A 144,179-nucleotide genomic window follows, 5' to 3' on the forward strand; every position below is an offset into this window, starting at 1 on the left:
AGGGCATGCAGCGGGTAGTGGAGTCCTTCGTTTCAATCCAAAGACAAATTAACTCTTTAGCTTCTGTGGCCCTACAAAAGAGGCGAGCCCTGGACCTTCTCACCGCAGAAAAGGGAGGGACCTGCCTTTTCCTAGGAGAGGACGGCTGCTACTTTGTTAATGAGACGGGCATAGTCCAGGGCAGAGTCAAAGAACTTAGAGACAGAATTGAATGCCGCAGGAAAGAGTTACAAAACCTTTACCCTCCCCAAAACCTGTTCCAACAGATCCTCCCTTGGTTGCTCCCTTTCCTGGGACCATTGGTACTTATCATTCTATTCCTCTTATTTGGACCCTGACTCTTCAATCTCTTTCAAAGGTTTCTCCAAGAATGGATTCGGGCCATCTCTCGAGATCAGGTCAAGACCATTCTTCTTCTTGAGAGCCTCACCTCAAGCTCAGAAAAAAGAGACCGTGAGCCCTAAGACAATCCTCCATTCCAGACCTAAAACCGTCACCCCTATCCAGCAGGAAGTAGCCAGAGAGATATGGCGCCCTTTTCCCCATTTTTTTATGATTTCAGGGTCTGGAATGAAGGAGTCTTTTGGGCCTAGAAAAGAGAACAACAGTCTCAAAGGCCCCTTGCTGAATCATCTGACTTCGGGGAAAACAAAGCATAACTTTAGTTCCATCCTGATGCTCCAGGCCGGTTGCATCTATCTGGGACTTATCACCCCCTGTCCGGAAACCTACCACCCCCTACACCCGCCCAGAAGACTTATCACCCCCTGCCCAACTACAAATGTCATCTCAACAAAAGAATACTCAAAATATCCTGCCTGATTGACGTTTCTCTTATCGCTTCCACAAACCTCCCTATAAGTATGAAGCCTCCCTGATCCCTCTCGGCGCTCAGCCTGGTCATTAGGCCGCCTGTCACCCCTCCTTGCCTGAATAAAGGTAGCCTACTTCTGCTGAGGTCGTCTTTCCTTTTCTGCCTCGCTGGAACTGTACCTTACAAAATCAACCCTGATTATTCACTGGAAGGACTGATGCTGAAGCTGAAGCTCCAGTACTTTGGCTACCTGACTCCTTGGAAAAGACCCTGATGCTGGGGAAGATTGAAGGCAGGAAGAGAAGGGGGTGACAGAGGATGAGATGGTTGGATGGCATCACCGACTCAATGGGCATGAGTTTGAGAAAACTCTGGGAGATAGTGAAGGACAGGGAAGCCTGGCGTGCTGTAGTCCACGGGGTTGCAAAGAGTCAGACACAACTGAGTGACTGGACAACAACAACAATGCACCAGTCACTGGTCAGTCAGTGAACAGGAGGCAAAGTCCCCACTCTAGACGGGAGACAGATGGCAGCACGTGAGGTGGTGATCAGTGTTCTTTTTTTTTAGTGTGGACCATTTTTTTTTTTAAAGTCTTTATTGAATTTGTTGTGATATTGCTTCTGTTCATGTTTTGTATTTTTGGCTATGAGGCATGTGGGCATTGAACCCACACCCCCTGCGTTGGAAAGCAAAGTCTCAACCACTGGACTGCCAGTGAAGTCCCTGTGACTTGTGTCCTGAGAGAAAGTGATAAGGGATAGAAGGAAGGAAGATGCTCTTTACCAAATAGATATATTTTTATTTATATATTTTTATTTACTTTCTCTGACTGTGCCAGGTCTTAGTTGTGGCAAGTGGGATCTAGTTCTCTGACCAGGAATTGAAGCCCGGTCCCCCTGCAGTGGGAGCGGGGAGTCTTTGCCACTGGACCACCAAGGAAGTCCGAGGATGTTGTTTTGAGATGCTAGCATTTGAATGGAGGCTTGTGTGGAGTGCAGGAGGAAGCCACAGAGACCTGGGGGCATGGAACATTCCAGGAGAGGGAACTGCAAATGCAAGGGGCCCTGAGGCAGAAATGTGTCCATAAACTTGAGAAACAAGGAGGCCGCTATGTCCAGAATGGAAAGAACCAGGGCCTGGCTTCCTGGCTCCCTGGTCCCTTCACCCCACCTTACCAGTGCCCTTGGGCAAGAGCCTGCCTTATGCTGAGATTTAGGGTCTCCATCAGGGGGCAGCAGGAGTGAAACATTCTTGGCCACTGCTGGGCAGGTCTGTTGAGATCAAATTGGGGCCCCTTATCATTTTCTCCCCTGGCCCCTTGTAGCATTCTCTCCTAGCTCTTAACCCAATTTCTAACTATATTTTTATGTGTGATTTCTCGCTCTCTAGCAGGGCTTTAGGTTCAGGGACAGTGCCTGCCTCATTCATCAGGAGACACCCAGAGTCCAGCACTGTGCTGGTTTATACAGAAGGCACCCAGTAAATGTTGAATGAATGAATTAACCCACTTCATAAATTATAAAGCAAGAATGATGAGAAAGGCTGGAATTATGGTCATAAAATAACTGCTGTCTACACAGGCAGAGGGAGCAGGAATGTAGCCAGTGTGTGACTGGGTGGGCGGAATCTGAGCAGCCTCCCCCTGACCCCAGCTCTAACCCCAGGACTTGGTAAGATTGAAAACAACAATAATAACAATAGTCATTTCATCCATGCTCAGTTCAATTCAGTTGCTCAGTCATGTCTGACTCTTTGCGACCCCATGAACTGCAGCACACCAGGCCTCCCTGTCCATCACCAACTCTCAGAGATTACCCAAACTCATGTCCATTAGGTCAGTGATGCCACCCAACTATCTCATTCTCTGGCGTCCCCTTCTCCTCCTGCCTTCAATCTTTCCCAGCATCAAGGTCTTTTCAAATGAGTCAGTGCTTCACATCAGGTGGCCAAAGTATTGGAGTTTCAGCTTCAGCATCAGTCCCTCCAATGAATATTCAGGACTTATTTCCTTTAGGATGGACTGGTTGGATCTCCTTGCAATCTAAGGGACTCTCAAGAATCTTCTCCAACACCACAGTTTAGAAGCATCAATTCTTTGGCACTCAGTTTTCTTTATAGTCCAACTCTAACATCTATACATGACTACTGGAAATACTATAGCCTTGACTAGATGGACCTTTGTTGGCAAAATAATGTCTCTGTTTTTTAATATGCTGTCTAGGTTGGTCATAACTTTCCTTCCAAGGAATAAAGCGTCTTTTAATTTCATGACTGCAGTTACCATCTGCAGTGATTTTGGAGCTCCCAAAAATAAAGTCAGCCACTGTTTCCCCATCTATTTGCCATGAAGTGATAGGACCGGATGCCATGACCTTAGTTTTCTGAATATTGAGTTTTAAGCCAACTTATTCACTCTCCTCTTTCACTTTCTTCAAGAGGCTCTTTAGTTTTTCTTCATTTTCTGCCATAAGAGTGGTGTCATCTGCATATCTGAGGTTATTGATATTTCTCCCGGCAATCTTGATTCCAGCTTGTGCTTCATCCAGCCCAGGGTTTCTCATGATGTACTCTGCATGTAAGTTAAATAAGCAGGGTGACAAAATACAGCCTTGATGTACTCCTTTTCCTATTTGGAACCAGTCTGTTGTTCCATGTCCAGTTCTAACTGTTGCTTCCTGACCTGCATACAGATTTCTCAAGAGGCCAGTCAGATGGTCTAGTAGTCCCATCTCTTTCAGAATTTTCCACAGTTTGTTGTGATCCACACAGTCAAAGACTTTGGCATAGTCAATAAAGCAGAAATAGATGTTTTTCTGGAACTCTCTTGCTTTCTTGATGATCCAGTGGATGTTGGCAATTTGATCTCTGGTTCCTCTGCCTTTTTTAAAGCCAGCTTGAACATCTGGAAGTTCACGTTTCACGTATTGTTGAAGCCTGGCTTGTAGAATTTTGAGCATTACTTTACTAGCGTGTGAGATGAGGGCAATTGTGAGGTAGTTTGAGCATCCTTTGGCATTGCCTTTCTTTGGGATAGGAATTTTTAATCTGCATAACAAAGTCATGAGGTGAGTACTACCATTATACCCATTATAAAGATTTGGAAGCCGAGGCTCAGGGATTTTAAGGAATTTACCCAAGATAAACAAATGGTGGAACTGGGATTCAAACCCAAGTCTGTCTGAGGTCACGGCCCACCAGAGGGTTAGCAATGACACTCTCCCGCCCCCGCTCCTCACTGTACATTTCCCCGGCTTTTTAAAAACACTTTTTTTAAAAAAAAATTATTTTTGATTGGAGGATAATTGCTTTACAGTGTTATGTTGCTTCTGCTGTACAACATGAATCCGCCTTAAGTATACATATACCCCCTCCCCCTGAAGCCTCCCTCCTGTCCCACCCCCATCCTGACCCTCTCTCGTCATAGAGCGCCAAGCTGAGCTCCCTGTGCTATGCAGCTGCTTCCTGCTAGCCATCTGTGTGACTCATGGCAGGGTGTATATGTCAGTGCTCTTCTCTGGAGTCATCCCTCCCCTTCCCTTGCTGGGTCCATGAGTTTGTTATTTACGCCTGTGTTTCTATTCCTTTCCTGCAAATAGGCTCGTCAGGACCATTTTTCTAGATTCCATATGTATGAGTAAATGTCCAGTGTTGGTTTTCCTCTTTCTGGCTTACTTCACTCTGTACAACAGGCTCTAGGGTCATCTACCTCACTTCCACTGACTCAAGTTCATTTGTTTTTATGGCCGAATAACATTCCATTGCACATATGTACCACAACTTCTTTATCCATTCACCTGTCAGTGGACATCTAGGTTGCTTCCATGTCTTGGCTATTTTAAATAGTGCTGCTATGAATATTAGGGTACATAACCTTCAGTTCAGTTCAGTCGCTCAGTCGTGTCTGACTCTTTGCCACCCCATGAACCGTAGCACGCCAGGCCTCCCTGTCCGTCACCAACGCCCAGAGTTTACCCAAACTCATGTCCATTGAGTCAGTGATGCCATCCAACCATCTCATTCTCTGTCGTCCCCTTCTCCTCCTGCCTTCAATCTTTCCCAGCGTCAGGGTCTTTGCAAATGAGTCAGCTCTTCACATCAGGTGGCCAAAGTATTGGAGCTTCAGCTTCAACATCAGTCCTTCCAATGAACACCCAGAACTGATCTCTTTTAGGATGGACTGCTTGGATCTCATTGCCTTACACGTTTAAATCTTCGCCAGTCCCATCTTGCCTTATCCTTCTTCAGACTCTCTGCTCCAGGCTCCTTTCAGAGCTTCAGCTTATCTCTCTGTAAAGCGGACATATTAATCCCTGCCCATTTCATAGTTGAAGGCCCATGAATGAGGACATGCTCTGTACATAGTCAAGGACCAGACAAGGTGGTGCTGAAGTAGTTGAATACACAACAGTGACCTGCCCAAGGCTACCTCGAGGTGACAGGTGAGCATCCCTGGGTGCTAGCTGGGCACTGTGGGTGAGTGAGTGTGAGTATGTGAGGGTGTAAGTGAGTGTGAGTGTAGATCTGCTTCCTTGGGACTCTTGGAGGGCAAAAAAAGTCCCCTCTGCTTCTAACTGTAAGATTTCCAGTTTATTAAATAAAAAAGTAAAAAGGGCTCCATAATACATGGTCTATTTTAAATGTTTACATTTAACAAATGAATGCTTTCAACATAGAGGATACAATGCAATATAATTGTGCTATTCACAAGATAATTACAGGATTTATAGAAAATATTAATTCATAGTGCACTGTAGGAGGTGCGGTTGGGTAACGCGAGACACAAGTTTAGATTTGCCTAATGAGCGGTCTGTGCTTCTTTCTCATCGTGCACCTTTGTCACTGCATATTATATCCTCATTTGGGCATCTCAGCGGCCTCTAAGGCCCAGCTCCATCTGGGCCCCTCCTCCTTGCACTCCGCCCCCTTTCTGGCTTCTCCGGAGCTCCTTGAATCAAGGCAGGTGCAGTCTTGCCCCCAGGACATTTGTCCTTGCTGTTCCCCTCATTCCTCAGAAATTCCCATGGATTTTCCATCATATCTTCTGGTCTCTATGCAAAGGCCCCTTCTCAGGAGGCCTTCCTGCACCATCCTATTTAAAACTGCAAACCATCCCCACATTCCCTGTTTCGTCTTTATTCTTCTCCCTAAAAGAGCTGTTCAACCTCTCATCACCTCCTGCCCCCCACCCCCACTCTATATTGGTTTATTGTCTACAGCGTCCCTAGGGCTGGACCATAGCAGGGACTTAATAAACAAGAATGAATTACTGGTTACATCAAAGGACTCTAACTGATGTCCTCTCCGTGAGGCAAAGAGTCGGACACGACTGAGCAACTGAACTGAACTGAACTGAACTGTGAGGCCCACCCCAGTTCCTTGACCTAGTGCCCATGAATTAGAGGACGAATCTCTTCTATCTCATGAGAGTTGGATGTTTGGACCCCAAGGGATCTCTTAGTGCTGTCATCTGAGAGACACTGATTTAAACCAGGTGGGGAATGTTATCCCCTGCAGCTCCAGTCTTAGGTCATTCCCCAGAGGCCTCTGGGAACCTACTTACTGCCCCCTGGTGGCCAACCCCCCCAAAGTGCATCTGGTATGGGTAACCAATCAGAGAGTCCTAAAGGTCCTAAAGGTTCCTATGAACAAAGCTGCGGGAGGTGATGGAGTTCCAGCTGAGCTATTTCAAATCCTAAAAGATGGTGCTGTTAAAGTGCTGCACTCATTATGTCAGCAAATATGGAAAATTCATCAGTGGCCACAGGACTGGAATTCCAATCCCTAAGAAGGGCAATGCCAAAGGATGTTCAAACTACCACACAATTGCACTCACTTCACAGGCTAGCAAAACAGTGCTCAAAATTCTCCAAGCTAGGCTTCAATAGTACCTGAACCGAGAACTTCCAGATGTTCAAGCTGGATTTCGAAAAAGCAGAGGAACTAGAGATCAAATTGCCAACATCCGTTGGATCATCGAAAAAGCAAGAGTGTTCCAGTAAAACATCTACTTCTGCTTTATTGACTACACTAAGGTCTTTGACTGTGTGGATCACAACAAACTGGAAAATTCTGAAAGAGATGGGAATACCAGACCACTTTACCTGTCTTTTGAGAAATCTGTATGCAGATCAGGAAGCAACAGTTAGAACTAGACATGGAACAACAGACTGGTGCCAAATTGGGAAAGGAGTATGTCAAGGCTGTATATTGTCATCCTGCTTACTTAACTTAGATACAGGGTACATCATGCGAAATGCTGGGCTGGATGAAGCACAAACTGGAATCAAGATTGCCAGGAGAAATATCAATAACCTCAGATATGCAGATGACACCACCCTTTTGGAAGAAGGGCTTCCCTGGTGGCTCAGATGGTAAAGAATCTGCCTGCAATGCAAGAGACCTGGGTTCAATCCCTGCTTTGGGGATATCCAACTGGATATCCCCTGGAGAAGGAAACAGCTACCCACTCCAGTATTCTGGCCTGGAGAATTCCATGGACTGTATAGTCCATTGGGTTGCATTGAGTCAGACACCAAGCAGAAAGTGAAGAGGAACTAAAGAGCCTCTTGATAAAGGTGAAAAGAGAATTAAAAAGCTGGCTTAAAACCCAACATTGACAAAACTAAGATCATGGCATCTGGTTCCATCACTTCATGGCATATAGATGGGGAAACAATGGAAACAGTGACAGACTTTATTTCTTTGGGCTCCAAAATCACTGCAGAGGGTGACTGCAGCCACGAAATTAAAAGACACTTGCTCCTTGGAAGAAAACCTATTACTAACTTAGACAGTGTATTAAAAAACAGAGACATTACTTTGCAGACAAAGATCTGTCTAGTCAAGCTCAGTTCAGTTGCTCAGTTGTGTCCGATTGTTTGTGACCCCACGGATTGCAGAACGCCAGGCCTCCCTGTCCATCACCAACTCCCATAGTTTACTCAAACTCATGTCCATTGAGTTGGTGATGCCATCCAACCATCTCATCCTCTAGTGTCCCCTTCTTCTCCTTCCTTCAACCTTTCCCAGAATCAGGGTCTTTCCCAATGAGCCAGTTCTTCACATCAGGTGGCCAGTGTATTGGAGTTTCAGCTTCAGCATCAGTCTTTCCAATGAATATTCAGGACTGATTTCTTTTAGGATGGACTGGTTGGATCTCCTTGCAGTCCAAGGGACTCTCAAGAGTCTTCTCCAACACCACAGTTAAAAGCATCAATTCTCTGGTGCTCAGCTTTCTTTATAGTCCAACTCTCACATCCACACATGACTACTGGAAAAACCATAGTTTTGACTAGACAGACCTTTGTTGGCAAAATAATGTCTCTAGCAGAGACATTTTAATAAGCTGTCTAGGTTGGTCATAGCTTTTCTTCCAAGGAATAAGTGTCTTTTAATTTAATGACTGCAGTCACCCTCTGCAGTGATTTTGGAGCCCCCCAAAATAAAGTCTGTCACTGTTTCCCCATCTATTTACCATGAAGTGATGGGACCAGATGCCATGATCTTAGTTTTCTGAATGTTGAGCTTTAAGCCAACTTTTTCACTCTCCTCTTTCACTTTCATCAAGAGGCTCTTTAGTTCTTCTTCATTTTCTGCCATAAGAGTGGTGTCATCTGCATATCTGAGGTTATTGATATTTCTCCCGGCAATCTTGATTCCAGCTTGTGCTTCCTCCAGCCCAGCGTTTCTCATGATGTGCTCTGCATTTAGGTTAAATAAGCAGGGTGACAATATACAGCCTTGACATACTCCTTTTCCTATTTGGCACCAGTCTGTTGTTCCATGTCTAGTTCTAACTGTTGCTTCCTGATCTGCATACAGATTTCTCAAAAGACAGGTAACGTGGTCTGGTATTCCCATCTCTTTCAGAATTTTCCACAGTTTGTTGTGATCCACACAATCAAAGGCTTTGGAATAGTCAATAAAGCAGAAGTAGATGTTTTTCTGGAACTCTCTTGCTGTTTTGATGATCCAATGGATGTTGGCAATTTGATCTCTGGTTCTTCAGCTTTTTCTAAATCCAACTTGAACATCTGGAAGTTCTCAGTTCATGTACTGTTGAAGCCTGGCTTGTAGAATTTTGAGCATTACTTTACTAGCGTGTGAGATGAGTGCAATTGTGTGGTAGTTTGAGCATTCTTTGGCATTGCCTTTCTTTGGGATTGGAATGAAAACTGAGCTTTTCCAGTCCTGTGACCACTGCTGAGTTTTCCAAATTTGCTGGCATATTGAGTGTAGCACTTTCACAGCACCATCTTTTAGGATTTGAAATAGCTCAACTGGAATTCCATCACTTCCACTAGCTTTGTTTATAATGTTCCTTCCTAAGGCCCACTTGACTTCAAACTCCAGGATGTCTGGCTCTAGGTGAGTGATCACACCATCGTGATTATCTGGGTCATGAAGATCTTTTTTGTACTGTTCTTCTGTGTATTCTTGCCACCTCTTCTTAATATCTTCTGCTTCTGTTAGGTCCATACCATTTCTGTCCTTTATTGTGCCCATCTTTGCATGAAATGTTCCCTTGGTATCTAATTTTCTTGAAGAGATCTCTAGTCTTTCCCATTATATTGTTTGCCTCTGTTTCTTTGCATTGATCACTGAGGAAGGCTTTCTTATCTCTCCTTGCTATTTTTGGAACTCTGCATTCAAATGGGTATATCTTTCCTTTTCTCCTTTGCTTTTCATTTCTCTTCTTTTCACAGCTATTTGTAAGGCCTCCTCAGACAGCCATTTTGCCTTTTTGCATTTCTTTTTCTTGGGGATGGTCTTGATCCCTGCCTCCTGTACAATGTCATGAACCTCCATCCCTAGTTCTTCAGGCTCTCTGTCTATCAGATCTAATCCCTTGAATCTATTTGTCACTTCCACTGTATAAACATAAGGGATTTGATTTAGGTCATTCCTGTATGGTCTAGTGGTTTTCCCTACTTTCTTCAGTTTAAGTCTGAATTTTGCAGTAAGGAGTTCATGATCTGAGCCACAGTCAGCTCCCGGTCTTGTTTTTGCTAACTGTATAGAGCTTCTCCATCTTTGGCTGCAAAGAATATAATCAGTCTGATTTTGGTATTGACCATCTGGTGATGTCCATGTGTAGAGTCTTCTCTTGTGTTGTTGGAAGAAGGTGTTTGGTATGACCAGCGCATTCTTTTAGCAAAACTCTATTAGCCTTTGCCCTGCTTCATTCTGTACTCCAAGGCCAAATTTGCCTGTTACTCTAGGTATCTCTTGACTTCCTACTTTTGCATTCCAGTCCCCTATAATGAAAAGGACATCTTTTTTGGGTGTTAGCTCTAGAAGGTCTTATAGGTCTTCATAGACCCATTCAACTTCAGCTTCTTCAGCATTACTGTTCGGGGCAGACTTGGATTACTGTGATATTGAATGGTTTGCCTTGGAAACAGAGATCATTCTGTCGTTTTTGAGACTGTATCCAAGTACTGCATTTTGGACTCTTTTGTTGACTATGATGGCTACTCCATTTCTTCTAAGGGATTCTTGCCCACAATAGTAGATATAATGGTCTTCTGAGTTAAATTCACCCATTCCAGTCCATTTTAGTTTGCTGATTCCTAAAATGTCAACGTTCACTCTTGCCATCTCCTGTTTGACCACTTCCAATTTGCCTTGATCCAAGACCTAATACTTCAGGTTCCTATGCAATATTGCTCCTTACAGCATCACACTTTACTTCCATCACCAGTCACATCCACAACTGGGTGTTGTTTTTGCTTTGACTCCATCTCTTCATTATTTCTGGAGTTATTTCTCCACTGATCTCCAGTAGCATATTGGGCACCTACTGACCTGGGGAGTTCATCTTTCAGTGTCCTACCTTTTTGGCTTTTCATACTGTTCATGGGGTTCTCAAGGCAAGAATACTGAAGTGGTTTGCCATTCCCTTCTCCAGGGGACCACATTTTGTCAGAACTCTCCACCATGACCCGTCCATCTTGGGTGGCCCTACACAGCATGACTCATAGTTTCATTGAGTTAGACAAGGCTGTGGTCCATGTGATCAGATTGGTTAGTTTTCTGTGATTGTGGTTTTCAGTCTGTCTGCCGTCTGATGGAGAAGGCTAAGAGGTTTATGGAAGCTTCCTGACGGGAGAGACTGACTGAGGGGAAAACTGGTCTTGTTCTGATGGGCGGGGCCATGCTCAGTAAATCTTGACTCCAATTTTCTGTTGATGGGCGGGGCCGTGTTCCCTCTCTGTTATTTACCTGGAACCAGACTATGGTGGAGGGAATGAAGAAAATGGCGACCTCCTTCAAAAGGTCCCACACACTGCTACACTCAGTGCCCCCAAACCTGCAGCAGGCCACCACCGACCCACGCCTCTGCCAGAGACTCCTGGACACTCATGGTCAAGTCTGGGTCAGTCTCTTGTGGGGTCACTGCTCCTGTCTCCTGGGTCCTGGTGCACACAAGGTTCTATTTGTGCTCCAAGAGTCTATCAAAGCTATGGTTTTTCCAGAAGTCATGTATGGACGTGAGAGTTGGACCATAAAGAAAGCCGAGTGCTGAAGAATTGATACTTTTGAACTGTGGTGTTGGAGAAGACTCTTGAGAGTCCCTTCGACTGCAAGGAGATCCAACCAGTCCATCCTAAAGGAAATCAGTCCTGAATATTCATTGGAAGGACTGATGCTGAAACTCCAGTACTTTGGCCACCTGATGCAAAGAGCGGACTCATTTGAAAAGACCCTGATGCTGGGAAAGATTGAAGGCAGGAGAAGTGGGTGACAGAGGATGAGATGGTTGGATGGCATCACTGACTCAATGGACATGAGTTTGAGCAAGCTTCGGGAGATCTTGAAGGACAGGGAAGCCTGGTGTGCTGCTGTTCATGGGGTCGCAAAGAGTCAGACACGACTGAATAACAGCAAAGTTTACAGTATGCCAGTCTCCGCTTCTCATTCTCTCCTCATCTTATTCCCATTTTGTGGATGAGAAATCTGAGGCATAGTTAAGGGGAGGATTTGTTTTAACAGCAAATCTTGATGAATTCCCGCAGACCTCTCTTTCTCCCTTTATGTTCCTCCCTAAGCCTCCTTAAGGCTTAGAATTCGCACTGCACACCGTGCAGGCGCTTGTGTGAGCTGTGGTCTCTACCTGGAGTGCCTCTCCCCTCCCCTCCTTTATGGGTCTCAGCTATGCTGGCCATCCTTCTCAGGGCTTCAGGGTGGGATGAGTTAGGTGCCTCCTCTGGGTCCCGAAGCTACTGTGTGTCCTTCTGGCAAGGCTCTGAGGGGTGAGGGGAGGTGGGGGTATTTGGGGAGAGGTGGAAAGAACCACTTCTGCCCTTTACTGATCTGTTTTCCGCACCAGGCTACAAATGCCTTGAGAGCAGGGACAAATTTTCGGGTTTTAAAAAATCTTGTATTCATTCACTGATTTATGACTTCATTAATAAATGTTTATTGAGCACCTAGTCCGTGTTCTGAAATCAGTTTTGAGCTTTGGAGACTCAGTATCAGTGCTGTGTGTGTGTGCTAAGTCACTTCAGTTGTGACCCTATTGACTGTAGCCCTCCAAGCTCCTCTGTCCATGGGATTCTCCAGGCACGAATACTGGAGTGGGGTGCCATGCCCTCCTCCAGGGGATCTTCCCGACCCAGGGACTGAACCAGAATGAATCTCTTACATCTCCTGCATTGGCAGGCGGCTTCTTTACCACTAGCTCCACCCGGAAAGGGTATTAACAGGGACTGAGACAGAGGATTATAGAAACTCCTAGTGCCCAGCATAGGGTCTGGCGGAGTCAGCACCAAAGACCTATCTGAAGTAAATCTGAAAGGCTCCAAGGCCAACCAGTCACTAAGGGGCAGGACCGACTACTTTACTGTCCCTCTCCTGTACAGAGAGAAGTGCTTCTGGTCCACTTCTTAACCATTTGGCCTTGGGAAAGCTCCTCCACTTCTCTGTGCCTCGGTTTCTTCTTTTGTAAAATGGTGTTCAATATCTGCCTCGTAAAACTGTTCCAAGAGTAAATGTGGTAAAGACATAAAAGGGCTGGGCATAGAGTCTGGAATACAGTTGGCTGCAGGCTAAGTTGCTTATGTGCGATGCTATGCGCTGTAGCCCACCAGGCTCCGTTGTCCATGGGACTCTCCAGGCAAGAATACTGGAGTGGGTTGCCATGCCTTCCTCTAGGGGATCTTCCGGGGGATCTGGAATGCAGTTAGTGCTCAATAAATAGGAGGGAGAAGACGAGGAAGAGGGTGGAGGGCAGGAAAGTTAGAGGCATGCTGGTCGGCCTCCCTCTGCCTTTAGATCACCTGGGCGGGCAGTTTCACAAATGACCACGAGGTGGCGCCCGAATCCAAGTTATTGGGTTGTCAGTAAAAAAGTGTTTTTTTTTTTTTCTTCCCCTCCTTTAGCAGGTGTAGCTGTTTAGGGGAGTAGCCGGCCAGAGAGGCAGGTGGGCTCCTGTGGCTTAGGATGAGTTGAGGCTGGGTTCTGGACATGGAGCCTCTTCCAGCTTCTCTCTCCCTTTGGATTTTCTCTTGGGGTTTCCCTGTTCAGGTAAGCAGTCCACCACCCCATCCCTCACTACCTTCCCTCCTCTCCCCTCCCAGCATTGGAGCCCAAGGCTGCTTCAAAGTAGGCCCTGATCCTTGACTGCCAGATCGTGGGCACCCTGGCCCCTCAAGCCATTTCCCCTTCCCTTTCTCATTCATTAACCGGGCTGGGCTGTCAGGGGTGGGGAATATTTAACTGAACACTTCCCGTAGGCCTTGCAGGGTGGGGAGCCAGAGGAAATGACCCTGTTCCTTTTCTTGGTATTCTGGTGGTGGGGTGGGAGGTCCAAATAGAAACCAAGAGAGGCAAAAGGAAAACATGCAGGAGTTGCTTAAGACTTCCTTCCCATCTGTATTTTCAGCACGCGGGAAATTTTATCCTCATTGCACTGATGTGGAAACTGAGGCTGAGAAGAGTTCGGCTAAGTGCGTAAATTGCCCATCTGGCTTGCAGTATCCCAGGTTCCCTCATCAACAGGGGGTGTGGCCCACACTAAGTATATTCATAAATTCATTCAATAACCTCTACCGAGCTCTGCAGATCCAGTGAGAATCTGGATCACCCAGCCCCTGCCCCTGGGCACCGGCAGTCTTGTGGGAGAGGCTGGCAGGGAAGCACAGGGCAGCTTGTCCTTGAAGTCAGTGCTGGGTGCAGTGGGGACCCAGAGGATGCTGTTGCTGGCGCCACCTGAACAGGCTGGGGGCATGATGGGAAGGAAGGTCTGAGAGGCTTTGTAAATTCCTCGAGAACCAAAGATCTAATAAAGTGTAATTTCCAAAAAGGTAAAATCACGACTTCATACAAAAAAAATTAATATGTGTCAAACATTTTCTTTAACTCTGTAACTGACAAGGAACCAGCAAGGTGTTAAAAGTAGTTTAAGTGAGAATGTTCTCTACCGGACTGAATTCCTTTGCGTGATTATAAATAGGAATCATTTGCTTGCCATGGGCAGGAATCATTTGCATTATTATCTGTTTTCTACAAATTACTTCTGTCCCTACAGAGTTATAAAGTCAGTCAAAGGCAATGAAGAGCATACACCCCTAAGGATGAGCTTATCATTAGAGGACACTCAGTCTTCCTCTGAAAGGACGTCCAAGAATCTCTTTTGCCTTTTCCAAACTTCTTATGTTTTCTTGACTAACCCTTGGAAGGATCAGGCATTATCAGGTTCCTGAGGGAGCAGGTCATCTGGAGAGAGCCTGGCCCCCATCCTTGCACCATCGCCCTGGGGATCCAGGTGACCGATTTCTAGCTCTAGCAGGAGTTGGCCAGTCAGTGCCCGCCAGCAGGTGGCGCTGAGGCAAATTCTCAGCAACACCATAGTGAATTCTCAGACTGGGAGCTGGGCGCAGGCCTCCCAGTTTTCAACCTCTGCTGGCTTCCGGCAGTCAGGTTTCATGTCTCAAGAATTCCACAGGACCGTTTCTGAGTTAGCTTCCTGTGTAGTCATTCATTCACTGATTCAGTCATCTTTTCATTCAACAAACCTGAGATTAGTCCCACAAATTATGTTCCTGAGATTCTCCAGAGAATCAGTCCTTGTCTTTGCTTGCCTGGCTTTGCTGCCAGGATTCAGAGTCATTTGATATTCTGAAAAAATCAGAATCTCTCTACTGTACCCCAGCCCTACCTACCCCTGCACCCACTTCCCTTGGAAAACTCACCTCATCAGAGGTTGAATAAAAGCTTTACTTCTGTAATCTCCTTTTAAGGCCTTACCACTCCCATCTTTCAAGTGAGAAGTGAAGTGAAGTTGCTCAGTTGTGTCCGACTCTTTGTGACCCCATGGACTGTATCCTACCAGGCTCCTCTGTCCATGGAATTTTCCTGGCAATAGTACTGGAGTGGATTGCCATTTCCTTCTCCAGGGGATATTCCCAACCTTCTATTCTGGGGTCATCCTGACTGTGCGGAAAGGCTGTGCCCCCAACCACTGAGGCCCAAGGATGGCTGAGATGCCACCCCAGACCTCATCATTTCCCTGGAAGCTCACACTCATAGAGGCCTGCAGCATAAATGTCACCGCCTCAGCCCTTCCCAAGGGTCATGAAAGTTCTTCAAAATGTAATGGGGATGACTACAAACTCAACGCCATCCCAACTCAGCAGAAAGGAGCTCTGGAGTGACCTTACTTCTCTCCTCAGCTGAGACCCCTCCGCTCTGGGGTAGAGGCAGCCAGCTCAGGGATGGAAGTGGGCAGGTGGGGTCCTGAAGGTCTTTGTGGGATTCAAGTCGGCTCTGGGCCATGAGTGGTGGTGGGAGCTATGGTGTGGGGCCACCAGAGAGCGCGTCTGTCCCACTGGGAACTGGGAAGTGGTTTCCAGGAGGGTCCGGCCCTGTACGCAGGGCCCAACGCTGTGGAAGAAAGTCTTCCTCCCATCATGGCAGGTAGGGAGTGAGTTAGGGTGAGGGTCCCTACTCCCACGGTGTGACTGTAACATCCGCCTGACAGAGGTCACCACATGCTATTGTCAAGTCCCTCAGGAATTTCCTGAAAGAGGAATCTTTGAAGAAAAGAGTGGGACTACTTGGGAAGTGGATCCTGTGGGAAAAGGCCTGGTCTCTGAGCCCCTTGGGCCTGCAGGCTGCCAGATATGGTGGGAACGAGGCAGAGGCGGTCGGTGTGAAGCCTGTAGAGAAGGAGAACGCGGGAAAGAGAAGAAGAATCATGAAGCCCTCAGAGACTTACCTTTCCCTGGAAATGGTGAGCCCCGACAGGCCAGGAACAGTCTCCTCACTATCAGTACAACCTTGAGTCTCCCTTCTTTCCCAAGAAGCATGCAGCCTGACTCAGCTTTCTGGTGCAGGACAACTTGGACAAGGTTCTAGTCTTCTTCACTCTAACAAGTTGAGACATTCCTGAGTTGTTCCTCCAGGAAGGGTCCCTGGCGTTTGGAAAAGTAATATTTCATTTTCTCAGATATGGTCTGAGAAACTACTAGAACTTCTGGTTGGGTGAAGGCTGTGCAGCTGAGAAATGGGTCCCCTCAGTGGTCTTGACCAGATTTTCTGGTTTCTTCTTCTACCAGGAGAAACCGACTGGGGTGGCCTCCTTTGGACTGGTAGAGTCTCTGGGATCCTTGGACTTACCTCAGGAGAAGAAAAGGTATGTCTCTCACTGTTGCTAGGATCAGTTCAGTTCAGTCACTCAATAGTGTCCGACTCTTTGCAACCCCATGGACTTCTGCATGCCAGGCCTCCCTGTCCATCACCAACTCCCAGAGTTTACTCAAACTCATGTCCATTGAGTCGGTGATGCCATCCAACCATCTTATCCTCTGTCGTCCCTTTCTCATCCCACCTTCAATCTTTCCCAGCATCAGGGTCTTTTCAAATGAGTCAGTTCTTTGCATCAGGTGGCCAAAGGATTGGAGTTTCAGCTTCAGCATCAGTCCTTCCAATGAATATTCAGTACTGATTTCCTTTAGGATGGACTGGTTGAATCTCCTTGCAGTCCAAGGGACTCTCAAGAGTCTTCTCCAACACCACAGATCAAAAGCATCAATTCTTCGGTGCTCAGCTTTCTTTATAGTCCAACTCTCACATCCACACATGACTACTGGAAAAACCAAAGCTTGGACTAGATGGACCTTTGTTGGCAAAGTAATGTCTCTGCTTTTTAATATCGCTAGGATGGGTACCCAGAAATCCTGGTATTTTGAATATCAGAGGAATTGTGAACTTACTGTGTCTCTGGTGATAATGAAGCAGGATATACTTTAAAGATGAGGAAGTTGGCAGCTGCTTTCAGTGGTTTGGGTCCCTTCCCTCAATTGCCAAAGGAGCTTCCCTTCCAATTCTGCCTGACATAGGGGAAGCTGTGGGGGTGGCGGGGGGTGGGGGCGGGGCTCTGCCATCTGCACGGCTGCCTCTGGTGCCTGAGGCCCCAGTGATGCAAGTCTGGGCCACACAATCTTTTCCTGTCATCCCCTTTGTGATTGCTTTCCAAGTCTAGCACATGCTCATCCTTAGTTGTATTAGTTATCTATTTCCACAGCCTCATGAGAGACCCTCTAAGCTTAGCTACGATAAACATTTATTTTCTCATGTAGCTTTTGTGGTGCAGGAATTCAGGAGCAACATAGAGGTGGCCCTGACTCAGGGTCTCTCATGAGATGGTTGGATGGCATCACCGACTCAATGGACCTGAGTTTGGGTAAACAGCACTGCGGCCACTTGAAGGCTTGACTGGGGCTGGGGGACCCACTCCGTGGTAGCTCACCCATGCGGTTGGCAAGTTGGTGTTGATGGTTGGCAGGCAGCCTCAGTTCTTCCCCTCATGGGCCCCCCATCGGGTTGCCTGTGTGTCCTCACAGTATGGCGTCTGGCTTCTTCCAGAGTAGGTGATCCACGCAGGAGAGTGAGGCTGAAGCCATGATGTCTTTCATGAAGTAGCCTAAATCACATGCCATCTTTCCTGCTGTATCCTATTGGTCGGCCTATTTAACATGGGAGGAGACTACACAAGGACCTGATCACCAGGAGGTGGGGTTTGCTGGGGGTCATCTTGGAGGCTGGCTGCCACAGCCTTCAGGTGAATCTTCAGAAATATAAACCCAAAACACTAATGCTTTCTTGCATCAAAGAACTATTTAAATGATCCTAAGAGTATCTGTTCTGTGTGTAAAGAATCCACCTGCAATGCAGGAGACACGGATTCCATCCCTGGGTTGGGAAAATCTCCTGGAGAAGGAAATGGCAACCCACTCTGGTATTCTTGCCTGGGAAATCCCATGGACAGAGGAGCCTGGCAGGCTACCATCCATGGGGTCACAAAGAGTCAGAAATGACTTAGCGACTAAACAACAACAACAGACAAGGCATCTCTTCCATCCCCTGGTAGGCTCTGTCTGAAGATGGTGGCCAGGGCAGGCCCCGTTAATCTCCCGTGAGCTCGCTTTCTCCTTTGCCCCTCATTGATCTCCTACTTTCTGCATCTTGGCAATGAGTTCCAGCTGCAGCACAAAGCGTCTTTCCTGGACTGCCCCAGTTCTTCCCCAAACAGTGTTGGTTGGCCCTTGGCATCTCATAGTTTCACCAGGAAGAAGACTAGATGGGCCCACTTCTTAGGGACAGCCCAGTTTGTGATCACAGGGAAAACCTCAGACCCACTAAATCTGATCCCATGTCACTCTGCCAGCATGCAGCAGTTAAAGTGCTTTTGGAGGCCAGGGACAAGAGCTGACTCAGCCAAAGTAGAATTTAGTGGGAGGATGCCGGAAGGTGTCACAGGCTGGAGGGACGCTGAAGAGCCAGGATCCAGGAAGGGCAGGAACCAGGCAATCCTGCAGATCTGAACATCAGGGGTTCATGGGCTGTCCCTGTGGAGCACAGCCATCAATGGACACAGTACCAAAGACCCCTGTTTCTGTTTCACCTTCCTGGCAGAGAGAACCTATATGGTGCAGCTTAAGTCAGGTGCCCGACCTTGGTCCAAGCAGCAGCAGCTGGGGCAGGGGCAGAATCCAGCGATGGTGCTGTAGGATGGGGGCCCGCCCTAGAGTGGGTAATATTACTGAGGGCTGAGAATTTCATTGGGTGATATTTACTCAGGAAAGAGGTTTGTTCTGGGCAGAAATAAAGTATCTGAAATATTAGGGAGCTCCAAGGCCACACTGCATCCCCTTCCCCTTTCTAGAATATTCCTGGGATTCTGGAACCATTCACTTATTTAACAAGCTTTCTTTCTTTCTTTCTTCAAATTTGGGTGTGCCGGGACTTAGTTTTGGCATGCGAACTCTTAGTTGTGGCATGTGGGATGTAGTTCCCTGACCAGGGATCAAACTGTGTTGGGAGCATGGAGTCTTAGTCATGGACCACCAGGGAGGTCCCAAGAAACTTTCCTCTTGGTTATTCCTCCACTCTGAATATCCTACCTGGAACCTAGCATCCACTTATGAAACGGGCTCCAAAGTCACTTCAAAATGTGGTTCGAAGACCATCTATGAGTCCAGGCTCTTAGGGATTGGGCCTATGAATCTGTGTTAAACCTACTCCCCAAGTGATCCTAAAACACAGTGAGGTTGAGAAGCACCATCTTGGAGTACTTTAGATGTTGCCTCATCCCAGCTTCCCTGAGTCCCACAAAGTGGCACAGCTTTTTGAGAAGCCACGTCCTCACCCCCATCCCCTCCTCTACCCGTGACCACCTCCTGGGTCTTGTCCCAGCACTCTCCAGACACCCTCATGTCCTTCTCCTAGTAGGAGCATGAACCTCTGAGACACACATCTTTTGTTCTGACCCTGCTTCTGCTATCATCTTTTGTTTTTTTTCTACCTGCATTTTCCTTCTGTTCTGATTCTTTCCAATAATAATTTTTAATTTTATCATTTAAAAATTTTATATAAACAACCTGAAACACTTTTTTTTTTTTTTTTTTTACCTTTGGGCTTCCCAGATGGCTCAGTGGTAAAGAATCCACCTGCAATGCAGGAGACATGGGTTTGATCCTTGGATTAGGAAGATTCCCTGGAGGAGAAAATGGCAACCCACTCCAGTATTCTTGCCTGGAGAATCCCATGGACAGAAGAGCCTGGTGGGCTACCGCCCAAATGGCCACAAAGAGTTGGATATGACTGAGTGACTGAACATGATGAATAGCCAAATGAGGGAATGAATTTTAATTGTCCTTAATCCTCGGGGGTTATTAGTCCCTGTGCAGGTGAGTCTAATGTGCACGGCACACTAGGATTTCTAATTATCCTTAATGAGCTTCCAAAATTCATGGGGCGTAATAGGGTAAGGTGAGTTGTTACCTAAATAACCCAGTGAATCAAGCCTCTGGTATCTATACCTTCCTGCATTAACTCTGGAGTTGGCCATGTGACTTGCTTTGCCCAGTGGAGTAACCAGCAACGTGACACAAACATGAAAAATGCTGGTGCTTTGGGGCTTTCTCTTGGAACTCTCATAGAGTCACCGTGTGAGGAAACCGAACTTGGGCTGTCTCCCTTAGGGATGAAAGACCACGTGGAAAGGGAGGCTCAGCCACCCTCTCTGTCCCAGCAGAACCCAGCCCTCAGCCATTCCTCCAACTGAATGTAGTTGCACAAGCAAGCCCTGGATAAGCCAGCAGAAGAATGTAGCCAACCCACAGAATCATGAGAAATAGTAAAGCATTATTGTATTAAGTCCTAAAGTTTGGGTGTTTTGTTATGAAGCAGCAGCTGACTGATCCACAGGGTCATAGTAATAATCATAGAACAGTACTTCTGTACCACTGTTTCTACCTGATATTCTGTAATCTCACATAGATCTGTTGTAGTAAAGTGATTAAAAAAAAATATATGGTGGCTTGCACAAGATAATTTCTTCTTCTTGTTTGTAAGAAGTCAGAAGTAGGTGGTTCAGGGCTGGTGGGGCAATTCTGTCTACCCTAAAAATGGCTCTTCAATCTCTGGATCCAAGGTAACTGTTCCAGCTCTTATTATCTTCCCACCAGCAAGAAGAGAGAAGAGTGAGGGGAGGGCAGGCCCAATCCTTTCAAGGGCAAACTCCAAGAGTGGCACTGGATTCACATTCCTTTGGCGAGAACCTGGGCATATGGCTTCTAGTTGCAGAGGAGACTGGGAAATGTAGTTTCTAGCTAGGCACATGTGTCCAGCTAATGAACGGCAGTTATTTTTATTAAAGAAAGGAGAAACTATCCAACACTGTAAATCAACTATACTTCAATAAGATAAATTTGAAAAAAGGAGAAACGAAGCATTTGAGAATAACTGGCAATCACTGCCATAGTCTGCCTCCAGGGTGAGTATTTTCATCAATAAATATGAGTGTCCTGTAGACTAAGTGGTTCTATTCTTATTGTAAATCAACAAGGGAATCAAGTTTTATGTACAAATGGTTAGAATGCTTTAGGCTACAAATAACAAATATTCAACTAAATGTTGCCTAAAGAGTTAAGAGCCTTATTATCTTAAGAGGTCTTGTTTTGGAATCAATACTTTCCTCTTTCTACCTTCCCATCTTCTATGTTAGGGTTTCCTCCTTTTTGGCTAAAAGAAGTTTCCAGTGGTTCCAAGCATCATATCCACAGATAAAAAGAATAATAACAGGGACTTCCCTGGTGGTCCAGTGGTTAAGAATCTGCCCTGCAGTGCAGGGGAATGCAGGTTTGATCCCTAGTTGGGGAACTACTTTGGGGAAACTACTGAGCCTGCATGTCACAAAGTGGCAGAGTCCCACAACCAAGACCTGGCACAGCCAAAAATAAATAAATATTTTAAAAATAAAAATAAAAAAAATAGTAACAACTGTCATGTATTGAGTGTTCATCATGTGCAGGAGCTGTTTAACCATTTCAGACACTCATGTATTCATTTATTCATTTGATCTTGACGACAATCCTATGAGGAAGGTGGCATTATTATTTTCATGTTGCAGATGGGGCAGAAATGTCTAGTAACTCTCTCAAGACCGCCCAGCTAATCAGAGCTGAGCCATGCTTTTAACCCTGACACTGGAACCCCTGTTTTTAATGGCTCAGCGGCTTAGCCGGAGATAACATCTCCAGAAAGAAAGCAGGCGCAGGGCTTCCCCTAAAATGGCTCTCTCTCCTTTCATTAGGCAAAGAAATCCTTCTTGAAGCCCCCAGCCCCACTTCCCCTTCTGACTCACTGGCTAGAACAGGGTCACATGGCTATTGCACCCCAATCACAGCAGAGGGGAGTGGGAACATGTAGAATTATCTCTGACCGGTCGTCATCCTCCCCACCCCTGCCCCACCCCAGGTGGGTACACTGCCCTCTCCCTTGAACACAACAGGCTTTTTCAGTAAGGAAACAGGGGGCGGAGTCTTCCCGGATGGCAGAACCCAGGCTTGGCTGGGGGTTCCCAGCTCATCAGGATTAAAATAGGTTTGGCTCAGACCCTGTCCCTCACCCTCCCCAAGACTTCTGTACTTTCTCAGGCTTACAATTGTGTGGCTCTGGTTTCCTGCTTCTGCTGAATTCTAGCAGCTGTTCCCTTTATTTCTGCCCTGGAATTGACTCAAACGTAGGATGCAGCCCATTTCTTCTCCTAAGAAACCATGAATACCAGGGTGCTTTGTGAGCAGAAGGTATTTAGGTCTCTGGAAGTCACAGCACTGCTCAGCACCCAGCTGAAAGTGACACTGGGACGTTCCTGTTCTTAAAAGCCGTGGCCCCGGCATTCCCCGGCCCCCTACCTCCCGAGCTGGGCGGCCTGCTCCCATCTCCACCTGCCCTCCTTCCTTCACAGCCCTCCCACCTCGCCACCCCTGGGGGCTTCCCTGGCTCAGCTCACTCGAGATACCAAGCAGCTTCTCCTCCCAGACTCGGCTACCTGGCCACCTTTGCTAAACCCAATAAGGGGCCTCAGAACAAACAAAAGAGCCTTTTATTTAAAGAAGAAGGATCTACCCTCCTGAGAAGGAAGCTGTGGTTATAAATAACAACGGTCCCCAATCTGGATCCATCTGAGTGAAATCAAAATTTTGCAATAAGCTGACAGCCAAGGGGGTCCTCCCCCGGTCTGGTCCTAAGCATCCTCAAAGTTCACTGTAAAGAACCCAGTTGTTCTTTCAGAACCCGAGAAGATAAAATCAGATTGCATTAGAAGGACTTCCCTGGGGGTTAAGAATCTGCCTGCCAATGCAGGGGACACAGGTTCGATCCCTGGTCTGGGAAGATTCCACATGCCTTGGGGCGACTGCTCTAGGCACCGCAAGAAAGAGTAGCCCCCTGCTCACTCCAACTAGAGAAAGCTTTCAGTCAGCACTGAGGAGACACCACGGCCCCTAAAAGGCCCTATCTTCAAATTAAAATGAAAGAAAGATACTGTCCTCCTGGAGTTTTCTAAGCTTCTGTCCCCAAAATGGCCCCTCTAGATGCCTTGAGGGGCGACCTGCTCTGGTCAGTAGGTTCTCTCTTCAGAGACTAAAAGCCTGAGGGATTCTGTTATTTGTGTGTGGGGTCGGGCTGCTCGCCACTCAAAAGCCAACAAACAGGCCAGGTTGACGGAAAGTTTGCTTTATTTCAGATGCTGGAAACTTCAGGGGGCTGGGGGGAGGACAGGGAGGACATCTGTCTGAAGGCTGACTCCCCCCACCCCCCGCTGAAGGAGGAAACAGAACAGACTCCATTTTGAAAGCAGGACTCCATCTTGGGCCGGACTGTGGACTTTGAGCTATATGCCCAGTATCTATGGAAACAACATACCAAATGGGAAACCAGACCCCTAATTATCTGTGTAACCGAACAGAATCATAAATTCTCTTATGCTTATTGGGGTATGACCACAGGCCTATTGATAATTGTCCACTGTTAACTACCTACGCTTAAGGCAAACAAACCATAGGTTAACTTTGATTGTATCTTTCTTTTCCTTTGTTCAGACTAGTTTCAGAGAATCTGGGGAGGTGGGTTTGAGCACGTACATTTAGGGTATATAAGGTTTTCACAAAAACTGATCGGGGTCCTTGGCTAAGAGGAGACTCTGCCTTGGGCCTGCGGGTGTAATAAACTGCACTCCACTATTTGCATTGTTCTTTTGAGTGAGTTTGTTTCCCTGTTTCCCCGAACGTGTGGCTAAACACTGCCACTGGCAACAAGTGGGGTCAAGAGCTTTTCTAGACAGAAGTGGGGGGTGACTACAGGCAGAAACAGCACACTCAGCTCCAACCATCATCTTTAAATTGGTCATGAGTGGTCTGACTAGTGTCATCTTGATTTTTTTAGGTACAGTTAGTCTTCAGTTCCAAGGTCCGTTTGTTCCCATTTCTTTGTGGCCAATTTTTGAAATTGTAGCAGTTCATGTTGTGGGTTAAGTCTGGTCATCATGGAGTTAACTTCTCCACCTGGGTTTCAGCATCTATAAGACAGCTCACCGGATGTAGCTCAGAATATTATCTACAGCCCTTGAGAAAGAACTAAAGGTCCTTGACTCTGCTTAATGACAACATTATTATTATTATTTAGTCTCCCTTGACTGTTTTCCTTTGTTTCCGCATTTCTCACTTCTCCTATTAAACTTATTCTTTGACTAACGTTGTCCACAGACAGAAGCCAGGCAGAGGATATGTTGGGGGTGGATGGTGGGGGGGAAGGACCCTAGGGTGTTGCTCTGTTTCAATTCCAGGTATGAGCCTGTCGTGAGTGATTCTGAGAGCTGCAGGAGCAAGAGGGATTGACTGCCCAGCATCTCTCACAGTATTCCCAGGATCCTCTCAGGGCCAGGATAGCTTAGAGCCAAACCCCAGTCCTTGCTCAGCCCACAGGAGGCAGAGTCCCGCCGTCCCCAGGCCCGAACTGTCTCCTGTCTGCCTTCAGGGTTTGCTCAGATCAGAAGCACCCCCTTCCCCCAGCTGGGGTCTCAGACTCAGTGCCTTTAACCCAGGCTCTACACAGGTGTGCTTTCTGACTCTCCGGCCCTGGGCCCTCAGTTCAAGGGTGTGGCCACTGGCAGGACTGCGCTGAGCTGGGGAGGAGAGAGTGGAGGGAACTGCATTGTTCTATGGGTCCCGGGGGCAGCGAGGAGGGAGGTGTGCGTAGGAGTGAAGTCGAGGAGGAAGGGAGAGGACTGGCTGGGTCCTGCAGCGACTGGTGAAGAGTTCTGAGAACCTCAGTGTCAGGGAGGCCCCAGGGCTTTTCAGAACAAGATCCCTTCCTGTGCTATTTTCCTCCGTGGGCCGTGTCTTTAGTACAAGTCCTGCTCACACAATAGCTGGTACCCAGAGTTGCTCTGTGAGCTGGGGAAACTGTCCTCCACCCCCTCGCTTGGGTCCATTCCAGGGCAGAAATAAAGGCCACGGACCAGAAATAAGCAGTAGCAAGACAGAGGCCATGAGATCTGAGGGAGGTCCTTGCACAGCCTGAGTTGAGACTGGGCTGCCCACAGCCATCTCCAGACCCAGAGGCCCCAGTCAGAGGCCAGATTAATCTCAGGAACAAGCATTTGTTCCCCCTCCTCCTCCCCTCCTGGGATTCTCAAGATGTGGTTTCGGGATCATCAACAGCAGCTGCAGAAGCATCTGGGAAAATGCAAATTCTTTTTTAAAATTAATTAATTTTTGGCTGCACTGCATCTTCATTGCTGCATGTGAATTTTCCCTAGTTGTGGCTTGTGGGCTTAGTTGTCCCACGGCATGTGGAATCTTCCTGGACCAGAGACTGACCCTGTGTCCCTTGAATTGGCAGGTGGATTCTTAACCACTGGACCACCAGGGGAAGTCCTGTTGGAAAGTCCTGGAAGGAAGTTCTCCAGGAAAATGCAAATTCTTGACCTCACCTGAGAGGTAAGCAAGCCTGGAGGGTGGGACCCAGAAATCTGTGTTGTAAGAAACCCTCTAGCGGATTCCGTCACACCTGGAGTTTGAGAAGCACCAGCCGAGCTAACAGAAGCCTGATTTTGTCCAGGTCTTGTACAATTAGGATGTTGGCATTCTTCTCTGCCAGTTATTCATTTAAGGGCAGGTGTGGGGCCCAGTTCTGGTCAATGAGACAGAGGCGGTTCTGGAAAGATCCCCCATCTTCACCCCCTCTGAAAACAGGAAAGTCATCCGAGGAGAAGGCCTGCCCTGTCTTGTCACCATTGGACGGACACGGTCAGAGGCTGTGTACAGAGGGGTTAAATGTGAGGGCTCTGCAGTCACGTTGCTGGGGTGTGCGTCCCAGGGTAGAGGGCAAAGGGAAGAACTGGAGCAAAACAGTAACAGTCACACTGCTGACATTTATCAAGGGCTTTCCATATGCCAGGTGCTAAGTGCTTCACCTCACCGTATTTCACCCTCACTGCAGTTCTAGGAGGTAGGTTCTGTTATGCCCATTTTGTAGATGGGGAAACTGAGGCATGGAGAGGTTTAAATAACTTGCCCAAAGTCACACAACTGATAGATGGAGTCCACGATTCAGACTCAGGCTAGGGAGCATGGACATCCAAGGCCACGTGGAAGACCTTGGCTTTCTCCAAAGAGCCATGGGAAGCTGTTGAAAGGTTGCGAGCTCAGGTGGCAGCTCTGATTCACCCTTTAGAAGTCTCTGAAGCTCTTCACTCATAAAATTCTCCAGGTGGCTGGGGCCAAGCCAAATACACTTGCAGGGCTTGTTCTTCAGCCTCTTTTGCTCGCCTCTGAGCCATCATCCCCCTTAGCAGACTCAGAACCTTGGGTGACTCTGTGGGACGAGGGTGACTCATGCTGGTGGGGTTGGGAGAACCGCAAATCCCAGTCACTTTCTGGGGAAAAAATAAATCGCACCAAATCACTATGGTATTAGTTCCGTACGAGAAGAGAAAGATGATCTTTGGAGAGTGGGATTATAGGTGATTTTTTTTTAATCCAAAATTTTACAGTTTCTATCAGTTGACCATGTATCACTTGTTATTTGAAAGCCAATTTATTATGTTGAAAAAGAAAGAAGTGAGGCCAGAACTCAGCCCTCTCTGGGTGGTTGGCTTCTGCTGGTACCAGCTTTCGCTGAAACAGGCATAATGATGACTAATTCTCGAAGACTGTCGACAGAACGCAGCCCTTTCTCAGGGCTTTCTGTGCTGTGTGTTAGCTCATTTTAATCCTCACCAGGTCACAGAGCTGAGGAGTGGCAGGCTAGAGTTCCGCCTCTCAACCATCTACTCTGCTGCTTTTCTGGAAATTGTTCCCAAGTCCCTTGTGAGTGAAAGGCCTGTCCTGCCTTCCCCCTTCTGCAGTGACAACGGCCTCCGTTCTGGGTGGCAGTCTCACTCAGGGTGGGCGCTGGGCCCAGGGGAAATCGAGGAGACAGGACAGGAGGGCCCCGCAGTTGTTTGAATCCTTGGAATCCCAGACAAAACACATTCTCCTCCTGTCAGCGCACAGACCCAGCAGCCTAGACCCCAGGCTCTTGGAACTTTCATGGTACATGTGGGTAGAGAGGGGTAGCTATTGAAGGACTGTAGACAATCCAAGCTTTGTGGTTAAAAATGTGTGGCGTCAAATCCCAGCTCTACTATTTACCAGGCGTGAGACCTTTGGCAAACACCTTGTCTTTCTGAGTCTCAGTTTCTTCATCAGCAAAATGAAGATCTTGCTGGGACTTCTCTGATGGTTCAGTGTTTAATAAGACCATGCTTCCATCGTAGGGGGCACAGGTTCGATCCCCTAGTCAGGGAACTAAGATCCTAAATGCCACTTGGCATGGCCAAGAAAAAATAAATAAAATACATACCTTCTTCTGCAAAACATTTTTTTTATAAAATAAATAAATCTTGATAATGTGAAGATCTTAGCAGCTGTCAGGGTCTAATGGCATAACATATGCAAAGCTCTGAGCATAGTGCCTGACATGTGATGAGCACTCACTGAGTGATGGTTATTGTCATTGTTATTCAACAAGCATTTAGGGAGCAACTACTTTGTGCCTAGCACTGTGCCAACAGCAGACCCTTATGGAGGTCCCAGAGCCCAGGAATTGCACCTGCAGGCTCCAAACATCCACAGATGTAAGAATCTAGCAGAAGCAAGAAACCAGAGGTAGCAACCCTCTGGATGGAGTGCAACCTACCTCAGTCTCATGGGGTACGCCAGCTGACACCTGATTTATAAACATTAGGGAAGCAAATGCCCTTTCTTCCTGGCTGGCAGAAGTTTGACTTGGTCAAAGTTTGGGGGGTGCAATGTATCCAGGTCTCAGGGGGAAATTGTGTCTGGTCTGAGCTGAGTATGGCTTGCCTATTCTGTTTTGCCAGCAAAGAATTTGTTCAGAGTTACTCAGGGAGTAGCTGGCAAGACTAGTCTTTCAGCTGGTGCGGTTTGGAGTGAGTGTATGACTCCATTTTGACAAACAAGGAATAGCAGGACCTATGTCAAAACATTTTGAATTGAATTCATGGTTACGCATGAAGTGCTTGGAACAATCACTGGCATTCAGTTGTATTCACCATATATGATTGGTATTAGCTGACTGATTTTACCTTTCCCATCACCCTTTCCTTCTTTGTTTCAGCTACTTTACACATTCTTTCTGTGTCTTAAACCACTATTTACAAACTCTTAAATAGATATCTATATTTTCCAATCTCTCTTGCAGCAGATCTAGTCATATGACTGAGTTCTGGCCAATGGAATATAAGTAGAGTGGTTGTTTAGCTTCCAGGATTTGCCCTTAAACAAGATTGTGCCTTTCTTCTCCCCTTTTATTTTTCCTGCTAGATGAAATTAAGGCATGATAACTGGAGCTGGAGCAGCCATTCTGGACCATGAGACAAAGCTGCCTATGGAGGGTTTGGGGCTAACAATATAGAAAAAGTCTAGTTTCCTAATGATTGTGGTACCAATATACCAGCCTGAATCTGGGACATTCCTGAACATTCATATGAGAGACAGAAACTTCTAACTTCCCTCTTGTTTAGGCTTCTGTTATTTTGGGTATCTGTCCCTTATAGATGCAATGAATCTAAATCAGTTCAGGTACAGAACTTGGATTTCGACCCAGGCTTGACGGCCCCTGAGGCACTCCACCGTGTAGATCTGCAGACTGCCTGAATCAGAATCATTGGTATCAGAATCATAGATGGGGTTTGGTTAAAATGTGTATTCCTGAGTCCCACATCGGTTCTATTTTAAGCAAGGTGCCCACCCAGAGGAGTTCTGATGTATACTCTCAAGTCTGAGAACATGAAGTGTCATTCTGTTTCCTCCAGTAAATTCTAAGAAAATTAGGAGTCCATTCTGTTCCCTCGGTGGGACTAAAGGGAGGTGAGACTCAGGGACCTAAAGTAACAGGGCCGTCTGGGGTGGAGGGGAGCTCATGGACAGAGGTCAAGAGTTTGGAGCCTCAGGTAATTTGCATCCATCCCCGAGGCTGGACCCATGCCGCCCTCTCCTTGGACACAACTCTGTCTGGGCCATGGTGGGGAGGGGGGTGGATGGTGTGGAGGATCAGCCACCTCCACACCCCTGCTCTCTCACGTGGCAGTTGCTCCAAAGCTGGGTTCATCTGAGGCCCTGAGTGTCTGGCATATTGAGATGCCCTTCTGGAGGCCAGGACAAACCCCAGGCAGCAAATCTCAGCTCCAGAGCCAGGGTTTGAGTGCAAAGCTGTTTCCCCTTCTGCCAGCCACTCTTCTCCTTTTGAGAAACAGCTCATGCCTTTCATAAGCTGGTGGGCCCCAGGGGAGACTCAAAGCCCGACACGAGGCACCTGGGGACCATGTGACGAGAGCCGCGTGCTGTCTGACCTTGCCACAAGGTCAGGTGTGCCCAGCAGCATCTGTTGTCAAGGGGAGAGAGCACGCGGGGAGGCGGACTGGGCCCAGGCACGTCCTGAAGCCCAGGAGAGCTATTGAGCAGGCGGCTGACTCCCCGGAGGCCCTTCTCCAGCTTCCTGCTGCCCTTCCCTCCACCCACACCTCAGACGCAGGTCCCTCCAGCCCAGCTGCCCAAGGATCGAAAATCGAGCCCGCACCATGTGTAGAGCTTGGGGGGCACTTGGCACAGACCTAGGTGAAGGTGGAACTCACGGGCAGGGCACCCTCAGGCGCCAGGTCCCTGATGAGGCCGGAGGTCCCATGGGGCACAGGGACCCTTGTTCTCCCCTTCATAGGGGAGTGTGAGAATGACCTTGGGGTGATGGGGTGATGAGTGACTGCCAAGCAGTCTGACCTTAAACATCAGCTCTCCGGGGAAGTGCTGGCTTGGAGGCCTGTGCCCCACCTCGCCCTCATCCCACGACAGGCTGGTTCAGGCGCAGCCCCTCCTTCGGGGACCCGGAGCCACGGATCCCAGCTTGCTAGTTGCCAGGCAACCCAGGATGAGACTTCGAGGTCATTTTGCAGACAATCCTGAGCTCTCTCCACAGCCTGCTAACAGATGGTTCTGCAAGCAGCCAGCCCCAGCCAGGAATCGATCGCTGTGGCGCTGCAGCCTGATTTCCGGCGGCGACAGTGACGAGAAATCTTTCCAGGGCTTCTAGCAGTACCTTTTGTGTCTGTTTGGCATGGAAGGAGAGGCAGCCTGGGGTCAGGCTGTATGTCAGCTCTGAGCAGTGGCTGGCGGTCTTGCTAGGTGGGCAGGGACTTGGAAGGAGGGAGATGGGAGGATGGATGACAAGGAGGTGCTGTGTGGCTGGACCCTCAGGACAGGCCCAGACTGCAAGAATGATTGTCCCAGGTGGCTGTCCAGAAAGGAGGCTCAGTATTCAGGGGACAGATGTGGGTGTCTCTCTCTGCTTTTGGTGGTGGTGCTTTAGTCGCAAAGTTGTGTCCAACTCTTGCGACCCCATGGACTATAGCCTGTCAGGCTGCTCTGTCCATAGAATTCCTTTTTCTTTTTTTTTTGCAATACAAAAAGACATTTAATGCTACACGCAGCTTGTGGCCCGGCCAGGCTCCTCCCCACGCTCTGAGAATCCTACTTGGAGAATCCCTTCTCCATAGCTTCAGTTGCTTCGGGGTGCAGGAAGCGGCCAGCCAAGCGTTCATTGTCATCCAGCGTCAGGCAGCTCAGGGACCGCTCATAATCCCTCTGGAGTTGATCCAGGACTCTGCTGGCATCGGAATTCTCCATAGCCATTTCCTTCTCCAGGGGAATCTTCCTGACCCAGGAATCGAACCCGGGTCTCTTGCACTGCAGAAAGATTCTTTATCAACTGATCTACAGGGAGCTACAGGTCTCTGTTTTTAGGACCTAACCAAAATTTGAGAAAATATTGCAATATCCACCAGGGCTTACCTTTGATATTTCTAATTGCAGCGAGACTTAAATTTCAGGACAAGAGATACAGACCATTCATATGCTTTTCCCTGTCTTATTATCCTGACCTATGATAACGCTAGCAACATTCAGCAACTATTCCCTGGGGACAGAACTGGTCAAAACTAGACTGTGACTCTGAACTCTGAATCACTTGAGGCAGCTTCAGAGGTGACATCTCAGCATGACTTTCTTGCCTTCTTTGAGGCACAAAGAGCTTCAACTTTCTGATAGAAATGTTAAACTGCAAGCCAGCATTTTTTTTCTCCCCAGGACAAGGACAAATTCCCTTAAGAATTTTGCAAACATTACATGTTCTCTTTCCCCTTGTTGCAATATGTATAATTTATCTTCTGGTGTAACTTGCTTAATAGTCATAGTTTGTTAATTCCATCTGCTTCCCAAGAGGAGGACAAATTGTTACATGGTGATGTCCCAGGTTCTGAGAATCTCCCATAAGCTACAGCTGGTCAAGAATCTCATCCATGGAGGGGCAGCAATTTGTCCTCCTGCAATAGAACCTTATTGTAGAGTTGGATTGACTTTCCCATCCCCCCCTGCACCTCCATTCTTTTTTTTTTCTTATTTTTATTTAAAACAACTGACAGCTTTTTTAAAAAAAATTAATTTTTTTTTTTTGGTTGCGCTGAGTTTTCATTACTACACTTGGGCTTTCTCTAGTTGCATTGAGTGGGGGCTATTCTTTGTTGTGGGCTTTCCTGGTAGCTCAGATGGTAAAGAATCTGTCTGCAATGCAGGAGACCTGGGTTTGATCCCTGGGTCAGGAAGATCCCCTGGGATGCAGGGATGGCAACCCACTCCAGTATTCTTGCCTGGAGAACCCCATGGACAGAGGAGACTGATGGGCTATACTCCATGGAGTCGCAAAGAGTCGGACACAACTGAGTGACTAACACACACAGTTGTGCTGCTTGGGCTTCTCTTGCTGCGGAGCTCTAACCCTAGGGCGCGTGGGCTCAGCAGTTGCAGTTCGTGGGCTTAGCTGCTCCTTGGCATGTGGAATCTTCTGGACCAGGGATGGAACCCATGTCCCCCTTGTAATAGCAGGCAGATTCTTTACCACAGAGCCACCAGGGAAGTCCTGCACCTCCATTCTTAAACTTACTGAATGGCAGTGTTGGGCCTTGTCTTCCACAGCCTGCCCCCCTCACCCAGAAGCTCATGTTTCTGTGAAGACCAAAGATGCACACAAACAGGCCAGTGCCCACGGGATTCACTGGTCTTTCCTTGTGCCCCTCGCCCAGGCCTTAGACAATAGCTTGGTCGGATCTCCTCCCTCCCCAATAGCACCTTTCAAAAGTGGTTCATGGTGGTGTGTGAGATTGGGTCTGGCGTCTGACCTCTTGGATTCCAGTTCCAACACAATGATTACTTACTAAAGGTATGTATATGTGTGTGTCTCTGTGTGAGTTACTTAGTCTTTCTGTGGCCACAGTTTCCTCCTCTATAAAAGGGCAAAAAGTACCTAAATCTTATGAATTGTTGTTGAAATTAAATGTAGAACTGAAACCATAAAATTTCTAGAGAAAACGTAGGAGAAAATTTTGCAATCTGAAGGTCAGTCAAGGTTTCTTAGACTGGACACAGCAAGCAATAACTATCAAAAAACAGTAAATTAAGCTTCACCACAATGTAAAACTTTTGTTCATCAAAAGTCATCTTTAAGAAAATGAACAGACACGACACAGAGTGGAAGAAAATATTCCCAAATCCCAAATCATGACAAATGACTTATTTCCAGAAAATATGGAATTTCTAAAACTCAATAATTAAAAGTCAAATACCCAATTTAAAATGGGCAAGCAATTTGAACATATACTCACAAAGAAAGTTAGGCACTGGCCAGTAAGCATAAGACAAGATGTTCAATATCATTAGTCATCCAGGGAATGTAAATTAAAGACACAATGAGATACCACAGCACAATGGATTTGACTGTGTACTTACAGGAGAATACTAATCAATAAAGTAGAAGGGACTATTGATAGATGGCAGAAACATGGACAAATCTTAGAAACAGGCTGAGGGGAAAGAAGACAGACACAGAAGACCACAGAAGTGTATGATTCCATTTATGTGAAGTTCTAGAACAGGTACAACCAGTCTATGGTTAAAAAAAATTATTGCAGTGTTTGCCTTGGGATTGGGGACAAGAGTGGTTGAGAATTGACTAGGAAGGAGCATTATGGGGTTTCCCAGGTGGCGCTAGGGGTAAGAAACCCACCTGCCAACACAGGAAGGAGCATGAGGGAATTTTCTAGGGTGATGGAGATGTTCTATATATTGATGAGGATGATCTGGGTAATATGGATATACACGTTTGCCTAAATTCATTTAATAGCACACTTGTAATTTGTGCATTTCAGTTCAGTTCAGTCGCTCAGTCATGTCCAACTCTTTGCGACCCCATGGACTGCAGCACACCAGGCTTCCCTGTCCATCACCAATTCCCAGAGCTTGCTCAAACCCATGTCCATTGAGTCAGTGATGCCATCCAGCCATCTCATCCTCTGTTGTCCACTTCTTCTGCCCTCAGTCTTTCCCAGCATCAGGGTCTTTTCCAGTGAGTCTGTTCTTCGCATCATGTGGCCAAAGTGTTGTGAGTGCATTTCGGTGAGTCTAAATTTTATCTCCAAAGTAGAAGAGACGCAGAAGGCCTGAATAGGTGATTTTCCAAAAAGGACGTGCAGATGGCCAACAGGCACGTGAAAAGATGCTCAGCATCACTACTCATCAGGCAAACGCCAACCAAAACCACAGTGAGATATCACCTCACACCTGTCAGAACAGCAATCATCAAAAAGAGCACGAACAACAAAGGTTAGAAAGGTGTGAAGAAAAGGGAACCCCACACACTGTTAGTGGGAATGTAACTTGGTGTAGCCACTATGGAAGACAGTGTGGAAGTTTCTCAAAAAACTAAAAACAGAACTACTATATGAACCAGCAACTCTGCTCCTGGGTATTTACCTGAAAGGAACAAAAACACTAACTTGAAAAGATCCATGCATCTCAATGTTCTTCATAGCAGCATTATTTACAACTGCTAGGATATAGAAACAAACTAAATGTCCATCAACAGATGAGTGGATAAAGAACATGTGATATGTATATATATATATATAAATACAATACTACTTAGCCATAAAAAGAATGAAGATTTTGTCATTTGCAACATCATGGATAGACTTGGAGGGTATTATACTATGTGAAATAAGTCAGAGAAAAACAAATACTGTGGGATATCACTTACATGTGTAATCTAAAAAATACAACCAACAATGAACATAACAAAAAAGAAATAGTCTCACAGATATACAAAACAAATTAGTGGTTACCAGTGGGGAGAGAGATCAGGGTAGGGGCAATATAAGGATAGGGGCTTAAGAGGTACAAACTATTGTGTATAAAATAAGGTGCAAGGATATATTACCTAGTATTTTATAATAGCTATAAATGGAGTTTAACTCCTAAAAATTGTGAATAACTATATTGCATACCTGTAACATATAATATTGTACCTCAATTATACTTCAATAAGAAAAAGGCAAAAAAAGAACTGCAAACAAATATTAAACTCTAGTCAATGCTATTCACGCTGAAGTGTTTAAGAATGAAGTGTACTGATACCTGCAAATTACTCAAATGCATTAAACATAAGATGTATTGTTATTCACAATAGTCAAAAGGTGGAAGCAATCCAAGTGTCCATTAACAGATAAATGGATAAACTGTGGTATAGACACACAATGGACTATTATTCAATCTTGAAAGGGAAGGAAATTATCACATGTGCTACAACATGAATGAACCTTGACGAAATTTTGCTAAATGAAATAAACCAGTCACAAAAGGACAAAAGCTTCTATGATTCCATGCATATGAGGCTCTTAGAGCAGTCAAAATCACAGGGACAGAAATAACGGTAGTTTCCAGGGGCTGGGAGTAGAGAAGAATGGGAGTTATTACTTAATGGGTATAGAGTTTCAGTTTTGCAAGAGGAAAAAAGTGTGGAGACAGTTACAATGTTAATGTACTTAATGCCACAAAACTGTACACTTAAAAGTGGTTAAAATGGCAAACTTTATGTTATACATATTTTACCACAGTTTAAATAGAGTAAGATGCACTGATGAATATATAATAGGATAGATACAAAAATATAGCAAAATGTCAACAATCGTAGAATCCAGGTGGTGAGTATATATGCGTTCATTGCACAGTTTCTTCAACTTTTCTGTGTGTTTGAAATTTTTCATAATAAATATTGGGGGAAGTTGTATGTAGAAAAATAGTAAGAATATAAATTAGTACAACATTCCTGGAAAAAAAAATCAGCATTTATCAAAAGACTTTCCCCATTAATTTGCCTATTCTAAGGGAATAATTGGAAGTGAGAATAAAGATGTATGTAAAATTGGAATTGTTGCTTTAATTCTTGGCAGAATTTAGCAGGGAGGCCTGGAATTTTCTTTCCTCTTTTTTAAAAAAAAAAAATCTATTTATTTGTCTTTGTCAGGTCTTCATTGTGACATGAGGGATCTTTATAGTTGTGGCATGTGGGAACTAGTTCCCTGACCAGGGATCAAACCTGGGCCTGCTGCACTGGGAGTATAGCATCTTAGCCACTGGATCACTGGGGAAGCTCCTGGAATTTTCTTTGTAGGAAGGTATTTAACTGTTGATTCAATTCCTTTACTCATGTGGTGAGCAGACTCTAAGATGACCCCTAATATTCTCTGCCTCTTGGTATCAAGCCTGTGTGTAATCTGCTGCCCTTGAGTGTGGGATTTGCTCTTAATTGACAGAATACGACAAAGGGGACGAATGTCACTTCCATGATTTGGTTATATAAGATTGTAACTTCTTTTTTCTAAAAAAAAAATATTTATTTGTTTATTACTTATTTTTGGCTGCACTGGGTCTTTGTTGCTACGTGTGGGCTTTCTCTAGTTGCGGCGTGCAGGCTTCTCGCTGTGGTGGCTTCCCCGTTGCAGAGCACAGGCTCTAGAGCTCAGACTCAGTAGCTGTGGACGTGGGCTTAGTTGCCCCCAAGGCGTGTGACATCTTCCTGGACCCCAGATGGAACCCCCGTCCCCCGCAGTGGGAGGTGGATTCTTTTTTTTTTTAATTAATTAATTTAATTGGAGGATAATTACTTTACAATATTGTGGAGGTTTTCACCATACCTTGACATGAATCATCCATGAGTGCACATGTGCTCCCGCTTCCTGAACCCCTGCAGGAGGCAGACCCTTAACCACTGACCATCAGGGAAGTCCAAGATTCTGGCTGTCTGCCACACTCTCCCTATTGCCTTCTTGGCTTGCATCCTCTGCTGAGGCAAGTGGCTGTATCGGAGAGGTTCACGTGACAAGAAACAAACAGTGGCCTCAGGTTCACAGCCAGCTGGGAACTGAAGCTCAGAGTCCAACAACACTTGAGACACTGGATTGTGCTAACAACCATGTCAATCTACAAGTGGACTTTCCCCAGCCGAGCCTTCAGATGAGACCTAGCCCTGGCCAACAACAGTAGCCTTGTGAGAGATTCTGAGACAGAGCACTCTGCTAACATGTGCCCAGACTCCTAACCCACAGAAATCACGAGATAATAAGTGTGTGTTTTTAAGTTTCCAAGCTTATTGTAATTTGTCACATAGCAATAGGTTACTAGTTATGGAACTGTTCAGATATCTTATTTCTTTTTGATTTGGCTTTGGAAAGTAATAGTTTTCTAGACATTTGTTCACTTTGCCTCAATTTTCAAATACATTGGCATAAAGTTGTTCTGTTTAAAAACTTGATTGTAAAAGAAAACTCACATACAGAAAGGTGCATAAAACATAAACACATAGTATAATGTACAATTAGAAAGTAAACATCTGTATAATCACCAGTCAAGTCAAGAAATAGAATATTGCCAGGGCCACAGGAATCCCCACGTGCCCCTCCTCAGTCACATCCCCCACTTTTCCTCTTAGGGATAATCATTCTTGTATTTAAGGTTATCTCTGCCTTGTGTTATGGCTTCCCAAGTGGTGCTAGCGGTAGAACCTGCCTGCCAGTGCAGGAGACATAAGAGACACTGGTTCATCCCCTGGGTCAGGAAGATCCCCTGGAGGAGGGAATGGCAAGCCACCCCAGTGTTCTTGAGTGGAGAGTGGGCTACGGCCCATGGGGTCACAAAGAATCGGACACGACTGAAGGGACTTAGTATGCACTCACTGCCTAGTGTCATGGTTTTATCGTTCTATATAGCTTATCCATCCTCATATAATATAGTTTAGACTTTTATGTTATGGAATTTTAAACAAATGGAACAATTCCTCGTATATCTTTTGTGTTTTGTTTGCTTCTTTCACTCAGCATGGGATTTATATCATTAATCCACGTTGTTGTGAGGTTCTAGTTTTTTTATTGTCATTGCCGTTTAATACTCCATGGTTGATTATAAACAAAATTTACTTAGCTACTTTATTATTGATAGGCATTTTGATTGTTTCCAGTTTGAGGCTCCGTAAATAATTCTCCTCAGAGTGTTCTGGTGCATGTCTCCTGATGAAGAATCTGTGTACTTCTTAGAGCATTTTTCCAGTGGGGATGTTGCAGGGTCACAGGATATGAATATTTATACCACTGTACTTCCCCCCAGGCTTTCCCCCAGAGTAGCTGGGCTAATAGTCACCAGCAGTGTATGAGAGTTCCAGTTGCACCATACTCTTTTTACTGCTTGGTCTTGTCACACTTTTGAATTTTGCCCAACTGGTGTGTGTGTATAGTAATATTTCTTATAGTTTTTGTTTTGTCTGGATTATTTATGGAGTTAAGCACTTTTCCATGTATTTATTGGCTATTTGGATTTCCTTCTCTTGTAAAGTATGTATTGAACTTATTTACCCATTTTCTATTTGGTGGGTTTGTCTTTTCTTGAGTTCTCTATATATTCAAGATAGGACTCCTTCATCAGTTAAATGTGTTCAAGTATTATCCCATTGTATGGCTTGTCTTTTCATTCTCTTGATGGAGTTTCTGGATTGTGATAAAATCAATTGTATCTATTTTTGCCACTGTGGTCATTCATGATAATTTGTTCCCTTGTCTGCATGGTTAACAGTTCACTTTTAAAAACACGATTTGTTGAAATTTTGAAGCTCAGGATGATGGTGCATTCCTTTGGAGGGCATTTGCTTCTATCAGAAGCTAGGGGTATTACCAGCCCAGGATCATTTTAAAATAAATTTACAATCTGAATATTTGAGACCATGATAGATGATGTGAAATTCTGCACAAGGGACAGTTCAGATAGAAATTTCTCAGGAATATAGTTTATTTCCCCCTGGTCTTTTTGGAACCAAGACGTATTTCCTTTTAGTCCCAGGGTAAGGAGCATTGGGATTGGTTTCTGTTGGTTTACTCTTACACTGACAGTATGGTCCCTTGGGGTCTCTTATCAGCTTCTCCTTTTTGGTTGGGTTCTAAGTTTTTTAGACCATCAAACCCAAAGTTCATTAGATATCAAACCCATAGATGGCTAAAGACCTCAGAGGAAAACAGTTCCAGACCTTGACTAACCTCACTCGTTTCACTTAGATTTTGCCTAGTTTTTCATCATAAGTTTGTCAGAATTCAAGGATGCTTAGTCATTATAAGCATCTTCCTAAAATATCTTCTTTTCAGGAAGATGCTTTTAGGAAGATGCTTACCAGAAACTTTACTCCCAAAGACTGATGTACTAAGATGTTAATTGGCAAACTAGTTAAAAGACAAAAATTATGTATGCTAGGTAGTGTTCAAAAAATTTTCTCAAGTATCCCCCATGGCAAAGACTGTCAGATGTCCATCAAAATCTGTTGTCTCCTTCTTTTTGTATTAGTGGTAGAGTGCTGCCCAGCTAGAAACTACATTTCCTAGCTTCTCTCATGGCTAGGGGCACCTATACAATATGCAATTATCAGTGGATGTGAGCAGAAGTGATGGGTGTCACTTTCAAGTTTAGATGCATTCCCCTTCATGCCCTTTTCTCTTCCATTGGGCTAAACATGGGCCATAATTTGACCATGAAGATGAGGACAACAGCTTAGGAGATGTCTGAGCCACAGGATGGGAGGGACCTGGTCCTTGAATGACTGCAGGGAGCGCAGTGGCCCCAACAACCTGGACCACGTATCTCAAGATTGTTGTGTCCAAGCTAGGGTACTTCAGTTGTGTTGCTTAAATTGCTCTTTGCGACCCTGGACTGTAGCCCACCAGGCTTCTCTGTCCATGGGATTCTCCGGGCAAGAATACTGGAGCAAGATTGTTATATGAGGGGAAAAAAAACTTCTGTTGAGTTGCTGTGTTATGGGATATCTTTGTTATATAGCTCCTTTGCCTTTCCCCCAAACTAATACACACCTGCTTAATAATGCTTCCCTCTCATGAAGATATCCAGTCCACTGACCTCAGTTCTTCTTCCATCGTTAGTTCTCTTGGAATCTCTACTCGATTCTATGGTTTCTTATGCTAATCACATCTTTCATTTCATTTCCTTTTATTTCATCTTACTTAGCAAAATTCATCCTTCTGGTACCTGTGCTCAAGTATCTGAAGATCACCGATAACATCATACAATTAGGCTGACTGGTTTCCTGTTCTCAAACATCAAACGGACTCAACATGGAAAATTCTACTTTGTTTTCTGAATAAACACAATTTCCTTCTTCTCTACACTCTCAAGATTACTGTTTCATTCTTTTGCCTCGTTCCTCAAATTTTCTACCTCCTTTTCAAAGTTTATTCTTGTTTGGTGAACTTCCCTCATTCTTTCCTAAGAGAACTAAAGCCTTCAATCACACTGCCATACTTCATCTTCCTGCCACTAAATCTGCAAACCCACCTGCTCCTGGCCCTGGGGAAAGCCCTGGAGAATCTGTCCCCGCTGCTCTCAAAGGTGTCTGACTCTGAATCTCTACCCCTTTACTTTCTCAAAATGTTTCCTCTCACCTGGATCATTTCCCAATAGCTCACGAATGTCTCTTAATATCACTCATCTTGCTCAAAGAAACAAGACAAGCATCTGTATTCATTTTTTATTTCGTATAAGACACCACACATGGATGATCTTATTTGCAAAACAGAAAATAGAGACACAGTTATAGAGAACAAGCAAATGGACACCAAGGTGGGGAAGGAGGGATGGGAAGAATTGGGAGATTGGGATCAACTTATATACACTACTGATGTGTGTGTGTGTTAGTTGCTCAGTCGTGTCCGACTCTTTGCACCCACGGACTGTAGCCTGCCAGGCTCCAGGCTCCAGGCTCCTCTGTTCATAGAATTCTCCAGGCCAGAATACTGGAGTGGTTTGCCATTCCCTTCTGCAGGGGAATCTTCCCAACCCAAGGATCGAACCCCGATCTCTCGCACTGCAGGCAGTTTCTTTACCATCTGAGCCAACGGGGAACTATCCATACACTACTGATGCTGTGTATAAAATAGATAACTAATGAAAACCCTCTGTATCACTCAGGAAACTCAACTCAGTGCTCTGTGGTGACCTAAATGGAAAGGAAATTTAAAAAAAAGAGGGGAGATATATATATGTATATAATGTATAGCTGATTCACTTTGTATACAGTAGAAACTATTATAACACAACATTGTAAAGCAACTATGTGTTCTGCTTAGTCGCTCAGTTGTGTCCGACTGTTTGTGACCCCATGGACTGTAGCCCACCAGGCTCCTCTGTCCATGGGATTCTCCAGGCAAGAATGCTGGAGTGGGTTGCCATGCCCTTCTCCAGGGGATCTTCCCAACCCAGGGACTGAACCTGGGTCTCCTGCATTGCAGGCAGATTCTCTACCATCTGAGTCACCAAGGATTCTGACAACCGTGAGGAGAATGGGACCCTAGTCTAGCTGTGGGACCAGGCTGATGTCTAACCAGCCAGGTTCCCAGAAGCCTCCCAGGTAGCAGCAGAATGATGAGTGCTGCAGGAGTCTGTTATCCAGGATGTGAGCTGAGGGCTGAGCATCAGATTTCTTAATATAATTTTTAAAGTGGATATTAAATTTATGCATAGTAACATGCACGCATCCTAAGTGTACTATTCAATGAGTTTTGATAACATCCTGATCAAGATGTAAAACACTTCTATCATCCCCCCCCCAAATTCCTGCTTTCCCCTTTCCAATCAATCTCAAAACTCCACAGGCAATCACTATAGGAAGCTGGGTTTTCATTCCCTGTTCAGGAAAGAGCAGTGGTCTGTTTCTATAATACTCCAGCCAATCCATGTATCTTGACATCACTATTTTTTTTTTTTTTTTTTACCAATGAGACCCATTTCTAAAGTTTTGAGGTTTTTTTTTTTCATTTTTAGCAAGAAAGATATGTACATTGTTTTTGTAGACATAATGCTATTGCACACAACAGACTACAGTATAGTGTAAATATGACTGTTTTATTTTATATTGGACTATGATTGATTTACAGTGTTGTGTTAGTTCCAGCAATTCTCTTTGTCTTCTTTCCTCAATCCTTCTCTGGGACACCCTGGGCACTAGGAAGGTGGGCTTCAATTCTCTACAAGTGTCCCCTTCCAATCCCTCGTCCTTTCCCTGAGTGCAGAAAATAGCACAAAATGGGCCTTCCAAAAATACTTTCTTGGGACTTCCCTGGTGATCCCATGGTTAAGACTCTGCATTTCCAAAGCAGGGGGTGCAGGTTTGATCCCTGGTTGGGGAACTAAGATCCTGCATGCCATGTGGTGCAGCCAAAAAATTAAATTAAAAAAATTTTCTTGATGGAAAATTGCTTTCCTGGCTCTCAGTGGCATGATCCTTTTACTGAATTTATGATGTGGGCAGTAATTAGGAATTCTTTATTACAGATGGGAAAATGAGGCTGAGTGTGTCTGCCCCCGAGACTATCAGTCTTTCCAGGACAGGGCTCAGTGCTTCCCTCTCTCCACACCAAAACCCCTCCCCACCACACACACATACACACCACACACACCACACCACACACACACCCCACCACACACACACACACCACCCACACACCCACACACCACACATACCCCACCACACACACCCCATCACACACACACACACACATACACCACACATACCCCATCACACACACACACACACATACACCACACACACACACACACCCCATCACACACACACCCACACACACACCCCATCACACACACACACACACACCACACACACACCCCATTACACATACCCACACACCACACACACACCCCACCACACACACCCCATCACACACACACACACACACCACACACACACCCCATTACACATACCCACACACCACACACACACACCCCACCACACACACCCCATCACACACACACACCACACACCACACACACACCCCATCACACACACACACACACACACCCCATCACACACACACACACCCCATCACACACTCACACACACACACACAAACCACACACATACCCCACCACACACACCCCATCACACACACACACACACACATACACCACACACACACACACACCCCATCATACACACACACACACACACACAAACCACACACATACCCCACCACACACACCCCATCTCACACACACACACACATACACCACACACACACACCCCCCATCACACACACACACCACACACACACCCCACCACACACACACACCCCATCACACACACACACACACAAACCACACACACACCCCACCACACACACACACCCCACCACACACACACACCCCCATCACACACACACACCCCCCATCACACACACACCACACACACACCACACACACACACCCCACCACACACACACACCCCATCACACCCACACACCCCACCACACACACCCACACACCCACCACACACACACCCCATCACACACACACCCCCCATCACACCCATACACCCACACACCACACACACACCCCATTACACATACCCCCACACACACACCCCCCGCCACACACACACACCTCATCACACACCCCCACCCCCACACACGCTCACACCCCACCACACACACACAGGCACTCAGGGCCTATTTGCTGAATTCCTCAGGGGCAGCTAAGCCTTAGTCTTGATCTGTAAAATGAGGCCTCATGTCTGACGTTTTCCAGGTACCAGCACCAGCTCACCCTTCACTTTCCTCCATTCTGCTCTGGTCCGTGGAGGCTGACCTGTCCCAGGGCTGCAGCTCTCATCAGGTTCAGGGACCGTGCCTTGCTCCCTGGGGGGGTAAAGCTTCCAGCCGCTGCAGGCCCCTGAGTGCCGCAGCAGCCTTTCTTAGCTCCTCCAACTGTGCCCACCACTCTGATCTCGTCCCTTCATCAAGCCCTTTTCAGTTACCCCTTTAAATGTGCCAACTGTTTCCATCCAGTGTCCTGACTGCTACAATAATTGGTACCAGCATAGCCCTGGGAAATAGATTCTTGGCTGGGATTCTGGGGTTCTGGGATGGGTGGCTCACACATCCTGGTTAGTGTGCGAACATCCTCCTTGGTGGGGGTGAGGGACGATGGTTGTCTGCGACATCGCAGTGACTGCCTTTATGACCAGTGGTGGTGTGAGATGCACTGGTATGATGTCGGGAGACCAAGCAGCTAGGACATTTAGTCACTATGGTGACAGTAGTGATTACAAAGACTGGCTCGGCCTTCTGACTCTACATCTGATTGCCCTTGGGAACACACACAAAGGAAACAAAACAGATTGAAAGCCTTGAACTGGGCTAGGTGGGATATAATTCTCATCATGGCCTAGAGGCAGTGAGAGGTGATGGAGGTGTCCTGAGGAAAACCAGCATGAGGAAAAGGCCCCAAGTGACGTCACTGCAGGGTGTTCATGCCAGGAAGGTTTGAAGGTTTCAGACTGAAGCCAAGGTGCTGCCTTTAGCAACAAGGAAGATTCTGGAGGTGTTGGGGTTCCAAGTTCTATCCAAATGTCCCCATCCCATGCCTGGATGTCCTATCCTTTCTTAAGGTGCCCCTCCATTAGCATAAGAGATGTAGTTGCGGGGCAGCACATTAAATTGGCTCTGCAACCCTGGTATCCTGACCTTTAAGGCCTGGGCTTGGTCCTCAGCTACATCTTCCCTGTGGCCCCCAGAGATCAAGATTCTTTCAGAGTCATTCTAGAGGCTTTCTGAATGTCCACCCTTCCACTGAGTCATGAGTTCAAGGCTTTCAGTTTGTTCTTAGCCTGAGGGAGCTCAATGGGACCACAGACCCATTCTGACAATTAACTGACAGACACACCACTGGGGACTTCCCTGGTGGTCCAGTGGTTAACACTCAGGGCTTCCAATACAGGGGACGCATGTTCAATATCTGGTTGGGGGACTAAGATCCCACTTGCCCTGTGGTGAGGCCAAAAAAGCAGGGGGGCAAACCAAAGGCAATACTCACATCCCTAAGGGAATTCCAGAAATTAGTGCCACCATCAATGATCTGAAATACACAGAAGTGGTCATTCCTTCTAAGACCCAACTTAACTTACCTATTTGGTTGGTGCAAAAACCAGTTGGGTCTTGAGGAATGACTACATTACTGTAACTACTAGGTGGGGTGGAGCTGTAACTGTGGATCCAGACATGAAAATTTCACTGGAACAAATCAACACAACTTCTGCCCTGGGGCCCATCCTTGACCCCCAATTCTTTTCTACCCCACTAAGTAAAGATCATCAAAATGAGTTTGTCTTTGTGTATTAGAGATAGCAGTATATCTTCAGTCTACATCCTCAAGGCTTTGTTTACTCTCCTGATCTCTGCCATAATCTAGTCCAAAGGGATGCTGATCATCTTGATATAGTTCCAGACATTATGCTGGTCCATTATATTGATGACATTATTGTAATTGGGCCTAGTGAGCAGGAAATTGCAAGCACTTTAGATTCTTAGCAGAACATATGTATGCCAAAGGAAGGGTGATAAATCCCACAAAATATTCAGAGGAATGCCTTGTCAGGGAAGTTTCTAGGGTATCTGGAGGTCTGGGGCATGTCAGTATATCTACAAAATGAGAGTTGCTGAACCTGATACTGCCCACAACAAAGAAAGAGGCAAAATGTTTGATGGGACTCTGGATTTTTGAGGTAATATAGATAACATTTGGTCATGCTGTTCTACCGATTTACTGGAAAAACTCATAATATTCCAAGTTTTGAGAGAGGCCTGCGGCAAGATAAGACGCTGTAGCAGGTCCAGACTGCAGAGCAAGCTGCCCTGTCCCTCGAGCTTTGCAATTTAGAAGTTTATGGCAGGAAAAAAATGTTGTATGGACAAGCTCCAGCAGGAGAGATGCAGTACAGTTATAGACCCTTAGGGTTCTGGATTAATTCATGCCCTCTTCTGCCAGTAACTGTTCTCCACTGAAAAACAGCTCCCGGCTCATACCTGAGCATGGTGGAGACTGAATGCCTGATTTTAGGACACCAAGTGACCCATGCAACCAGAACTGGACATCATCAGATCCGTCTCTTTGTCAAATTGGACATGCATGGCAACATTCTATTATTCAGTATTATATCTTAGATCAGGTCTGAGTAAGTCCAGGAGGCACAAGGAAATTGCAGGAACAGGTGGCTCAGATTCCCATGGTAGGTGCTCTCATGCTTCACTGCTTCTCTCTCAGCCCCCAGTCGGGGAAGTTGCTGTGACTGGTTACCATGGAGGAAAAAGCACAGACATGATTTCCAAATGAGTCTGCATAGTATGTTAGCACCAGCCACAAATGGATTAACTGCCACATTAAAGCCACACTCAGAGTGTCTCTAAAAGATGAAGAGATATCCTCCTATGGTTATATTGATTGTCCATTTTGCATGGAAGGAGAGATGACTAGAGGTACAGATCTCTGATTCATGAGCAGTGGGTTAACAAGTTGAGTGGCTGCTCAGGGACTTGAAAATAAGAGTGGAAGATTGGTGATGAAGAGGTAAGAGGTCTAAGGGAAAGATTTATGGATGAACTGCTTGAAATGGGCAGAGGTGGTGAAACTATTTTAACTCACACAAGTGTCCTCAGAGGGAATCCATTGTGAGGGAGTGTCTCAGTGGTCAGGTGGACAAGATTACCTAATCTGTTGATGTCATTCCTTTACAAGCTACTCTGGCTCTGGCTCAATGGGCCCACACACAGAGTGGCATGTGGCAGGGAGAGAGGCCATTCATAGTGTGGTAGACAAATAATGACCTGCCAAAGATGTCCATGTCCTAGACTTCCCTGGTGGTCCAGTGGTTAAGAATCTGCCTGCCAGTGTAGGGGACATGGGTTTGATCCTTGGTTCTGGAAGGCTCCACACACTACAGGGTAACTAAGCCCATGTACCACAACTGCTGAGCGCATGTTCTAGAGCTTGTGCTCCACAACAAGAGAGGCCACGGCAATGAGAAGCTCAAGCACCTCAACAAAGAGTAGCCCCCGCTTGGTGCAACTAGAGGAAGTCCATGTGCAGCAATGCAGACCCAGCACAGTCAAAAAATAAAGAGATGTCCACATCCTAATCCGAGGATTAGGATCCTAATTAGGATTAGGATCTGTGAATATATTTTATAGGGCAAAGGGTAAATAAAGGTTCAGTTTGGTCGCTCAGTCATATCCGACTATTTGTGACCCCGTGGACTGTAGCACGCCAGGCCTCCCACTCCATCACCAACTCCTGGAGTTTACTCAAACTCACGTCCATTGAGTTGGTGATGCCATCCAACCATCTCATCCTCTGTTGTCCCCTTCTCCTCCCGCCTTCAATCAATCCCAGCATCAGGGTCTTTTCAAATGAGTCAGTTCTTCACATCAGGTGGCCAAAGTATTAGAGTTTAAGTATTGGAGTTTAAAAACTGGGCAAAAAAATTAAAGTCACTAATCAGCCGACCTTAAAAATAGGGAGATTCTCGCTTTTCCAGCTCCAGCCCTGGACGCAGCAACCATTGCGATGTTGATGCCCAAGAAGAACCGGATTGCCATTTATGAACTCCTTTTTAAGGAGGGGGTGATGGTGGCCAAGAAGGATGTCCACATGCCCAAGCACCCGGAGCTGGCAGACAGGAACGTGCCTGATCGTCACGTCATGAAAGCTATACTGTCTCTCAAATCGCGAGGCTACGTGAAGGAACAGTTTGCCTGGAGACACTTCTACTGGTACCTCACCGATGAGGGCATCCAGTACCTCCACAGTTACCTCCACTGGCCCCCTGAGATCGTGCCTGCCAACTCTGCGCCACAGCCGTCCTGAGACTGGCCGGCCATGGTCCAAAGGTCTGGAGGGAGAGTGACCTGCAAGACTCACATGAGGGGAAGCTGACAGAGACATCTACAGATGAAGTGCCGTGCCCCCTGGTGCCAAGAATGCCGAGGCTGAGGCTGGGTCAGCAACTGAATTCCACTTTGGAAGTGGATTTGGTCGTGGATGCGGTCAGCCACCTCAATAATCTGAAAGAGATTGTTTTGGGTTGAATAGCCTGTAATCAGAAAAATTTTTTTAAAAAATAGGGAGATTCTCCTGAATTATCTAGATGGACCCAGTGTCATCACAAGAGTCCTTAAATGTGGAAGCAGGAGGCAGAGTCAGAGGCAGGGTGGGGAGAAGTGAGAGTCTCCTGGCCATGGCTGGTTTTGAAGATGGAAGGAGGGAACAAGTCAGGGAACGCAGGCAGCCTCTAGACACTGGAAAAGGCAAGAAAACAGATTCTCCTCTAGAGACTCCAGAAAGGACTGCAGCCTTGCCGACACCTTGATTTTAGCCCGTGCTCAAGTCATTTCAGTCGTGTCCAACTCTATGAGACTCTATGGACCGTAGCCCACCGGGCTCCTCTGACCATGGGATTCTCCAGGCAAGAGTACTGGAGTGGGCTGCCATGCCCTCCTCCAGGGGATCTTTCCTACCCAGAGATCGGACTCACATCTCTTCTGTCTCCTGCATTGGCAGGCAGGTTCTTTACCACTAGAGCCACTTGGGAAGCCCTTGATTTTAGCCCAGTTAGACTCATTTTAGGCTTATGACCTCCCAAACTCTAAGATAATGAACTTGTGTTGTTTTAAGCCACCAAGTTTTCGGTAATTTATTTCAGCAGCCAAATAAATCAGCACACATAGACACAACAGATTTCCCTCACCAAATCTGATCAGGCAGTGGGCACTGCTGAGTGCTCAAGCTGCCATCCGCGAAGACCCAGCTGAGCTTCTTGTTTGGAACTATTCCCTGGGGCAGTGGTTCTCAAAGTGTGGACCAGGAAGACTCTTCCATGGGTTCTATGAGGTCAGATCTACTTTATTAATATTAAGACAGTGTTTGCCTTTTTCTTTCAGTGGTGAATAGTGGAATATTCCAGAGGCTACACAGCATGTATACAACAGACTGAATGCTGAATGCTGAAGCAGATCTGAGAATCTAGCTGTCTCTTATTAAGCCAGATTCTAAAGAGATCTGCAGGGACTTCCCTGGACATCAGGTGGTTAGGACTCCGCACTTCCATTGCAGGGGGCACGGGTTCAATCCCTGGTCAGGGAACTAAGATCCCACGTGCCTCACAGCATGGTCAAAAAAGAGAGAGATTTGCAAACACGTCAAATCACGGCACTCTTCTCACAATTTCTGTTTTCAAAAAGTTATTTTCATTAAAATGTTATGTTACTATGTAATGGGTTTATTAGTTTTAAATAGTGTAGCACTTTAACTTCTAATCCAGTAAAATAGATATAACCCACATAAACAAAAACCCTTTACAATTTTTAAGAGTATAACCTTTCAATAATTTTGAAGAGTGTAAAAGGATCCCAACACCAAAAAAAAAAAATCTGAGAACCACCGCCCTTCAGGGACCAGCCAGCTATCTATTGGCAGGTTGAGTGCGTTGTCCCCTTGCTTCATAAAGGATCAGTTATCTATTCCCTCAAGGTTATAAATATGCATTCCTGCTATGGACTTGCCTTCCCCGCCTGGAGTGCTTCTGCCAGCCTCGTCATTTCTGTACTTGCTTGTTCATCACCCTGCTGTCCCCCACACAGCCTATTTTCCTTTTATGGTGAAGGGCATGGAGCAATGGCCTCGCCCATGGAAGCACTGGACATACAATGTGTCCCATCGCTCAGAGGCAGCTGATCCAATCCAGAAACCTCCAGTGCCAGCTGGGAGACAGCAACTTGGGTTACTGACATGCGGGATGCTGTGTAAGTTTAAAATCAGTGGCTCCGCCTCTCTCACAGCCTGAATGCAGAGGCCCAGGGACCAAGCAGTGGAGATGAGGGTGGCTCTTCTATGATTCCAAATAACCTGGAGGAATTTTTGCTTTCCCTCTCTCGACTTTGTGTTCAGTGGGCCTGGAGGGAACACAGATGTGGTTCCCTGAAGTCAGAGGTAGGGTCTTCCTTCTGGTCATTTTGAGCTCTGAATATTGCTTAACTCAAATGTAGAGAGGGGATCAAGTGTACCAGGTAGGGTGATGAATCTAGAAAAGGGAGGGAGGGCAGGAAAGCCACGTCTAGAGTCCGGACTGACAGCGCTTCTCAGCTCTCCCATGTCTAATAGCGACAGTGGGAAATGGCAACCCAACAAACTGAAGACCAATACAAACCTGAATTCCATAGGAGTAAAGACTGAGGACACACACACACACATTATAAAGACCCAGACACACACACACACACACACACATTGTAAAGACCCAGATACACACACACACACACACACACACACACACACACACACACAAAGACCCAGACACACACACACACATTGTAAAGACCCAGATACACACACACATTGTAAAGACCCAGATACACACACACACACATTGTAAAGACCCAGATACACACACACACTGTAAAGACCCAGATACACACACACACACATTGTAAAGACCCAGATACACACACACACACACACACACACACACACACTGTAAAGACCCAGATACACACACACACACACATTGTAAAGACCCAGATACACACACACACACACATTGTAAAGACCCAGATACACACACACACACACACACACACTGTAAAGACCCAGATACACACACACACACACACTGTAAAGACCCTGATACACACACACATTGTAAAGACCCAGATACACACACACACACACACACTGTAAAGACCCAGATACACACACACACACACACACTGTAAAGACCCAGATACACACACACATTGTAAAGACCCAGATACACACACACACACATTGTAAAGACCCAGATACACACACACACACACACTGTAAAGACCCAGATACACACACACACACACACTGTAAAGACCCAGATACACACACACACACATTGTAAAGACCCAGATACACACACACACACTGTAAAGACCCAGATACACACACACACACACATTGTAAAGACCCAGATACACACACACACACACATTGCAAAGACCCAGATACACACACACACACACACACTGTAAAGACCCAGATACACACACACACACACACACACTGTAAAGACCCAGATACACACACACACACATACATTGTAAAGACCCAGATATACACACACACACACACACACACACACACTGTAAAGACCCAGATACACACACACACACACACATTGCAAAGACCCAGATACACACACACACACACACTGTAAAGACCCAGATACACACACACACACACACACATTGCAAAGACCCAGATACACACACACACACACACTGTAAAGACCCAGATACACACACACACACACACACATTGCAAAGACCCAGATACACACACACACACACACTGTAAAGACCCAGATACACACACACACACACACACATTGCAAAGACCCAGATACACACACACACACACACACACACACACACTGTAAAGACCCAGATATACACACACACACACACACACATTGTAAAGACCCAGATACACACACACACACACATTGCAAAGACCCAGATACACACACACACACACACACATACACACACACACACACACTGTAAAGACCCAGATACACACACACACACACACATACTGTAAAGACCCAGATACACACACACACACACACACACTGTAAAGACCCAGATACACACACACACACACACACACACAGAATAAAGGGCCACACCAGCCAAAGTGCTGGCAGCTGGTGAGAAGGCCATGGAAGGGGTGGGAGGAGGAAGGCATGACTGCTTACACAGGTCTCGCGACCAGCTACAAAAAGCGGGACTGGAGCAGGTTTCTGCTGTTATCCCTCCTCTACTGTCTTGCTGAAAGAGCCTTGATGATGACTGAGTTAGGTTCCCGGTGAGTGTGATTGAAGGATAACAATGATGTTGTAAGACAAGGATATGGTGGGCTGATGAGATTGTTTTTTTTTCTTCCTCTTAGGGATGAGCTTTCTTTAATAAACTCTTAATTTTAAGAATTGAGGTGAAATTCACATAACACAAAACAAGCCATTTTAAAGTGAACAATCAGTGGCACTTGTGCAACCATCACCATGATCTATTTTCAAAGCTCTTTCATTACTCTAAACGGCTAAATCCTATAGCCGTTAAGCAATAGGGACACACATTTTTCATCTGAAGGACGACAGTGAATGGTGAGGGGGAGGAGAAGGAATGGCTCTGCCTTCTCTCTAAACCCTCTCCCCTTGTTCCACTACTGAAGGCTCATCTGTGTGAACTGCGCTAGTGAAGTTGCTAGCTGCCTCATTTCCCTTTCCCATGGGTCTGACCAAGGGGAGGCACCAGCAGGATCAAAGTCCGGGTATTTCTCCTCTGGCTCCCTGCCTGGCAGGGGCTGTGTCCTGACCCCTGTGGCTGCAGCTCCAGCAAGGCAGCCCCTCCCCGTCCTAACAGCTTCTTCCTCTGGCCCTTCAGCTCCCTGTAGTGTGATCCCCTTGCGTCCCATCCCTGGTTAAGTTCCCTTAACCCTGCCCACACCCCTGTAAGGAATTCCTTAGTTGAAGGTTCTTCAGTAACCCTTTGAGTGTTCCATCCATTTCTTGCTGGGAAACTGTTACAGGAATGGATGCTGTGGCCCCTCCCTATGGTCTTTTTGACACCGATCACTTCAGATTTTATGGATCAAACCAGCTCCTTGCCAAGTCTGGGCAAGGAGAGGCTATCCTCCACAAGGCAGGTCCCAGGGGTGCCTGGGGTGTGTGCCAAGGCCTCACTGCCCTCTGGTGGTCAGCTTCTGGAAGTGCACCTCACGGACCCAACTTCAGCGGAACTAAGCCCAGGCACTGTGCTGAGACCACTACACTCCTGAGCACGTTCCATCCAGGGGTTAGTGTCCCCACTTTACAATGGAGGGCCTCTTCCTTGCCCGTAGCATAAACCAAAATCTTGACCGTGGGCTTCCAGGTCCCACCTTCACCTCCCTGCCTGTCACTCTCTGACCCAGCCACACCAGCCTTTCCTCAGCTCCTAGGGTGTTCCCACATATGGCTCCCAGCTAGAATATTTGGGAACTCGCACAAACCTTCTTCACTGGGTTAACCTCTGCTCATCCTGTAGTTCTCTCCTAGGATATCACATAGAAAAGTCCTGCTCAACACCCCTCCTTCCCTTGTCACACAGAGAGACACACACACACAGACATAGATACACACAGACATAGATACACACACAGACACACAGAGACACACACACAGATATAGATACACACAGAGACACACAGACACAGAGAGATACACAGACATAGATACACACAGACATACACACACACACATACAGGCATATACACACAGACACACACACACAGAGACACACACACAGATATAGATACACACAGAGACACACAGACACACACACAGACACATAGATACACAGAGACACAGAGAGATACACAGACATAGATACACACAGACACACACACACACACATACATAGGCACATAGATACACATAGATGCACACACAGAGACAGACACACAGAGATACACACAGAGACACAGACACATAGATACACAGAGAGAGAGACACAGAGACACACACACACAGACACACACATAGACATAGATACACACAGACACACACACAGATACACACATAGAGACACAGAGACACACACACAGATAAAGACATACGGAGACACACACAGAGACACAGAGAGAGACACACAGACACAGATGCATAGAGACACACACAGACACACATATACACACACACACACAGACACACATCAGAAACACACAGACACACACAGAGATAGACACACGGAGACACACACAGAGATACAGAGAGAGACACAAAGACACAGACACACAAATACACACACAGACACACACACCAGAAACACACAGACACACAGGCACATAAATACACACACACACACAGACACACACACACAGAGACACAGACACACACACAGACACACACACAGAGACACACAAATACACACAGACACACAGGCACATAGATACACACAGATAAAGACACACGGAGACACACACAGAGACACACACACACAGATACAGAGACACACAGACACATACACACAGACACACACACATAGACACATAGGTACACACACACAGAGACACACACACACGGCTTTCCTGGCGGGACAGGAGCCTGAGGGCTGGGCACCTCCTGCTCTGCTCACACCCGTGTCCCGGGTGCTGGGTCCACAGGAATCAGCACACCAGCACCCAACATGGACTGTTCTCGGTGCCGGCCACCGAGCCAAGCCCTTCGGGTGCCTGGGCCGCCTTCCTCCCCCCAAATCCCTGGTGCCCAGGAAGCAGCCCTCAACTCTATAAAAAACTCACACGGATTTATTAGAATATGAAAAAGATTCGGTTTCTTCTGTACAGGCGGCGGAGCGGCAGCAGCTGTGGTGGCTTTGAACGTGGTTGTCGACGTCACCCTGCACGGTGACTCCTGCCCAAAACAGCACTTACATGGAGAGGAGGGGGAGATGAGCGCCCACTGCCCAGTCCACTGGGGAGGGGGATGCTCTGACTATTGCACGATCCTGGGGAGAGGAGTACCCTAGACAGAAGGACAGAGACCACTAGGCCTGGGCCTGGCCCATGGCGGCCATGGGAGTAGGAGTGTATTTCTGTGAGCAAAGGCCTCTGGGGGCCCAGGACTCCGCTCACCCACCAGCCCTGGCCAGTGGGAGATACTCAGGGGACACCCCCGCCCCCCGAGGACAGGGCGCCACAGCAAGCTGAGTGCAGTGCTTACAGGAGAGGTTCCGGGGCCAACGAGGACGGGCAGGGGGCGGAGAGAAAGAACAGGCCAGCAGGAGCGGAGGGCCGGGCCCAAGAGAAAGAAGGTCCCAAGAGGCCCAGCATCTATGAGTTAGAGAAAGTCATGATTGGGGTGTTCGTGTGTGTGTGTGTGTGTGTGTGTGTGTGCATGTGTTGGAGGCGGGGTGGTGAGGTCATTTCTGAAATCAGAGCCCTGTGGACAGACAGAGGACTGATTTGGGGAAGAGTGTTGGGCAGACAGGCACGTATGCGGATGAGTGATGCTCTGGAGTAGGATGGTGGGAGTTCTGTTCAGGCAGGGGTTTTCAAAAATGTTTTAAAAACAGGAATGCCCTCTGTGCAAATAGAATCGTACATGGAAGTGTGAACAAACAAAACAGATACAAAGGCAGCACTCTCCAGAGCTCCGATCAGCAGCCCCTGAAGGGCCCAGTGGTCCCCGCTGGAGCCCAGTTTGGAGAAGCTGAGTCCCAGCTCCAGACAGAGCTCAGAGGTGCCCTCAGCCTGCAGCTCTGAGTAAGGACAGGTCAGGTGAGGTGGCCAGTGTGAGAGCCGCCAGGAGGACGGCATGGCTACGGGTCCCCAACTCCTCCCCAAGTCCACAGGTCCCCGACCCCTCCCCAAGTCCGACGCCTGGTCCCCTAGTCTCTTCCCTGTTAATGGAGGCCCCGGCTCCTTCCCTTCCCAGGAGGGACCAAGGTTGAGCCAGAGGCTCTTTGGTTAGAAACTAAGATTGATTTGAATGAGCAGGGTGACGGAATGGGAGGGGCCCCGCAGAGGTCTAGGGGACTCGGAGGCCCTGGTCCAGGTAGGGAGAGAGCTTGGCTCGGGAGGGGGCAGGTCCGCCTCCGATGGATGGATCAGGAAGGCAGTTCTGGCAGGAGGGAGGACGCTTCCCGGGAGGCGGGGGGAAGCCGTGCTGCGGTGGGGGCTGTGGGCCCAGCTGCCATGCGGTGGGGGAGGGCCGGGGCCAGTCCAGGTCGGGAAGGACGAGGGGAACCCCCCGCCCCGCCAGCAGCCCCGGCTCTGGTGGGAGAGTCCGTGGTGGGACGGGCACCGCCCGCTGGCCCCCCGGTGCTACTGGCCCTTGGGGATGAAAGGCTCTCCCTCCCCAGGCTCGGGGTGGGGGCCTGGGTCACTGAGGCAGCGCTGTATCCTCTGAGAGCTGGGGCTGTCGCTAGGTGCCGGGGTGAAGACGTCGTCGGTGCCCGGGGACGAGGGCTCCTTGGTCCGCATCGTGAGGCCCTCGTCGGGGTCCTCATCGTCCTCCTCCTCCTCGGCCAGCCTCCCCGGATCCCGGCTCAGCCCCAGGACCTTGCCCTTCAGCTCCTCGTTCACCAGGTCCACGGACTCGGGCGACTGCGGGGAGGCCGGGTCGATGGTGATCACAGGCAAGTCGGCCTTGGGCTCATAGGCTAATGGGTCTGTGAACCAAGAGCAAGGTGCAAGCTGGCTTCCGCCCCTGAGCCCTCCCAGTGCATGGCCCATCTCTGCCCGCAAAGAGCCTGCCTGTGAGTGCGGTGATCCTAGTATGCTTCAAATCACTCCACACGGGCCTTTTATGAGCCCTGTCACCTGGCCAATAGTTCCTTCTCCCCTCGGACTGCACTCTCCCAGGTAGGACTGTGCTCCCCTGCTCAGCCCTGGGGCTCCCACAGGAGTCCTTGCTCGGACGAAGAGTTCAGACTCCCTCCCGAGTCACCCATCCTGGAAGGCCTGCCCTTGGTCCCGGACATGTCAGAAAGCCCAACAGTGCAGCCCCCTCCGGCCTCCCCAGTGGGCACCCGGCTCCTCAGCATGAGCCTCCCCATGGAGCACTCTGTCCCTGGGGAGGACAGCAGGGCCACTCTTCTGGGGGGCCCCCCCTCTGGTGAACCCCCAACTCCACCTGATATAGGAGGAGTTCACGGCTTGGGAAGAAGGCAGGGCCGGAGAAGCCCGTCCTCTCTGCAGACCCTCTGAGGCCCGGGCCCTGTTGGAGCCTCATCTTCAGGAGACAGTGGCCCCGTGCCCAGCCTCGAGGCCCGTCGCCAGGGCCCCCCGCGCCCTGCCTTACCTGAGCCGATGCGGGCCCGCGACATGGTGGGCGAGTCCAGCTTGTGGGCTGGCACCGTCAAGTAGTTGTTGATCTGACAGAGGAAGAGCAGATGGGGTTGGGGGGTGGGAGGTAAGCAGAGGCGGCCCCTCTGGACGGCGCCCCGGGCCGTGGCCGCACACCCTCCTTTGTGTGCCCAGGGCGCCCGCTCCCTCTCCACCCATGCCCGTGGCGAGCCTGGGCCAGTGCTGGGTCCTGAGGGCTTGGCCCAGCTTCTTGTCAGGCTCTGGGGTGACCTTGAACACCCATGTCTGTTCAAGGGTGTTGAACAGACCTGTCCCACCTCTCCCATGGGGACACCGGCCCAGCCTCTAGCTCTAGCCCTCATCTGCCGCTGAGGACAGGCCCACGTAGTCAACTCAGGATGTCACCCAGGCCCTGGACAACCCCCGGGATTCCCAGTGGAACATGCTCCGACTGAACTCAGCTTATCTTCCTTCCAAACCGGCTCCTGCCTCAGTGTCCCCTCAGCCACCCCACCCACCTACCCCAATCAAAGGCCAGACATGACCCCTGCCTCCTTTTCCCCTTCCCTGGGTCCCACCTCAAACTGGTAACCAAGTCTCGCCACTTGACCTCCTCAATGTCCCTTGAATCTGCCTGCTCCTCCCCTCCCCCCGCCACCCCACAAGTCCACCCACACCCCTTCCCATGTGCTTCCCTTCTGAGAACCCTTCATGACTTCTCCATGCTTTGGAAGGAAGCCCAAACCTTTAACACCCATTGAAAGCTTCCTTGAAAGCTGAGCCCCCTCAACCTGTGGTCAGGAACTTAGGCATAGTTTCTTCCCTTCTGCCTGGCCCTGCCCCAGCCCACACTCCCGCCCCTGTGACTCTCATTCCTAAGCGCACTCTGACCACTTCCTTGTTCGAGGTGCTCAGAGCCCCTTGCACTTCCGGTTCTGCCCGGGGCCACTGCGTGCGGGCCACTGCGTGCGAAGCTCCGCAAGGGAGGGACTGGGCTGGTTCACCATCCGATTCACGGAGGCAATTCTGCCGCTTGGCACTTAGGGAGAGCTCCACAAATATTTTCCTGAATGAGTGAATGAAGGCATGTGTGTCTTACTTTCTGATTCTTAGTTTTCCTTTTCTGAGCCTTAGTTTTCCTTTCCTCTGAGCCTTAGTTTTCTCACTAGAAAATGAGATGTTAGGGCAGGTGGATAGACTCTTCTAGATCTGATAACCGAGGACACAGTGGGGAAGGGGGGCCTCTTTGCTGCTCTGAGTGGAGAAGAGGTGGAGAAGGCAGCTTTCTGGAACCTTCCCTGGGCCCCAGCCTTTGAAACACGTGGGGTTTGTGTGTGTGTTCAGTTGCTAAGTTGTGTCTGACTCTTTGCAACCCCATGGACAGGGGAGCCTGGAGGGCTACAGTCCATGGAATTTTCCAGGCAAGAACACTGGAGGAGGCTAAAACACCAGATGGGAGTGGCTCTGTCTCCCAGGGGGCTGGGTGGTGGTGGTGCAGGCAGAGGAAGAGCCCAGGTTCCCAGAGAAAGGCGGGAGCTGGCTCCAGCTCCGGACACACCTTCTGCTCCAGTTGCCGGGCCTTCTGTCTCCGGAGCAGCATCTGGTTCCAGGCCTCCTCGTAGGGGTCGGCCACCAGCGTGTGTCTGTTGTAGGACCGCAGCTGTGGGAGGAACAGCTGTCAGGCAGGCCTGGCCAGGCCCTGGAAGCTGGGCCTGGAGGGGTTGGGGTGGCTCTGGGCACGTGGTGCGGAGGAGGGTGGGGTGGGGTTGGGGAGGGGGGTGCTCCTCTGCAGTAAGTGAGGTGGGCTGGGCGGGGAGCAGCCCCTCACCCGCTGCCTGGTCTTCTGCAAGTTGTTCCTCAGGATTTTGCGGATCTCTTCTTCCTTGTCCTTCGACAGTGCTGGCAGGATGCGCTCGGCCGGCAGGGACTTGGGGTGGATGTTCCTGGGATAACGGGGCACAGATTAGAAAATTCCTGGGACTCTGGGGGCTGGGCCAGGGTCAGAAGGGTCCCCTGGGGATGAACCGGTTGGGCGCGCCAAGCCTTGGGTCCTCAGTGTGGCCTGCCCGCCTGGTGAAATGACCCAGGGGCCCACTCCAGGTGGGTGTTGAGGGGTCGGCGTGTGGCTTGCAGAAGCGGCCGGGGTTGGCCACTAGCACTCACTGCATGGAGACGGTGGAGACGGCCGATGGGATCTTGCCCATGCCCCCACTTTCCACCAGCTCGATGGCCTGCTTCATCTCCATCTTGTGGTAGAAAGCGATCAGCTGGGGCTCCTTGGAGCGCTCGCCAGCTATCAGACACTTCTTCACGTACTTCTTATTAAAGCGGTTGAGCCTGGTGGGAGGCGGGAGGAGATGGGTGAAGCCAGCTCCTGCGATGGGACGATGCCCAGGCCCCCGGGGGGAGACCCTTACCTGCCCCTTCCCACCCTCTTGCCCACCAGGCCTGCCACCTACTTGTCTTTCCAGTGGTGGTGGCCGTAGTGGCCACAGATGTCCTCGATGCCTGTCAGAAGGTGGTCCAGGAACTGAAACGTGCCCAGGGCCAGGTCAAGCCTCACTACTCGGCTCCTCCCGGACCAAGACTCCTGAATGGGCCCCCCACCTTCCACCCGAGCGCTGCTCTGCTCAGCCCAACCCTGTAGTTTCAGAAGCAGCCAGGAGGTGGCACCCAGACCCCACTCATCCTGAACCTCTGTGGACCCCTCCAGCCTTCTGCCACTGGGGCCCGGCTGAACCCCCTTCTCTGAACCCACTTGTGCCCAGCACCTGGGACAGGTTCCTGCAGAGGCAGAGACCGTATGACGCCCCCACCTCAGGTTCCTGGCTGCTCACACCGCCCCTCCCTATGGGGCGACCTGGTGACCTCAGGAGGCGGAAGGACCACCCCGGCACTGGATGAGGGAGGAGGGGCTGACTGAGGTCATGGATGCAAGGCCTAGCTGACCCCCCGCTCCCTAAGCCTCCTCCTGCAACACAGGGCCCAGGCCCAGCTTCCGGTACCTGCGTGTGGATCTCCTCGTTAATAGATCGCTTCGTTTCTTGCTTTTTCTTCACAGCCAGCAGGTCTACCAGGGGCCGAATGGTCATGCCCTGAGGGGCGGGTGGGTGTCAGGCAGTCCAGTTCTGCCACCCTGGCGGGGAGGCCACAGAGGTCCCCCACCCTAAGGTCCCTGAGACTGGGATGCCCTTGGCTCTGACGTCCCCAATCTCCCAACATCCAAGCTGCACTTATATTAAGCCCACTTCTTCCTGAAGACATAACTAGGGGTTTCACATCCAGCCAAGGGACTCACACACAGGTCATCTAGCCCGGGCCAGAGTTCAAGCGTGAGCTCCACCACAAATGTGTTCTGTCACCCCAGGGAAGTCAGGCCTGCCTAACTGGGAGGACCACGTCTGCTCTGGCCCCCTTGCAGGTTTGTGACCCAGAAGGACCTAGTAAGAACAGCAGTAGCTAATCTAACTACACACTTGTCTAGTGCCAGGGCCAGTGGTGTTTTTACTAGAATTAGCATTTCAATACCTACAATGACCCTAAGAGGTAAGCCCCTTCCTTGACCCCATTGTACAGATGAGGAAACTGAGGCTGAGGGAGGCTGAGTAACTTCCTAAGGTCTCACAGAAGTAGTAAAGCAGGATTCAAACTCAGGCAGGGAGGTCCCTACCTCAATGCTGCATTCATTAAAAACTGACTTAGTAAACCATCGGCATATACAACTGCAAAATCAAGGTGATAAAATGTTTTTGAAGATGGAAGCAGGGCAAGACGACCAAAGAGGTAGCCTGTTCTCCTTTTAAAAGACAGAAGGCAAGTGCAGCCCCAGGAAGTTTGCTCTATGCTGTTTTCTCCGGAGAAGGCAATGATGCTTCCCATTGAGGGCTTGTCCAGGGTTACTATTCAGGAAAGATGGAGTGGGTGGTAGAGAAACACATAGAGCGAACACACAGATGAAGTGTTTCTCACTTGCCCAAAGTCACGGGTCAGATAATGAGAAATGATTTACATCATCTCAGGCTGGGCTCCCTCAGGGACTCAAGGGGTGGGTGAGGTTCTTGGCTAAGCCTGGGTTGTTCAAATGCATAGAAATCATGGCCAGTAGCTGGAAGGATTCTTCAGGATCATCCGGTCCAGTCCCTTCACTTCACAGATGGGGATCTGAGAGCCAGAGATGGGAGGAGAATCTTTCCGGGGTCACACTGATAGCAGCAGAGCTCAGGAGAGCTCTGGCTAACGACCTCCTACTGCGTAGCTCAGGGACCTTTTTGCCTTTCCAGTCCCTGTGGTGTGCTACTGTCCCCATTTGATTGATGGAGAAGCTGAGACCCTAAGATATTAAACCGCTTCCCTAACTCTGGGAGTTGGTGATGCACAGGGAGGCCTGGCGTGCTGCGGTTCACGGGGTTACAGAGTCGGACACGACTGAGCAGCTGAACTGAACTAAATCCCTACCGTGAGCTTCATGGCCCTGCTGAGTGGACCCGCCCCTGTTGATGCTACCTGGGCTCCTAACTAAGCTGGGCAGCACCACTCCACAAGGACGCGTGATCCAACCCTCCCTTTACAACTGAGCACAGTGAGGCCCACAAAGGTGCAGAGGCTTGTCCGGGGCTGCCTGAGGTACTGGGGGAGCTGGAACTACAACCCATGCTCCCCGCCGCCCCCCCCGCCCCATCCCCGCTTGGTCATGTGCTTCCTCTTTCCTGGCAGAGTCAGCTCCCCGGGCAGGGCTGCTCCACCCTGTCCAGCACCTGCACAAAGACGGTGAAAAAGATGACGGTGATGATGGCCGTGAGGAACAGGTCACACATAGGGAAGTGCTTCTTGTCCAGGAGGTAGCCCAGGGAGAAGGCGATGGCCCCTCGCAGGCCCCCGTAGGCGATGATGAACTGGTCCTTGGGGGTCAACTTCACGATGCGGAACTTGTTGATAAACCAGGTCAGGCCCAGCACGCCTGCCAGGGAGGGGAAGCAAGGGGTCAGACTGTCCCAGCCCCTCACGGCTTCTGCAGCTGGGAGATTTCTCTGTCTGGAGGAAGCCTCCATTGGTAAACCCACTCATATCTCGGGTGCCTCAGTTCAAGGTGCTCTAATCCCTCCATCCAAGAGTTGGGTGGATCTTTGAGGGGGTCCCGCAACCTGGGTATACTATAGAGACATTACAGATGCCTCCAGGGGCTGGAGGGCAGGAGGGTATCAGGAAAAGAGATGAGATGAGACTGGCTTCAAGTTGATACCTATTAAATATGATAGGTACACGGGGCCTACTTTTCTATGTGTTTGAAATTTTCTGTAATAAAAAGTTGTTTAAAAATGCTAGGGCTTCCCTGGTGGTCCGGTCCAGTGGTTAAGACTTCATGCTTGCACTGCAGAGAGCACGAGTTCAATTCTTGGTTGAGGAACTAAGATCGTACGTGCAGCATGGCCAGAAAAAAAAAAAACTGCAGAGGGAGGTCGGAGTCCAATCTCAACCCCATAGACCCAGGATCTCCAGAGGATGAGGCCCAGGATGAAAGGGTTTTTAAGACAGCACAAGTTAAGTGCCACGCCCAGACCTAACCTCAGAGAGGAGGTGAGATCCATGGGTGGAAGCCACACGGTCACCGAGGTAATGTGTATCTGGAAGGTGAAGCAGCTGCCCAAGGGCCTGAGGCCTTGTGCCCAGGGGTGGCCTGGTGTGCCCCGGGGCTGGCAGCCTCGGTTGGGAGGCGCTGCAGAAGACTCCGCAAGTGCCAAAGTCACACGTGGGAAGAGGCGGTGCAAAGACCATAGGCCTGAACACAGATCTGGCTCTGGGGGCCTCAGTCCCCTCCTCAGATACGGAGTGGCTCAGAGTCCCAGGGCTGCTGAGGCCTCTTCCACCCCCACACCATGGCTGTCTCCCCTCCGGGAGCACAGCCCTCTGTCCTCTCCAGGGCCCATCAGGGCCTCAGCGCTGTGGGGAGCGGAGTGGGGAAGCCCCCTGTCCTGAGGGGGGTCGGGAGCAGCCCGGAGCCAAGCCCGCCATCTCTGCACACAGTGTGCACCCAGCTGCCACGCGCACACACACCCCTCCCTGGGCCCACGACTCACCCAGCACTCGGGCGATGAGGCAGAAGAGAAGGGTGCTGATGACAAACGTCCAATTCCAGTGGTGGGAGCCGGCCACGGTGGAGACACCCAGGAAGATGAAGATGAGGGTTTCGCTGACGCTGCTCCACATTTTGAGGAAATACTTGATGGTCGTGTGGGACTTGTGGGAGATGTTGGCCTCCACGTAGGGGCGCATCACCACGCCCGAGGCAATGAGTCTGGGGGTCAGGGGAGGAAAGAGTGGGGAGCAGGGTTCAGAGTCGAGCCGCACCCTCCCAGGGCGCCTCCAGCGCCAGGGAGGCGGGCAGGGGCCGGGCGCCTGAACTCCTCTCGTGGGTCAGATGCCCCTGCCGGCTTCCAACCCCTGTTCTCAATCCTCTCAGCCAACCCTGCAGATGCGGGCATATTCTGGCATTTTCCAGATGAGAGATCTGATCCATGCAGAAATAAAGTCACCTGCCCACGGTCACACTGCCAGGGAGTGGCAGAGCTAAGATACAAACATAAAAAGTTCTGCCCGGTTCCTAAGCCTGGGCCTTCTCCCCAAGGCCACACGGTCTCTCCACCTCACCTCAGGTCTCTGGCCATAGGTTTATCCTCCAGAGTGTGGTGTCCCCTTAACACCTGGGGGTCCCCACAGGGAGCTGTCTTCCGAGCGGCAGCCCAAGCCCTTCCCAGCCGGGCACCCACACTCGGGCTCCACTCCCACTGGCCCAGCCTTCTCATTGTCAGCCCCCATCCCTGTCCCCCAATCCAGCCTTGGCACTTCCAGTGACCTCCCCTAGTGGGAGCACCTTGACACAGCTTCCCCCCCATCCCACCAACCCCGACTGCAAGATGCGGCTGGGGTCTCAGGACCCCCACAGCAATGGAAGCCCCGAGCGCCCTCGCTAGAGCTGCTGAGAGGAGCAGTGGGCCCTGGTGCCTGCATCCGGCGACCGCCAAGGGGCTTCCTTTGTAATGAAAGGATGGAACAGCTGGGCTGAGGCTTTCCAGAACCTTAAACTCCATGCTTCCAGGCAGCCCCGAGACCTGAAGCCTGGATCCAGGGGACTGGGCCCTGGGGAGCTCCCTTTGACCCTCCAAGCCCGGGGGATCTGAGTTGGCAGCCCCCCCACAACGCCACGCCCAAACTCACGCCATGATGCCCGACAGGTGGAAGAGCTCGGCCGACAGGTAGGCCATGTAGCTGTAGAGGAAGACGAAGAGCGGCTCGATGACGCGGATGTGGGAGGTGAAGCGGGAGGTGAAGGCTGCGATGACCCCGTAGACCACGCCCACGAACACCCCGCCCAGGGACACCACGAAGAAGCTCAGGAAGCCGAGGATGATGTCCACGATGCCCACGCGGTCGTAGTTGGCAAACTCCTCAAAGAGGTGATACAGAACCTGCGAAGGGTGTGCAGGCTGGTCGGCAGGATTGTAGGCACCCTGCCCCGTGGCTCCCGGGGTTCACCCAGGGTGGGGCCCTGCCCCGTGGCTCCCGGGGTTCACCCAGGGTGGGGCCCTGCCCTGTGGCTCCTGGGGTTCACCCAGGGTGGGGCCCTGCTCTGTGGCTCCTGGGGTTCACCCAGGGCGATTCTGTCCCCTCTGTTGACCGCAGCCAAGAGGTGGCAGAGGGGTCTGGGGGCCAGAGGGTCTTTGGGCCTGCAGCGGGCTGTGCAGAAAAAGAGCCCAGCTCTGCAGCCAAACCACCTGGGTTGAAATTCTGACTCTGCTGCTCCCCAACTATACACATGGAGCAAATGACTCAATCTCCCTGTGCTTCAGTTTTCCTGTCCAGAAAATGGGGGCAATAGTACCGACCTCACAGGGCTACTGTGAGATTCAATTAGTTAATGAAGGCAAGTTGCCTATCACAGCATTAGCTGCTATTCACCAAGCTCATCATGCACGTCCCTGCCTGGATTTTGGTCTTTCCTTTAGCACAAAGCTGGGAAAATTCAGATAATGAACTAGAACAGGACTTCTTAACTTCTGAAGCTTTCTAAAAATACACTCGGTCAGCCCATACTCTACTTGGATTGTCTGGAAGTGGGACCCAGAAATCTCTGTTCAACAAGGCCCCCAGAGGATTGCAATGAACCACCAAGCTCAGGCGCTATGGACCCAGAGGCTCTCCATGGCTTCCCTACCTCTGGGCTGGGGAAATAAACGGTCATTGTAACACCACCATCAGGCTTTAAGTGGCACTTCATACACTGTAAAGCCCTTTGATTATGGTCATCCTGTTTGCCACACAACAGCCTCATGAGGTAGGCAGGCTAACGATGCTTGTTCCCTTGCTAAACTAAGGCTCGGAGTGGTGAAGTGACATGCCAGAGGGTCCCCCCAATCCCTGCCCGGGAGCAACAGAACTGGGCCCAGAGCTTGGTCCCTGCCAGCAGTGAATGGGCCTCCCAGGGGATCCAGCTCTGAGGTTCTGTCTACCTCCTCTTCGATGCTGGCTGCCTGGCCTGCTCCTAGACATCTCTGCCCAGAAACCAGCTGGGGAGTGTCCAGGCTGAAGGAGTGCAGAGGGAGTGGGGAAGAAGACCTCGGGGTCCCCGAGACAGACCCTCCAAAGCCCCCAGTACCTTGGCCACACATGGAAGCAGGGCATCTTTGCTCCAGGGACAAGGCCTGAGGCCACACAGCTTGGGGTAGCCTTCAGCCCTGCCATCTGGGTAATGGGGCATTCACACCCACGCCCAGAGCTCTAGAAAGGGCCCAACTTGGGCCAGCCAGGGAGGGGAGATGCCAAGCACTGGCCAGTCCCCCATGTGCCTGGACACAGCCGTCTGGGAGACGGGGCAGGGCTCTGGCAGTGCGTTCTCAGCCCTGGGCTACCTAAACCTACTCCTGGCCTGAGGAAATGCTCAGGTCCCTAAAGTGCGCTGCCTGGGCCAATGGGGCAGGTACAGAGGGCAAGGTCCTCATTTCTGGCCTGGCATTGTCACTGGGATTACAGAGGCAGAGTAGCATAGTGCTAAGCATCTGGACTCTGGACTCAAGACTGTGTAGATCTGAACCCCAGTTACATCATTTATCAGCTACTATGATCTTGGATGAGTTCCTTAATCTCCCAGTGTCTCAGTTCCCTCACCTGAAAAACTGGGAAAAATCACCGTGCTAACCTCATGGAGTCTGAGCAAATTAGAAGAGACAATACATGATCAGATAGGAAGCACGCAGTGAACACCAGCAATGACTACCACCACTGCCCCTGTCTCAGGGAGGCATGGCCACGGGCCATGATCACGGTGGCCAGAATGGGGCATCCACTCTTGCAGCCACGCCCCACTGTTCCCCAAGAGTGCCAACCTGAACCCCAACATACACCCAGATCCTCTGGGGCAGGCTTCATCTCTGGCACCCACTGCTTTTGCAGATACGAGAGAGTGTGACTCCCGTCAGAGCCCCGGGAGGACGGCAGGCTCAGGACAACGGTCCCTGCTCCAGATGGGGAAACAGACCGGCGTGGCAGCCATGGGCAAGGGCGGGTGCCCGAGGAGACAGGACAGATGAGCCAGTCTGTGGCTCCCCCGGCTTCACAAGGAGCTGACGGGGGCGCCAGGGGAAGAAGAGGGAGAGGAAGCTGAGGCTGCCGGCAGGCAACCACCGCTCTCGGTAGCTTCTCTGAGGTGCGGCTTCCTGAGCGGCTGGGAGTGAGGTGGAAGTGCGTGTGCAAGCGTGCACAGGGCGTGCACATGTGTCCATGAGTTTTCCTGTGTGGGCAGCTGCTCTCTGAGGGGTCCAGCCAGGAGGGGGATGTAGGTGTTTGCACAACAGGAGTGTGCACATACACGTATCTGCTTCCTGAGGAAGCCGGCTGGGAGGAAGGGTATGTGCAAACATACACAGCATTGCCACGTGCAGACCCTGCGGTGGGGGTGTCTATCCTCGCTAGACCTGGGAGGAGCGCACTAACTACTCTGCCACATCCCAGCTGTCAAAGGTGAAGCCCAGAGAGGTACAGTCACATGCCTAAGGTCACACAGCAGGCAAGTGGCCAACCCAGACTGACCCACTTTACTTGCCACCTTCTGGAGGTTTTAGAGACAAGGTTCCTTCCCATGAATGCTGCCCCCAAACTCTGCACAAATTAAACTCTAACTTAAGGCATGTGTGTGTGTGTGTGTGTGTGTGTGTGTGTGCCTGCATGCGTGCTCAGTCATGTCCAACTCTTTGGCTGTAGCCTACCAGGCTTCTCTGTCCATGGGATTTCCCAGGCAAGAATACTGGTATGGGTTCCTCCTCCGGGGGATCTTCCCAACCCAGGGGTCGAACCTACATCTCCTGCATTGGCAAGTGGATTCTTTACCACTAAGCTACCTGGGAAGCCCTAGCTTAAGACACAGCTACCATGAAAGCTAAAATGCCCCTCAGAGACTAACTGGTCTATAAAGGGTAAACTGAGGTACAAAGAGGATAAGTCATTTAACCAAGATCACATCACAGTGCATCAGGGACAGAGCATACGACCTGGTCAGGCCAAGAGCTCAGGCCCTGCAGTCAGACAGACCTGGCTTCTGATTTCAGTTCTATCTATTCTATTGAGTTATTTAACCTCTTTAAGCTTGACTGCAAAGGGAGACTAAGAAGCACCTCTTAACGCAGTCAGGAGGATAACTGAGATAATCCCTGCTGGCGCCCCCAGCACGATGGCCGCACATAGCAGGCAGGACTGGACACTGGCTGTCTTACTATCATGAGCGGGGGGGATGTGGGATTCACTCTGCACCTGGACTTGGGTCTGGGTCTTGCGCGCCCCGGGGCATGGTCCCTGCCTCTCACCACAGTGACGGCGTCGTTGAGCAGGGACTCCCCGAACACAAGGATGTGGAGCAGCTCGTTGATGTGAATCTCCTCGAAGACGGCCAGCACGGCCACGGGGTCCACGGCCGAGATGATGCTGCCGAACAGCAGGTTCTCCAGGAGGCCGATGTTGTTGATCTGCTCACCGCCCACCAGGCACACGGCGTACATGAGGCCGCCCAGGAAGAAGGCATTCCACAGCGTGCCCACCACGGCGAAGATCAGGATGGTGCCCAGATTCTCCGTGAACTGCCGCAGAGGCAGGAAGTAGCCGGCATCCAGGATGATGGGCGGCAGCAGGAAGAGGAAGAAGACTTCTGACTGCAGGATGGGGGGCGTCTCGCCCACGCCCTTGATCAGACCCCCCACCAGCAGCCCCACCACAATCAGCAGGCAGCTCTCTGGGACAATGCTCGAGATGGTGGGGATCACGTGGAAACCTGCAGAGGGTGAGATAACGGAAGGCCGTGGGCTTGAGGGGAGCCAGGAGAACAGAAGGCTAGGGCTGGGGCTGAAGGCTAGAGGTAGGACGAGGAGAGGCTCAGGCTTGGTCTCAGGGGGCCGCTCTGTTAACTCTCTGAGCCTCAGCCTCCTTGCCTAGAGCGGATAATACCAGCCTCACAGGCTAACATAATGCAGTTATGGATTATATTTATACATAACTAAGTGATGTATAAACTACATGATGATGTTGTTGAAGTGCTTTTTTCAAAGGATATACAGAGGCTCTCTGTCACTGTCATAAAGTAGGAGAAAGAAGCAGGTCTATATGCCTCCAGAAAGCAGAAACTATACACTGATTACCGAGGCTCCAAGTACCACCCAGTTCCCTGACTGCCCCATCTGCTCAGGTTAGGGTAGGGGTCCTTCTCTGGTGCCTTCCCCTCTCACAACTTCAATCTGCAATCCTGAGGGCATCACTTAACACCTGAACCCAAGTCATCAGTCCAGGCACAAGTTCAGGGAGATGGATGAAAGCTCAAGACCAGGCCTAACAATCGAAGAATTCTGTCTAAGGGAAGACATCAAGTTCCCCATCACAGAGGAGTTGAAGCAAAAGGCAGACAATGGTTGGTGAAATGACACAGGAGACAGGAAGGAGCACAGAGGAATCAAAGGCTATCGGCGCAGGAAGGAACCTGGGGATCATGCTGCCTGGGTCTGCAAACGTGCAGCACGCACGCAGCGACTTCCAATCCCAGCTTCGCGTGCTTTCCTGCTGAGCCCAGAGAGACGCTCAGGAAGCCGGCAGCAATCAATGGGTTCTGCGCGTGAGACAAAACCTGTTTGCCATCCTGTTTCTCACCCAATTCCATCCACTTCAAAGAAGGGGCAACTGAGGCTCAGGGAGGGGAAGGGACTTGCCCAAGGTCACACATCATCAGTAGTAGAACCAGGACAGAACCCAGGTCTGACCCCACCGGCTCCTATCAAACTCCCCCGTTCTTTAGATCAGCCCCTCCTTTCTCCCCATTAAGGTGAAAATGACCCTCTGCCTGAGACCCACCAGCCGTCTCCCCAAGCTAGGTCCCGGCCAGCAACAGCGGCAGGCCACCCTCTGTAGCCAGCCCACTTGGTTCCAAACCTCAAGCTGGGAAGCGGCAAAAATCCCTTTCAGAGAGGGGCCCTCTCAATGCCAGCTCTGCCCCCAAGCTGCTCACGGGTTTGTTTTGGGTGGGGAGGTGGGTGGAGAAGACCTGGGACAAAACCCCCAAGGTCCGCTTGGTAGGATGGTCTGCTTGCCACTTTGCTTGAGGTGGAAGCTCTTGCTCTCCTCCCCTCCTTAGCTTGTAAACTCTCTGTAGGCATATTCCATCTCTGTTTATGATTATGTCCCCAGGGTTGGGGATAGAGGAGGCGTTCAACAAGTATCTACTGAAATGCAAAGGGCTTGGCCAGGACCACGTGAATCGATAACATATCTGACCAGGCCTCCTCCCTCTTTATCCCTGAAGAACCTTGGGAGGGAAGAAGAACATCCCTCCCCAGGCCCAGAGCCCTCCTGCTCTCAGATACTGATCTGGGTGGTGCTAGCGCCCTCTACAAGTCAGGACTCAGTACACCCTCCAGGCCCAGAGCCTGTCACAGTGCCAAGCACCTAGGAGATACAATCAAATCACGCTGGAAAAAAAAAAAATCTCCATCCTAGTTCAGGAGACTTCAAAACAGACCTGACCAAAAGTCACTGCTTTTAGGACTTCCCTGGTGGTCCAGTGGTTAAGACTCTGCGCTTCCAGTGCCAGGGGGTGTGGGCTTAATCTCTGGTCAGGGAACTAAGATCTCACATGCCGTGTGGTAAGGCCAAAAAAGAAAGTCACCATTTTTGTTGAAAAGTCCACTCCTTTTACCCTGCCACACCCGTCCGTCTTTGACTGTCTATCAGTAACCCTCAGAGTTCACGTGGCTGATACACTGCGAAGGGCTAAGTCAGGCTGAGTCCAAGTCTCCCTTGCTCTAAAGACTAAAGTCCAAACTTTCAGCATGCCCTTCCTCATGAGGTCTTGCTCACTTCTCATGGTCCCTGCTATCATTTTTTTTTTCCACCTCGCCATGCAGCTTGTAGGATCTTAGTTCCCTGACTAGGGATCGAACCCAGGCCCACACCGTGAAAGCACTGAGTCCTAACCACTAGACCACCAGGGAATTCCCCCCACTGCGTATTCTAACATTTCAACCTTGACAAACTTCTTGCAATTCGCTCAAGTGAGCTACACCCTCTTCGGCCTGCAGAATTTTGCCTAGTCCAGTCTGCTTGTCCAGAACACTATTCCTCTACCCACACTGTATGTGGCTAACACCACATCCTTCTGCCTGTCTCCTCTTCCAGGAAGCGTTCCCTGACCACCCCTGCCTGCCTGGGCTAGAGCAGGAGTCCTCTGGTGTGTACCCCATCATAACCTTCGACCCACAGTCATGACCCGGATTCCTCTTTCTCCCTGACACCCAATGAGGTAGACAATGCAGGCAGAAGCAGTGAAAACAGGACAGCGGCACCGCGCCTGGGACCTGCATCTGCCTTGAGGGAAGACAGGACAGCATGGGGCTTGGGGGAGCCAAACCCAGCCAGCTGACCTCCTCAACTCCCCACCCCCACCCCTGAAACTGAGCAACAAGAGCTGCCACAGGAGTAAGCAGAGTCTAAAGAGGCAGCCCAGGGCGAGTGGAGGACAGCAATCACCTCCACCTCGCTTGCTAGGCTTTGAAGTTGCCTCATCACCTTCTGTACCATCCATCCAATCCACAGAGCTTTTCTGCCTGCAGGGAAGTGCCAGGCAATGCACCAGAGACAAGTAAGCCTCAGCCCATTGGGGGAGCAGAGGGATGATTGTGTGTGTGTGTAACACTCCAAGAGCAATAACATGAAGAATACTCATTAGTCCTAAAGGTGCACCAGGAGCCAGGCACATGTCACCTCTTCAGTCCTCACAATACCAAGCCCTGTGGGATAGGTATTGTCCCCACTTTGCAGAAGAGAAAGTTGAGGTTTGGCAAGGTTCAGTAGCCTCCCCAGAGTGCAGGGGAGGAGCTCAACTCTAGCTCAGAGCACCTCACTTCTTTAAGTGAGTCAGTCCCCACAGTACCTGGGGCTGGTGCCCTGTCCCCAGAGCAGAAACCCCAGGTCTTCCTGTGTTGGCCCTGCCTCTGGGGAGCAGAATCCCGGGCCCTGACGGGAAAGGGAAGGGGAGGGGAGGGGAGGGGAGGAAAGTCTGGGATCCACCCTGGCTCCTGGCCTGCGGGTAGGCTGCATGTTACTGGAAAGCGGCTTCTGAGGGAGGGGTGGATTCTGTCATCAGGCAAAGCGGAAGGGGGCCTGATGGCCTGTTCTGACTTGTCCCTCTCCCAAGGCTCTGACTCCACCGGTTGTCCCCACCCTGCACCCTAGACACTGAGTGAAGTGAAAGGGGGACAGTTGGGTCTCTGGGCCCTTGACCAAGACCCAGCATTGAGGCAGGACTCCAAGATGCCACGAAACGAGGCAAAACTTCTGGGCCTGAACTTGTGACAGTGGTGATGTCACCAAGATGGAATCAGGGGTGGGGCAGAGGCCACCAGACTCAAACCCAAGCCGTGAGAGCTGACACAGACCTCAGAAGCCACCTAGATCCTCCATCACATGGTTGGGGAAATGAGATGCAAAGAGGGGTGGCAACCTGTCAGGTCACGGCTGGTCCCACCATGAGGACCCGTGAAGCTCAAGTCCAGGGATCGCTTGAGCCACACGGCCTCCTGCTGGAGCCCCCACACCTCCCAGAGCAAGGATGGGAGGAAAAGGTCTGGAATTCAACATCTCCTGGCCACAGGGCCAAACCGCTGACACAGTTTGGGGCTGGGCTACAGTCCATGGGGTCGCAAAGAGTCAGACACAACTGAGCGACTTCACTTCCCTTTTTAGGTGAAGAGGTGGGGGCAGGGGAGTGGTGTTTCTCACTCTGTCCGGCGTGGGTGGCAGTTGGGCAACTGGGGGCACACACATATACACACTCACTCTAGCTCTGACACACGCTCACTCTGCCCACTGTCTGACACACACACTCTCTCCATCTCTTTCACGCACAATCCCCACACTCACTCTCTGACATACTCTCACACACAGACTCTGACCACACACTCATTCTCTTACACACCCATGCACACTATCATCACCTACATTCTCACTCTCTCTGACACACACGCTCTAAAACATTCACACTCACCCCTCCCCCCCGTCTTACAGACACACACACATACTCTTTCTATGACACACACAGGTAAACTGAATTTTACACAGGTAAAAATCACACAGGTAAAAAATCAACCACAGACTGATGGCCGGCTCTTGGTCCCCGGCAGCCTCTCTGGACTTCACTGTGAGAATGTTTTATTTACATCTCAGACCGTCCCCACCTGCTGAAACTGGGCGCCATGCAGCAGGCAGGCAAGACTGTCCCACGTCACCCTTGGTTGCCAGGGTGAAGGGATATCCCAACCCCACTGGCCGCATCTCTCCTCTGGCCTGGCAGTCAGAGGGGCATGCCAGGAAGCAGGGCCTCCCTGGCCCCCCACAGCTGGGTCAGCAGGGATCCAGGGGCATGCGAGGGGCTCTGCCGCCCTAGTTCCTGGCCTGAGGACTGCTCTGGGGCTGCAACTCGGCCAGGTCCCAAGGGATTCCTGGTTGCACAATGATTCCATGTCTTTAACTCCCTCTTCAACTGCCCCAGCAACCAGTCTCCGCTCCAGTAATGAAAGGTGATCCCTCCCAAGGAGAGCCTGGCGCTCGACAGCTTACAGCAGCTTGCTCTGCTATGTCTAACTCACCTGCACCTCACCAGGCTCTGGGCCATCACAGTCACCATCTCCCCATTTTAGAGAGGAGGAAACTGAGGCACAGAAAGGTGAAGCAACTTGCTCAAAGTATAGTGGCTGGCAACTGATTCAAAATCCAGGCAGTCTGGCGCCACTCTGGGTTATCAGCCACTTGCCACATTATCCCTGGTTTTATTCTTATTTTGTTTCCAAGGGGCGCATCAGAACTCAGGACTGAAGAGCCCCAAAGCGGTTCCCAGGGACCGGAGGTGGCATTTCTTTCCATGAGCTCTTCTCCAGGGAAGTCTCGCCGCTGCTGTTTTTCCGCTCAAGGAAAGACCTTGGGGAACCCTTCCATTTTTTCAGGCTGCCCCCAAAGTTCCCCAGTTAACTCAGCTGGAAGGGGGTCAGTCTTCTCCTAAACTCCTAGGGCAGGATGAGAATCAGAGGGGCTCCGACTCTTCTCGAGTCAGATTTCTTCTCAGCGTTGACTCTTCCCACCATCAAGTCAGCTCTGAGGTCCAGATGCAGCTGCTGCCTCAGTAGGCTTGCAGCCAGACCAGCAGAGACAAAAATGTGTGGCACTCGCCACTCTGCCCTGTGTTATAAGCCAGGTGTGGTCACTGACTAGTTTGGTGACTTTGGGCAAGTTACGTCTCCTACCCTCAGTTTCCCCATCTGTGTAAAAACCTATTTCAGAAGGTTTCTGGAGCCCAAGAGGACTTAATAAGGGTAAAGAAAGGCAAACACTGCCGACCCTCAACGTTGGCAAAAAGTGGTTCTATTATTATTATAATCTTCAAAATCAGGTTTAAACCAGGTTTAACATGAATCACTCTATGTTATCATGACCTGTTGGTGTGCACTTGTCCATCATTTAGGATGGACAGCACTTTAAGCTCTGCAATGGTGGGAACTTTTTAAGAGTCATCTAGGTCTCCAGCTGTCAGCATAGAGTGGGCATTAACTATTTATGATCTGAGATAAAACTGACTTTCAGAGGTGAAGTATGGGGAAGAGGAAGGAGGTGGGGGAGACTCTGAGATTTCAAGAGTAGGTGATGCTCCCAGAGCAGGGATCATCTGAATTAGGCTTTGAAGGGTCAATAGAAGTTTGCCAGTGAGAGAAGGAAGAAAAAAGCCATTCTAGGGTCTGTATTACAAGTACCCCGCAAATGGATGTATGGATAATAGATGAATGAAAAATAAGTAAAGAAAGAGACAAATAGCAAGGCTGAATTCAGCCTTTGCCAATATCCAAACATGAGAGTTGTTGAGATTAAATGAGATGGTGTATATAAAACACTTGGCACAGTACCTGTTACACGTGTCTTTGAGTCTCGGTCCCTCCTGTCACTGGGGTGATGATGAGTGACCTGGGCAGCCAGTGACCAGGGGAGCTGTGTTTTAGAGCTTCTGGCCCACAGAAGACAATTTTTTAAAAATGTGCCCACCCATTAAGATCATGATTCACTTTAAGATATAATATCTAGCAAAGAGAAGGAGAAAAACACTTATTGGACACTTAAGAGGGTTGGATGCAAGAATTTCACATATCTCCTCTCATTTCATCTCATATCCTGACCCCCATTTAATAGATGAAGAAACCGAGGCTCAGAGAGGTGAAGTGACTTGCCCAAGGCTGCAGAGCTGGGAAGTGGCAGAGTCAGAATCAGAAACCAGGTCTCCAAATCACTAGTCTTTGTAGCAGGCTGCATCAATGAAAACTAAGCCTGTGAGCATCCGAGGAAAGAGAAGTCAAGTCTGCAATGTGCCTCCCCTGCAAAACAGCCAAAAATAAACGTGTTCCAAGTACCTGGAGAGGAATCGTCCCCCATGCCGGGGGAGTCGGTCTCTCTCTGTGCCTTACCCATCATTCTTCCAAACAGCACCTCTATCTCTGGCCTGTTTCAGTCCACATCTCAGGGAGACAGGGTCCCACTCCCTGGGAACATCCAGTCTGGGTGGGAAATTAGCTAATAAATCAGCTGAGAACACAGAGCATACGCTGGGCTCCCTGAGGCATAGGGAAAAGAGGACTTGGTCAGATCAAAACGTGGGTTTGAGGCCCGGCTCTGCCCTTTAGTAATCGGGAGGCTTGGGCAAATCACAAGACCACAGGTGGGCCTTGGTTTCTTCGAGGGTACTCCAGTGAGAATCAAGGGACTGGACACAAAAGCACTTTGTACCTTGTGATGTGGCAAACAAACTTCGGAGAAGTTTGGACAGAAGAGAAGTAAGGACAGAAATGGGCTGGAGGGGACAGGGGGCTCAAGGTGACTTGAAAGCAATAAGGAGAGGGATGCTGCGACTGCTGGGCCCACCTGGGGGTGGGAGCTCTGTAGCCGGGGTTCGCGTCCCCCTGGCAGCCCAGCACGAGGCCCTGGGCCCCACCAAAGTGATGCTCAGGATAAGTGAGTTAAGGGGATGATGGAAGCTTCCTAAAGGATGTGGGATTGAAGTTGGGTCTGGAGGGCAGGGAGCTGATGGGGGAAGAGTGAACAAAGGAACAGAGAGGGTGGCATCTGTAAAGCCTTCCAAGGACTCTGAGGCCTCCAACCAGCTTGGAAATGAGACTGAAAGTGAGGGAGGTGCTGGCACAGCTGGAGGAGGCAGGGGTGCCAGGACCTGAGTCAAGGGACTGGAGCTGACACTGCAGGGCTCAGAGGGACCCCTGACCCTCAGGCCTGGACTTGGTCTTGAGCCAGGTTCTATTCTGGCCCTGCCTTTCACTCCACCAGACTCCTCTGCGGGTCTCAAGACCCATTTTGGTACCCCCTCCCCATCCCGCCCCACCTGACCATGCGCTGGGGCAGCACCTCCAGGGACCTGGTCCAGTCTCCCCAGTCACTGAAGCCTGCCATAAACATGTGCTGAACGAACTTCCCTCTGGCAGCTTCTCCCCACCCCCACGGGCAAGGTGCTGGATGGAGTGTCCCCATACAGGGAGGTGGACGATGACTCACACGGGGCAGGGGAGGTAGGGACACGGACTGGGGACTGGCAGTAAACAGCCTGCGCGTGTTGACAAGATACAGAGCCCCAGCGGGCAGTGGGAGGGCCTGGCGAAGGAGAGGCCTCCAGGCGGCCAGTCGGAGCGGGTGGGGTAGGACCTCAGGTTCCAAAGACTCCAGAGGCTGGTTTGGGTTCCCTGATGGGGGACCATGTGATACACACCAGCTACTTTTGATTTTTTTTTTTTCAAAATAGAGATATATTACTTTGGTGATTTTAAATGAAAGCCATGGTCCTTTAAAACTTTCCCCCCCCCAAAAAGTATATAAGTGCATTAAGTCAAAGAAGAATTATCTGCCATTGATCCTCCTCTTTCAATACCCAACCCACAATCCCCTAGCCCCAGAAACAGACAGATATATAAACTTCCAAACTCTTCTGTATCTCTTAGGTTTTAAATTTTTGTGTAGGGACTTCCCTGGCGGTTCAGTAGTTAACAATCTGTCCTGCAATGCAGGGGACGCAGGTTTGATCCCTGTCTGGGGAATTAAGATCCCACACGCCACGGGACAGCTAAACCCTCATGCCACAACCAGAGAGCCCGCACGAGGCAACGAAAGATCTCACATGACGCAACGAAGACCCTGTGTGCTGCAGCTAGGGCCAAGGCAGCCTAACTAGATAAACATTTAGAAAAATGTTTGTCTAAACAGTATATTCTACACAGTGCACTGTACTGGCTTCTATGGGGCAGAGACTGCACTAAACACGGCAGCATCCTGTTTAATTCTTTCAACAACCCTCCGGCAGCAGGCATTATTATTGTCCCCACTTCAAGGTAAGTAAAGAGAAGGTCAGAGGGATGACCACTAATATGCCCCAAGGTCAGAGAGCCAGGGCTACAGAGCAGCGTTTCGGACCCAGGTTGACCCCACCCTCCAGTCCCCATCCCTTGGCGCCCCCCCCGCCCCCCCGTGGGTCAACCTCACTGTGAGTATGGCCCTTCCTGTGCCATCATGTACTAGATGTACCGACCCAATGGCATCAGGCTGAAGCCTGCTTTCTTACACTCTGAGATCCTCCACTAAGAGCCCCAGGCAGGCCGTGCCTCTGTGCTGGCAGGGAGACCAGAGGGCCTCAGCTTCTGCTTTCTCTGACCCCCTGGTACCACGGGCATCAGAAAAATCTGAGTCACACCCCTTGCAAAGGAGACCCTTCTGGGCTCCCTGGATTTCAACTAAGGAATGCAGAGGACAGGAAAGCACAGGATGCTCGAGCTGGAAAAGAACCAGGGGTTAGTCTAGTTTCAAGCCACTGTCCCCTTCATCTCTGATGCCCCAGGGCAGCTCCCCAGCTGGGCCTCTGCCCTTCCCACCCATCCCCTTGCCTGGGACCTGTCGTGACTCCTGCCAGATGCTCTCAGGACTTAAAGACAGCAGCAGGAGCTCCAAGCACCAGTCTGCCCCATACCTGGGGTGGGGAAGAAAACAGGAGGCTCGGTAAGAGAGGTTCTATTTCCAGAAACCTTAGAGCCCTGAGAAAGCTGTGTTTTTCTTTTCTTTTCCTTTCGGTGGGGGTAGGGTGTAGTTTGCAAAATGCAAGCTTAAGAGAAAACTGAAATTGAGTATACCAAATACCTGTTGTTCTTAAGAGCCCCAGTTGCAAGTCACTCAGCTTAGAAGCCTAACAATGAATTCAATCCTTTATATATATAACTTGAACTTGCTCACAATGTCACCACACTCAGACAGAGAGAGGGGGAGTACAGAGAGATGGCGGCAGGAAAGCAACACAAAGAGAAATTCTACCATTTCCAGGACAAGAGCCGTGCAAAAGCAAGTCTGGGTGCCCCATTTTCAGCGGCCACAGGGGAGGGAGGGGGAGCTGCAAAGGGAGACCAGGACTCCGGTGGGGCAGGCTGGCAAGGGGGGAGCATCCGGGCCCCTTCCACCCCTCGTAGCTCGATTGGCTAGAGTCCACTTGTGCTTCACGGCATCTGGAGTGGTGATGAAGAAGGGAGACTGGGTACGCCTCAACTAGAGCATTTTGGTGACCTCTTAGAGCTTGGAGTGGGCCTGAGAAGATGGGGAGGAGTCCAGAAGGGGGGGAATGGGGGAACCCTGAGACCAGTGTGTCTGGGTCTGCATGGGGTGGATACTGCAGTGTGACAAAGACCTGGGAGCTGCACTGACCCCTTGACCTGTTCCTCCAGCCGTCCCCACCTCCCAGCATCTCTCAGTTGCTCAGGCCCCAGATCCTGGAATCATCCTGACTCCTTTCTTCCTCTCACAACCCACATCCAATCCAGTGGCAAACCCTCACTCCCTTCTGGCTCCACTGGCCTCCTTGCTTTTTCTTGAGTGTAGACATGATTCCACCCCAGGGCCTTTGCACCTGTTAGCTCCTCTGCCCGAAGCTGAATAGGTGAATGGCAGGTCCTCCTTTCTACCAGGTCCCATACCCTCCCTCCTCTCTGCTTAACCTGCATTACCGTTCTTAGAGCACTGAGCACTTCCTGACCATTTGTATGCACTCACTGATGTCCCCGTGACCCAGAACGTGAGTTCCATCAGGGCAGACTGCCGCAATCTCTGTCGTGCCCCTGGCATCTAGAGTTGTGCCTGGCAGGCCGTAGGCTCACCATCAGTATCTGCTCAATGGATGATGGTCTTCTGCCTCAGTGACCTGACAAGGTTGATGTGAGGACTGCTTGAGACCCAGACACGGGAGCCCGGAGCAGACCGAGAGAGTCTGCTCACACCACGGGGCTGGTTGGCTGTCTCCCCTCCAGATTGCTCTTCAAGGGCAGGGACCCTGTCCTCCTCACTGCTGACTCTGCCTCACAGCACAGAGCCTGGCACCGGGCAAGCATCAAACTTCCTTGGTGAGTCTGCATGACTATCCAAGGGCATGATTCCTGTCCTAATCGAACCTAATCTTCAGTTTTGGCTCCAAGCGTGTGAGCACTAAGTGCTAGCTGAACTGGCCTGAGCCTGAAGGAAGGGCTGGGGTTAGGGAGGCACCGGGAAGGCCTTCCAGCATCCGGAAAGGCAGGACAGACGGAACGAGTGTGGTGTGGGTGAAGGGCTTCTACTGGGCACAAATGAGAGTGAAGGCCAAGGAGGAAATAATCACCTGAAGAGGTGGTCGTAAAGCAGCCTCTCCTCTGGTCCTCACTAAAACCCAGGGCACACAGACAATAGATGAGGAACCAGAAGTTCAGAGAGGTCCAGACACTGACCAAAGATCACATGGGTAGCAGCCAAGCCAGGTCACAAAGCCAAGACCGTGGACTCCCAGTCCAGTGCTCACACAGGGCCAGACTGTGAAAGGCCTTAAATACCCTGGACAGGGAATTCTGGATCAATCCAGTGGACTAGGCAGAGCTACCGGAGGGCTTTGACAGACACGGCGAAAAAGTCCTGCCTACAAGCCCCTTGGGGAGGGAGGAGGGAGATGGTACTGTCCCCAGGCTCAGCACCGTGGGGTGAAACAGAGCTCTCCAAGTGCCCAGCAAGCAAGTCTAGGTTCTGGGGGCAGCTGGCCCTGCTTCTGGAAGATTCCAACAGATGGATGAGCCCTAGCCCCCATCTCACCTCCAAATGCCTGCCGAGACCAGAAAGCTACACTGGGAGAGGAGACGCGCTGAGCCAAAGCCAGGCTGGGGATCAGCAGACCCGGGTTCCAGTTGAGACCCTGCCACCACATCACTAGGTGCTCTGAACAAGCCCTGGCCTTTCTCTGGCCTCAGTTTCCCCATCCTCTGAGGCATAATGAGAGCCTTTCCAGTTCTGACGTCTGACCTGTGAGCCCTGCTGATGGACAAAGCTGGGGCTCTGCAATGCTCACCATCTCTGCCCATGCCAACAAGCATGTCTGGGCCAGAGCAGTCTTCACGCCGAGCAAGACTGCACGAGGTGGCACAGGGTGGCGTGAAGAGGCCTGGCTGCCAACCAGGATGCTGGCTTCTGTCCCAGCTCTAAACCTGAACTCCTCTGTGATCTCTGGCAAATCACGGTACTGCCCTGAACCCCACTTCTTGCCTCTCTAGCAACAACACGGTGGCACAGGGTGGCTGTGAGAAAAAGAGGTAAAAAAGGCAAATAAAAAAAAAAGTCCTGGTCTCCCTTTGCAGCTCCCCCTCCCTCCCCTGTGGCCACTGCAGGAGCTGCGGTCATCACTGCCCAGCTTTGTGGTCAGGCCCTGGTGGGAGCAGGACCCACCCTAGTCGGGCAGCGGGTCTGCGCCAGAGGCAGCTTCTCTTGGGGGCCCCGGCAGCCAGCTCCCTGGGAGACTGATGCAGAGGGATGGGTCCTGGGCTCCAAGCAGGGCTGGGCCAGGGGAGGTGGTCCAGGTATGGGCTGGGAGTGAGCAGGCTGGGAGTGAGACGCTGGAAAAACAAACAGGGGTGTCACACCCGGGTTCTGTCTCAAGTTTCAACTCAAATCAGGGAGGCGGGGAGCCTGGCCCTGAGAACCCAGCAGTCTGTTTCCTGGCTCTGCCACCTACTTGCAGGCACTCACCCCTCTGAGTCTCTGTCTTCTCATCTGAAAAGTGAGGTTCACCACCATGTCTACGTCAAAGAGCTGTTCTGAGGGCCCAAGGCGATGATACATCTTGACCTAGGGGCTGCCAAAGAAAGAGCTCAGCGGAGGGCCCAGTCCCTGCGCTGTGCCCCAGTCCCAGGTCAGAGGGGGCCTGCTGGCACCAGGGCACAGCCACCCAGGAGACAGGGCCACGTTCTGGGGCAGCAGCTCCAAAGCAGACCTGGGAGCCCTGTCCGTCAGCATCAATTTCAGGCTGAGCCTGGCTGGCAGGAGTTTCTGGAGGTGCTGAGGGGAGGCTGAAGAGAGGCCACCTAGAGCCCCCACTGGGTCCACTTCTCATCCCCTATAAAACCCCTAGAACATCCTGCCAGGGTACCTGACCACAGATCTGGGGCCCTGGGGATGTGGCTGGGTCACAGAGACCCAGGCTCCCTGGACCCTCAGCAGCTGCATCCCTGAGGCAGGCTGCTGGGGTGGGGAGGCCAGAGGTTCCCCCCTAAGAAGATGCCCGAGGATCTGTCTGGGGTCTGCCCTGAAAGTGTCCATATGCTTCTCCTGAAAACAGCCCAGCTGGCTGACCGTCAGCAAGGACGGGGACACAGAGGGCATGCGGGTGGGCCTCTCCCAGCCTCCTCCCACTGTTCCACCAGGGAGAGTGTGCCGCCCCAGGCCTCCAGGAGCCAGGAGACACATGGAGTGGATGGGAGAGCCAAGCATGCTCAGAGGAGGCTGCCCTTTAGAGGACACTGCAGAGACGAGGACACGGCCGGCTGCAGGCCTCGGTCCTGGTGCCAGGAAGGCCCCGGGCTCCAGAAACAGCACAGTGATGTCGGGCCTCTCCTGGGGAAGAAGAGGGGGAGCAAAAAAGCCACGGGAGGTAGAAGAGGCAGTGCAGCCCCCCAAACCATTTCAATCTGACTCCTCCACTTCACAGATGCCAAGAAGGAAGCCCAGAGACGGGCAGGGACTTGGCCAAGGTCACACTGGAACGTGACGGCAGCACCAGGATCCACACCCAGGACTCAACATCCTAAAGCCAGTCCTCACTGGGAACACGGTACCCCACCTCACACGACTCCCACCTTTTTTTTTTTTATTACCCTTTCCCAGTGCTCCATTGTGATGCTTTGTCCACATTAACTGCCTGATCTCCCGAAAGTTCTCTACACAGGTACTGCCACCCTCCTTCTGCAAAGGAAATGGAGGCAGAGAGAGGTGAAGGGACCTAACCCAGGCCCCCAGAGCTAGTCTTTCTTGACTCTGAGCCATGGCTCAACCAGGCTGCCTCCATCTCTGAGCCCTGGCTTTCTGTCCCGCTGTGCTGGGAGCTGAAGCCTCAGTTCACGGCCAGCTCTGTCGCTCCTTGGCTGTGTGACCTTAGGGGTGAGCCATGCACCCACTCTAGAACCTCTGGTTCCCTCCAGGACCCCTGGCAGCACCCACGTGCCCTTGTCCTGCATCTGCTCTGATTGAGGGAGAACCAGGCGCTGTCTGGTACCCTGGTGAAGAAGAATGGCACCCTTGCAGAGGCAGCTCCAGTCCTGGGGTGGGCCTGCACGCGCCGCCTCGGAGGAGGGGCGAGCTGCAGCCCTCCAGCGGCCACCAACACAGGAAGGGAGACTCACGCCAAGCCCTGTGCGTTCTCATTTCGTCTCAGCAATACCCAAGACAGGCACTGTTCCCATTTTTTTTGGAGGAGAAACTGAGACTCAGAGCCTAAAGAACTTGCCCAGGGGGCACACAGCCAGCCAGCAAGACAACTGGCGTTTGATTCCAGAATTGCCGGATCCAGGAGGGTGAGCTCTGCCCTCGAGCCAGGCTGCTTGGTAGGAAAGGATGCGGAACAGCCTCCCGCTGTCATCCTGGTCCTCAGGGCACAGGTTGTGCACATACTCAGATGCGGCTGTCTGGAGGCCGGGAGTCCTTCGGTAAGGAGCCGGGCACAGAGGGGCAAGGGCCCAGGCGGACTGAGAGGCTGCCAATCTGTCTACTTGCTGCCGGCCCGTCCCATAGAAGGCAGCGCACCGTGCCCAGGATGGTGTAGAGAAAGGCTCCATAGCACCTGCTTCCCCCTGGGCAGGGCCAATTGGATGTGCCCGGGGTAGCAGGAGCTGGGGGGGCAGCCCCAGCAGGGTGGACAACAAAAGGCCTGAAACTCTGGGTGGAGCCCTGGTTTTCTAACCAGCTCAGAGGCCCAGCTTCCCCAGGAGATGGGGATGTTCATGATGCCAGCCTCACTGAGGGCTCCTTAGCCTTCACAGCTACCCAGTGAGGGAGGCCCTGTCATACCCGTTCGCAGACGTGGAACCTGAGGCTCAGAGAGGCTAGGTTACTTGCCCAAGGCCTCCTCACTGGTAAGCAGCAGGGCCAAACAGGACTCCAGCCCAGGAGGCTGACTCCGGAGCTGACGGCGGCTCATCCTCCAGGGTGGCTCTCAGCCAGGTTCCTTATCTGAGCCACAGAGAAAACGATCTGGATACTGTTTTCTCAACTCTCTGAAGGATGGACCTCACTGGAACCATCTCTGCTGCTGCTGCTAAGTCGCTTCAGTCGTGTCTGACTCGGTGTGACGCCATAGACTGCAGCCCACGAGGCTCCTCTGTCCCTGGGATTCTCCAGGCAAGAATACTAGAGTGGGTTGCCATTTCCTTCTCCAGGAACCATCCTAGAAAGTTCCAAGGAGCAAGCTGCGGGCCTTGGAATGGAATAACTATTGTCGTTATCAGTGGAAAGGACAGAAAACTGTCCCTGAATACCAGGCCCCACACTGCCCAAACTAAGGGCCTTGGGTTTGCTCCCCTGTGAAGGGGAAGGACCAGGGAACCTCCAGGGCTCTTTAGCTCTGGCTTCCTACACTTCAAAGTCACTCAGTTCCTCCCCTTTCTGGTGCCTGTGACCCTGGGTAAGTAGTTAACCTCTCCAGACTGCAGGGTCCTCCTTTACAAATGGGGACACCTCCACCCACCTCACAGGGTCAGGAGAGGCCCACCCCATTGAGCAAGGCAGAGAGGGCCTGGAGGGTAAGGCTCGAGCAGCAAGTGGAGGTGACTCCGACCCTTGCCGCCTACTCTTTGGGCCAGACCCCTATGACGTCAGCAGTCATTGCCACTAGAACACGTGTCATTCCACAACCTCGCCCTGAAGGCAGATACCAGGGCTCAGAGGCTGTCCCCAGCCTCCACCCTGGACCAACAGGGCACTCCCAAGGAGAGGCCTGCCCGGCTCCCTGATATCACTGCCCGGGGTGCTTTCATAATGAGCTGCACCTCCAAGACAGGCGGGAGCCAGAGCACTTCCGCCTCTGTGAGCCTGGCACCGCAGGTGGCAACACCAGGCAAAGTGGGGCCCACCTGGGCCGGTATCTTATCACTAAATGCTTCCTGGGAAGGAGCCAGGTGGCGAGGCAGAGGCCCAGCCCGCGCTGGTCAGACCTCGGCTTCCAGATTCCTGACCTCAGCCTAGGCTGTAATCTCCCCGGCCTGGGAGACCTCCCACAACTCTCCTGCAGAAACTGTGAGGGCGAAGGCTCAGGAGACCTGGCCACTGAGTTACAAGCTGACTACTCAGATCCAGGCCTTGTCTGTCTGAGAGGACAGGGGCAGGGGTGCTAGCTTGGCTTCTAAGGGGGAGGAAGCAAGCTCCCTGCGGCTGGGGGACTCACAGAGCCCCAGGTCTGTGGGTCCCAGACCAGGGATGCGTCTCTTTTCCATCCAAGGCTCCTCTGCCCCCCACCTCCTCTGCACTCTTGAACCAGGGAAGGGTGGGAAACCAGACCACTGCCTGGAATTTCTAGCACCCAGTGGCCTCAGCCAGGAACCAGGGGAGAGACTGAGCCTGGGAAATTTTCTAGAGCACCCTTCCTCCCTAGCAGGAGTCCCCACAGATAGGAAGTGGACTGATGAGAGCCAAGCTCTGGTCCAGAGAGAGAGGAATGGCGGGGGAGGAGGGGGGAGGGGTCCCCTGGGACACTGTAGCTCCAACACCTCCCTTGGTTCAGGTCTGGCTCCATCATTTGCTGGCTCTGGGACCTTCCCCAGGCCACTCTTTCCTCACTGTGTCTGATGATGGGCTGAGTTAGCTTCTCAGAGGCCTCCTCTAACTCTGACAGCCCCTGATTTTACATAATAACCAGCACACATGCGTCACTTCCATTTTGCTTTGTCTTTTCCCCATACTTGGTCTTGTATAAACATCATGGCATCCTTCTGAGGCAAGCATGGGTTCTCCTAAGTCAAAGATAGAAAAAAAAAAAAAGCTCAAGGCACTTATGCCCAAGAACATACTCAGATAGGGCACAACTGGGCCAGAACTTGCACCCTGGGCTCCACATAGAGGAAAGCTGAGGGCAGTTGGGCCAGGCCAGGGTGGGAGGCCCAAGAGACCAGTTCAAGAGTTCACCTAGCCTGTCTCTCTCGAAACTGCTCCACTGAGGTGGATAAGGGGACTCTTAAAAGATCAGATTTAATGACAAAATTGAAGTCACAAAATATTATGGATGGCATGATTATTATTGTGAAACTATTTTTATTGAAAACAACATCACACAACTGTAGGGAAAAGTCCAGGCAGACACGCTGAACTGTGAAGAGTGATCAGTTCTAAGCAGGGGTGTTGGGGGCGGGGGGTGGCTCTTATGAGCAGGGGCGGGGTAAGGAGAGGTGGAGTGAAAAGGATATGAACCTGCATATTTTTCTTTAAATACTCATGTAGTGTTTGTTGGTTTGTTTTTGTTATTTTCCTTTTTACAAACAACAACAACAAAAATCTGGGCAGAATTTTCTGAGTACCAGCTCTAAGTCAAAACGCAGTTTTAGGGGGACTTCCCTGGTGGTCCAAAGTGGGGGTATGGGTTTGATCCATGGTTAGGGAACTAGACCCTGGATGCTGCATGGTGCAGCCAAAAAAAATTTTTTTTGAAATAAATAAATGACTTTAAGAAAAATCTCAGTATTAAACATGTTACTGTAATTGCTTATCTCAATTTTCACAAAGACCCTACGGTGTGTAAGAATATTCATAGCAGCTTTATTCATAACTGTCAAAAAAGGGAACCAACCCAAATGTCCATTAACAGGACAATGAATCAACTGTGGCTTACTCACACAAGGCAATACCACACACAGCTACAGAAAGAACAAACCACTGGGACAGGCAAAGATAAAGGAGAACCTCCAGGAAACACTGAGCAAAAGAAGCCAGATACAAAACGCACCTGTGTCTGACTGTAGGTATATGTAGTTGAAGAACAGGTACAACCAAGTGACAATGACGGAAGTCAAAACGGTGGCTCTCTTGGGGACATGTGGGGGTACAAACTGGGGAAGGCAGAGGGGACTTGGAGGTACACAGATGTCCTCTATCTCCGTCTGGGTGCAAATATTTGTACACAATCAGCAAGCTGTATGTATATGTTAAGATCAGTGTAATCTACTGTATGTACATATGTAGGTGCAAGCATGCTCGGTTGCTTCAGTTGTATCCGACTCTTTGCACCCCATGGGCTGTAGCCCACCAGGCTCCTCTGTCCATGGGGATTCTTCAGGCAAGAATACTGGAGTGGTTTGTCATGCCTTCCTCCAGGAGATCTTCCCAACCCAGAGGTCGAACCAGTGTCTCCTGCACTGCAGGCAGATTCTGTACCCCTGAGCCACCAGGGAAGCCCCATGGATGTATATTACTCCTCCATTAAATAAACAGAGGGGGAAAAGGTTTTTTTAAAAATGCAGGTGAGAGGGACTTCCCTGGTGGCTCAATGGATAAGAATCTGTCTGCCAATGCAGGGGACACTGGTTCGATCCCTGGTCCGGGAAGATTCCACATGTGGTGGAGTAACAGAGCTCGCGTGCCACAACTACTGAAGCCCACACACCTAGAGTCTGTGCTCCACAACGGGAGAAGCCACTGCAAGGAGAAAACCACACACTGCAACCAAATCTACCTCCCAAAGGAGACCCAGCACAGCCAAAAATAAATAATAAATAAATTAAAAAAAAAAAAAATGCAGGTGAGAATTATTGCCAGAAAAAAATAATCCTCCCAGGTCACACAGGTCCTTAGCCCAAGGCTATATAGCTCAAAGGGTGTAGAGCTGAGGTTCAAAACCAGGTCTGTTAGATTCTGAAGACCTTAAGCCACCAGGCCACACTGAACCCTGACTGCCCAAAGGATGCCCTGAATCTCCCCAAAGAGCCCCTGTGTCTCTCTGCAGAAGCAACCTTGCCCCTGGGTTCAAGATTGGCTTGCTCCTCAATATTAACCACCAGTCACTGTGGTTCAGTCACCTGTTCACACCAAGCGGTGGAGCCTGGCTCGCCAGAAGGCTCAGCACACTGAGGGCTGCAGTTAACCCGCGAGGCCAAAAGGGAGCAGACGCCAGGCCCACAACTAAAGTCCTGGGCCTACTGGGAGCTAGGGTGGCTGGAGGGCTCTCTGCAGCGAGGGGGAGCCTCGCGCACACCCACCCACCTGCCATAACAAGCCCTGGGCCATAACGATGGAATTTCAAATGTGGAAGGACAGCTAAGCAGCAGAGGTGGGCTTGGGATTAGCTCAGACCCCCGGCCCAGGGCTCCAGCCGCCTGACTTTTCCAGCTGCCTCACATTCTCCCTTTAGGACCCCGTACTCAGTGCTAAGTCACTTCAGTCATGTCCAACCCTGCAACTCTATGGAATGTAGCCCGCCAGGCTCCTCAGTCCATGGGATTTCCCAGGCAAGAACACTGGAGTCGGTTGCCATTTCCTTCTCCAGGGGATGTTCCCGACCCAGGGATTGAACCTGCACCTCCTATGTCTCCTGCACTGACAGGTGGGTTCTTTACCACTAGCGCCACCTAGGAAGCCCATTAGGACCCCAGCTCCTGTTGACTCAGAAAAGCCAGACCCTGCCAGTCGATCTCACCTTCTTCCCCACCAGAGACCAGGGGCAGACGAGGTTTGAGAAACCTGGATTCCCCCAGAGCCACCGCCCTATATTTTAAATTTCCAGCCTGCCCAGGCTCCCCCACCCCCTCCAAAGGGAGCCACCTCCTGCTGCTTGGCACCGATCCCCTCTCCTGCGACATCCTTTCTGCTCTCCCCCCAACTCCTACACAGCCCTTGTCCCAAACCATTTTCTGCAGCTTCCCATCTGATCAGTTTCATAGGAAGGATAATTATCCATGGAGGGAGGAGGTGGAACATTCCCGGAGCCAAGAACATGGGGGAAAACTTCACCGAGTTCATTCTCCACCCGCCAGGAGGGCCTTCGTCCTAAACACAGGCCATTCGGTCATGGTCACACCTCCCTCCCAAACCTCCGCAAGCTGCCACCACTATACTACCGTCCTCACTGCTCGGCCGTGAATCAGAGGCCTTTCCACTGTGGCCCGACTGTGGCCCCATCACCACTCCGTTCTGAGTAACAGCGCCAGAACCGAGCCCGTCTGCCACCAGAGCCCACGCCGCAGCGTGCCTCCTGCCGGTGTCACTCCGGCCGGCCTTGTATTTGAGCTGTTTACATGTCTGTCTCCCACACAGAGCTGTCAGCCGCCTCCCACACAGCCCTGCAGATGCGTATGTAGTAGGTGCTCAGAGGCGACTTGAGGAGAAGGTGGGACGCTGGGGGCAGCGGGCTCACCCCTGCAGAAGGAACAGAAGTTGGTCCCAGATGGAGCCCAGCAGGAGAGAAGGCCCACTCCCACCACCGCGGAAGAGCTCCAGACCAGGGCTTGAGACCTGAACTAACCCAGCTCTGCCACCACCCGCTGTGGCCTGTGGGCAAGCCATTTCCTCCCTGGCCTTCTGCTTCCTCCTCTGTGACACAGGGGGCTGGGCCTGACACCGATGGGCCCTCACTGCTGGGTGCTCCCCACAGCACCGTCACCGAGCCTCCAAACGCCGCCCATCAGTCACCGCACAGCTGGGAGAGCAGGAGCCAGGACTGGAGTCCAGGCCTCTTAATCCCCACCGCCCTTATCTTTTTCCATTACACCTCCTGAACTCCTAACTCTGCCTCTAGGATCCCTCTCAACAATCGAGTCTAATTCTCTGATTCCAGGCCAGTGCTTTCTGAACCTGATAACTCCCCAGGCCACGTGGGCCCAGGGTTCAGCTGGGAACAGGCATGCCAGGGTCCTGGGGCTCAGCAGTGCCACGCCTCCCACATGACAGGTCTGCTGACATCCTGCCTGGGCAGGGGCCGGGCCAGGGAGGTGCAGGGCTGGGCCGGGAGTCCAGCAGAGCCTGGCACCTCACTTGGTCCCTCCCCGCCCCACGTGCTCTCACCCCCCTCCCACTCCCGGTCCACTCCTCTCTGAACAGGGCTCTCCTTCCCACCCCTGGCCTGGCTAGAGGCGACTGTTCCCAAGCTCTGCTCCTGTTCTCGCAGACCTGGCAGAATAGCCTTGGGCCAAGGTCCTGCTTTGCTCGGCTCGCCGAGGCCAGCCCAGAACCCAGGCCAGCTCTGGGAGCCATCTCTGACGCCTAGGGTGCTCACCACATCCCTCCCCGGGTCAGACCTGTGGTCTGCGCATCCCGGCCCGGCTCAGCGGCAGCGCACCCAGAACCCGATCTGATGTCTAACCCAAGGCCCACGGGCTGAGCAGGGTCTGGCTCCTGCCCTCCTCTCTGTCCTTACACCACCCCTCCCTCTTACTCCACCCCAGGTTCCTCAAATATGCTCTCTTCAGGGGCCCTGATCTTTGAAAGACAGGCTCCTTCTTGTCATGTGCTCAGCTCAAAAGCTGTCAGCTTCGCTGACCATCCAAAGCAGCATGTCTTTCTCCTATCTAGTTTCTTCAGACCACTTATCGCTGCCTGACATTGTGCCCACTGTCCAACACCCTGCACTGGCCTGAGAGCCCCCTGACATCAGGAGCCTCCTCATTTTGCTCCCGGCTGTGACCTCAGCACCCAGAAGCACATGGGCCAGGGTGGAGGGTGCTACATGCTAGACTAGGTGGCCAGGAAGGCCTATCTGAAGAGATGACACCTGATTTAGAGCCTGAGTGAGGCTGATAGCCTGTGGCTGTCTCTAAGCAGTCTTCCAAGAGGGGGAAGCAAGAGCCGCGGCCCCATGGAGGAAGAGGTCTGGTAAGGAGGCTTGGTTGGTTTGAGGAACCCAAGAAGCTTGGTGTGAGTGAAGCAGGGGAAAGAGTAGCAGGCAGTGAGGGAGAGAGGGGGAGATGGAACACACCTCTCCTGGATTTTATCCCAAGTTCATCAGGAAGCAATTGAAAGATTTTTGGGTGGAGAGGGAGGTGGGAGGGGGGATCAGGATGGGGAATACATGTAAATCCATGGCTGATTCATGTCAATGTATGACAAAAACCACTACAATACTGTAAACTAATTAGCCTCCAACTAATAAAAATAAATGGAAAAAAAAGAAAAAAGAAAAAAAAAAAGAAAGATTGATTTTAAACACAGGAACTGAAGGAGGAAATGGCAACCCACTCCAGTATTCTTGTCTGGCAAAATTCCATGTACAGAGGAGCCTGGCGGGCTACAGTCCATGGACTTGCAGAGTCGGACACGACTGAGCACTTGTCAGCAAACACAGGAAGACCATGTTGTGGGTTACATTTCTAAATGAACCACACCGGCTGCTCTGTGGAGGGCTGATTACAGACGGAGGGGAATGGGCCCGGTGCTGGAGTCACCGGGTTAGAGATGCTTGTTGTGACTTAGACAGAGGGGGAAACACAAAGAAGGAGCTCCATTCGACCCATGGAGCTGTCTGTCCTACCAGCCGGAGAGGCTCTGCGAGTCAGCAGCCCCCTGGCTGGAGTTCTAGATGCTCGGAATCCAGCCCAGCCCACCTACCCAATCTTATCTCTCAGCGACCCCCAGCCCAGGCTTTCCCCCCAGCTGACTGGGCCTCCTCTCAGCTGTCCACCCATGCCCGCAGCACGCGCTGTGACCCTCACCTGACCTGCTACTCCCCACCACCACCACGTGAGGATCTGGTGAAGACACCAGCATAAAGACCCCTGCTCATTCCAGCCTCATCTCCCTGAAGTCCTTCTGGGCTTCAGGCAGCGGCACAACTATCATAGGGGCTTCCCTCGTAGCTCGGTTGGTAAAAAACCTGCCTGCAATGGGTTCGATCCCTGGGTCAGGAAGGTCCCCTGGAGAAGGAAACGGCAACCCACTCCAGTATTCTTGCCTGGAGCATCCCATGGACGGAGGAGCCTGGCAGGATACAGTCCATGGGGTCGCAAGAGTTGGACACGACTTAATGACTAAACCACCACCACCACCACGGCAGCTACCAGGGAGCACGTCATTATTCCCTTTTTTCACTTCACCCTCTCCTCTTCTTTTAAAACAATTTCTTTTTTTTTTTTTTTTTCTGTCACACTTTGTAGCTTGTGGGAGCTTAGTTCCCTGCTAGGAATTGAATCCACACCCTCAGCCGTGAGAGCAGGGAGTCCTAACCACTGGACCACCAGGGAATTCCCTCCTCTTCCTTTAATGCTACAGGACGGTGGTAACTCCCATTTCTGAGCGCTTATGATGTGCTCGGGGATTTACATACATTATCCCATTTGCTTGTGGAGACTGAGGCTCAGACAAGGTGATGCAGTTATGAAGTGGCAGAATCTTCTGCCCTGAACACTGGCACAGATCACCTGGCACCTCATCAGAGCTGGGTCTATTTTAAAAATCATCATCTGTGCTGCAAAATTTAGTGCTTTTATAGCTACATATCAAATTGTCATACAAAATCTCGCTTTGCTCATTAAATGCTTCAAGTGATAAGTCTTGCTACTCCAGCGAGGTGGGAAAAGGACTGTTACGCAGGAGATAGAGCACAGGACTTGGAACGGGAAGCCCTAGGTCTGGCTTCAGCTGTGCCGCAGTCAGCCTGTGTGATCCTAGGCAAGTCACCCAAGTGCTCTGGGCCTCAGTTTTCTCGCTTGTGTAAAGAAGAATGACAGTATCTCTCCAAAAGGTTTTCTGGTGCATGCTTGAAAGTGTCCCATCCACTTCATTGAAATAATAAATTTTATTTATCTGCAGCCACCTTACCCTTGCATTGAGCACCGCACTGGATCCCCAGCAGGGATCAGGAAGTCTTGCTGAGTGATTTTTCAGTTGCTGGAGATTCAGGAGTCACAGAAAACAAGCCACTATTTCTCCTCCTCCTGATCCTAGAAGGACTCCTAAGTGCCACCACTGATCATTATGTTCAGAATGTGTCAAACTCTGTGCCACGCATCTTACAAGGGCACTCTCCCTGAATCCTCCCGACACCCCTGCCAGGCATTACCCCATGTTTGCATGCGTCCATGCTAAGCTGTGTCTGACTCTTTGTGACCCCATGGATGATAGCCTTCCGGGCTCCTCTGTCCATGGGATTCTCCAGGCAGGAATACTGGAGTGGGTTGCCATTTTCTTCTCCAGGGTGTCTTCCTGACCTAGGGATCAAACCTGCATCTCTCACATCTCCTGCACTGACAGGCAGGTTCTTTAACTACTCACGCTACCTGGGAAGATCCCCACGTCAGGGATCATCAGATTGAGACTCAAACAGGGAAAGTGACTTGCCCGAGTCACTACAGATTTGAGCTAAGATTTGAACCCAGGTCTGTCAAGTTGCAAAGCCTCTGTTCCTAACTACCATGTTTCCTGAGGAAACTGCTCTGGGCCACTCTCTGCAATCTGAAAGTCCTGCCCCAAGTCGAAGTTTCGGGCTATGCCCGGTAAGCCCTGTTTCACTCAAGCGTCTCATCTAAATCCTACCTGTTCTTCAAGGCCTAGTTCACCAGTCATCTCCATGAAGCCTCCTTGGTCCTCTAAGGTAGGAAGGTCTTCCTTTTTTTTCCTTTTCTAATATTTATTTATTTAATTTTGGTTGTACCAGGTATGAGTTGCGGCTTATGGGATCTAGAGTCCTGACCAGGGATGTAAACCAGGCCCCCTGCATTGGAAGCATGGGGTCTTAGCATCTGGACCACTGGGCAAGTCCCAGGAAGGTCTTTCTGCCTCCTCTCTACCCTCAAAGAATTCTATTTGCACCTCAACTCACACCCACTTTCTACTGCCTGACTCTTGCTGCACCTACACTGAATTCCTCAGACAAGTCCTTAAAGCTCCTTGAGAGAAGCAGTTCTCATGCGTCTTTATTAGCTCCACGAGTCAGGCAGGCCCAGAGGGTGTGGTAGGGTGCCGGCTCCCCTCCCGCACTGAGCTGTACCCAGAGTCTTGGGCTGGGCTCAGTGGGGTGAGCTGGCCCTACCTCCATGCTGGCATCCTGCCTACCTGGTATGACATCCAGATTCCTGTGGGCCCTGGCCCCAGGAGATAAGATCTCATCCCCTGGACTGATGGCAAAGATCCAATAAAAAGCAGAGCTCACAGGCTCTTTGCTGGTTGGTAAAGGAGTCAAAGGCCTGAAGAATCTGATGGGGGAGAGCAGAAGCTTCTGGGTTGCAAGGCTTGCACTTGCTTCTCCTGCAAGGACCTGTTTGGATAAAGCCAAATGGCTTCCTGGCCAGGAACAGCTCTTCTGATAGAAAGTCCAGCAGGAAGCTGCCCTTCCTTAGGCTTTTAGGGCCCACTAGAGAGCTACCAGGTTTCCCTGGTGGTTCAGCAGTGAAGAATCCGCCTGCCAATGCAGGAGCTGTAGGAAACATGGGTTCGATCCCTGGGTCGGGAAGATCTCCTGGAGTAGGAGATGGCAGCCAACCCACTCCAGTATTCTTGCCTGGAGAATCCCATGGACAGAGGAGCCTGGCAGGCTAAGTCCTGGGTTGCAAAGAGTCAGACACAACTGAAGTAACTAAGCATGCATGCAGACAGCTGCCACTACTCAGATACCAACATCCAGGCCAAAGACCATGGCCCCTCCTCTTGGTCCAGTTCTTACTGCCTAGAGACCCCTGGGTTAGTTAACAGAACAGGGAAAGCCCTCCCCCTGCCATTAATTCACGTGATGCTGGGCACATCCTCTCTGCACCTTAATGGGGAGGTGAGAGGACTGGATCAAAACATCTCCAGTTCCCCTTTGGGTCCGGGGGCCATAGGCTATGATTAGGTTCTTTCTACCTCTAATATCTCTAATATTCTCTATTTTCACTCCCAGAATCAGGGTCAGAGCAGGAGGTGGCGGCGCTCAGTCCAAGAAACAGCAGAGGCCAATCGAGACTGCCTAGTGGTATACCTCCAAAGCTTATCCCCTTCAGAGGCAGGGCCTTGCTTCTACTGCCTCCAAGGTAGCTGTGTCACCTAACAGAGTCTCAGAGGACTGTCTGGGCCTTGGCTGCTCAAAACAGAAAAACAGCAGGAGGCCTGAGTTACCTCCCAGGGTATAAGCTGAGCTCACCCTGGAAACCCAGCAGACCAGGGGGCAGAATGAACCTAGTACCTTGCCTGCCTACACAGGGCAAGGGGGGTCTCTCTCATCTGCTTTGATCCCCAGTCCAAAAAAGCTTTTCTCTACTTTACAGAGTCATTTTCCCTCTCTTCTCCCAGGACACAGCTTGCTTATTCTGACGGGGTTCATTCCCCTTGCCTAAAAGGAGTTCTGCAGTTCCCCAGGCAAACCCCACTGAGGACAGAATTAACTACCACTTCTGGTGGCTCAGACGGTAAGGAATCTGTCTGCAATGCAGGAGACCTGGCTTTGATCCCTGGGTCAGGAAGATTCCCTGGAGAAGGAAATGGTTACCCACTCCAGTATTCTTGCCTGGAGAATTCCATGGCCAGAGAAGCCTGGTAGGCTACAGTCCATGGAGTCGCAAAGAATCAGATGCAACTGAGCAACTAACACATACTCATCTGAGGAAAATCCTCTACCTGTCTTCAGATTCCCACAGGTCAAAGAGTCAAAAGCTCTTAATGTTTCTGCTGGGGGCGAGGGGGGGTGGCGGGGAATAGATCCTGTTGATATCTGTGGCTACTATGGGCTTTCTTCCTCTGATAAAAACACACAAATATTTGTAGACTATTCTGGGGTCTATGGGGTAGACTATTTTGGGGTACCACGGGCTCCCCAAACTCCATCAAGAACTCAGAAAGACTCTTTAGAAGCCTAGATACTAGAAGAAAAGCAGGTCGCTCAGTCCCTTCTCCCACCTAAGCCAGGATCTCTTCAAACAGCAAGTCTCTCGTCTTCACCTGGCCCACTGCTCAAGATCACCTCCTCCAGGGAGCCTTCCCTCATCTCTCCTCCTCTCTGAGCCCCTCAGCATCTCAGCCAGAGCCACACAAGTTCCTACCCGTGCTTTCTTCCCAAGTAAGAGAGTTGGCTCTCTGTGGACCCATTTATTTAACCCCATAACCCTGAACCACAGTTGGAGATGACCATGATCATGAACATGAGAATTCTATGCTTTGAAGCCAGGGCTCATGACAGCAGTGGACCATTTCCCAAAACAACAGGGCTGTGGAAATCTCCCTCTGAGAGCCTGTCTGCCCAGGTGTCACCAGAGAAGGGGCTCCCCTGGGATGACTGCCTTTCCTACTGGAATGTCCCAGACAGCCTTTCAGCAACTGAAACCGGCAGACAGGGAAACTAAGGCCCAGGAAAGCAAAATGACATGCCACAGATCAATATTCATAGAAAGAGGTGGAGCTAAGACTAGACCCAGTCCCTGATTCCAAGCCTAGAGCTCTTTTCCTTACACTATTGGCTTTATAAAAACTAAATCTAGGGGCTTCCCTGGTGGCTCAGTGGTAAAGAATCTGCCTGCCAATGCAGGAGACATGGGTTTGATCCCTGGTCTGGGAAGATCCCACATGCCACGGAGCAACTAAGCCCATGAGCCTAGTCTCTAGAGCCCAGGAACCACAACTACTTGAGCCCGCATGATGCAACTACTGAAGTCTGCCTGCTCTAGAGCCTGTGATCTGCACAACAAGAAAAGCCACAGCAATAAGAAGCCTGTGTGCTGCAGCTGGAGAGCAGCCCCCACTTGCTGCAACTAGAGAGAAGCCTGCACAGCAATGAAGACCCAGCACAGCCAAAAATAAATAACAAATTTTTAAAAATACACTTTAAAAAAAAGCTAGATTTGTCCTCACACTCCCACACTCATACGTGCATGAGAGTTTCTGAAAAGGTGCACAAGAAAGTTAACAGGGGTAACCTCTGGGGAGAGTGATAGTGGAAGGGGTCAGAGAAGGGGGGAGGCTAACATTTACCTTAATACCCTTCTCTACTGCTGGGTTTTATTTTTGTTTGTTTTGTTTTACCATGAATGTGTTTTATGTATTCAAATTGTAAAAATAAATCTGCCACCGAAAGGAGATTCTGGCCCCAGCCCACCTCCAGCACACAGATAGAAACAAAGGGAAGCCATAAATCCTCCTGTCTGGGTAAACTATAAATTAGCGAGACTGACTTTTTGCATAGTTTATGGCCACTGGTCTCATTAATTCACAGTCATGGTGCGGTTGATGACTTAAGGAATCTTACTGGGAAAAGCTAAATTCAATTAGGGCTCTTGGCGGCTCCCTGAGGAAGCTCTGGTATCTCGCTTTTACTTACACAAATTGAGGGCAAACCAAATGGATCCAGACTCTCCCAGAGAGACCCCACCCAGCTCAGAGAGGATGCCCTTGCAGACCCTCCATTAGCGCGAAGCAGAGGGAGATGGGAGAGGCGGGGGGAGGCACTTCCACGCAGGCTGGCTGACTCCTGACATCCCTCTGTGTCAGGTGGGTCTCCTGTCTGCCTCAAACGCTTCCCACGGACACTATCTCTACACGGAAGTCAGTCATACACTCACTTGTCCCCTCAGATCTTTTGGAGCCCATCTTCCGTGCCAGGCACAGAGGAGAAAGCAAACGAAGGCTCTGCCCTCAACGGGCTGACATTCTAGTCTGGAATCACATACTAAGAATAGCTCTTCCTGTCCTGCCTGCTTCCCTAATTCTTCTCCATCTTCAAGACTGGCTCGAGCTCCCCCTCCTCCGAGAAGCCTTTCCTAACCATCTGTGCCCTCGGGGACTGCCTGTTCCCTCTGAACTTCGCCTCTGCCAGGAGACCGCCCAGCTTTCAGCACAGAGAGACCATTTCTCCAGGCAGACTGGAAGCTCCCGGTGAGCCGGGCCTGGGTCTCCCACTCTTCCTGGTTCCCTGACGGGCCACCAAGCTCAGAGCCTACTGGTCGGTTTCAGCTCATTTCCCTCTACGACCTCAGCTGGAACAGACGAATTAATTAGCTGCCCTCAGTCCTGGCTGGCCAGCCCGAAGCCAGAGCCTCCATGAGTTTGTCTGGCACACAGAAGTGCTATGTAAGTGTTAGCTGCTTCTTATTTTGGTGAACTCATAGACTCTGCTGGTGCACGTCTGTGATATCACCTCTTTGCCTTCCGTGACCTGGTCTCAAATAGGCCCAGCGCTGTGGAAGGGCCAGTCTGGGCTTAGGGGGCAAGTGTCCCCCGCAAGGGGCTGGGAAGGGGACTAGGGAAAGAATAGGACTTCTGAATCTCGCTCGGAGCTGCTTAAGGACGCTATCTTTTCAGGAAAGCGCTTGCCTGGGTAATTTGGGGAAACTCCAGGCTCTCATCAAGTCAGTATCAGAACTCAGGGGTCACATCTGACCTAAGAGACCCCCAAACTGGTCTCATGTGTTGATAGAACTTTAGGGGGGAAGGAAATGAAGTCAGCACGATCTCAGGGAAGGGGATGGGGGCAGCCCACTGATCCGAGCCCAACTCAAAACCTAGTTCAGTTAAAATTAGATTAGCCTATAAGATTAAAAATACCCACATGTAATCACGGGCCGCCTTAAAGTACCAGTTGATGTTTGTCGGCATCTAAAGAGATGGTCGGGCCCAGCACGGTGTGTGCAGACAACCTTGGGGAGACGTGTCTGACTCAGACGTTTGCAGGGGGAGTGAGCGCTGCAGAAGGAGGCCCACACAGGCGATGGATGACTCAGGGATAACCCAGGTCCTGGGTTTGCTGAGTGAGCCTTCTCTCCCCACCACGGAAGGAAAGGGGGGTGGCGGGGGGCGGGGGATGGGGGGAGACAGGAGGAGGGAGGGAGGGAAGAAGGCCTGCCAGCCAGCTGCGCACAGGCTGGCATTCCCGAAGGGAGCCCAGGTCCCTCCCGTGTTTCTGAATGCTACCACCTCCGAGAAGGCCTATTTGCTTCATAGCAAGGCTTTGCGGGGGAGGGGGGCACACAGTTTTACACCGCGCCCCCAACCCAAGAAGTGATTCACAGAGAGCAGCCAAGACTTGAAATGCCTTTATTCCCTCCCTATTTTAAAATGATCATGGGAAAAAGAAAACTTTTGAACTGAAAGGGAATCAGGGCATGATGATAAAAGAACATAAGCTCCAAAGTCACACAGATCTGGGCTTCAACCCCAGTGCTTTCCAACTGGGCAATATCTGACACAGTGTCTCAAACAGGAGCTTGATATGTGACGGCTCACAAAATTAACAAGTATTTAACATAAATACTGTGAATGAGGCAATGACAGCTCAGAGAAGCAGTGCCTCGCCTAAAAGGTCACACAGTCAGGCAGCAAAAAGCTAGAACCAGATCTCAGGTCTCTTGACTTTCCCTCTTCTGCCCCATCCAGCATGTTTTCTGCTGTATTTCATTCCTCGGCCTCTCCTTTCTCCTCCCAAAGGGCCTACAACCCATCAAGGGAAAGGGAAAGCTCTCCATTTCAAAAGTTTGCTGCTCCACAGACTAGGAGAAGGACAGACCCCAAGGCTGTCAGCCTTCACACACTCACACCCTTTATCATACAAATACTAGGCATGTGTGAGGGATCAAGGACTTGGAGTTGAGGTGGCCTGGGCTCCAGAGCAGCCCAAACCACCATGCTCCTTTAGCCCTTCCTTCCTCCAAGAGGAAACTGTCCCTCCTGTCAACCGTTCAGGTTACCAACAGGGATGTGTCTGGTCATCTGCTCCAGTTAAAGCCTCTTGGGACCTCTGGTCTCCCTTTGTCTTCGCAATGACCTGACCAAGCAGGAAAGAGGACAGGGCCTTGGGTTATAAGTCCGGGGACTGAGTCCTTACTTGTTAAGTGACCCCCCTGAGGTTTCCTTGGATGTAAAATGAGAATATCAATACCACCTGCGAGGGACTTCCCTGGTGATCCAGTGGCTAGGACTCCGTGCTTCCAATGCAAGGGGTCTGGGTTCGATCCCTGGTCAGGGCACTAGATCTCGCATGTCGCAAGTAAGAATTTCCATTCCACAACGAAAACTGAAGCTCCCTGTGTGTGGCAACTAAGACCCAGTGCAGCCAAATAAATAAATAAATATTAGCAAAAACAAAAGCACCACCTGCTATTCTAGCCCACAGGACCATTGAGAAGATCAGAATTAAATAGTGTATATGCAAGTGATTTGGAAACAAGTTACAATACTAATGAGAAATAGTACTAAACTCCACCTGCCTTAAAGGGCTAAAGACAATCGTGCCACCTGCTCTCAACACAGAGGCTGCCTCTCAGGAGACCCTGCTGGGCCCCAAGGGTGACCCAAAGCAGCTCAGCACCCTTTCCACCCAGAGGCAGGAGATGGTAATCACAAGGCTAGCCACCCCTGCTGGCAAAAGGAAACAACCCTCTAAGTGGTCCTCCCCTGTCCAAGCAGGGGAGAAGCAAGCTGGGTCAGACCACTGAGAGAGCAGAGAGATGGCAGGCAGGGTCGCGAGCAGAAGACAAGCGATAGGCCCAGCCCGGCTGCGGGATTCAGGTGCACAAATACAGGTTCATGGGGCCAGAGGATGCTGGCACAGAACCCCAGTGGCTTTCTTAGTGGAGGGAGAGAGCTCCTGCCATCAACAAGCGCCAGCCCCGAAGGCGTGAGAGCTCAGTCACTACGTCATGTCCTACTCTGCAATCCCATGAGCTGTAGCTCGCCAGGCTCCTCTGTCTTTGGGATTTTCCAGGCAAGAATACTAGAGTAGGTTGCCATTTCCTTCTCCAGGGGATCTTTCTGACCCAAGGATCGAACCCGCGTCTCCTGCATTGGCAGGCAGATCCTTTACCATTGAGCCACCTGGGAAGCCACCAGCTCCGACAGGGAGTACTAAAATCACCGCTAGCAGGTGCGGTGAGCTGGGCAGCTACTCCCTGCAGAGCACGGGCATCTGCTGAGGGGAACGTGAGGGCGGGAGATGCAGCTGTACCCTGAGAGGAGGCTGTGCCATGACTCAAACAGAGAACGGCAGCTCCACATCACAGCGGATAACCCCTCTGAGCTGTTTCCTCATCTGCGAAACAGAGATAGCCTTTATCTCATCCGATTTTAGTAAGAATTAAAAGAGATTACTTCTGGAAAGTGCCTGACATCACTCTGCAGATACTCAATAAATGGTAATTCTTTTTAAAACACACAGCCCCCCAACAGAAAAGATGTCACAGGGCAGGCTAGGCCGGACGCCAAAGTTGTGGATAAACAATAAGGGATAGGGCTTTGGGGGAGAAATGAAAGCAACGGCTGTGGGCTGGAGTGGCCTGGGAAGACTGCCTAAAGGGGAGGAACCTGAACAGGCCCTGAAAAGCCGCCACAGCACTGGGCTCCATGCTGGGCACCCCACGTTCAGCCTCTGCATCGATCCTGGAAGACAGAGATGGCATCTTCATCCTCCTGATGAGGCAAGTCAGGTTCAGAGACACCAGGTACCTGGTCACGCAGGTACCAGGGGCACAGCCCCGACTTTGAGACCTTGTCTGTCCTTCCCACCAGAACTGTAGGGGCAGCCGCCGCGAGGGGCAGGATGGAGAGGAGAGGGGCACCTCGTGGGGGCTCAGCTGAGTGAAGTCCAGGCCACACGACCAGCTGAGACCCTCCAAGTGCCCTGGCGCCTGGGGACCCAGGTCTCCTACCTGAACCTTCCTCCCAGGCCCCAGCTGACCTCCCCACACTGTCCCGCAGGTATTCTGCTGTTTCTTCCCAAAGACAAAAAGGTCACCTTTTCCTTTTTGAAGAGTTCCACCTGGGCTTCTAGGGACAGTTTCAAGGTGACCTTTAGGTTGTTCCTCTCTCCTTCTGAGAAGTGAGAGAAGTGAGTTCTAGTCTTACACAGGAAACTAGCTGTTGGGTCTGATATCCACACTTGTGAACTGGGCAATAATGACCCCCATCTCCCCTCCTCACAGACCTGTTCTGAGGAAGACATGGCAGGACGCACTGTGCAAAAACCAAAACCAAGAAAAGCTATAAGATGTGAAGGGACAAAAGAAGGCTTTTTTTTTTTTTTTTTTTTGTCTGTGGTCAGGAGACCAGTTGAATACCTGCTTCACGGGCTGCCAGGAGCTGGACATGGGTAAATAACTGTGTGGGGTGCCAGCGGAGAGCTGGGTTACAGCGAGGCACTCCCTTGAAACACACGCAGGACTGGGAGCCAGGTAAACAGAGAGATAAAGCGGGATTCATGCAGGGTCCAAACCCCAGTGTGGGGTGGGGTGGGATGCGGAGTGGTCCTACCCAGGGCTTGGAGTCGTTCTCAAAGTTCTCCCAATGGGCTCACCCCCTGCTCACATCACTAGGCCCTCCCCACGAAGAAAAGGCAAGAATCCCTGACTGTCAGAGACAGAGAAGAGGCCCGAGAAGGGAAGAGGCTTGCCCGATGTCACCCACTGAGTCACTCAGAAAGAACCCAGAAGCATCTACTCCAGAACTTCAGCTCTAGGGCCTTCCCCGGGAGGTCCAGGGACTAAGACTCTGTTCTTCCACTGCAGGAGGCACCGGTTCAATTCCTGGTCGGGAACTAAGATTCCACATGCTGCACCTGTGAGGCTAAAAGAATTTTTTTTTCATAGCATCACTTTATTATTATTTTTAAATTTATTTATTTATTTTAATTGGAGGCTAATTACTTTACAGTATTATTGTGGTTTTTGCCATACATTGACATGAATCAGCCATGGGTGATGATCTCCCTGGTGAAGAATTTTTTTTTAATCTTCGGCTCTAACGCCATCCGCCCTCGGCTGGTGTCTACCTGAGGCTCTGTTCCACGACCAGAACAAGAGTGAGAACTGCACACAGAACCTTCTGTTCTTAAAGGAGGGGTAACGGGCAAGGGAAGCAGCTGTCACAGATGACAGAATGAGGCCTCCAACAGGGCGCCTACCTACGCTGGGGCTCTGAGAGAAGAGGCAAGACCCCAAGATGAACTCCAAAGCTCCAGGGTGTAGTAGAAAGGGAGCATGGCCTCAGTCCCTCAAGTCCACCCCGCGCCCGGAGTCAGCGGGTGCCATGTCCCTCCCCCACAGGACCTGCTAAAGCAAAAGGAAGAATAAAGTCGGTGGGACTGAGTTTCAGTCCTTCCTGAAACCTGAAGGAAGGGCTCCTGGTGGCAGCCTAGGCCGAGAGATCTGTAATCCTCCAGCCTCCGAGGAAGGCATTTACCTGAGGCGGTTAAACTACCAACAGGGGTGACTGAACCTCACTGAGCGCTTCCTGTAAGCCCAAAGGCAGCTTTACGTGCGTTAATTTCTGTCATTACCACGTCAGGAGCTCTATAACTGGATACTAGTATTTCCCCCTTTTTATACTTGAGAAAACAGAGTCAGAGAGGGTAAGGGGCAGAGTGGTGCCAACCTCAGTTCAACACTGCAAAGGGGCCGGGGGAGTGCCCTGGCGGCCTGGCAGAGTGGTTAGGATTCCGGGCTTTGACTGCCACAGCCTCGGTTCAGTCCCTGGTTGGCGAACTGAGATCTCTCAAGTTGTGTGGCCAAAAAACAAACAGCCAAACAAAAAGGGGGAAATGGGCTTTCACTTTCTGCCACCTGAACTGAGACCCTTAAGATCACCTTTCTCTCTACTCTCTTCGCCAGGATGGCCAGATGCTAGGGTACCCCTGTTTCTAGCGAGGCAGAAAAACGTCCTGTCAAAGCAGAGACACAGTCTTTCGCAACTGCAAAGGCCCTCAGAGATCATATCCAGCATCCTCACTTTTACAATGAGAAAACTATGGCCCAAGGTTGAATGACTTGCCAGGGTTACCCAAGTCAGTGGAATGGCAAAAACGTCAGACTTGGAAGAAGCCACAAAGATCAACTGACAAGTGAGTGGAGAGGCGTCACTGGCCCAAGGTCACAAGGGAGACGGGACAAAAAGCCAAGTTTCCTAACTTCTAGGCTGACACCCGTGTCATGACACCACCTCTGCCAACTGCCTGGGGTCCCCGCACAGTTTTGGTGGGGACAAATCAGGCCAAACCTGGTCCCATTGGGACTGGAGTCAGGCCTGCAGGGACAAACTCCTGACTGTCCAGAGTAGGACCTTAGTGGTCACACTGTTGACCCACCAGAAGTCACCGAGACACACCGTGCGTGCACTAGCCCCCCCCCCCCCCCCGCGCCCCCCCCACACCCTAACACAATGCCAGGTGCAGCTGGGAGGTGACAGGGTTGGAGCGAGGAGGAGGGCAATTTATAAATAGTGCCTGTGAGGCCTCTTCCTAGTCTCACACAGGCAAATGACACATCAGTCACTTCAGCTTCTTACAACAAATTAGGACACAGGGGCTTCAGGATTCAATGGATATGGTCAAATTTAGAGATTCTTGCCGGTTTCACAGGTGGGCGAGACCTGCAGAAAAAAGCCCAGTTTGTTCAAGGTCATGTATTTGTCAGAAACAGTACACATGACTCCCCTTGCCCCGGCCTTGATTTTTTTCCGGGCTGCCATCAGGGGATAGGTGGTGATGGCCCAGCCCCATATACAAGCCTGCCACTGTCACAGCACCAAAGCCCTGAATCAGGAAGCCAGCTCCTAGATCTGTCACGATAGAAGCACCCGAGCCCTCCTGCAGCATGTCCCGGAGCCTGCCTCATTCCAGCCTGGCATCGCCCTCAGCTCCCGCATGTCCTTGGGAGAGCTGCAAGGCTTCCTGCCAAGAATCACAAACTCTCCAAACCCAAAGCAGCGGAGTCCCAGGCCCTCGTGCCTTCCACAGCTGGCTGGGGGCAAAAAAGGCAAAGGCGGATGTCAAAGCCCCCCAGGACACTACTTCCAGGGACTTCTGGGTTGGGCAGGCTCTGGGGAGCTCCAGCAGCATCTGGAGCATCTGTCATCTGGAGCATCTCTATCATCTATCACCCAGCAGAAGTGCTCAGACCTAGCAGGGAGACAAGCCTCTGGAGGGGAACCACTTTTCTGTTTCCTTCTTCCAAAAATAACATTTCAAAGTCACTTCATATCAGAACATCCTGAGCTTCTCCACCCGTCCATCTCCCACCGGCCGAGTAGCAGGCAGGCCACCATGACTGGCCAGCCTGTACAGCACTTTGAGACACAGCAGGGTGCAACCTGGAGGTGAGCTTGACCCTCCTCCACTCTCCCTCCCCCGCCTCAAACCAGACTTCAGGAATTCCCAAGGCCCCCTGTCCCATAAACTGTATAAAGAATGGCATTCCCGGGCAGGAAACTGACTCAGGGGCTCCTGACCAGCCTGGGCAGGCAGAACTGACTGATAACACTCCAGGGATGAAGGAAGGAAGGTGAGAATACAGTGATGCCTCATCTTCCACCACACCTGTGAGTCTCCAGCACACGCATTCCCCAACGCTACCCAAACTCCTTAGGCAAACCAAGTAGAAAGATCCTCTGTCCTGGAATAGCCTTCCATGAAGCATGTAATTACACTGGTGGCTGGTGACAGAGCAGACTGTGTCACTTGCTGAAGACACGCCTGTCTCACACACACACAGCTGGGCGCCTGGCTCCAGAGGAGACCTGCCAGGCCTGGGAGCCTCGCTGAAGGTACCTAGGGCCAGAAGCATCCTCCAGTCCTGCTCTCTCCCGTGAACAATACCCAGCTCCCCCGCTTCCGCGCGACGAGGCCGCAGAGCTCAAGTTTGAAAAGCATCAAGATGGCCAGATGGAGGCTGCCTACTATACAGGAGCAGTCCAGACCCTCATTCCTGGGCAGCTTCAAGTGGTAAGGATGGGCAACAGGCTCATCAGCTAGGTGACAGCGGAAGCATCGGGGGGCGAGGTGGACTTACCTATCTTCATGAGGCAGGCCAGTAGGATCCACAGGGCGATTTCAAAGGGTGTGCGCACGTGTTGGTAGTCGATGCCCAGGACTGGAAAGGCCTTTCGAGCCTTTGGGCTGTGTTCAGCGAAGGAATGGTTAACAGGGCGGCTCTCGGGGGCCAGCTCCGGTGGGGCGGTGGTGACATCCCCAATCGAGCGTTCCCGGGGCGGCTCGGAGCCTCTGATGGTGCTGGCGGTAGGGCTGGGCTGGAGGCCATGGCTTCTGAGAACGGGTAGCAGCCCCACCAAGGCTACCACCACGAGCAACGAAGGGAAGATTCGAGGCGGAGGGAGGCCACTGGCGCGAGACCACAGAAGCATCCCGCTGCTTATCCCCCCCGACCCTTAGCAAAATGAGAGTAAGACCTGGGACATAGGTAGCAAAGGGTCAGCAGGAGGGGGCAAGAGAGACTGCGGGAGTCTCTAGGCAAAGTTCATGTTTGAGAGATGTGTTTTTGTGGAAGCAGCCCTCTGGAGGTGGAAAGAAGGCTGGGTTCCCGATCTAGAACGCCAAACTGGGGAAGAGGGACCAGGACCCAGTTAGGGCCATAAGAGGAGACCAAAAGATTTGGAACTCCAGGCCTGGGAAAGGGGGTGGGGGAGGGGAGAGGCAGCACCCTAGGGACAGAGGAAGAAATAGGATGGGGGTGGACCTCAGGCAAGGAAAAGGGAAGGCGGGGACCCTCTGCTAAGAAAAGTGGCTAAGCTACTGGGACTCTTGTTAAGGGAAGGAGCAGAGAGCCTGAGCTAAAAGAAGGGGATCGAAGGGGGTGGGACCCAGTCCAGGAAAAGAAGAAAGGGAGCTGAGAGCCCAGGCTGCGAGGAAGGAGTGAAGCCGAATAGCGGCCGGGAGCTTCCCCACCCAAAGAAGGACCGGGGTGCAGGCGCGCCGGGCTGAAATTCCGGGGAAATGGAGGCAGGCGGAAGGCGGAGGCAGGCGGCCTGGAGAAAGGGCGCCTTGGAGCGGGCTGGGGGCGGCTCGCGGTGGGCCAGCAGCGAAACGCCCCTCCTTGCGGCCCCGGCGCGGTGCTGCGCTGCGCCCCGGCCCAGCTTCAGTTCCTCCGCGTCCAGCTCCACTTCCAGTTGCAGCCCCGGCCCTGGCACCGGCAGCGGCTGACTGCTGTCTACTGAGCTCAGTACTGCCACTTATAGGCACCAGCGAGCAGCCGGCGTTGCGGGCTAGAAGGACCTGTCAGTGCCCGCGCGATGCAGCGACCCCTGCCGCCGAGGAAAGGAAGTATCGCGTCGAAAGAGAAGGGAAGAGTTAAAGATGGCCAAAAAAGTCCAGCATCTACAGAGATTCTAACTAAAAAGGGTAAAATGCTCTGCGAATTACAAAGCGCGTTCACATGCACGTTCACAGTCTCATGGAGACTTCCCAGTAAACGTGAATGATGTATTATTGTCTTAGACATTTAGTTGCCATGTGAGCTTGAGCAAATTACTTAACCTCTCTGTTCCACAGCTATCTCATCTGAAAAAGTGGCGATAACAGGAGTACCTATACCTGCTAATGCTGCTGTAGTAAAGTATGTTGTGTTAGTGGCTCAGTCGAGCCCGACTCTTTACAACCCCACGGACTGCAGCCCACCAGTCTCCTCTGTCCATGGGATTCTCCAGGCAAGGATGCTGGAGTGGGTTGCCATTTCCTTCTCCAGGGGATCTTCCCAACCCAGGGATCGAGCCCTGGCCTCCCACACCACAGGCAGAGTCTTTACCGACTGAGCTACCAGGGAAGCCAGTAAAAAGTATATGTGATGACTGAATGAGATGATCTATGTCAAGTGTCTAGAATGGAGCCCAGGACGTGGAACCATGATTATACTTCCAGCTTTGCAGGTGAAGAAACAGGCCAAGAGAGTTCCTTGGCTAGTATGAAAATAGTTATGTTGATTTTCTAGGACCGCTGTAACAAAGTTCCATGAACTGAGTGGCTTAAAGAATAGAAATTTATTGTCTCATATCCTGGAGGTTAGAGGCCTGAAGTCAAGGAGTCAGCAGAAGGACTTCTGAGGGTTCTGAGGAAGAGTCTCTTCCAGGTATCTCTCCTAGCTTCTGGTGCTTCATGATAACACCAGTCTTCACTTGGTGATCTCCTTGGGCCTCTGTCTCTGGGTCCAGGATTTCCCCTTTTTATAAGCTTTCCAGTCACACTGGATTAGGGGCCCACTCTAAAGACCTGTTGGGCTTCCCTGGTGGCTCAGATGGTAAAGAATCTGCCTGCAATGCAGAAGACCCCAGGTCGATCCCTGGGTCGGGAAGACCCCCTGGAGAAGGGCATGGCTACCCACTCTAATATTCTTGCCTGGAGAATACCATGGACAGAAGAGCCTGGCAGGCTACAATCCATGGGGTTGCAAAGACACAGTCGGACACGACTGAGTGACTAACACACACACACACACTAAAGACTTCATCTTAGTTTGATCATCTTCAATAACCCTGTTTTCAAATAAGTCCACATTCACAGGTTCTGGGGGTTAGAAACCATATCTCTGCAGAGGACACAATTCAACCCACGGCAGGAGTGGAACTGAGATTTGAATGTATATGTAATTGTGTATTGATTGGAATTGGTAAGATTCAAGTGATCATGGCTGTACACTGGAATCCTTGGAAAGTCATGAAAAACTACCGCTGCCTGGGACCTTCAGAGGTTCGTATCCAGAGCCCAAGCATGGTGGACAGCTTTTCAAAAGATTCCCCAGGTGATTCTAGTGTACGGCTAGGATTGAAGACTATTGAAATTACTGAAATGCCATCCCTGTTTTTCAGAAGAGTAAATCAAGGCCAAGGAAGTTGAAGTGATTACCTTGAGATCACAAAATGATTTCAAAGGGGCGCAGTTCAGTTTAGCAACTGTTTATGGGCTTCTTGACAAGGATTTGTGTTAGGCTTTGGCAACAGAGACGTAATGGGGAGGAAGGAGGTGGCAGTGGTTGGGAGGGGGCACAAAATGGGCGCAGCAAGGGCTTCTAGGGGCTGATCCTGTTCCCTTCCTTTCTTTCTTGGGTGGTGGATACAAAGGTTATACTGTGATAACGCGCTGAGTGCTCATGGTCTGTGCACTTTTCATAAGATATGCTCTCCTTTCTCAAGAAGGTATATTCAAATGATACAAGAGTGATGTGATTGTAACTGAAGGTGCCAACGTTAAACTGATTCTCGGTACTTCACATCCTCCTGGCACAAGTCCAGCTACTTGTGAGATGACAGAAGAGCCCAGAAGAGCCTTCAGAGAAAGTCAAGGGCTTTGTGTCACCTGACAGCGGATGAAAAGATAACATCAGCTATAATGGAAATAACCAAAGAGAAGAAAAGCATTTGGGGCAAGGATGAGAATAATGACATTATGCCTCACAACGGTTCAGTCCTGTATAGTTTACACCCAAGTGCTCCAGGTTTTTCAATGTACCAAGCCCTGGTGCTCAATGAATAGTAGCCATTATTCTCGTTTCCATTTTACAGATGGAAAAAAAATGAAGATTTAAACATAAAGCCATTTGGCCAAGATAACACAGCTGTTAGATAATAGATCCAGGATTTAAGTTAGTTTTCTAGCATCTTAATCCAGAGCTCTTTCAAAACACCACAGGTTCAGTATAGCAAAAAGAAGGGCAAATGTGGGGTTAGTGGAGAGACTTTATGCAGGTGACATGGAGAGGGAACCCTGAGACCTTTCCAGCTTTTTTTCCCATGCCACACAGCTTGCAGGATCTCAGTTACCTGACCAGGGCTTGAACCTGGGCTGCAACAGTGAAAGTGCCAAATCCTCACCACTAGACCATCAGGGAACTCCCAGTTCTTTCCAGTCTTGAGAGCAACATTCAACGGTACGCTCTGATCCTCCTCACTCTCTGACTCATCACTCCAGTCCTCAGTCAGTCCTTGGGTACCAGCCTGGGAAGTAGCAGATCCTGTGAGGACCAGGAATTACCTCAGGAGAAGACTCTGGAGAGTCCCTTGGACTGCAAGGAGATCCAACCAGTCCATCCTAAAGGAAATCAGTCCTAAATATTCATTGGAAGGACTGATGCTAAAGCTGAAACTCCCAACACTTTGGCCACCTGATGCGAAAAACTTACTCATTTGAAAAGACCCTGATGCTGGGAAAAATTGAAGGCGGGAGGAGAAGGGGATGACAGAGGATGAGATAGTTGGATGGCATCACCGACTCAATGGACATGGGTTTGAGTAAACTCCAGCAGTTGGTGATGGATAGGGAGGCCTGGTGTGCTGCAGTCCATGGGGTTGCAAAAAGTTGGACACAACTGAGCGACTGAACTGAACTGAGATCCTCCGAAGCCTGGAGAAGGTTGTACCAACACGACAGTGCCAAGAAAGAGCCCTTGGGGAAAACCACCCAGGACAACCAAAGCCCAGCCTGGACTAGGCAGTATAACACAAAAGTTAAGAATCTAGCCAGATTTGGGGCTTCCCTGGTGGTCTAGTGGTTAAAATCTGCCTGCCAATGCAGGGGACACCGGTTCCAAGCCTGGTCTGGAAAGATCCCACATGCTGAGGAGCAACTAAGCCCATGTGCCACAACTGCTGAAGCTCGTAGGCCTAGACTCTATGCTCTGCAACAAGAGAAGCCACCACAGTGAGGAGCCCATGCACAGCAACGAAGAGTAGCCCCTGCTCGCCACAACTAGAGAAAGCCCGAGAACAGCAACCAAGACCCAGCGCGGGCAAAAATACAATACATATATCTTTTAAAAAATAATAATAATAATCTATCCAGATTGTCTGGGTTCAGAACCCCCCATCACCACTCAGTAGTTAGAAGACCTTGGGTAAGTCAGTCAACCTCCCTGTTTCACAGTTTCTTCCTCCATCACATTCAGGCAGCAACAATGCAAGTCTCATGGGACTGTTATAAGATCTTAGCCAATGTATGTGTGGAACTCAGGGCAGCACACAGCAGTACCACTTACATTTACCATCTGTATCTTCATTTACACGTACTGAGGGCCTCAAATGTAGACTTTTGGTGTTAGGGCCACATGAAGTTACACATTCAGACACAGAAATTCAGGCTAGAAAAAAATGCCTTCACATCTGAGAAACTGATCATCAGACCACGACCCTTGTGGCATGTTATGAGTTTAATAATTTTTTTAAATTATATGAACTAAACAGACATTTCTCAAAGAAGACATACAGATGGCCAACAAACACATTAAAAGATGCTCAACATCACTCATTATCAGAGAAATGCAAATCAAAACCACAATGAGGTACCATTACACACCAGTCAGAATGGCTGGTATCCAAAAGTCTACAAGCAATAAATGCTGGAGAGGGTGTGGAGAAAAGGGAACCCTCTTACACTGTTGGTGGGAATGCAAACTAGTACAGCCGCTATGGAGAACAGTGTGGAGAATCCTTAAAAAACTGGAAATAGAACTGCCATATGACCCAGCAATCCCACTGCTGGGCACACACAGCGAGGAAACCAGAACTGAAAGAGTGTACCCCAATGTTCATCACGGCACTATTTATAATAGCCTGGACATGGAAGCAACCTAGATGTCCCTCAGCAGATGAATGGATAAGAAAGCTGTGGTACATACACACAATGGAATCTTACTCAGCCATTAAAAGGAATACATTTTTTTTTCTTTTTTCTTTTTTTTATTAGTTGGAGGCTAATTACTTCACAACATTTCAGTGGGTTTTGTCATACATTGATATGAATCAGCCATGGATTTACACGTATTCCCCATCCCGATCCCCGCTCCCACCTCCCTCTCCATAAAAGGAATACATTTGAATCAGTTCTAATGAGGTGGGTGAAACTGGAGCGTTAATTATACAGAGTGAAGTAAGCCAGAAAGAAAAACACCAATACAGTATACTAACGCATATATATGGAATTGAGAAAGATGGTAACCATAACCGTGTATGAGAGACAGCAAAAGAGACACAGATGTATTGAACAGTCTTTTGGACTCTGTGGGAGAGGGCGAGGGTGGGATGATATGGGAGAATGGCAATGAAACATGTAAATTATCATATGTGAAACAAATCACCGGTCCAGGTTCGATACATGATACAGGGTGCTCAGGGCTGATGCACTGGGATGACCCAGAGGGATGGGATGGGGAAAGAGGTGGGAGGGGGGTTCAGGATGGGGAATACATGTACACCCATGGAGGATTCAAGTCAATGTATGGCAAAACCAATACAATGTAAAGTAAAATAAATAAATAAATAAATTTTTTAAAAAAATAAATGATAATAATAATAGTAATTTTAGATAAATTATATTGTTGTGTATTCTGCATGTTAAAAGCATGATCTTGTTAAAAGAAAGAAAGTGAAGCTGCTCAGTCATGTCTGACCCTTTGTGACCCCATGGACTGTAGCCTGCCAGGCTTCTCTATCCATGGGATTTTCCAGGCAAGAACACTGGAGTGGGTTGCCATTTCCTTCTCCAGGGGATCTTCCTAACCCAGGGATCAAACTCAGGTCTTCCACATTGCAGACAGACTCCTTGCTGTCTGAGCACCAAGGAAGTCTATCTCGTTAAAGGTCATCAGTTAATATATGCTGCAATACTTGTAACCCCATTTTGGCAAGTCCTCATTTTGTTACCGTTGCTGGTTCACATTGCTTTTGACTCACAGGGGCCGTGTCTCCGCAGACTCCTCCCCTGCAGATCCAGAACCATCTCTAGACGCCTGGCCCTGGGCGGCATCTCCCCTTGTTTAGGCCATGTCTGTCCCTCTGTGTCCCTCCTTGAATCCTTTTGGTAAAAGTAATGGGAACTTGGGCCTACTCCATCACATCCCTCAAGCCTTTCCCCAAATCCTCCTTCTGCTTGTCCAGTCTACCTTGACCCCAGGGGACATGGGGTCAATCCCTGATCCAGGAACTAAGATCCCAGGTGCCCAAATTAAGCTCCAGCAAAGCCAAATAAATTTTAAGTAATGGGAATTTTATGGAATTGCTATAGCTATGACAGATAAGTAGCAAACAACGTGTCATACTTGGAAAAGATCCTCTGGGCCACTTACTAGCTGTACATCATGAGGAGGTCATTTTGCTCTGTCACTAAGTTTATTCATGTATATAAAAAGCGGGTGAGGTCTGGATATGTGCCTCGAAGGTCAGTGCAAAGATTACATAGTTGATATATTAATACGCAAAGCTCAGTTGCTTACACATTGTTGGCACCCGGTAACTGAGTTCATTTCCTTCTTTCCTTGGTTGTATAACGTCACAGCCCTGCAAGGCCCTCTTCTTCCATCACTCGCTCCACTCCAACCATACGGCCCCCTTGCTATTTCTCACACAGTGCCAACCACACTTCTCTCGGTGCCTTAGCGCTTGCTTATCCTTCTGCCTGGAATACTCTTCTCAAGCTATCCACTTGGTCCACTCCATCACGTCCCTCCACAAAACCCTCCACATCCCATCACATCCACAAATCCTACTCAGCGCGGCCTGTATGTGTGTTAGTCACTCACTTGGGTCTGACTCCTTCCCACCCCATGGACTGTATAGCCTGCCAGCCTCCTCTGTCCTTGGAATTCCCCAGGCAAGAATACTGGAGTGAGTTGCCATTCCCTTCTCCAGGGGATCTTCCCAAACCAGGGATCAAACCTGGGTCTCCATGGCAGGTGGATTTTTTACTGTCTCAGTCAACGTGGCCTACTACATGCAAACTGTAACTAATAATGACGTTTCCCCAGCCTGATCACTGCTACTACCACCACTCAGGCCCAGCCCTCATTCTGCTGCTTTTTTTTCTTTTTTCCCATAGCAATTTTCACATTCTCATATACGGTATAATAAATCTACTTACTATATTTATTGTTTACTACTATTACCTCCTTAGGTTGCAAACTCCGGGAGGGCAAAAGAGGCTGAATGAATGAGCAAATGACATTATTTGCACATGAGAAAACCAGATTCCAAGGGGAGACTCACTTGTGGCCAAAGAGCTGAGAATGAGGGGAATCAGGTATGCATTCAAGTCTGTCTGACTCTGAAGTCTAAGTTTTTCCCACTTCTTTGGGCTAATGGCCACCATGAAGATACATTGCGCCCTAGGCAACCAGGAGAGAGTTGGTAACAAGGTAGAATTTGTGATTGAGTGATTGGCTTTGAAGCTAAATTCTTTTTTTCAGGTATTTATTTATTTATTTGACCACTCCAGATCTTAGTTTTGGGATGTGAGATCTCTAGTGATAGCATGTGGGATCTAGTTCCTGGACCAGGGATTAAAGCCAGGCTCCCTGCATTGGACGCTCGGAATCTTAACTATTGAACCACCAGGGAAGTCCCTTGAGCTAAATTCTTAATTCACTCAATAAACTTTTAGCACCTACTATGTGCAAGTCCTTGTGCTTCCTGCTGTGGGAGACTGGACAATGAAATGAACCTGAAACTGTTATATCCACTCCCAGACCAGAAAGTCCTCTGGGCACCTCATCTCCTCAGCCCCAACCGTTCCCTGAACTTGCTACCACTCCACCTTCCCAGGTACGGATTGCTTAGCCCTGCTGGAGACGTTAGGATTTAGTAAGCCAGAGGAGAAAGGCCCAGGGTTTGAATTTTCTTGAGTGCCCTTGGAAGATTTTGATGCAGGTGGTCCTGTCCACACTTTAGAAAACTCTGGCCTGAATGGCTAAAGGAAAAATTTTTATTGTTCCCACACCCTCCGCACAGTTTTCGGGGAGAACTTTCTGAGCCATGCCCCTCCCCCCACCGCATTCTTGACATGGCACTCGAAGGCCTTCATACCTTCAGGCCCACACACATTTTTCCCAGCTCTAATTATTTATGTATTGTAATTAATTAACTTATTCATTGGACTGCAGAGGGTTTTTGCTGCTGCACGCAGGCTTTGTCTAGCTGTGGTGAGCCAGGGGCTATTCTCTGTTTGCAGTGTGCGGGCTTCTCATTGCGGTGGCATCTCTTGTTGCCTAAGCATGGGCTCTAGGCATGTGGACTGCAGTAGTTGTGGCACATGGGCTTAGTTGCTCTGCAGCATGTGGAATCTTCCCAGACCAGGGATCAAACCCATGTCCCCTCATTGGCAGGTGGATTCTTAACCACTGGACCACCGAGGAGTGTGTGTGTGTTAGTTGCTCAGGCATGTCCGATTCTTTGCAACTCCAGTGACTGTAGCCCCCCAGGCTCCTCTGTCCATGGAATTCTCCAGGCAAGAATACTGGAGTGGGTTGCCATGCCCTCCTCCAGGGGATTTTCTTGACTCAGGAATCAAATCTGGGTCTCCTGCATTGGCAGGCAGATTCTTTACCATCTGAGCCACCAGGGAAGTGAAGTGAAGTGAAGTTGCTCAGTCGTGTCCAACTCTTTGCGACCGCATGGACTGTAGCCTACCAGGATCCTCAGTCCATGGGATTTTCCAGGCAAGAGTACTAGAGTGGGTTGCCATTTCCTTCTCCAGAGCCACCAGGGAAGTCCCCTCTAATTATTTTTAAGAGGGATTTTCCTGGTGGTCTTGTGGTTAAGATTCTGTGGAAATTTTAAGTGTAAAGATAATATAGCAAATATCAAAACGTTCACCTTTCTGAATTATCAGCTGTTACAGTTTGTTCCGTTTGCCTTCACTTTTTTTTAAGGGATATCTGTACTATTTCATCAAATTTTAATGTCTCTTTGAACCTTCACTGACAAGGTTATACACAAGATTATATTATAAGAATGTAATATCATCCCTGATGGTCCAGTGGCTAAAACTCTGTGCTCCCAGTGGATAGGGCCCAGGTACCATCCATGCTCAGGGAACTGGATCCCACATGCTGAAATTAAAAGAGCCCACATGCCACAACTGGCATAGCCAAATAAATGAATAAGTTAAAAAAAAATAGAAGAAGAATGTAATGCAGGATTTCCTGGTGATTAAATCTCAGTGCTTCCAACGCAGAGGGTATGGGTTTGATCCCTGGTAAGGGAACTAAGACCCCACAGGACACATGGCAAAATAAAACACAAGTAATGTACACCAATCTCTACCAATGACAGGAAACCTTATGATGAGTGTGATGCATTATTTTGACACATTAACACACTGCTGTTCACCTCACACTTCCTTCCAGCTGTGGTCAAACACTTGAGAGAGTTGTCTATACTGCCTGCATCATTTCTCTTCTCTCAGACTCTCAAATCTGATCCAATTAGGTTTTAACCTCCACATACTCTACGTAAAGCCACTCTTGTCAATATTACAAATGACCACTGTAGGGAAAGAAAAATCTCTTCTTCTGCCCCCAAATCTCTTCCTATAGCCATGCAGCTGGGGCTGCATAAATTAGATTGGCCAAAGACAGGCTAATAAGAGAAAAACAAATAGAAGTTCATAAACATGTGCATCATATACCCAGAGATGAATAACTCAAAGATTTAATTAGACCTTGGGCTGACATAACATCTTAGCAAAAGAATGAAATTTTAGAGATATGACACTAGAAAGGAAAAAGACCTGACTCTAGGAGCAGGTAAAGAATCCACCTGCAATGCGGGAAACTGGGGTTCGATCCCTGGGCTGGGAAGATCCCCTTGAGAAGGGAAAGGCTATCTACTCCATTATTGTGGCCTGGAGAATTCCACCGACTGTATAGTCCATGGGGTTGCAAAGAGTCGGACACGACTGAGCAACTCTCACTGCTGCTGCTGCTAAGTCGCTTCAGTTGTGTCCAACTCTGTGTGACCCCATAGACGGCAGCCCACCAGGCTCCTCTCTCCATGGAGTTCTCTAGGCAAGAGTACTGGAGTAGGTTGCTATTTCCTTCTCCAGGTAACTTTCACTAGGGGCAGCAAATTGTGGGAAGGCAAATCAGAGGAAATCATGGTAGATAAAGGATAGTCAGTAAAGTTTCTTATATATTGGGTTGGCCAAAAAAAGTTTATTTGGGCTTTTATGGAAAAATGGGAACAAAATTCTGGGCCAACCCAATAAATTTCTCTGGAGCTGTCTCTAGACTGATAAGGGTCTAAAGTTTTTTGATGATTAACTTCTGTCCCTCCTGGTAGAGAGATGAGTTGGGACACCTTTATGAATGTGTGTCCTGCTTTTATTCAAATGAGGATATAGGGTAGAGAGCCTTTCCTCTATCTGCCTCTTCTCAGTTGCCTTTAGCTCTAAACAATCTTTGTGCCAAAGTGGCATATTTGGAGATGGCACGTTTTGCCACCCAGCACCTCCGTGATGCTTGATCAAACGGTCATTTCTCAATCCTCATCTTTCTTTCCCTATTGGCAGCCTTCAACACATTTGATCACTTGATCCTTCTTGGAACACTTTCTTCAACTAGCTGCCTCTCTCTCCTCAACTAGCTGGCTCTCTCTCCTGGCTTTTCTCCTGGTTTTCCTCCCGCCTCTCTGGCTGTTCCTTCTCAGTTTCCTGTTGCTGAATTCTCCCCCTTCTCCCTTTCCTCCTCCTCAGCTGCAAACTCTGAATGCTGGGGCCCCAGGGATCAGTTCTCACATTTTCACTGCTCTATATCTATATTCATTTCTCTGGTGATCTCATCCTTTCTTGTGGTTTCAAATAACATCTATATGCAGATGATGCATAGATTTTTATCTCCTCTGCTCAAAACTCCAGACTATTATGTCCAACTGAACGCTCAGCATGTCCACCTGGTTGTCCAGTAGAAATCTCAAATTCAGCATGTCCATAACAAAACTCCAGGCCTTCCCACCTCCTCCTCAAACGTGCTTCTCCCCCTGTCTCCTCCATTCAGGAAACAATCGCTCTGTCTTCCTATTTACATAGGCCCAAAACCTGAGTCATCCTTGACTCCTTTTCCTCTGTCATGTCAATCCTCAGCAAATACCATCAATTTGATCTTCAAAATATATCCAAAATCCGATCACTTCTTACCACCACCCACTGCTACCACTCCAATTCAAGCTACCACCCAAGCCTCTGAGCAATATCACCTCAACAAAGAGGGATCCCTCCTAAGCCCAAATCAGATATTGTCACCCCCTGCTCAGACCCCTCCAAGGTCCTCATGACGTATAAGGTCCCACCCAATCTAGCCTCCATCTCTCTCTGGCCTCATTTCTTTTATTCCCTCTGCTTTAGTGACCCTGGCTTCCTTGCTATTTATTTTTCAAACACTCCAGGTTTACTGCTCCCCAGAGCCTTTTATCTCGTTGTCAAGGTTGAAATGAGGGTACCCCCAGATATAGGCATGGTTTCCTCTTTCACTTCCTTAGGGTCTTTGCTCAGATGTTCTCTCTCTGTGAGGCCATCCATGACCCCCCACACCCCCTCTTTGAAGAGTAATACTCCCTTTTTCCTTCTCTTCTTTGTTTTTCTCCACAGCTCATTCACTGTCTAACTTACTACGCATGGTTATGACCTGTCTTACCTTCCCTAGAATGGAGCTCCATGAGGAGGGGGAATTCTAGGCAGACAGCTCAATGGTTGGTAGGACAGACTTGAAGCCAGGCTTCCAGGATGTGGTTGCTGTCTCTACCGCCATCCAACCGTGGTGCCCTAGACGCGTTGCTGAACTCCACTGCTGCTTAGGGTCTTCATCTATCTGTTGGTGTTAATAACAGAGCCTGGGTCACAAGGTTTATAGTGCAGTAAATGCTGGGCTTCCCAGGTGGTGCTAGTGGTAAAGAACACATCTGCCAACGCAGGTAGATGTAAGAGACACAGGTTTGATCCCTGGGTCGGGAAGATCCCCTGGAGGAGGCCACAGCAACCCACTCCAGTGTTCTTGCCTGGAGAATTCCATGGACAGAGGAGTCTGGTTGGCTGCAGTCTGTAAGGTTGCAGAGAATCAGATATAACTGAAGCACCTTAGCACACAAGCATAGTAAGTGCTAGGTAAGTGCTTGCCATTATTGTTATTGTTGCTACTATTATCACAGAATGCTCGACTCTTAGTAAGTCCTGGGTAGTTGCTAGCCATTGTTCACTGCTGTATCCTCCGAACAGAGGATAGCACTTGGCACATAATGAGGCATACAAGAAAGATATTTTAGGGAATGCCAGGGCTGTTCAATCCCTGGTCAGGGAACTAAGATCCCACAAGCCATGCTGTGTGGCAAAAAAAAAAAAAAAAGATGAATGAATTAGGATACATGCAGGGGGCAGATTGGTAAAGAATCCACCTACAATGCAGGAAACACAGAGACACAGGTTCTATCTCTGGATCAGGAAGACTCCCTGGAGGAGAAAATGGCAACCCCGTAATCTTGCTCGGAAAAGTCCATGGACAGAGGAACTCCGCTACAGTCCATGGGGTCGCAAAGAGTCAGACACAACTCAGCACACACGCACACATCCATACCACATATACCCTTCTCCACCTTTACTTTTTCATTTAATATTGTATTTTTAACATCTAGCCATATTGATATATATAAATTTCATTCTTTCCTTTTAGCTGCTATGTAGTAAATATTGCACCATATTTATAATCTGTATATAATTTGTATATCTATCCCCCTATTGATAGATATTCAAGTTGTTTCAGTTTTATGTTATTGTGGACAATTTGTATCAAAGCCTTTATAAATATCTCTTGGTGTCCAGATGGAATTTTGGATTCCAGGGTTTGTACATTTTCTGCTTTCCTAGACTAAATTGCTTCCTACAATACCTTTGACCCTTCCACCTGCAAATATGAGAGAATTATTTTTCCCATATCCTCCTTGATACTTCTTTGAGTCAGACTTTTTATTCTTTGTTAATTTCATGGGTAGGAATAATATCTCATCATTCAAAAAAAAAAGTTTATTTATCTGACTGTGCCAGGTCCTAGTTGTGGCACATAGGATCCTCAATCTTCTCTGCCGCATACATAGTCTTTAGTTGCAGTGTGCATGATCTTTAGTTGTGGCATATGAACTCTTTGGGTTTCCCTGGTGGCTCAGTGGTAAAGAATCCCCTTGCCAATGCAGGAGACATAAGTTCAACCCCTGGGTCAGAAAGACACCCTGGAGAAGAAAATGTCAACCCATTCCAATATTCCTGCCTGGAAAATCCCACAAACAGAGAAGCCTCCCCTAATGTTAGCATTTTACATTACTATGGCAGATTTGTCAAATCTAAGAAGTCAACATTGGCTTATTCAGTTCAGTTCAGTTCAGTCACTCAGTCGTGTCTGACTCTTTGTGACCTCACGAACCGCAGCACGCCAGGCCTCCCTGTCCAGCTCCTGGAATTTACTCAAACCCATGTCCATTGAGTCGGTGATGCCATTCAACCATCTCATCCTCTGTCATCCTGTTCTCCTCCTGCCCTCAATCGTTCCCAGCATCAGGGTCTTTTCAGATGAGTCAGCTCTTCACATCAGGTCGCCAAACTATTGGAGTTTCAGCTTCAACATCAGTCCTTCCAATGAACACCCAGGACTGATCTCCTTTGGGATGAACTGGTTGGATCTCCTTGCAGTCCAAGGAACTCTCAAGAGTCTTCTCCAACACCAGAGTTCAAAAGCATCAATTCTTCCATGCTCAGCTTTCTTTATAGTCCAACTCTCACATCCATACATGATCACTGGAAAAACCATAGCCTTGACTAGACAGAACTTTGTTGACAAAGTAATGTCTCTGCTTTTTAATATGCTGTCTAGGTTGGTCATAACTTTCCTTCCAAGGAGTAAGCATCTTTTAATTTCATGGCTGTAATCACCATCTGCAGTGATTTTGGAGCCCCCCAAAATAAAGTCAGCCACTGTTTCCACTGTTTCCCCATCTATTTGCCATGAAGTGATGGGACCAGATGTCATGATCTTAGTTTTCTGAATGTTGAGCTTTAAGCCAACTTTTTCACTCTCCTCTTTCACTTTCATCAAGAAGCTCTTTAGCTCTTCTTCACTTTCTGTCATAAAGGTAGTGTCGTCTGCATATCTGAGGTTATTGATATTTCTCCCAGCAATCTTGATTCCAGCTTGTGCTTCCTCCAGCCCAGCGTTTCTCATGATGTACTCTGCAAATAAGTTAAATAAGAAGGGTAACAATATACAGCCTTGACGTACTCCTTTTCCTATTTGGAACCAGACAGTTGTTCCATGTCCAATTCTAACTGTTGCTTCCCGACCAGCATACAGGTTTCTCAAGAGGCAGATCAGGTGGTCTGGTATTCCCATCTCTTTCAGAATTTCCCACAGTTTATTGTGATCCACACAGTCAAAGGCTTTGGCATAGTCAATAAAGCAGAAATAGATGTTTTTCTGGAACTCTTTTGCTTTTCTGATGATCCAGTGGATGTTGGCAATTTGATCTCTTGTTCCTCTGCCTTTTCTAAAACCAGCTTGAACAACTGGAAGTTCATGGTTCACATATTGCTGCAGCCTGGCTTGGAGAATTTTGAGCATTATTTTATTAGCATGTGAGATGAGTGAAATTGTGCAGTAGTTTGAGCATTCTTTGGCATTACCTTTCTTTGGGATTGGAATGAAAACTGACCTATTCCAGTCCTGTGGCCACTGCTGAGTTTTCCAAATTTGCTCACATATTGAGTGCAGCACTTTCACAGCATCATCTTTCAGTATTTGAAATAGCTCAACTGAAATTCCATCACCTCCATTAGCTTTGTTCATAGTTTTGCTTCCTAAGGCCCACTTGACTTCACATTCCAGGATGTCTGGCTCTAGGTGAGTGATCACACCATCATGATTATCTGGGTCGTGAAGATCTTTTTTGTATAGTTCTTCTGTGTATTCTTGCCACTTCTTCTTAATATCTTCTGCTTCTGTTAGGTCCATACCATTTCTGTCCTAATTGAGCCCATCTTTGAATGAAATGTTCCCTTGGTATCTCTAATTTTTTGAAGAGATCTCTAGTCTTTCCCATTCTGTTGTTTTCCTCTATTTCTTTGCATTGATCACTGAGGACGGCTTTCTTATCTCTCCTTGCTATTCTTTGGAACTCTGCATTCAAATGGGTATATCTTTCCTTTTCTCCTTTGCTTTTCACTTCTCTTCTTTTCACAGCTATTTGTAAGACCTTCTCAGACAGCCGTTTTGCTTTTTTGCATTTCTTTTTCTTGGGGATGATCTTGATCCCTGCCTCCTGTACAATGTCACAAACCTCCATCCATAGTTCATTAGGCACTCTGTCTATCAGATCTAGTCCCTTAAATCTATTTCTCACTTCCACTGTATAGTCATAAGGGATTTGATTTAGGTCATACCTGAATGGTCTAGTGGTTTTCCCAACTTATACTGTTAACTAAAATCCAGACTTTATTCATATTTCAGTAATGTCCCTTTTCTGTTCCAGGATACTATCCAGAATACTACACTGTCCTTATGTTTCCTTAGTTTCTTCCGGTCTATGACCATTTCTCAGTCTTTCCTTATTCTTATAACCTTAATAGTCCTGAGGAATACTGGTCAGGTATTTTGCAGAAGAAGAAAGTGAAAGTGTTAGTTACTCAGCCATGTCCAACTCTCAGGGATCACGTGGACTATAGGTCACCTGCCTCCTCTGTCCATGGAATTCTCCAGGCAAGAATCCTGAAGTGCTTGCCTTTCCCTTCTCCAGGGGACCTTCCCAACCCAGGGATTGAATCCATGTCTCCTGCATTGCAGGCAGATTCCTTACCATCTGAGCCACAAACCTAATCCATTTTGCAGAATGTCCTTCAATTAGAGCTTACCTGATGTTTTCTTCATAGCTTTCCAGAGATTATAGATTTGGGGGAAGATGAACTACCTATCACACTCTACTGGAGGTCAGATGCTACCCACATGCTTTATTACTGGTGATGTTATTACCTTTCATCACTTGGTTAAGGTGGTGTTCCCATGTTTCTTCACTGTAAAGTTCCTTCTTTCCACACTCTATGGTATCTACTCATTTTAATTTACACTTCCTCCTGCAATCAGGAGTTCCTGTGAGAACTGCCACTTTGTTCTTTGCTTATGTTTCAACTTGTTTGCTTGTTTCTAGTTCTTACTGACTTTAAGGTGTTATTTATATATAAATTGCAATTATCTTCTCCCAGGGAGTCCTTTAGTATTTTAACTTTGTTCATAATGTCTTTTGACATTTATGTTTTTAATTTTAATTTAATCATATACACAAATGCTTTCCTTTATTCTTCGTAGGTTCTGAACTACCTTTGAACACCCATCCATGACTCACCAATCCCCTAGAAATCTTTGGTTTTCCTTATTTGATTCATGTTGCCCCTTTGCCTCAAATGTCCTTTCTCCTTCTTACTGCTAAGCAAGCTCTTACTTATCTTCAATGCCATAAACCAAATAAAACCTTTTATGGGAAGCCCCTCCCAATTCCCCCAGGTAGAATTAGTTGCTCTCTCCACAGTCCTCTCACGACTTGTCCATATCTTTACTAAGGTACATATCTCGGGGGCTCCCCTGGTGGTCCAAGGGCTAAGACTCCGTGCTTCCAATGCAGGGGGCTGGGGTTTGATCCCTAGTCAGAAAACTAGATGTCACGTGCTCCAACTAAAGATCCCTCATGCTGCAACCAAGACTTGGTGCAGCCAAATAAAAAATGAATAAGTAAATAAATAAAGTACAAATTGTATTGTTATATTGCTCTTTGCTTAATTGTATGTCTTCTCTCACACTAAATTATTACATAAGGCGTGGAACCCCATGCAGTTCATCTTTCTTTTTTTTTAATTATGTTGAAATATATGTAACATTTACCACTTTAACCATTTTTAAATGGACAGTTCATGGTATTAAAAACACATTGTTGGGACTTCACTGGTGGTCCAGTGGTTAAGAAAATGCCTGCCAATGCAGGGAACACTGGTTCGATCTCTGGTTGTGAAACCATTTATCTCAGATTGGGACTTGAACCCATATCCTGGGACTTGAGCCCAGCCAAACCCAGCTTGGGACTCAAACCCAGCTTGGGACTCGAACCCAGCCCAAACCCATGGTATCTGGTTTCAGGGCCTAATAAAGCTCAGGTTCTTGATGTCTCATCACAGAAAGAATTCAGTGAGAGACGGAGTGATAGGGAAGAAGTGGATTTATTCAGATTCAGAGAAGCACACTTCACAGAGTGTGGGCCATCACAGAGGGTGAGCGCCGCCTGGAAATGTGGCCTGGTCAGTGTTTATAGGTCGGGTAATTTCATATGCAAATGAGTGGAAGGACTATCTCCGGTATTCTTGCCTGGAGAATCCCTTGGACAGAGAAGCCTGGTGGGCTATAGCCCATGGGGTTGCACAGAGACTAAAGTGACTTAGCGAGGTGGGCCGGGGGAGCGGGATAGGGAATACATGTAAATCCATGGCTAATTCATGTCAATGTATGACAAAAACCACTACAATATTGTAAAGTAATTAGCCTCCAACTAATAAAAATAAATGAAAAAAAATAAAATAAAATAAAAAATAAAGTGACTTAGCACGCACACATGGGAGGACTATTCCAGCTATTTTTGGGAAGGGGTGGAGATTTCCAGGATTTGGGCCACCGCCCACTCCTTGGTCTGTTACCAGTACCTTGGAAATGTCCGGGCACTTCTGGGTGCGTCATTTCACTTGCTGACTGAGGATCAAGGTCTAGTCTTGCTGCCATCTTGGTCCCACTTGATTCTAATCCGTTTATGTTGTGTCCTTGGGCTATGTCATTCTCTCAAAAGTTATGACCTGCCCCTTTCCCTCCTGTTACAGTTGGGGAACTAAGATCCCACTTGCTGCAGAGCAACAAGGCATAACTATTGAACCCACACTCCACAACTAGAGAATCCGAGCTCCACAACAAAGGATCCTACATGATGCAACATGATGCAACTAAGACCCAACGCAGCCAAATAAATACATAAAACACGTTGTTGTGCAGCCATCACCACCGTCCATCCAACTCTTTTCTTCTTATAAATCTGAAACTCTATATCAATTAAACAATAATTCCTCCTTCTGCCCTCCCCTCAGCCCCCGGCAACTCCCTATTCTACTTTCTGCCTTTAAAGTACCTCATATAAGTGGAATCATACATATCATGTATTTTTTGTCTTTTTGTGACTAGCTTGTTTCACTTAGTATTACATCTTTGGGATTCATTCATGTTGCAGCATGTGTCAGAATTTTTTTTTAAGCCAAATATGACTCCATTGTATGAATATACTACATTTTGATAATCCATTTAAGTGGATGGACAGTCGGGTTGCTTCTGCTATTGCGAATAATGCTGTTGTGAACGTGGGTGTACACAGTAAGGTGTCTTCTAGACCCTACTTTCAATTGTTTTGAGTATATACCAAGAAGTGGAATTGCTGGGCCGTAGGGTAATTCTATGTTTAATCTTTTTGAGGAAGCTCCATACTATTTTTCACAGCTTCTGCATCATTTTACATTCCCACGAACAGTGCACAAGGGTCCCGATTTCTCCACATCCTTGCCAACACTTGTTTTCTGTGTTTTTAATTTTTTAATTGAATTAATTATATCTCTGCTGTACAACAAAGTTGTTTTCTGTGTTTTTTATAATAACCATCCTAATGGGCATGAGGTGGCCAACTAATTCATCTTTGTAAATGAACACTGGGCATGATGCAATCGGTGTTTATTAAGTGAACAAATGAGGCTATAGTCTTTTTTTTTTTTTTTTTTTTTGAGGCTATAGTCTTGTTAGGGGAAACACTGAAACCACTCAACCTGGTCAGGCAAAATATAGCTACTTGTATGAGTTACCTTAGAACAAGAGGTCCTATTTTAAAATGTGGGACTAACAAGCTACCACCAACCAGAAGAATTCAGGAAAGGTCAAAAGGAGAGAGTAGATGCCAGTCCATATATCCTACCAACCTCCCAGAATCCTTCTTGCTGGAATCCATCTTGGCTGAGCAATGTGTGTGCCACTAAGGACCCTGAGTCAGAATGATTATCTAGAGACAACCCAGGAACTAATCCCATTACCATAAAATCAGAGGCTGAGAGCCATGTGGCAGGGCAGTTCTTTTGGGTTCCTTTACCCTGCTGCTCTCCACCTGGGTGCCCTTCCCTAGTATCTCAGCTGATAAAGAATCCGCCTGCGATGCAGGAGACCCCAGTTTGATTCCTGGGTCAGGAAGATCCCCTGGAGAAGGGATAGGCTACCCACTCCAGTATTCTTGGGCTTCCCTTGTGGCTCAGGTGGTAAAGAATCTGCCTGCAATGCTGGAGACCATCCCCAGAGAAGGGAACGGCTAGCCACTCCAGTAGAATTGCCTGGAGAATTCCTTGGACAGAGGAGCCTGGCAGGCTATAGTCCATGGGGTCGCAAAGAATCAGACACAACTGAGCGACTTTCACTTCACTACCCTGCGCTCTCCCCCTGAGCACCCTCCCCAGTACAAGCCTCTGGCTTTGCCAGCTTGTGTATTTCCTCAGACAAGTCATTTCCAAGTGTTAGACAAGAGCCCACTCTTGGGCCCTGGAAGCAGTCCCCCTTCCTGCAGCAGTCTGGATCAGTGGTCTTCAGACTTTTTGTTCTTGTGCCAACTTAAAGAATCTTTTTTAAACTGCATTTGTGAGGATTCCAACAGGAAACAAATAACACACTCAAATTAAGACAACTCAGAAAGAAAGTGAAGTTGCTCAGTTGTGTCCGGCTCTTTGTGACCCCATGGACTAATGTAGCCCACCAGGCTCCTCCGTCCTTGGGATTCTCCAGACAAGAATACTGGAGTAGGTTGCCATTTCCTTCTCCAGGGGATCATCCTGACCCAGGGATCGAACCCAGGTCTCCGGCATTGCAGGCAGACGCTTTAATCTCTGGGCCACCAGGGTAGCCCAAGCAGGTCATATATACAAAGGAGCTAATTTAGAAGGTGTGGTCAAGGTGTAGGGAAATCACCAGGGATTATGCAGGAAGCTGGAAAGAGCAGCAGCTAGGGTGTTACCACCTAAGGTCTAAAGGGCAATTTCTCTGCCTTAAAAGGAGCAGTGACTTTCCATCCAGGGACAGAGCCAGAATGATTAGATGTCCAGAGGACAGATCAAGGGCAATAAATATCCTAATCTTGCTCCTCCCTCCATCCTATCTCCTGCCAGGGCTTCCCACTGACCAAATCCAAGTTGAGACTAGAAGGCACAGAGCCCTTGATGTCCTCCAACCAAGTCAGCCAACCAGGGGAGAGAAGATGGGAGAGGTAGGCCGGAGAATGGATCTGCTGGTCCACATGCAGGCTAGGTGGCACATTTTAATATTGTTCACTGAAACATCTTAAATATAAGTCACTGCAAGAGGTATACTTACTTGGACTTCCCTGGTGTCACAGTGGATAAGAATCCATGTGCCAATGCAGGGGACATGGGTTTGATCCCTGGTCTAGGAAGATTCCGCAAATCATGGAGCAACTAAGCCTGTGTGCTCCAACTGCTGAAGCTCGAGAGCCTAAAGCTTGTGCTCTGCAACAAGAGAAACCGCTGTTATGAGAAGCCCAAGTAGTACAAGGAGTAGCCCCTGCTTGCTGCAACTAAAGTCCACGCAAAAGCAACAAAGACCCAGTGTAGCCCAAACTTAAAAAAAAGATACACTTGCTAAATAAAACTGTTCCATCATCAGCTGAATGTAAGTATCATCAGGGTTTGATACTATCTTTCATTTGAAGAAAATGCCAGAACAAGCTCACTTTAACAGGCAGAAATGCTACATCATTATTTTTTTTCTTCTTTAACTTATAGTTGCATTTTGCTTCCTTTCACAGAATGTTATCCTAAGGTAATATATTTTATGCTGGAAAGTCTGTTATTGATTACTTTATTCATACTCTGATAGAAATTTATATATATGATTGCAATTTAAGAAATTTTGAAATTTAAATAATTTAAATTTTCCTTTGACTCTAAGTCTCTATGTTTTAAAATTTCTTCTGGATTGAAATATCACTTATTACTGTACTAATACACAATTGACCAAAGCAACATAACATATATCTTTTGAAAAATAATTATTAAACAAAGAGTGAAACAATATTGGAAATATGTCTTTTACTGAAATAGATTTTTTTTTCAATTAGTTTGTGAATTTATGGATAAATGTTACTACTGGAATGAAGCTGGGTTCAGCATTAATTTTATATCTATTTTTAACTTTTATAAATAGAAGCTCTGAGAAACCGTGTCCAAATAAACAAGTAGATGAAAATGAAGGGAGTTTTGTTATAATAATGTCACTTAACTTTTTTAATTCTTAGAGTTTCAAGCCAAAAAATTACACAGTGATTATTTTGAAAATGATCAAAAGTTATTTTGGGGGGACTTCCCTGGCAGTCCAGTGGTTAAGATTTTGTCTTCCAATGCAAAGGGCACAGGCTCAACCCCTGGTCAGGGAATTAAGGTCCTACATGCTGTGGGGTGCAACCAGAAATTTCTTTTAAAGTTATTTTTAATGACAAAAGAATCAGAACCTCCTTCAACTGGCAAATCAGAACTGGCAATTGCTCCACTTACAAAATGCCTTATCCAGTCTTCAGAGTTCTTTACCTTTGGTTGGTACCCTGAAGGTATTTACCCTCCAGGGTAAGACTGTGGGTAAAAACCAGGGCTTAGAGCCTTTTGTAAAGTTAGAGAAGGTGGGTGGGAAAGAAAAAGATGGACCTGGACCAAAGAGCATCTTCTCCAGAAGATGTGTCTTAGCAAAGAGCACGAACAGAGTTTGAGGATCTGGACATCAATTCTTAGAAGTATCTGTGCCATGCACCTTTGCCCTCCAGGCATTTCCAATTTAGTCAGGGGGAGAAGTTTGACGACAAAGGTCTGCATAGTCAAAGCTATGGTTTTTCCAGTAGTCATGTATGGACATGAAAGCTGAACCATGAAGAAGGTTGAGGACCAAAGAATTAATGTTTCGAATTGTGGTACTGGAGAAGACCCTTGAGAGTCCCTTGGACTGCAAGGAGATCAAACCCAGTCAATCCTAAAGGAGATCAACCTTGAACATTCATTGGAAGGACTGATGCTGAAGCTGAAGCTCCAATACTTGGGCCACCTGATGCGAAGAGTGGACTCATCTGAAAAGACTCTGATACTGGTAAAGATTGAGGGCAAAAGGAGAAGAAGGTGGCAGAGGATGAGATGGTTAGATAGCATCACCAACTCAATGGACCTAAATTGGGCAAACTCCAGGAGATAGTGAAGGACAGGGAGGCTTGGCATGCTGCAGTCCATGGGTTCGCAGAGTCGGACACGATCTGACGACTGAACAACAGCAAGGGGAGACGAGTTAGAGAAATGTGCTGAAGGGTTGGTGAGTAGTGATGGAGATGTTCAGGGAGTTTACCTCTCACTGTGGGGACCAAAAAAGGCTTTGTGGGTGAAGTGGCATGTCAGCTGCTTTTCAGGTTGGGTAGGATTTTGACAGAAAATATAGGGGAGAGGACATTCAAGGTGGAGTGCACTGGATAAACAAAAGCTCAGAGATAAGAAGCCATAAGGCAAAAGAATAAAAATGGAAGACATAGGACATGTGAGCACGTTTGGGAAATAAGCAGAGTGTCAGTTCAGTTCAGTGCAGTCGCTCAGTCGTGTCTGACTCTTTGCGACCCCATGAATCGCAGCACACCAGGCCTCCCTGTCCATCACCAACTCCCGGAGCTTACTCAAACTCATGTCCATCGAGTCGGTGATGTGTAGACAGAGGCAAAGAGTGGGAGAAAAGGCAGAGACATAAACTCTCAAGGCTAAAATCTTAAGAACCAGCTTATCTAATCTCCACTGTTATCTCCAGCACTCCACCAAAATCCACTCAGTGCTGTGAAACATCTAGTCCTCAGGAGTTCACTATTCAGAGAGGTGGTTCCCACCTTCTTGGTACCAGGGACCAACTTTGTGGAAGACAATTTTTCCACGGACAGGAATGCGGGGGTGAGAGGGATGGTTTAGGCAGTAATTCAATCATTTTTCTGTGACCCAGGGGCTGGGGACCCCTGCTTTACATAATACCCCATCCATTGGAAATATAAAGCAAGCCACATGTATAATTTATATTTTTCTGGTAACTACCAAAAGGGGGGAAAAAAAACAAACAGGTGAAATGAAGCGTTTTTGTTTTCTTGGAATATTTAAATCCCTATTATTAATTTTTAAACAAATTTGTTTATGTATTTTTATTATTTATTTATTATTTTGGCTGCGCTGGGTCTTTGTTGCTTTGTGCAGGGGTTTCTCTAGTTGCAGCAGACTTTCTCTAGTTGCGGCGAGCAGGGGCTACTCTTCCTTGTGGTACTCGGGCTTCTCACTGCGGTGCCTTCTCTTGTTACTGAGCACCCGGCTCTAGGGGGCTCAGGCTTCAGGAGCTGCAGACATGGCTTCAGCAGCTGTGGGTGCGATCTTAGTTGCTCTTCGGCATGTGTTTTTTTCCCGGACCACAACCAAACCCATGTCCCCTGCACTGTCAAGGCAGAATCTTACCCAGGGCACCACCAGGGAAGTTCCCCATTATTAATCTGCATATCATAAAATTAACCAATTTTAAATGTATAAGTTTTGTTATATGTACAGGTGAAATTAATTTTAATAGTATTTTATTTAGCTCAACACACCCAAGATATTATCCTTTCAACAAGAAATGAAAATAAAAACAGTTAATGAGATATTTTACATTCTTTTTCTGTACTAAACCATCCCAGTTCAGATCAGCCACATTTCACTTGCTCAGTGGCTAGTGAATAAAGCACAAATCTAAGGGGAACCCATTATATTCTTGGACCACTTTTGGCAGTTAGACATCTTCCCTTGGATGATAGAATAATGCTGACTTGGTTTCTTCTTTAAACATCTTCAATTTGTTTACCATCGACATGTATTAATACAGAATTTATGGTTGCTCATGTTAGGGGCGCCTCATCCTATTCTTGTAGGTCAGAGAAGGTTTCAGGAGGAAGAAACACAGGAATGGATATAATTAATGCTGAAAAGAGACTTGATTATATTCAGCTTGTAATTATTCTCTAAACCATATTTATAGGTTTGATGTACTCCTCTGTATATGATATATTTCACAATTTAAAAATGTAAGTTTTCTTCCCAGTAGCAATGAGCAGTGATCCAGTGTCCAGATTTTGGCTTCTAAAAATCATTTTCAATAGAAGAAACCAGGGATCTTTGGAGAAGGAGATGATTTTATGGTGGGTAGAGAAAAGAAACGCCTTCTCTGGTAGCTCAGATGGTAAAGAATCTGCCTGCAGTGCGGGGAAACCAGAGTTCAGTCTCTGTGTCGGGAAGATGATCCCCTGGAGAAGGAAATGGCAACCCACTCCAGTATTCTTGCCTGGAAAATTCCATGGTTAGAGGAGCCTGGCGGGCTACTGTCCATGGGGTCTCAAAGGGTCGGACACGACTGAGTGACTAAGAATTTCCAATTTCCAGAGAAAAGACAAGATGAGCTCAGAACATCTTGCAGTGCCAGAAAGTAAGAAAGTATTAAAAAACCAAAACCCGACAACCAGAAAGAGTAAGGGATGGCAAAGCTGGGACAATTTGAGCTACAGAAGAAATGACATAGTATTGGGTTATAACCCAAAGTGTAAAATAAATATTACAAGATGCACTGTTAATAAAAATAAATAATTGAATAAATAAGTAAATAAATGGGGGAGAAGAGACAAATCTTCTTTAAAGAAGAATCCCAAATAATTTATGTGGATGCTTCCCCCTCCAGGAGGTGGAATTTAATCCTATTCCCTAACCCTTGAGTGTCAGCTGGATTTAGTGACTTGCTAAAGAACAGACTGTGGAAAGGTGTGGGGGCAGGGGTGGTGGTTAGGGAGTGGGAGTGATAGAATCACCAAGTGGTGGAAGTTAACATAACCAGTAATAAGCCATGGGTAATAATCACATGGGTAGCATGTGATCCATGATAGGGTATAATGAGAAGGGCTCTTCACCCTGTGGCTATTTTTCCTCCTGAACCCATAACCTCAGTCTAGTCATGAGGCAAATATCAAGTAAGTCCAAATTAAGGGACATTCTGCAAAATACCTAACCAGTGTTCCTCAAGGTTTCCAAGGTCATAGGGATAAGGAAAGACTGGTAAGTTGTCTCCAGCCAGAGCAGACTAAGGAGACAGGGGAACTAAATGCAGGGTGGTGTCCTGACTGGGATTCTGGAACAGAAAAAGAAAATTGGTGAAATCCAATTAAAGTCTGGAGTTTGGGATTTTCCAGGCAAGAATACTGGAGCAGTTTGCCATTTCCTCCTCCATGGGATCTTCCTGACCCAGGGATCGAACCCGAGTCTCTGGTGGCTTCTGCATTGGCAGGCGGGTTCTATATTACTGAGAAACCTGGGAACCCCTCAAAGGTAGGGGAGAAAGACATCAAAAAAGAAAGGAAGGAAGGAAGAAAGGTCTTGCCTACTAGAAGCAGAAACCTTGGAGGAGGCTGCATTTAAGGGATCATGGGGAAGGGGTGGAGTAGAATAGCAGACCCAGTGGAGACTCTTGGTCAGGTCAGGGTTAAGCCTTTGGGACTTTATCTCATGATAGTGGGGGAACCATTGAAGGCTACTGAGGGTAGCCTGACTTCAAGGGTGTGGTTGATTTCAGAATGACTCAACCAAAGTCATCCTGTTCAGCTTACCCAGGCCCCTTTCTACCCTCCCCTACCCAAGGTCCCTTCTTTCCATGAGCTCTTTATTCTTTGCCTGTAGAGGCCAAACTCTGGCAGGAATCTAAGTCATCAGCACAGAGATGATCTCCACTGCTCACCCTCCCACCTCCACTCTATCCTGGCTCAGTGGTTTTTAGAGGCTCAGCATTGCAACCCCTGCTAAGGGCCAGAGCTACCTTTCAGCCCACCCAGCAGAGACCCCTGGGCAGGGAGGTGCAGGGTGGGGACTCATGTAAAAATCCCATAAGCTCTCGGTGGAGTCATTTCCATCACACCCTCTCCCCTCTCTCTCCTCTGTCTTCCTCTGGTGAAAGGAAAGCAGTCCATCGGAGAGGGAAGCAGAAGGCAGCTTCAAGACTGAACCTTCTAGACTGCCACCAGGAAGATTGTTATCAGCCTTTCTTTGACAACCTACTTGGAAACACAAATATGTCCAGGTCAGAAGCTGGGGGCGGGGGAGAAAATGGGAGAGAAAAGGTAAGTGTATAGTTTGCTCTTCATATCCGTGGATTCAACTAACCGCAGATAGAAAATATTCAGAAAAAGACATTTCCAGAAAATTCCAAAAAAAGCAAAACTTGAATTTGTTGAGCACTGCCAATGATTTACATTGTATTTACAATAGTACTGACAACTATTTACACAACATTTACATTGTATCAGGTATTAGAAGTAACCTAGAGATGATTGATTGATTGACATTTTGGGCTATGCTGGGTCTTTGTTCCAGCATGTGGGCTTCTCTCTAGTTGCGGCTCGCAGGCTTCTCTTTATAGGAATCTGCCTGCAGTGCTGGAGATCCCGGTTCGATCCCTGGGTTGGGAAGACCTCCTGGAGGAGGACATGACATCCCACTCCAGTATTCTTGCCTGGAGAATCCCCATGGACAGAGGAGCCTGGTGGGCTACAGAGGAACCTGGTGGGTTGCAGAGAGTCGGACACGACTGAGCAGCTAAGCACAGCACATGCTATTTTATAGGTGTGAGGGACTTGAGCATCCACACATTTTGGTATTGGCAGGAGGTCCTGGAACCAATCCCCCAAGGATACTGAAGGAGGACTTCTCCTGCCAGCAGTGGTAGCTATGAGAGTTCAGTGTTAGAATTTATCAATTTCCACACCTCAATCATGCCAGCTTTCTCATCCTGTATCTTTTTATCCTGTATCTTTTCCCTCTGTGGAAAAGAGAAAACAAAAAGTTAACTTTACCGAGCAATCTGTTCCGTGCCAGGCACTACGCATAACTTCATTTGGTCCTCACAGCAACTCTTATTAGTGTAACCATTTTATAGCTAGAAAGCTGAGGCTCAGAGAAGGTAAGAGACATGCCCAAGGTCATGCAGCTGATAGGTAGCAGAGCAGAGAGACAGCAAAACCAGTTCAAGTCTTTAGAATCATGGGCTTGAAAAAGATCTTGGGGAATTTTACCTTTCAGGGTAGAGGAAGGAAGTGGTTTTATGGTAAAATCCAAATTTCTTATAAGGTATCTAGCCTCCACTTCTGACCTTACCCCTATAATGTCTGAAGTAGCCACAGCATTTAGAGAACTTCTTAAAGCCTTGCCCTTCTTTCCAAAGGTGTCCTTCTAAATCATTCATTCAGGTCTGGGCCTAAAAATTAGAGCAACCATCCTTGTTCACCCCATGCAGAGCCCACATCCCCTCAGTCACTCTTTGTGACCCCATGGACTGCAGCACGCCAGGCTTCCCTGTCCATCACTATCTCTGGGAGCCTGCTCAAACTCATGCCCATTGAGTCAATGATGCCATACAACCATCTCATTCTCTGTCGTCCCCTTCTCCTGCTGTCCTCAGTCTTTCCCAGCATCAGGGTCTTTTCCAGTGAGTTGGCTCTTTACATCATGTGGCCAGAGTATTGGAGCTTCAGCTTCCAATGAATATTTAGGACTGATTTCCTTTAAGATTGACTGGTTTGATCTCCTTGCAGTCCAAGGGACTCTCAAAAGTCTTCTTCAACACCCCAGTTCAAAAGCATCCATTCTTCAGTGCTCAGCCTTTTTTATGGTCCAACTCTCACATCCGTATATGACTACTGGAAAAACCATAGCTTTGACTAAACAGACCTTTGTCAGCAAAGTAATGTCTCTCCTTTTTAACACTGTCTAGGTTTGTCATAGTTTTTTTCCAAGGAGCAAGTCTTTTAATTTCAGGACTTCAGTCACCATCCACATCCCCTTACACATGCTCATGTGTCATCATAGTACCTACCGCCTCCTGACATATTTCTGTACTTATTTCTCTGTTTGTCTGTATCCATCCATGAGAATATAAACTCCATGAGATCAGGACCAGGTCTGTTTGATTCACTGCTGTACTCCTAGTGTCTGATATAGTAGACCCATAATGTGTTGGATGAATAGAAAGAAGAAATTCTGCTTTCTTCCACTGAGTACTTGACTCCTATTCCCCATCTGCTGCTGAATCCTTTCCCCACTTCAAAGCCTCACTCCTTTGCTTTCCTATTAGGGACTGCTTCTCTCTCACATTTCCTAGCCTAGGGACTGATACAGCCACCCAATTAGTTGTTCCAACCAGAAACCAGAAGTCATCCTCAACTCCTCCTTTCTTTCTATCTGCCCTGGGCCACTACCCCCAGTTTCCAATCAATCACCAACTCCAGTCCATTTTACCTCTTTATTTGTCCCCCAGATATTCCAAGTCCTCCAGTTCCTGCTATGCTCCCTCCTCCAGGCAGCTCTCCTACTTTGCCTAGGTTGCTGCATCAGCCTCCTCTGCCTCCAGTTAGGCCCTTGCCCTTCAGTCTGCATGTTGTAATCACAATGATTAGCCTAAAACTCAAATCACCTGGGTAAGCATCCCATTGAGTCCTCAGTGACCTGAAATAAAGCCCAAGATCTTAATGTGGTATATGAGACCCTGCGCTGTGTGCATAGCCTTACTTTCAGCCACACTCTGCTCCTGTCTGACTGAAACACTTTTCCTTTCCCCAAATGTGCCCATGACATTTCTTTTGCCTGGAAGCTCTGGCCAACTCCTGATTGTCATTCAGGTCTTAGCCTGAACGTCACTTTCTCCAGGAAGTCCTCCCCAGCCTTTTCCACCCTACCAGGCTGGGTTAGGAATCCGTAGTGTGTAGAATCAAGGCATTTTGTCTACCCTGAGTGATCTCAGGGGTCACCTGGTCCAATTTCCCACCCTCTTCCATTGCGTCCCTCTGGGTGTCACTGCTTGAACAGCCTCCATTACTTCTCTAATGCTTTTCACCTTTCAAGACCCATCTCAAGTTCAGATTAACCTAGAAAAATTTCCAGAGAGGGAAAAGAAGGCTGCCTATGAGTTGGGATGTCTCTAGTCTCCCCATTGCCACTTCCTAGTGTGATTGTGGGCATGCCACTTTGCCCCTGAGAGCCTCAGTTCCCTCTATAAAACACAGATGATAACATTACCATCTACCTCATGGTTGTTATAAGTAAAATTATAGATGTTAAGAAACAGTGTGAACACTGAAATGTTGTGTAGACATGAGGATGATTATCATCTTTCTGGGCACTCTGCTCCTTCAGCACTCACAGGTCATGACCTACCATTCTGCATTTAATTATACCCTGCCTCCACTGATCTGCTCTTGTTCCTGTGTGGTAGCCTGCTGTTTACCCCAGTGTAGAAACCAACTGCGATCGTGTCTCTTACAGCCATTCTGCATCCCCTAGAGTTCAGAGATCAGTGCTGAGCTAACAGAAGGTGTGTTTTATTACCGTGACTATAACACACTACCGTTTATTGATTGCCTATTAAACAGTATATATAGTTTCTCAGAACTACCTGAGAGATAGGTATTTTTATTTCCACCACGCAAACTAAGGGTCAGAAAAATTAAATAACTTGTCCAAGGTCACAGAGCTATTAGGACCATGGGGGCAGAGACCCTGAGAGTCTTTCAGGCACTATCCCCAGATGTATGTTAAGGGGCTGGGGGCTTTCCACCTACTCGTCCTCGGCCACAGCTGAGCTGTGTCGGAGAAAAAGAAAAAAAAAAAAATCAAACTAGAGGCTGGTCAGAGGAGGTAGCTGCCATGTCATGGACCAAACACAGGGGCAGGAGACTTTTGATAAGTAAGTTAGGTATGACTCCACCAAAGGTACTCACAAAGCTGCATCTCGTGGATGCAGCGGGTGAGAGGCGGTCAGGAAAAGCCGTGGGACATCTAAAAGTGTCAGCACTGAATAGCTGCCCACATCGACATGAGGAGCGTAGAGAGAAGTGTACTCTGATGGCAAAGTCACTCACAGCAAGAGGGTGAGCAGCTCACAGTGAAAGTGAAGTCGCTCTGTCGTGTCCAACTCTTTGCAACCCCATGGACTGTAGCCTCTGTCCATACAGAGAGCTGTAGACTCCTCTGTCCATGGGATTTTCCAGGCAAGAGTACTGGAGTGGGTTGCCATTTCCTTCTCCAGGGGAATCTTCCTGACTCAGGGATCGAACCCGGGTCTTCCGCATTGTAGTCAGACGCTTTACTGTCGGAGCCACCGTTTCCATTTTCCTTGTCCAGGAATTTGATCCAGGAGGAGGAAACGCAGAGTTCAAAGTCCACCACTAGGTGGCACTGTGTGCGGAGGGCGCACAAATTATGCAATCAGAATCTTTCAACAAGAATCATTAGAAGGGATTTTAGAGCAAGTAAGCCATAAAGTAAATGTCTCCTTTTATAGAAGACATGTGAGACCCAGAGAAGTTACCCAACTTTCCCAGTTTTGTGGCTGAACCAGTTCAGTTCAGTCGCTCAGTCGAGTCCGACTCTGCAAACCCATGGACCATAGCACGCCAGGCTTATCTATCACCAACGCCCAGAGTTTACTCAAGTTCATGTCCATCGCGTCGGTGATGCCTTCCAACCATCTCATCCGCTGTCGTCCCCTTCTCCTCCTGCCCTCAATCTTTCCTAGCATGATTTTTTCAGATGAGGTGGTTCTTCGCATCAGGTGGCCAAAGTATTGGAGTTTCGGCTTCATCATCAGTCCTTCCAATGAATATTCAGGACTGATTTCCTTTAGAATGGACTGGTTGGATCTCCTTGCAGTCCAAGGCACTCTCAAGAGTCTTCTCCAACACCACAGTTCAAAAGCATCAATTCTTCGGTGCTCAGCTTTCTTTATAGTCCAACTCTCACATCCAAACATGATTACTGGAAAAATCATAGCTTTGACTAGATAGACTTTGTTGGTAAAGTAATGACTCTGCTTTGTAATATGCAGTCTAGGTACTAGAAGCCAAATTCAGCCTGCTTCTAAGTTCAGTGCACTTCATCTTTAATGCTCATCAAATCCCATCGAAATGTCTATTCACGGTGTGATCTTACTCAAGTCACTGATGTCCTCTGTGCAAAGAATAGTGAATTAGTCTAGATCCATGATGTCAATTAAACATAGCTATTTAAGTCAATTAGTACTAGTAGTGTTAGTTGCTCAGTCATGTCCGACTCTTTGCAACCTTGTGAACTGTAGGCCACCAGGATCCTCTGTCCGTGGGATTCTCTAAGCAAGAATACTGGATTGGGTTGCCATGCCCTTCTCCAGGGGATCTTCCTGACCCAGGAATTGAACTTGGGTCTCCTGCATTGCAGGTGGATTCTTTACCATCTGAGCCACAAGAAAAGCATAATTAAAACTAAAAGTTAAAATTCAGTTCTTAATCACAATAACCACATTTCAAGTGCTCAATAGACAGTTGTGAATAGTGGTTATCATATTGGACAGCATAAATATAGATTATTTCCATTATTGCAGATAGTTCTTTTTTTAATAGCATTGGTTGGTATTTAGGGTCCTTCCAGCTTTTAGCATCCTAGAGATCCTCTGTGAAAGCAATGGAGGGTATAGGATTAAATACATAAGGTTTTCCAGCTCTCAGCCTGAGTTTTTAACCACATACAGGGAATACAGAAGAGAATAAGATGAATAAAAATCCCCCCTTAATGGAGTTGACATTCTAATGAGCCTAAGATACTGAATCTAAAAACCACAGCTTTGTGCCCCAGGACCTGTGGAGGGGTATTTTGAGGTTAATATGTAAACGTTGCCTTGGAGACTGTTAGTGTCTACTGACAAATATCTCCTCTTAATTGCCTTTATTACCGCGACTCTTTCTTTCTCTACCCAACTCTCCCTGTGTTAGAACCCCAATAATGCTACCTTGCATAATTTTTGCAAAATAAATATCATTAGGAAATCCAGATGTAGGATATTAGACCATTAAATACTATTTCAATCCATAGTCTCTGGAGCATAATTTTTAATCCATATGAAAATAGTTTCACATTAATGCAATAAGAAAAATAACAATTTAGTGCATGCTCAGTCACTTCAGTCATGTCCAACTCTTAGCGATCCCATGGACTGCCTGTAGCCGGCCAGGCTCCTCTGTCCAGGGAATTCTCCAGGCAAGAACACTGGAATGGGTTGCCATTCCCTTCTCCAAGTGATCTTCTGGACCCAGGGATCGAACCCAGGTTTCCTGCGTTGCAGGCATATTCTTTTACCATCTGAGCCACCAGGGAAGTACAAAGTAGAGGGACTTCTCTGCTGGTGGTTTAGCCAATCAGGCTCCTCTTTCATGGGATTTCCCAGGCAAGAATACTGGAGTGGGTAGCCATTCCCCTTTTCAGGGGACCTTCCCCACCCAGGGATTGAACCTGGGTCTCCTGCATTGCAGGTGGATTCTTTACTAGCTGAACCACCAGGGCAGCCCTTGTCACAGTTTACCTTCAGATAATATTCTACCATTTCTCTGATACAGTGTTTGCAACAATAAACTTACACAGTAAGTTTACAACCGTAAACTTCCGGTTCCTTCTGAGCATATTTTGTACTATTATCGTCATGCATTTTACTTTTAAATGTGTTATAAATGCCACGCATTTATAAAAGTATAAAAGTATAAAAAAAATACTTTATTGCCTATAGTTGGCCAATTTCTTTTTTTATATAAGCTATTTTTAAATTTTTTATTTATTTTTATTTTTGTGGTGGGTCTTTGTTGCTGTGTTTGCACTTTCTCTAGTTGCGGTGTGCAGGCTTCTCGTCGCAGTAGTTTCTCTTGTTGCAGAGCACAGGCTCTAGGGCATGCAGGCTTCAGCAGTTGCAGCACTCAGGCCCTAGAGTGCAGGCTCTAGCAGTGTGGTGCACTAGTATGTGGGATCTTCCTGGACCAGGGATCGAACCTGTGTCCCCTGCATGGGCAGGCAGACTCTTAACCATTGGACCACCAGGGATGTCCTAGTCAGCAAATTATTTTTTAAATAGATTGAAAGTGTCTTTTCTATTTATTTTTTACCATTTTCAATACTTCTCAGTTCTTTGTACATACCCAAGTTCCCTCAGGTATCATACTCCTTCTTCCTGGAAGAACTTCCATTACCTTTTCTTATTGTTAGGTCTACTGACAATGGATTTCCCCAGCTTTTTTTTTTTTTTTTTTTATATGGAACGCTTCACGAATTTGCGTGTCATCCTTGCGCAGGGGCCACGCTAATCTTCTCTGTATCGTTCCAATTTTAGTATATGTGCTGCCGAAGCGAGCACGTCCCCAGCTCTTTTCTGTTGCCCCCTCAGCTTTCAGCCACCCCTGCACCCTGCAACCCAGCAAGGGTTCTTCTCCAGGTCTCCCTGCTCTCCTTGGGGCAGCCTGCGGTTGCCTCTTACATGATGCTATGCTGGTCACAATGGTAAGACCTAAGGTGGGTTTCTCCATTGTCCTGACCCAGCCTCAGTCTTAGGCAGGATCTATGCATCTGGGCCTCAGGCAGGAGCCTTCTCAGCATCCCTGCCCCTCCTCCTTGTGGCACCAAATGCCGCCTGGTGTTTTTGGTTGGTCAATAGTGTTCCCAAACCTCAGATTGGTATTGCTGTAGGCTCCTGAGCCCAAACTTGTTTCCGGCCCCTCCTGGAAACGTGGAGGGTTTCTGCTTCTACTCATCCCCCACCTGCAGTGAGGCCTTGCTTGTGTCTTGGAGTGAGAGTGTTCGCTACACACCCACCAGTCCAGGCAGAAGGGTGTTGCTGCTATTCCTCCTGCAGAAACAATAGATCTTTGCTGGGAGGAATCCGGGCATGAGGGTCTGCTTCCCCTCCCCCAAAGGCTTAAAGTTTTGGTTTGTTGAAAAGAAGAAAGCATCTGGAAAACTGTAAGGGACTTTGTAGTAGCTCAGTTGGTAAAGAATCTGCCTACAATGCAGGAGACCCAGGTTCAATCCCTGGGTTGGGAAGGTTCCCTGGAGAAGGAAATGGCAACACACTCCAGTACTCTTGTCTGGGGAATTCCATGAACAGAGGACCTGGCGGGATTGCAAAGAGTCAGACACGACTGTGCGACTTTCACTTTGCATCATTCAGCAGCAGCCAGTTACCTGCTGCACACCTATGCCACGAGGGCGTTCTCTGGTCTCCTGCTCTGCTTTCAGTCTTTCTAGTGAGCACCCACTGGAGGCCTGTGGATAAGAACTTGGAGTGAAAACTCCTTTTGTGTCAGAGCCCCAGTCCATACCACACTGATATGCTAGCCCACGCTTGGTCTTTAAAAATTTGTCAAAGTTTTAGCTAATTTCTTCTCACCAGCCTCTCTAGCAGCTGCTGCTTTCTCTTGTGCTTTGACGAAGGTGACACTTGTATGTATCCCATCAAACCTTTGAGAAGCCTCTCACTCTTTGGAATTCAGTTGACTTCATTGTTCTGGGATGGGTTGGAGAAAAATCACAACATTGTAGACTACTTGCCTTTTTCCCTTTGTTAAGCTGGGAGTGGTGTTTTTGCTACTTTCTTCATCTGAAGTGGAAGTAAAAGCCTATGAAATTTCTTGAAATGTACATTTTGTTACTGAACAATACTGGCAACAGTAAAGGATTTGCATGGTAAGTCAAGACCACTCTTGTGACAAGGCAGTACCCCAAGCAAGAATGTTACCAAAAGTAATTCCCAATCCCTCCAGGGTGGGTCCAACTTTGCTGCCCCAGTGTGTGTGTCCAGCACTGTGGGGCGAAATATCCATTCATTCACTCAGTAAGTATTTACTGAGAGCATCCTGTGGACAGGTATCCACCAGGCTACCTGCTGGAGATTGTGCCGACAGACATGGTCCTGGCCTTCATAGGGTTCACAATATAGTGAAAGTGGATGCTGAAAAAAATCATGGCAAGTGTGGCTAGTGCCACAAAAGAGGAAATAGAGGATGCTATGGGAGATCATGACCAGTGATCTAACCTAGTCCTGTCCAGGGAAGCATTTCAGGTGAGAGTTGGAGGTTCAGGAGAAGCTAACCAAGCAGAGAGAGGAGGTATTCTACTTAACTGTGGGTGTATATCAAATTTCCCCCAGTCTTATTGGCATTTATTTTACGATCACAAGTTCCCTGTGTCAGGAATTCAGACAAGGCACCACAGGATGGCTGTTCTCTACACCAGTGTCTGGGGCCTCAGTTGGAAGACTTAAAGGCTGAGACCTGGAATCATCTAAAAGTTTAATTACTCACTTATCTGGTGGTTTATGCAAGCTGTTGGTCAGTGGCCTCAACTCCCCTCTATATGGGCTTCTCCGAATGGTCTCTCCACATGGATCAGTCTGGGCTTCCTCAGGTTCCAAGGGCAAACATCCCAAGAAAGAGAGCTCCGTGGAAGCAGCACCATTTTTTCTTTTGGCTATGTTGGGTCTTCATTGGTGGTTCAAGGGGACTTCTCTAGTTGCGGGAACTTCTCTTATTATGACATGCAGGCTTTGCTGCCCTGTGGCATGTAGGATCTTAGTTCCCTGACCAAGGATTGAACCCATGACCCCTGCATTGCAGGACAGATTCTTAACCACTGGACCACCAAGGAAGTCCCAAAACCATCTTTTCTGACTCAACTTCAGAAGTCACTCGACATCACTTCTACTATTCTTCCATTTGTTGAGGCAGTCGAAAAAATTCCACTCCACATCAAGGGAAGAAGAAATAGACTCCCATCTCTTTATGGGGGACAGCAAAGTTCCAGCAGAGCATGTGGGACAAGAAATACTGCTGTGGCCAGTTTTGAAAAACACAGATCGCCCCAGTGGGAACAATGTTTCAGTTGAGACAATCCTTAAACAAAAATCTTCCAATGGGAGAAGGCAGAGTCCACCTGAGGACAAACAAGAGGCTGGCAGGTAGCCAAGAGAAGGAGACTAGCATGAGATGGAAGAAGTGAAAAACCAAAGTCCTCATCCTTACCCTTGATGAGTTTGCCATCTGAATGGCCGTCGTGCCTCCCTTCTGCTTAGTGCTTCACCATCAACAAAGCAGCACCTCAGCGATTTCATTTGTTTCAAACAACAACCTTGTGAGGGATGTATGATTAGTCCTATTGTGCAGATGAAGAAGCTAAGCATCAGTGAGGTGAAGTGGGAGGTGATACAGGAGGGATAGAGGTACTCAGTGATTTTAGTTGACACATGGATAAACATTTTACATGTTAGTGTTATTAGTTAACATCTTTTTTCATAGAGAAATATGTCTAAGACATCAAACTCATCATCTCATTGATAGTACAGCTTGGACAAATCAAAGAAGCAAATTGATTTGAAGTTGACTTAAGGGAAAGTTTTATTTTTTTAATTTTAAAAAATTTATTTATTTTTGACTATGCTGGGTCTTTTTTGCTGTGCGAAGGCTTTCCCTAGTTGCAGCAAGTGGGGGCTACTCTCTAGTTGCTGTGTTTGGGCTTCTCATTGCAGTGGTTTCTCTTGTTGCAGAGCACGGGCTCTAAACACAGGCTCAGTAGTTGTGACTCATGGGCTTAGTTGCCCCAAGGAATGTGGAATCTTCCCAGACCAGGAATCAAACCAATGTCCCCTGCATTGGCAGGGAAATTCTTAACCACTGGACCACCAGGGAAACTTTTAATATAAAAGGTTTGTAAATATTGTAAATAATGATAAAGATGAGAGGTAAATGAGGAGAGCTTGAGAAATACTGGCAAAGGAGTAAATGTGTTGGATCTGTCTGGAGTCAGATCAAATCCTGACCAGTTCCAGGGGCAAACAAAGAAAATGGTCTGAAGAGAGAGCCAGGCAAGTTATTTAACTCCCTCCTGCCTCAGTTTTCTCATTTTAAAAATGAAAATAACCATATTACTTCTCTATGAAAAATAAATTAGTGAATATTGGTAAAGTGTGCAGAAGAATTCCTGGCATTTAGTAAGTACTATATAAGTATTTATTAAACAGCTAAATTAAATCCACTTACTTAAGCATAAAAGGGAATGTATTGGCTTTTGTAACCGAAAGTTCATTGATGTTTGCTTGTCTTCAGTCTGGATCCAGGGGCTCAAAGTGTATCATTACTTTCTCTCTCTCTCTCTCTCTCTCTCTCTCTCTCCTTCCCTCCCTTACTCTTCCCTCTCGCTCCACATCTCAGCTCTACCCTGCGTTGACTCATCCCCAGGTGACCTCTCAGCCACTGTTGGCAAGGTGACCAAAGCAGCTCCAGAGTTAGAGGAACCTGACCGAGCTCACAGGTCCCATGCCAAAGGGAAGAGACACCTCCTTTCCGTTGCTATAGGAAAAGCCGCGTTATTAGTTCTTATTGGTGTTGCTTAGGTCACATGACCACACCTCAACCAATCATTGTGGCCCACAAGAAGAAGTACTTGGGTCAGTTTAGTTACAAATGCAACCCTAACTCCAAGAGGTGGAGTGAGTTGCCACAGAACCTTGGACCAAATATGCAGGAGGGGCGGTTCTCAGAGGAATATCTAGTGTTCTTCGAAGAAGAAAAAGCATTAGATACCGGAAGGGCTTCCCCAGTGACTCAGATGGTAAAGAATCAGCCTGCAATGCGGGAGACCTTGGTTCAATCCTTGGGTTGGGAAGATACCCTGGAGGAGGACATGGCAATCCACTCCAGTATGCTTGTCTGGAGAATCCCAATGGAAAGAGGAGCCTGGTGGGCTACAATCCATGGGGTCGCACAGAGTTGGACACGACTGAGCAACTAAGCCCACAGCACTGGAAGGGCAAACAAAAAGTCTATATTAAGTAAGTTTGTAAATTATCTAGAGTCGCCAGGCCTCAGTGTCCATGTGTTTATGTCAAATGAGTACAATATAAGACAGTGCCCACTGGGAATTCCCTGGCAGTCCAGTGGTTAGGACTGCTTCCAGTCACCAGCCAGAGTTCAATCCCTGGTCAGGGAACTAAGATCCCACAAGTCTCAAGGCGGTGCAGCCAAAAAAAAAAAAAAGCTCCTATAGAATAAAGTCATGGTAAGTTTTAAATGATATAAACATTTAATAAAGCTTAGCACCATACCAGTCATACAGTAAGCACTCAATAAATATTAGTTATTTTTAGTAATACCCATGTCACAGAGTTAATAATGATGGAGCTAGGAGTTACATCTATGTTTTCTGATTTTAAAAACTACTGGTACACTTCAATCAACTGGTCTTTGTATCCTTCAATCAGTTCTTATAACAACAAACCCTGCTATCTCTGTAGTATTTTGCAATATACAAAGAGAATTCACCTACATTTTTCTTATTTGACCCTTGCAATAAGAAATAAGGAATCCTCCTTATTTGATACACTTTGCCTTATACAAATGATACAAAATTGGAGAACCGGAAGCTTGAAGAATGATACATTTGCTCTATTCATTTCCTCAACAAGTATTAAGTGTACACTACGTTATGTTGAGAGGGACTTCTCCTAATGCTCCAGCTTTCTTCTCTACTTACAATGATGAGACATGCTTTTCAAGTTGCAGATCGTTACCTGTTAGTGGGTCATGAGATCAACTTAGTGAACTGTTACCAGCATTTTAATTTTTAAAATAAGACAGAAAACACTGAGTGAATCCCAAATAGTGAGCCAGAATTTGTGAAACTTTCAATTACACAGCTGCATATATATGTCGATACAGATCATGATGAAAAATGGAGTTTCCTCTGAAAGACTTTGTTGAAAAAGTTTGAAAGCCATTGACCAACAGAGGGTCTCAAACTTCTTTGTTGTTCAGTCGCTAAGTCGTGTCTGACTCTTTGCGAGCCCACAGACTACAGCATGCCAGGCTTCTCTGTCCTTCACTATATCCTGGAGTTTGCTCGAACTCATGTTCATTGAGTTGGTGATGCTTAAAAATTATTGAGAACTTAGAAAAATTCTTGTTTTGTAGGTTTTATCTATTGATATTTACTATGTTAGCAAATGAAATACTGAGAAAAATTTAGATCACAGGAATACACAGTGGAAAAGGCAGGTAACTTTTTTTTTCTTACTGAGCTGGGTCTTCATTGGTGTACATGGGCTTTCTGTCATTGGGGCAAGTGGGGGCTACTCTTTGTTGCCGTGCGCAGGCTTCTCATTGCAAAACACGGGCTCTAGACGCACAGGCTTCAGTAGTTGTGGCAAGATGGCTCCGTGGTTTCAGCTCACGGGGCCTAAAGCTTGGGGTCCGTAGTTGTGGTGCACAGGTTTAGTTGCTCTGTGGCATGTGGAATCTTTCTGGACCAGGGATCGAACCCGTGTCCCCTGCACTGGCAGGTGAATTCTTATCCACTGCACCACCAGGGAAGTCCAGCAGGTAGCTTTTTCGAACTATTATGGATATTTTTTTGAATGTACAGACCCTCTGAAAGGTTCGTGGGAAATGGTCTACAGGATATCTGTTTAAATGTTTCTGCCAAATTTCTAACTAACTCTTTCCAAAACACACTCATCATTTAATCAATAGACTTTCCC

The 144,179-nt window shown here is 48.8% G+C and overlaps 1 protein-coding gene, 1 non-coding gene and 1 pseudogene across 2 annotated transcripts; 1 reads left to right on the forward strand and 2 right to left on the reverse strand.

The window, feature by feature from the left end:
* The first annotated feature begins 47,007 nt into the window (after positions 1-47,007).
* On the forward strand, positions 47,008-47,503 carry LOC133060368 (small ribosomal subunit protein eS10-like; annotated as a pseudogene).
* Positions 47,504-53,792: 6,289 nt separating this feature from the next.
* On the reverse strand, positions 53,793-105,055 carry SLC9A1 (solute carrier family 9 member A1). Its single transcript, XM_061148311.1, has 12 exons — positions 103,893-105,055; positions 67,167-67,627; positions 63,529-63,779; positions 62,391-62,608; positions 61,071-61,273; positions 59,322-59,411; positions 58,776-58,846; positions 58,480-58,653; positions 58,145-58,259; positions 57,875-57,976; positions 56,312-56,384; positions 53,793-55,679 (listed from the first exon to the last, which is right to left on the reverse strand). Exons 1-12 carry the CDS (start codon positions 104,242-104,244, stop codon positions 55,333-55,335), a joined length of 2,457 nt encoding a protein of 818 aa, XP_061004294.1. The 5' UTR covers positions 104,245-105,055; the 3' UTR covers positions 53,793-55,332.
* A 32,849-nt stretch (positions 105,056-137,904) lies between these two features.
* LOC133061115 (U6 spliceosomal RNA) lies at positions 137,905-138,011 on the reverse strand. Its single transcript, XR_009693945.1, has one exon. It is a non-coding gene; the product is annotated as a U6 spliceosomal RNA (small nuclear RNA).
* Positions 138,012-144,179: the final 6,168 nt, after the last annotated feature.

The sequence above is a fragment of the Dama dama genome, chromosome 8 (assembly GCF_033118175.1).
Source record: "Dama dama isolate Ldn47 chromosome 8, ASM3311817v1, whole genome shotgun sequence".
NCBI lineage: Eukaryota > Metazoa > Chordata > Mammalia > Artiodactyla > Cervidae > Dama > Dama dama.

What these genes read in the sequence shown, in the direction of transcription:
- SLC9A1 (XM_061148311.1), bottom strand. Translation starts at nt 104,244, where the DNA reads ATGCTTCTGTGGTCTCGCGCCAGTGGCCTCCCTCCGCCTCGAATCTTC. An exon ending in TTTTCACCGTCTTTGTGCAG is followed by an intron (nt 59,412 to 61,070) that starts GTGCTGGACAGG and finishes CCCGCCCCTCAG; the next exon opens with GGCATGACCATTCGGCCCCT. An exon ending in GTCTCCACCGTCTCCATGCA is followed by an intron (nt 58,260 to 58,479) that starts GTGAGTGCTAGT and finishes CCGTTATCCCAG; the next exon opens with GAACATCCACCCCAAGTCCC.